The sequence below is a fragment of the Callorhinus ursinus genome, unplaced genomic scaffold (assembly GCF_003265705.2).
Source record: "Callorhinus ursinus isolate GAN/ISIS: 27379988/994484 unplaced genomic scaffold, GSC_fseal_2.0 scaffold71, whole genome shotgun sequence".
In the NCBI taxonomy this organism is placed as follows: Eukaryota; Metazoa; Chordata; class Mammalia; order Carnivora; family Otariidae; genus Callorhinus; species Callorhinus ursinus.
Genome location: NW_027397133.1, coordinates 2,294,653 through 2,427,812, shown reverse-complemented (window position 1 = coordinate 2,427,812; position 133,160 = coordinate 2,294,653). Strand labels below are relative to the sequence as shown.

General features: G+C 55.9%; 12 protein-coding genes across 44 annotated transcripts in view; 5 read left to right on the top strand and 7 right to left on the bottom strand.

Annotated features, from left to right (window-relative positions):
* The first annotated feature begins 14,801 nt into the window (after positions 1-14,801).
* SULT2B1 (sulfotransferase family 2B member 1) lies at positions 14,802-36,411 on the top strand. Of its 3 annotated transcripts, none has more exons than XM_073886627.1 (7): positions 14,802-14,839; positions 22,632-22,771; positions 28,625-28,833; positions 30,497-30,623; positions 31,031-31,125; positions 34,550-34,730; positions 36,207-36,411. In XM_073886627.1, exons 1-7 carry the CDS (start codon positions 14,817-14,819, stop codon positions 36,383-36,385), a joined length of 954 nt encoding a protein of 317 aa, XP_073742728.1. In that variant the 5' UTR covers positions 14,802-14,816; the 3' UTR covers positions 36,386-36,411. The 3 variants fall into 3 exon arrangements, with proteins under 3 accessions (XP_073742728.1, XP_073742729.1, XP_025705801.1); XM_073886628.1 differs by lacking the exon at positions 14,802-14,839 and adding an exon at positions 19,020-19,090; XM_025850016.2 differs by lacking the exon at positions 14,802-14,839 and having other exon boundaries at positions 22,606-22,771.
* Positions 36,412-36,714: 303 nt separating this feature from the next.
* FAM83E (family with sequence similarity 83 member E) lies at positions 36,715-46,243 on the bottom strand. The gene is made up of 5 exons (XM_025849988.2): positions 44,513-46,243; positions 43,348-43,515; positions 42,849-42,973; positions 39,037-39,481; positions 36,715-37,549 (listed from the first exon to the last, which is right to left on the bottom strand). Exons 1-5 carry the CDS (start codon positions 44,987-44,989, stop codon positions 37,274-37,276), a joined length of 1,491 nt encoding a protein of 496 aa, XP_025705773.1. The 5' UTR covers positions 44,990-46,243; the 3' UTR covers positions 36,715-37,273.
* SPACA4 (sperm acrosome associated 4) lies at positions 40,626-41,321 on the top strand. The gene has a single exon (XM_025849989.2). It carries the CDS (start codon positions 40,836-40,838, stop codon positions 41,214-41,216), a length of 381 nt encoding a protein of 126 aa, XP_025705774.1. The 5' UTR covers positions 40,626-40,835; the 3' UTR covers positions 41,217-41,321.
* A 732-nt stretch (positions 46,244-46,975) lies between the features above and the next one.
* RPL18 (ribosomal protein L18) lies at positions 46,976-50,847 on the bottom strand. The gene is made up of 7 exons (XM_025849640.2): positions 50,707-50,847; positions 49,482-49,568; positions 49,048-49,155; positions 48,332-48,430; positions 47,665-47,788; positions 47,513-47,582; positions 46,976-47,090 (listed from the first exon to the last, which is right to left on the bottom strand). Exons 1-7 carry the CDS (start codon positions 50,707-50,709, stop codon positions 47,015-47,017), a joined length of 567 nt encoding a protein of 188 aa, XP_025705425.1. The 5' UTR covers positions 50,710-50,847; the 3' UTR covers positions 46,976-47,014.
* Positions 50,848-50,990: 143 nt separating this feature from the next.
* Positions 50,991-59,182, top strand: SPHK2 (sphingosine kinase 2). 11 transcript variants are annotated; one of them, XM_073886636.1, is made up of 7 exons: positions 50,991-51,128; positions 52,100-52,243; positions 55,308-55,602; positions 56,489-56,638; positions 56,765-56,859; positions 56,950-57,065; positions 57,495-59,182. In XM_073886636.1, the coding sequence occupies exons 2-7, from the start codon at positions 52,205-52,207 to the stop codon at positions 58,588-58,590; spliced, it is 1,791 nt and encodes a 596-aa protein (XP_073742737.1). In that variant the 5' UTR covers positions 50,991-51,128; positions 52,100-52,204; the 3' UTR covers positions 58,591-59,182. The 11 variants fall into 11 exon arrangements, with proteins under 11 accessions (XP_073742737.1, XP_025705417.1, XP_025705420.1 ...); XM_025849632.2 differs by having other exon boundaries at positions 55,128-55,602; XM_025849635.2 differs by having other exon boundaries at positions 51,002-51,128; positions 52,012-52,243; positions 55,128-55,602.
* A 175-nt stretch (positions 59,183-59,357) lies between these two features.
* DBP (D-box binding PAR bZIP transcription factor) lies at positions 59,358-65,105 on the bottom strand. The gene is made up of 4 exons (XM_025849639.2): positions 64,439-65,105; positions 63,136-63,546; positions 61,331-61,542; positions 59,358-59,845 (listed from the first exon to the last, which is right to left on the bottom strand). The coding sequence occupies exons 1-4, from the start codon at positions 64,575-64,577 to the stop codon at positions 59,630-59,632; spliced, it is 978 nt and encodes a 325-aa protein (XP_025705424.1). The 5' UTR covers positions 64,578-65,105; the 3' UTR covers positions 59,358-59,629.
* Positions 65,106-65,337: 232 nt separating this feature from the next.
* Positions 65,338-96,956, top strand: LOC112807131 (galactoside 2-alpha-L-fucosyltransferase SEC1-like). Of its 12 annotated transcripts, none has more exons than XM_073886642.1 (8): positions 65,338-65,546; positions 75,130-75,271; positions 76,320-76,482; positions 77,791-77,841; positions 84,253-84,371; positions 88,765-88,876; positions 92,142-94,269; positions 95,441-96,956. In XM_073886642.1, the coding sequence occupies exons 5-7, from the start codon at positions 84,270-84,272 to the stop codon at positions 93,164-93,166; spliced, it is 1,239 nt and encodes a 412-aa protein (XP_073742743.1). In that variant the 5' UTR covers positions 65,338-65,546; positions 75,130-75,271; positions 76,320-76,482; positions 77,791-77,841; positions 84,253-84,269; the 3' UTR covers positions 93,167-94,269; positions 95,441-96,956. The 12 variants fall into 12 exon arrangements, with proteins under 12 accessions (XP_073742743.1, XP_073742742.1, XP_073742744.1 ...); XM_073886641.1 differs by lacking the exon at positions 65,338-65,546 and adding an exon at positions 66,957-67,071; XM_073886643.1 differs by lacking the exon at positions 65,338-65,546 and adding an exon at positions 72,075-72,191.
* On the bottom strand, positions 65,598-70,804 carry CA11 (carbonic anhydrase 11). 2 transcript variants are annotated; one of them, XM_025850072.2, is made up of 9 exons: positions 70,429-70,804; positions 70,266-70,340; positions 69,383-69,525; positions 67,712-67,897; positions 67,388-67,483; positions 67,152-67,224; positions 66,896-67,050; positions 66,486-66,651; positions 65,598-65,721 (listed from the first exon to the last, which is right to left on the bottom strand). In XM_025850072.2, the coding sequence occupies exons 1-9, from the start codon at positions 70,493-70,495 to the stop codon at positions 65,696-65,698; spliced, it is 987 nt and encodes a 328-aa protein (XP_025705857.1). In that variant the 5' UTR covers positions 70,496-70,804; the 3' UTR covers positions 65,598-65,695. The 2 variants fall into 2 exon arrangements, with proteins under 2 accessions (XP_025705857.1, XP_073742751.1); XM_073886650.1 differs by lacking the exon at positions 66,486-66,651.
* Positions 79,760-86,460, bottom strand: NTN5 (netrin 5). The gene is made up of 6 exons (XM_073886639.1): positions 85,827-86,460; positions 82,799-82,987; positions 82,510-82,659; positions 82,024-82,077; positions 81,728-81,808; positions 79,760-80,385 (listed from the first exon to the last, which is right to left on the bottom strand). The coding sequence occupies exons 1-6, from the start codon at positions 86,458-86,460 to the stop codon at positions 79,934-79,936; spliced, it is 1,560 nt and encodes a 519-aa protein (XP_073742740.1). The 3' UTR covers positions 79,760-79,933.
* Positions 96,957-101,822: 4,866 nt separating the features above from the next.
* Positions 101,823-119,859, top strand: FUT2 (fucosyltransferase 2 (H blood group)). Of its 4 annotated transcripts, none has more exons than XR_003204005.2 (4): positions 101,823-102,313; positions 103,735-103,997; positions 109,821-111,328; positions 117,479-119,859. XR_003204005.2 is itself a non-coding variant. In XM_073886666.1 (3 exons), exons 2-3 carry the CDS (start codon positions 103,937-103,939, stop codon positions 110,843-110,845), a joined length of 1,086 nt encoding a protein of 361 aa, XP_073742767.1. In that variant the 5' UTR covers positions 101,823-102,313; positions 103,735-103,936; the 3' UTR covers positions 110,846-112,366. The 4 variants fall into 4 exon arrangements, 2 of the variants coding, with proteins under 2 accessions (XP_073742767.1, XP_025705460.1); XR_012376396.1 differs by lacking the exon at positions 117,479-119,859 and adding an exon at positions 112,374-112,656; XM_073886666.1 differs by lacking the exon at positions 117,479-119,859 and having other exon boundaries at positions 109,821-112,366.
* MAMSTR (MEF2 activating motif and SAP domain containing transcriptional regulator) lies at positions 119,857-126,128 on the bottom strand. 5 transcript variants are annotated; one of them, XM_025850029.2, is made up of 10 exons: positions 125,437-126,128; positions 124,837-124,920; positions 123,641-123,679; positions 122,835-123,016; positions 122,490-122,674; positions 122,016-122,118; positions 121,616-121,810; positions 121,142-121,327; positions 121,010-121,064; positions 119,857-120,809 (listed from the first exon to the last, which is right to left on the bottom strand). In XM_025850029.2, the coding sequence occupies exons 2-10, from the start codon at positions 124,892-124,894 to the stop codon at positions 120,526-120,528; spliced, it is 1,287 nt and encodes a 428-aa protein (XP_025705814.1). In that variant the 5' UTR covers positions 124,895-124,920; positions 125,437-126,128; the 3' UTR covers positions 119,857-120,525. The 5 variants fall into 5 exon arrangements, with proteins under 5 accessions (XP_025705814.1, XP_073742766.1, XP_073742764.1 ...); XM_073886665.1 differs by lacking the exon at positions 124,837-124,920 and having other exon boundaries at positions 125,437-125,485; XM_073886663.1 differs by lacking the exons at positions 122,835-123,016; positions 123,641-123,679.
* Positions 126,129-126,241: 113 nt separating this feature from the next.
* Positions 126,242-133,160, bottom strand: part of RASIP1 (Ras interacting protein 1) — a 13,061-nt gene continuing 6,142 nt past the window's right edge. Inside the window, exons 5-12 of one of the 2 annotated variants that reach the window (XM_073886661.1) lie at positions 132,357-133,010; positions 131,593-131,630; positions 131,208-131,359; positions 130,986-131,101; positions 129,611-129,854; positions 129,228-129,400; positions 127,222-127,369; positions 126,242-126,654 (exon numbers count right to left, since the gene is read on the bottom strand). In XM_073886661.1, the coding sequence (XP_073742762.1) occupies positions 126,455-126,654; positions 127,222-127,369; positions 129,228-129,400; positions 129,611-129,854; positions 130,986-131,101; positions 131,208-131,359; positions 131,593-131,630; positions 132,357-133,010 (1,725 nt within the window). In that variant the 3' untranslated portion in view covers positions 126,242-126,454. The remainder of the gene's footprint in view (positions 126,655-127,221; positions 127,370-129,227; positions 129,401-129,610; positions 129,855-130,985; positions 131,102-131,207; positions 131,360-131,592; positions 131,631-132,356; positions 133,011-133,160) is intronic. The other variant, XM_025849853.2, reaches the window with a different exon arrangement.

Genomic DNA, 133,160 nt, shown 5'->3' with positions numbered 1-133,160 from the left:
TGAGTCAATTAAAATTAAGTCTAACTGGAAATGTTCGCTTCCTGGGTCACACAAACCACATTTCTAGTGCTCAGTGGCCACATGTGGATGGGGGGTCCTGTGTTGACAGTGCAACTCTAAGCCATGTTTACTCACCTGTCTTGTCTGTGGATGCAATGCCAAATCCTGCAGAGGAGGCCTCCCCAGATAGTTGGAGGGATGAAGGATGGATGGTTGGGGGATGGACAAATGRATGGATAGAGGGATGCTGGATGGATGGTTGGAGGATGGATAGACGGWTGGATGGTTGGGGGATGGACAAATGGATGGATGGAGGGATGGTGGATGGATGGCTGGAGGATGGATAGATGAATGGATGGAAGGATGGTGGATAATCCCTGCTGCTCCCCGGGAGGACCAGCTGACCCTGGCTTTCCTACCTTCTTCTTCCCCCCACCTCCAAATCTCTTTCCTGTCCCTCAGATGCCTAGGCCCCCCATATCCATGTTGATATGGTCAGAGATTCCCATTACTGTCCCTCCCCTCCTGTCATTGGTAAGAAGCCACTCTGTCTCCCAGTTCCCCTCGCCACCTCCTCAGGAGTCTAGGCCTGTCACTCTCTACAACCTGGACTTGCATCTCCCATCCCCACCCCCATCTTCCGAAGAGACCCAACCAATTTCTCCAGGAACCATCGCCCAGTTGCTCACTGCCCATCACCCTGTGATGATTCACTCACTCCATCCACAGCATTTACTGAGCAACCCCTAAGTCCCAGCAACTCTTCCAGGCCCTTCCCCTGGGATACAAGAGGGCACAAAAATATAACAAGCCCTGTCTTCGTGGGGTTGACAGTCTGATGAGCAGACAGACAGCAAGATCAAGGAGTAAAACATTCAGGATGTCAGAAGGTAATGAGTGAAAAGTTTGGAGACCTTGGTGGCCGAGTTCAAGGAGAAGCAGGGCCAGCTGCAGTGAAGGGAGGCCCGGAAGCATCCGGCTCTCTGGGGAAGAGCACACCAGACGGGAATGGCAATACAAAGGCCCGGAGGTGCAAACATTTCTATGTCTCTGGGCTACTTTATCTAACCGGTCTCTTGCCCACTCAGGCACAGCCTCCAGGCCCTCCTTCTCCCTTCAACATTCTCCTCTAAACTCTCCCTGGGTCTTCCCAGATGTCCTTGTGCCCCAGGGCGACCCCCCAAGTTTCCTTCCCAGTCTCCCTCAAAGGTCTGAGTGTTCTGGTCCCCCTAGACTCTCCCTCTCCTCTGGAACTTGAGGCTGGCACAGGTGGGCTTCTCCTCTGGTTCTGACAGGGGGGACCTGGTGATGGGGTTCAGGGGAGGTTCCCATGGGAGGGATAGGACAAAGTTGTCACCTCCTTAGAGCCAGAAACAGTTATTAAAGGCAGAACAAAGGCAGGGCAGCCCAGCCCAGACGGCCAGGAAAGGTGTCCCCGCTCAGCCCCCCCCACTACCCTGACATCAGGGAAGTCATTTGGGGGTGCTGAGCGGGGACACCAGGGAAGTCCATTGGCCCCAGACAGGGAGAGCTAGCCCCCTTGATTTCCCCCGCTCCCTGCAAGGGAGCCCTTTGCACAGATGGGCACATCAAGGCTAATTCTGAAAGTAGCCGAGGCAAGATTCAAACTCATCTGTGGTGGGGTGGGGTTGGGGGAGGCTCCCCATACTGCAGCACCCTAGCCATGGGCCTTTGGGCAGATGAACCAAAGGGGTGCATTGCCCCAGGCTGTTTGTCTTCTGCCCGCTGTCAGAGTGAGAGTGGGCAACGCTGCGCGACCCTGGGCTGCTCATCCCACCTCTCTGAGCTGCCTTTCCGCATCTGTAGTGTGAGTTTCACGTGCCCTACCCCTCCCATGTGCAACACTGCGGGGCTGACTGTAATAGGTCAAGAAATCGAATTTTATTTTATTTTTTAAAAGATTTTATTTATTTATTTATTTATTTGAGAGACACAGAGAGAGAGAGAAGGCAGAAGGAGAGGGAGAAGCAGACTCCCCGCGGAGCAGGGAGCCTGATGTGGGGCTCGATCCCAGGACCCTGGAATCATGACCTGAGCCAAAGGCAGACACTTAACTGACTGAGCCAGCCAGGCGCCCCTTGGAAATCAAATTTTAAAGGGCAATAATTTTGTATTCATCCAACCAAGTTTTCTCTGGCACATACTAGAAAAATGACCAAAAAATTCTAGGAAAATTCCACCAAACTATCGATGGTGGTTCTCTTCATGGGTAGCAGGGTTACGGGGGTCCTTATTTTCTACCTGGACTTACCAGCTCAGACATTGTCTTTCCTCCCTACCATTTTTTTTTTAAACTAAGTACACATCTTCCTTCTGTCCTATAAAAACAAGTCATTTCTGGTGAGAAAATTGGACTTCCTGGCCAGGTTCAAGGTCTCTGAGGGGCGAGGAGATGGGTGGAGTTGGAGTTGGAAGGGCAGAGAACAGTGAAGTGTACTTGAGGAATCTCAAGTACTGGGAGAGATGGGCAGGAGGCCAGACCACCAGGGCCTGGAAGGCCTTGGGACTGGAGGGAGGGGAGCGACAGCTCTGGGAAGGACTGGAGGCAGGGAGGCTGGGGTGAGGCTCAGGGAAGGGTGGGACAGGAGGCGGGCAGGGGGAGGGCACTGGCACAGGACAGTGGGGCTGGACACTGACAAGCCTACAGAAGGGAGAGGAGGGGAGAGGCAATGCCTGGGGGAGACCTGGGGACCGATGAGGCCATCCCGGAGATGGCAACCGGGCAGGAGGGACGATTCTGGGGAGCCGCTGAGCCCCCACTGCAGCTGGGGATGGTGCGTGCCTGAGCCGCCTGGGAGGGGCCCAGACGGAATGCTAAGGGTCCTCGTGAGGGGCATCCTCCTGGGTCCGGGGGCTCCGGAAGCTCATGGAGAAGAAAGTTTGAGGTGCCCTTAGGACCCCTTAGGGCACCACAGACATTCAGGTCCAGAGGTGTCTTACAAGTGAGGGGTTATTTACCCCCACTTTTCAGATGGAGAAACTGAGGCTCAAGAGGGCACCTGACTGGATCAAGTCACACACTGAGCAAGGGCTGGGGATCTGCTGGCCCCCTGGATGTGGGGGAGCGGACGGGAGGGAGGCTCCCAGCTGCCCTGGTGGGGGGGGGTGAGGTCCCCCCCGAGGTGGAAGCCCAGGAGGGAAGCCCCGTTGATCTCTGGAAGCAGAAATTGCAGAACCCGGGGGCCAGGAGAGCAGGAGACAAGAAGGCTGAGTGGGGGATGCTGGGGCCTTCCTCAAGCAGGCCTGGGACAGGCTGGGGGGCACTCTCGGCCCGAGAGACCCAGGGCCTCTGGCAGGCTTGTCCGCACCACACAGCCGTCAGGATTCAACTCCCTGTGCCCCGGCTGCGGGCTGAGGGAGGGGAAGGCGGGGGAGGGACCGACTACAGCCTGGGGCGGCTGGAGGGGCCCAGAGAGCAGTGGAGACACTGGCCTGGCAGAGTGGAAGATACTCAGGGTGGGAGATCATCACCTAAGCAGCTGGCTGTGTGATCCTGGGCAGGCCGCCTGCCCTCTCTGAGCCTCCACTTGCTCATCTGGACATGGAGCTACGGGGAGGGGGCATGGCCAAGGCTGTTGAGGCCAGGAGGGACCACAGACCCTGGGGTCAGACCAATCGGATTCAGCTCCGCCCCGGGCTGCGTGACCACGGTCGTGGCACTTTCGCTCTCAGCCTCAGTTTACCCGTCCGGAAAGCGGGTACGAGAAAGGCGCCTGACTCATCCCCAGGAACAAAGAGGTCACGCTCAGGAGGTGGGGAGCGCCGTGCCCTAACCTCTCCTATGAGGGCTGCCGAGTCCGGGGCCCATCCTCCTGCCCTCGGAGCCTCCCGGGGACACAGCCTCTGGCTCGGGGACCCAGCTGCATCCCCACCCTTGCCCACCTCTGCGCTCCCAGCCTCCCCCGAGCAGAGCAGGTACCACATTCCGAGCCCCCCATGAGGGAAAGCACCCCCATCCGAAGGGGCTCTGGGGTGTCCAGGAGGAAAAGGGGATAACAGGCCCTTACATTTCCTGAGCAGTTACTGTGAGCTCGACTCCCGCTCTCATCCAGCCCTGTGTCAGGAAGACACCTTTGGAAGACAGAGACAGTGAGCCCCACAATGGTCCGGGACACCTCAGGCATCCCAGCAGGTAACTCAGCACAACCCTGTGCCCCACTCCCTCCAGAAGCCAGCCGGGTCCTGGCCAGGTCTGAGGCAGCAGGAGGCCCGGGGCGGGGCGAGGGGGGGGGGGGCGCCCAGGGCGGGGCCCCCTGGCTCTTTCCCAGGCCCCCTCCTCCGGGGTAGGGGGCCGGGGTCGGGGCGGGGGGGGCAGAGATCGCCTGGCTCTTGCCCAGGTCCGGGCCTCACCTGAGTTCCGAGACGTTTTCATGCGTGTCCCACAGCGCCGGGATCCGAGGCTCCGCGGGCCCGTCCATGGCGGGCCGGTGAGGGAAGGGAGGGGAGGACGCGCAGGGAGCCGGCGGCTCGGGGGCCAAGTATGTGCGGCGGTGGCGTCCGCCACCCGAGGAGCCCGCCCAAGGGGAGGGGCAGCGCCCAGCCGGTTCTCCCAGCTGCTGCCCACGCCTCCAGCCTCCAACGGCGGGGAGAGGCTGGTAGGGAGCCACCCTTCTCCGAGGGCGGGGAGGGGAGGAGAGCTGATGGACACGTCTCAGGAATCTCCCCCGTGGCCGGGGGCACAGTCTGGGAGGCCACTCCAATTCCAATTCCATACTGGAACCTTCTTGGCTAGTGGTTCCGGGCAAACCTGCCCGGAGTCTCAGTTTGCAAATGTGCCAAAAAGCTAATCTCATCTCAGAGGGTTCATTCATTCATCCATTCACTTATTCATTCAAGAAATATTTACTGAGCGCCTCGGGTCTACCAGGCGCCGCTCTAAGGGCTGGGACACTGTTAGAACCACCTGCTCTGCTCGGGGGAGGCTGGGAGCGCAGAGGTGGGCAAGGGTGGGGATGCAGCTGGGTCCCCGAGCCAGAGGCTGTGTCCCCGGGAGGCTCCGAGGGCAGGAGGATGGGCCCCGGACTCGGCAGCCCTCATAGGAGAGGTTAGGGCACGGCGCTCCCCACCTCCTGAGCGTGACCTCTTTGTTCCTGGGGATGAGTCAGGCGCCTTTCTCGTACCCGCTTTCCGGACGGGTAAACTGAGGCTGAGAGCGAAAGTGCCACGACCGTGGTCACGCAGCCCGGGGCGGAGCTGAATCCGATTGGTCTGACCCCAGGGTCTGTGGTCCCTCCTGGCCTCAACAGCCTTGGCCATGCCCCCTCCCCGTAGCTCCATGTCCAGATGAGCAAGTGGAGGCTCAGAGAGGGCAGGCGGCCTGCCCAGGATCACACAGCCAGCTGCTTAGGTGATGATCTCCCACCCTGAGTATCTTCCACTCTGCCAGGCCAGTGTCTCCACTGCTCTCTGGGCCCCTCCAGCCACCCCAGGCTGTAGTCGGTCCCTCCCCCGCCTTCCCCTCCCTCAGCCCGCAGCCGGGGCACAGGGAGTTGAATCCTGACGGCTGTGTGGTGCGGACAAGCCTGCCAGAGGCCCTGGGTCTCTCGGGCCGAGAGTGCCCCCCAGCCTGTCCCAGGCCTGCTTGAGGAAGGCCCCAGCATCCCCCACTCAGCCTTCTTGTCTCCTGCTCTCCTGGCCCCCGGGTTCTGCAATTTCTGCTTCCAGAGATCAACGGGGCTTCCCTCCTGGGCTTCCACCTCGGGGGGGACCTCACCCCCCCCACCAGGGCAGCTGGGAGCCTCCCTCCCGTCCGCTCCCCCACATCCAGGGGGCCAGCAGATCCCCAGCCCTTGCTCAGTGTGTGACTTGATCCAGTCAGGTGCCCTCTTGAGCCTCAGTTTCTCCATCTGAAAAGTGGGGGTAAATAACCCCTCACTTGTAAGACACCTCTGGACCTGAATGTCTGTGGTGCCCTAAGGGGTCCTAAGGGCACCTCAAACTTTCTTCTCCATGAGCTTCCGGAGCCCCCGGACCCAGGAGGATGCCCCTCACGAGGACCCTTAGCATTCCGTCTGGGCCCCTCCCAGGCGGCTCAGGCACGCACCATCCCCAGCTGCAGTGGGGGCTCAGCGGCTCCCCAGAATCGTCCCTCCTGCCCGGTTGCCATCTCCGGGATGGCCTCATCGGTCCCCAGGTCACCCCCAGGCATTGCCTCTCCCCTCCTCTCCCTCCTGTAGGCTTGTCAGTGTCCAGCCCCACTGTCCTGTGCCAGTGCCCTCCCCCTGCCCGCCTCCTGTCCCACCCTTCCCTGAGCCTCACCCCAGCCTCCCTGCCTCCAGTCCTTCCCAGAGCTGTCGCTCCCCTCCCTCCAGTCCCAAGGCCTTCCAGGCCCTGATGATCTGGCCTCCTGCCCGTGTAACCCATCTCTCCCAGTACTTGAGATTCCTTGGCCACACCTCACTGTTCTCTGCCCCAGTGCCTTTGCATAGTCAGTTCTTCTGTGGGGATTCCCAGAGAAGTCTTTTCTAACCTCCAGATCTACCCCTGGCCATGTTCCTTCTGTGGCTCACTAGCACCCATAGTGATGGTTTCTAAAACCTTTTAAGACACAGATTTCTTTGTCCCAGAGGAACTTTCTTCTGGAGCAGAAATACATCATAGAGTTCAAGACGGAGCTGCTCTGGTTTAAAACAGGGGAGTGGGGCTGAGGTCCTGCCGCTCACCTTGCTTCTTCTGTGGGAGCTGCTCTCTGTTCCCACAGTCCCCACCTTCCTCAATGCCTGGGCCCCACCTGCTTGCCTCCACACCCACTCCGGCCTGGATCCCATACCTTTGGGTTTTGCATCCAAACATTCCTTTGCCTGGGATGACCTCTCTCTCCCTTGTCTAGCAAACAGCCTTCTCACACCATGTCAGATTCTTGGCTGCCACAGGTGGGTCCCTGACCCCACTCCCCGCTTCAAACTCATCCTACACACCACACCGTGCACTGTTCACAGATGGGGCCAGAGCTGGGCCACCTCCGGGGGCCCTAGTGAGTCTCTGAGAATGATGTCAAGGAATGAATGGAGATTAGGCAAGCTTGCAGGATGAGTCAGGGCTGCAAGGCAGGTGAGCAAGGGGCAGGGCAGGCAGGGAGAGGAGGGGCAAGCTGTGGATCCGAGGGGACCAACGGGGCAGTGGAAAATTCCCATGGGGACCATTATTACGTACAGACACACGAGTGCCTCTTAATGTCTGGCAAAAGAATTTGCAGGACACCATCTGCCGCCTGATTCCGTTTTTTTACGTACCGCCCCCCCCCCCCGCCGAAATCCAGAAAAGCTCATATATTACTTTGGGAATATAGGCACGCGCGACAAAACTCTGCACCACGAGGATTTCACGGGGATAGTGGTTGTGGGGAGGAGGAGCCCAGAGACACCAGCGAGACACAGGGCTCAGAATGTTCTCGTTCGCGGGGTTTGCGATCAATCACGCTTTGTAAGTTCTGTAGTGTTCCATGCTGCCGTGTAGGTACCAATGTACCAAAGGGGGACATTAAAGGCAAAAGTAAAATTTGAAAAGGAAAACGTTAAGAGCAGAGGTCAGGTGGGACCCGGACTGTTGTGTTCAGCATCCTGGTGGTAGAGCCAATGGGGAGACAGGCCCGGGGGACATGAATCCCTCTGGTCCTTTCTTATGTGCCGCTTCCCAGCAACTGTCTGAGATTAACCGGCACACAAATGATCAGCTGCTGTCATCCCGTTTATGATTGAAACAACTGAGGCCCAGAGAGGTTGAGTGAGTTGACCGAGGTCACACAGCTGCCAAGTGGGGTGTCGCCAGGATCTGAACCGAGGCTGCCTGACTCTCGCACCCTGGCTGGCATGGGTGGGCAGGAAAGGAGTCTGGGATGAGCAAGGGGAGGCAGCCCCAGCCCGGATGGGAGGCTTGGTGGGTGGTCAGTGCTCTGGCTTGTTTCCCAGAGTGTCGGCACGCTGGACTGCACCACCACCAGCCCCTTCTGGAAGGAGTTGAGGCCACACAAAGCCAAGCAGGTATTTGGACCTGCGGTTGCCACCCCTCCCCTCCTCCCTCTGATCTTGGAGAGCCTGCTGCAAGGCCCTTTCTGATCTCCGCTGGTTTATGGCTGAGGTCTCCAGGCCTGGTTTTAAAATCCCGGCCCCCTCCTTCCTCGGGGAGGGCTGAGCCATTCAAAAATTTTATTGGCTAGCACCCTGCCAGTCACAGAGCTGCCTTTTTCCCAAGGAGAAGGGGGCCGCTAATAAAAAGGTTCTAAGCAATAAACAAATAATAGGACATTGGACCTCGCCCCCTGGGTGGAATTTGGGCAGGCAGAGAGGGGCGGGGACTCTGGGCCGCCGCTAGTAAATAAGGTGCCTTGGGAGATGCTCACAGCCACCCCGCTCCCTGATGATGACCCAGGCTTGGAGAGCAAAGAGTAGGGTGTGTCTCCATTCCCAAGTGCTCTTTCGGGGCTGGAGAGTGGGAACATCCAGGAGCCGCTTGGAAAGGACTGAGCAGCTCAGTTTGCTGGGGGTGGGGGGGGGAGTCTATGGGAGGGAGAGTGGCACCCCGGCAGACTCTCTGGTGGCATCGAATGTCAGGGCAAGGAGGAAGATGCTGGTGTTGCTGGGGAGGCCTGGATCAGAGGCCCCAAGAGAGAGGTTGGGACCAGGGCCCCCACCCCAGGACTTTGCCACTGTAGGCAACAATGCCAGTCACAAAGTTCGCAAGCAGGCAACTGGCCACGTCACTCACCGGCGGGGACCCGCGGGGCAGACAGGGGCGCTTGGAGCTGCATGTCTGTGAAATGGGTGCAGTGGGTGATGTCCCGGGATAGGCCAGACCCGGCGCTCTCTGCTGAGTCAGGGTTTGTGCAGTTTTTTTCTTCCTCCTTCTCCAAATCCTGTGACCCTCCTCCTGAGCCAGGAACTCAGGTGCCAGGAAGGGTGCGGCCAGGGTGAAGAATGGTGATAATTAGAACCTTCCTGAGCATTCAGCATGAGCCAGGCTCCTTGAGGGCTTTGTGTGTATTAAGATCCTTGATCGAAATAGCCCTGTGAGGCCGCCAAGGTTGGGATTCCCGTTTTCCAGATGGGCACACTGAGGCCCAGAGAGGACTTGTACATCGGAGATGCGCTCCCAGGGCCTTGCTCTGAACCCCCTAGAGAAAGGGCTCAGACAGGAGACCTCAGACTGCAGGAGAGAGCTGTCCCTCTGCAGACATCACCTCCACGAGGGGACCAGTGAGTCTGTGGTCTGTCCACCCTCCAGACCGACGCGGTCCCATAGATGCACAGCGTGAGTCCCCGAGGTAAACATTTCCTCGTGGCCACATTAAAGAGAGAGAGAGAGAGAGAGAGAGAGCGGCAAAAGACACAGGCAAAATCATTTTAATTCTGTATTTTGTCTAACCCGATATATCCGAAACGCTACCGTTTCAACACGGACTGATAGAAAAAATTATCAGTGAGATATCTTACATGCTCTGCGCACGAAGCCTTTGGGACCGAGTGGCCTTTTGCTCCAATGACACCAGTCTTCCATCAGGAAGACTTGACCTGCCTCTAGGTCTCACAGCTGGACAAAGTCCCTCCCCAGGCCTGAGCTGTTCCCAACCTGCCTAAAAAGCTTTCTGATCATTGGAATTGAGTGTCAGGGTGGCAGCTGAAATCAATAATAAGTAAATACAATTAAAAGTGCCCCCTGTTGCTATGGCCACGTTTCAAGGGCTCAGTGGCCCACACGGGGCCTGCAGCTGCCATCCCAGGCAGTGCAGAACAGGCTGTTTCCATCATTCCGGAAAGTTCTGTTGGCCGGCATGGCTCCAGGCTGTGAGTGACCCAAGGGCCCGGAGAGGTACATAGTAGGAGCTTAATAAATGCATCTTGGAAGGGGGGGGAGCGTTAGAGAGAAAGGAAAGAAAGAAAAGTCACAAAGAGCCTCAGGCTAAAGGCAGGGCACACACAGATACCTGAGGAGTGGTGGAGCATAGAGTATGTAGGGAACAAGAAGAACTTGGTGGTGGGAACAGAACAACTCTGGCCATGCTGGTGCGGGGGCCTCGGAGAGGTGGGGGCCATGCGAGCCGATGGGGGCGCAGTGAATCTGCTGGTCTTTGAGGGACAAAGCCCAGGCAGCACTACAAAGGACTCTGAGAATTTGAAGAGAGTGATAAATTTCTTTAGCTAGATTTTTCTCCATGACTATTAGCCTTAGGGAAGTGATATAACAAAGTGATTAAATCTCAAAAAAAAAATTTAAAGTTATTTAAAAGTTTGGGTGGATTTGAAATGTGCAAGAAGTGCCCAGGGGGGGAAAGGAAACGGGGGAGGGAATTTTACCCCATCAGAACTTAAAATGCGTAGTTGCTGTAATGCAAATGATATGATCCCCACCCTATGCCTGAGCAATTCCAATTCCCCGGTTATTTGCCCAGGGAAATGAGACCCAAAGACCAGGATGGGTGCAGCAGCTTTAGGCATAATAGCCTGATCTGGAAACAGCCAAGAACAGGGAAATGGATACGCATCCTGTGATTTATTCATACAGTGGAATTTGACTCAGCCACAGAAAGGAAAAAAAAAACTCTAATATACACACAGACACCCATGAATGTCAAGAACGTTATGCTGAGCGAAAGAAACCAGGCACCGGAGCACATTCTATAAAATGAAAGTTCTAGAACACCCAAGACCAGACAACTCCATTTCTGAGGAAAATTCGGGACAGAGGTCACCTCTCGGGCAGGGGCGGGGACAGATTTGGAGGAGACACCAGGAAACTTTCTGGGACGCTGGGCTCTTCTGCATCTTGCTAGGAGTTGGCATGGCAGGAGGATATGCGTTTGTCAAAATTCACTTAAGAGTAATACATTTCTTCAAAAGGAAAATAATTTTAAAAGGATGGAAGTGGGATATCTTGCAGCTATTTTTGAACAGGACGAGACAGCTGCAGATCGACCTAAAAAATAAGCAAGGTGCAGAGTAAGGTGTAAGGTATGAAATCCATATTTTTTAGAAGGAAGGGAGGAAAAGGGGGAAGGGGAGGAGGAGGGGGGAAGCCAGGGAGAAATCAGAGCAATCACACTGTGAATATCTGCATGTGCTTCTATAAGCTGTTAGGTTACTCACCAAACTGGTAGTACTGGGATTCCCTGAGGCTGGCAATGGCATTGTTGGGAGAGACCATTAACTTATTAATAAACTCAGATGATCAAAAGATATAGAGATAGGTTCCAAGAATTTGTTATTTTCCTAATTGGATTTTCTAAAGAGAAAGAAAAAGACGCATGCGCCGGCATGCGCCATGCTAAGGAAGCCTGGCGGACTTAAACATCCTCCCACTTGCGGTGCTTAACGTGGTAGAAATTCATCGAGGGCTCACATCCCAGCCACAAGTGTTTTGGGTCACGTGGCCACATGTTTGGGGGCCCCGGGCTCTTCCATCTGTGGCTCCCACATCCCCCTAGACGTCTCTGGTCCCACCCGCCGAGGTCAGTCACTGCCAGGATGCTTACGGTTCAGAATTCAAGACGTAGGGAAGTCATGAAACGGAAAATTCTAATCTCACGACTACCCCAGACCCATCCCTGGAGTAACCACTTTTAATGCCTACCTGCCAGAAATGAATCTTCATGCATGTATCTCGTCTTATTTATTTCTTTTGAACACAGAATCAAGATACTGCTTTACACCTTATTTAGCCTTTTGTAATACCTGGGACATCTTGCCAAATACATGCCACCTGCTTATCCCTCCAATCTTTCAGTGTGAAAATGTCCAATCATATAAAAAACCTAGGAAGAATTATCCACGAACATCCCTATACCGACGACCCCTAAAATTTTATTATATGTGTCTTACATGTATCTGAGCCTCCTTCTATCTGTCCATCCATTTTTATTTGTGATATGTTTCCAAAGTAAGCTGCAGACGTCAGAACATTTCATCGTAAACATTCCCATATTTGCTGATGGGATTTTCTTTTAATAGAGGATGTACACACACAGTGTAGGGCACAAATCTGAAGTGCGCTGGGTTTTGAGAAATATACACGTGACCCCCAACCCTCTCAACAAATAAACACCTCCTTTGGAATGGCTGGATTCCAATATTTGTGGCGCTGTGCTATATTTATCCAGTCCTGTGTTGTTTCAAGTCTTGCTTATAAATGATCTTGCAATAAACATCCTGGTTTATATTTCACTGGACACCCCCTCAAGGCCACCGATCTATTCCATAAATTTCTGGGGGTCACGTTCATTTGCAGATATGATGGAGTAGTGTCCGAATGTCAGACATTGATTCTTGGAGGTGGGACACGTTAGGAGAATTTCTGCTCCCTCCTAGCGCCAGGAGACTGATTTTAAAAAGTCACTAGACAAAGAAATTAGTTACTAAGTGTTAATTAAAAAGGGCTGCAAAAGAAGCAAACAGATGCGGAGATGAGTAACAAGGCACATACACAGGGGGGGTGTCTCCTGCTTTAGCTGAGGTGGTCTGCATCATTAAAATGTTGCCAAGTGATCTCCCAAAGAGGTTAGTCTAATTGCTCTCCTGCCAGGAGCAGGCAAGTGAAAAGAGCCTGTTTCTCTGTACTCTGGCCAAGGCGTGAGTCATTCCACTGGGATGGAGGTGCCCAGAGGAGATGGGGCTGGTTGTCCAGATGGGCTCCAAGCGGAATTTCAGGAGGTGAGGGAAAGGTACTCCTGCCACGGAGAACAACCCAGACAAAGGCATGGTGGCTGGCCCGGGCGCGGCACAGTGTGTTCTGGGAATGGGGCACGCTGAACCTGGCTCAGGCTCAGGGAGTCTTGGCAGTGTTCCCCAGAGAAAGGCAGGTTGACCACAGGCGCCTGCCATGAGTCAGCAGGAGCAGGACAGCTGGCTGGGCTGCTAAGAGACATCCTGCAGCCGGATTCCATTCCTGAAGGGTGGGGTGGCTCCCAGGAAGGGGGAGCAGCTCCAGCCCCACGCAGACGCCAGAATCCCAGCCGTGGGGTCTGTCACCTCCTTTGCACACACGGTCCCCCCAGCTACTCCTTCCCGGTCCATTGATCTAAACCTGCAACCTTCCCCAGATGCTCCCTATCCCCCACCTGCTCTGTCTTCCCCCATCACCATCTGACCTACCACATTGAAAACATTTGGGGTTCAGGGGCGCCCAGCTGGCTCAGTCGGTGGAGCATGCAACTCTTGATCTCTGGGTTGTGAATTCCAGCCCCACGTGGAGTATAGGAGTTACTTACAAATAAAATCTTTAAAAAACACACGCGCACACACACATTAGAACATTCTGGGTTCGTTTTTGTCCATTCAAACACCAACTGCAATAGGGTTTTTTGGTCACTTCACTTTGCTTTTGTATCTCCCAGAGTAGAGCAGGTGCTCAGTAAATATTTGTGGGCTGAATGAATCAATTTGCCCCATCTCAGGCAAAAAGGCTTAGAGCTCTCAGGGGTGGAGAGCTCTCTTTGGACATCAGACTGGAATGTCCCTGGAAAAGTTCCTGTTCCCCCTGCCACTGCTCATTCTTGAAATGAGACCAGAGAGGGCTTGCGAGTGGCCTCAGGTCACATAGGAAATCCAAGGCACGCCTGTAACATAGGCAGGCATTGCTTCTCTCCACATCCCCGGGGTAGCCAAGAGGGACACTGGCCAACAGGATGTTTTGTTATAATAATGGCTAATGGACATTAAGCATTTATATGAAGGAGGCTTTTTAAAGAAAATCATAAAGTTGATTTGTGTGTCTGTGTAAGGGGGAGTGTGAGTTCTATGAATTTTAGCACATGTACAATTTGTGTAACCATCACCACCATCAGAACCGTTCCCATCATCCCTTTGAGGTCAGCCCCCCCCCCCCCCCCCCCCCCCCCCCCCCCCCCCGGATCTAGTCTCTGTCCACACAGCTTTGCCATTTCGAAAATGTCATGTTCCCTGTTGTGGCTACAACAAATGACATACACAGAGAGTGGCCTCAAGCCATACAAATCCATGTCCCCACACTTGCGGAGCTCAGAAGTCTGAAATCAGTGTTAACGGGCTAAGATCTGAGCGGCAGCAGGGCTGCGTTCTTCCCAGAAGCGCTCGGGAGAATCGGGTCCTTCTGTGCCTTTCCAGCTTCTAGAAGCTCCTAGAAGCTCCTAGAAGCCGTTTGCATTCTGTGGCTGGTGGCTCCTTTGTCCATCTCCAAAGCCAGCCACCCACTCGCTTCTTCCAAACTCTCTGCTCTCGGACCTCTGTGATCACAGCTCCTCTGCTCCTTCTCAGAAGGACCTTCGTGGGGCGCCCAGGTGGCTCAGTCGTTGGGCATCTGCCTTCGGCTCAGGTCATGATCCCAGGGTCCTGGGATCGAGCCCCGCATCAGGCTCCCTGCTCCGCGGGGAGGGAGAAGCCTGCTTCTCCCTCTCCCACTCCCCCTGCTTGTGTTCCCTCTCTCGCTGTCTCTCTCTGTCAAATAAATAAATAAAATCTTAAAAAAAAAAAAGAAGGACCCTTGTGATTAAATTTAGGGCCATCCGATAATCTCCCCATCTCGAAATCCTGACCAGAATCGCAGCTGCGAGATCCCCTTTTCCCTGCAGTGTAACATAGTCACAGGCTCTGGGGATTGGGGTGTGGACATCCGTGGGGGCCGCCGTCCTATGGATGGGACTATACAGATGTGCTGTCCTGAGTCTGGCTTCTTGCACTCTGCGCCGTGCACGAGATGCATCCACGTGGTTGTGGGTCTCAGCAGTCTGTTTCTTGTCATTGCCAAGTAGTATATCCTGTGGTGCTGGTGGACTGCTGGTGACCTGCTCACCTGTTGGAGGACGTCTGGGTTGGTCCCAGTTTTGGGCGATTATGAACAGTGTCGTTAAAAACATGTGAGTACAGATGTTTGTGTGAACATAAGCATTCGTTGCTCTTGGGTGAGCACCCAGGATGGGGGAGAGACTCTGGTTTAAAATCTGCTTATAGGGGCGCCTGGGTGGCTCAGTCGGTTAAGCATCTGCCTTCGGCTCAGGTCATGATCCCAGGGTCCTGGGATCCAGCCCCGCATCGGGCTCCCTGCTCGGCGGGAAGCCTGCTTCTCCCTCTCCCACTCCCCCTGCTTGTGTTCCCTCTCTCGCTGTGTCTCTCAGTCAAATAAATAAATAAAATCTTTTTTAAAAAATTAAAAAATATATATATGCTTATAATAAGATAGTTCAGGGGCACCTGGGTGGCACAACTGGTGGGGTGTCCCCCTCTTGGTTTTGGCTTGGGTCGTGATCTCTGGGTGGTGAGATTGAGCCCTGCGTGGGGCTCCGAGCTCAGCACGGAGTCTGATTGGGATTCTCTCTCCCTCTCCCTCTGCCTTTCCCCCTGTTCTCTCGCTCTCTCTCAAATAAATAACATAAATCTTAAAAAAAAAAAGCGTAGTGAGATGTATGAATATACAGTATATAATGTAATACAATATGATAATAATAATCCCCTAGAAGTTAAATACTCCCGTGACCAAGGGGAGGGAGGTGGAGACAGACTGGCAAAGGTTACACGAGTTACCTGAGGGCAAACCCATGTCTCCTGGACCACCTGCCCAGAAAGGAGCACACCTGGGGAGCACCAAATGCAGGGGCCCAGAAGTGCTACCCCATGGCCCTGGCTGGTTAGGGTGTCAAAATGTGGGGCCACACTGCTTGGATTCAAATCCCAGCTCTGCCCTCCGTGGCTGTGTGACATCAGCCCAGTGACCCTGCCTCTCTGTGCTCCATCTCACATTTGTAAGATGTGGGTATTACGCGGAGGCGTAATACCACCCACCCCTTAGGGGTGTGGAGGGAATGAAGAAAGCCAGGCACATAACTTAGTGGGGAGTACTGTGCCAGGCAGCGCTCCGCCGCATTAATTTGACTTCTTCAACAAACATTGACTGAAGGGCTACTCTGTGTATTGGATACTTTGGCAATCAAGATGGCCCCCTAGGGCGCCTGGGTGGCTCAGTTGGTTAAGCGACTGCCTTCGGCTCAGGTCATGATCCTGGAGTCCCTGGATTGAGTCCCGCATCGGGCTCCCTGCTCGGTAGGGAGTCTGCTTCTCCCTCTGACCCTCCCCCCTCTCATGTGCTCTCTCTCATTCCCTCTTTCTCAAATAAATAAATAAAATCTTAAAAAAAAAAAAAAAGAGGGGCGCCTGGGTGGCTCAGTCGTTAAGCGTCTGCCTTCGGCTCAGGTCATGATCCCAGGGTCCTGGGATCAAGCCCCGCATCGGGCTCCCTGCTCCGCGGGAAGCCTGCTTCTCCCTCTCCCACTCCCTCTGCTTGTGTTTCCTCTCTCGTTGTGTCTCTTTCTGTCAAATAAATAAATAAAATCTTAAAAAAAAAGATGTCCCCCCGTAACAAACAAACCAACAAATAAATAAATAAATAAATAAATAAGATAATCCCTGGTCTCACGGAGCTTACCTGCAAGCGGAGAAGGAAGGCAGTAAACAATCAAAGAGACACATAAACCGTGAGAGCGGCTCAGAAGGTGCCCAGCATGTTGGGAAGACAAAACAGGGTGGGGGTTGGGGTATGGCTCAAGTGTAAACAGGATGGCGGGTGAGGGCTCACGGACAAAGTGCAGCAGCGCTGTGTGTCAGAGCAAAGACAGGAGTCGGGGGTGCTAATCACAGGCCCGGATGGAAGACAGAGAGCAGTCAGTGCAAAGGCCCTGAGGCAGGCCTCAGCCTAAAGGGTCGGACGACCAGCAAGGAGATCAGTAAGCGAGGGTGGGGGTGAAAATTAAGGCAAAAGGGTCAGGGCGGCTCTTGTGGGGCCTCCTATTCATGGTGAGGACGTTGCTTTTTCTCTGAGCAAGGCGGGTGGGTTTGGAGCCAACGAGAGACAAGAGCCTACTTAGTTTCTAACAGTGGAGAAAACTGTCCCTGGCGTGCAGGGGTGGAAGCAGGGAGATCAGTAAGGAGGCAACTAAAGTCCAGAGGCTTTTAATCCTTACCAGGTTCCCTCGGGGGAAGCCTTCCTAACCTCTTCATCCTGAGACCCAGAGAGGGTAAGCCATGTACTCAAGGTCACGGAACTAGTTGGTAGCAGAGCCTGAGTTCAAATCCAAGTCTACCCAACCTCAGCCCGTCGTCTTCCTTCCCCACTGTGCACTGGGCTGCCTCTGGAGATGGTGATAGAGCCCCTACCACCAGGGGATCCGAACTGGGGACGGATTTGTTTATTGCACACCTATCGTGTGCCAGGCCCTGCGGATAAAACACTGGACGTGACCAACACACTGTGCTCCAGCGGCAGAGGAAGGGGCGGAGGCGCATGGACAGGTACTTACCGAGACCGCCTGGGAAGATTGCTGTGTGACCTTAGGGAAATGTATTAACCTCTCTGGGCCTCCATTTCTTCCGGCACGAAGTAATGCTCTCCATACCCACTTCATGGGGTTCTGGGAGAAGTCTGATCACATATGTCCTTGACATAGATTTTCCTTAGGGGTGGCTCCCCTGCCCTTCCTCCCCTGCTGGGGCCAGAGGGAAGTCAGACAGGGTCTTTCAGGTCAGAGGAGGCCAGAGGAGTGGGCAGGCCCAGGTTACGGAGGGCCTTGAGTTCCGGGCTGAGGGGTTGTGGCCATGTGCAGGATGGACAGGTGGGAGGAACTGGAGGCCAAGGTACTGAGGGGGCTGGCTGGAGGGCGAGGGGGCGAGGAGGAGACCAGAGCTGGATGGGAGCAGTGCGGACAGAGAGAGAGAGAGGGCCAGGGCTGCGGTGGGAGGCCGGACGGTCGATGTGTTGGGCCATTCTTAGAGCCTCACGTCCTGGGGTCCCCCGAGCAGGGCAGACCGGGCCAGGCACTTTTGAGGAGGCTAAGAAGCAGGTGCTCAGCCAACGGCCCATCATGTCGGCCCGAGCGCGGTCTGCTCTTCCCCCTGCTGCCAGACTCTGACCCAGCTCCGTTGTCACCTTCGCCCTCTGCTCCAATCATCGCTTCGTGCCAGGCCCCAGACGTGGTGTGGGAACAAAACGGGCTTGTCACCCAGGGAGAGAAAAGTCACCCTGGGGCCAGATTCAATTTACAAGCTGGGGAGTGAAGGCAGACAGCACCTGTTTTAGGACACACAGTGAGATTCAGCCAAGCAGGAATGGGGTGGGGGCTCCCCGGCCTCCTCCACGCTCAAGAACAGACAAGGGCGGGCATGGCATTCCTGGCGGGAGGACTGGTCCCGTAGAAACGCCGGGAGGTGGGAATAGTGCTCAGTGCATGGGGTGGGGGAAGGGAGGACTGCGGGCAGGGCTGAGGTTCAAATCTCAGCTCTGCCTGGACTTTGCCGCGTGTGGCCTTGGCCAAATCACGCTCCCTTCCTTCTTCCACTGTCCCATCTGTAGCATCGGCACATGGGGGCAGGCGGCATTTGTCCCTCGATTATTTATCTAATGGTTGTTCTGGGCTCTGAGGGCACCCGGGTAAGGTCTGGGCGTTGCTGGCCTGCAAGGGGGCCCGGCTGTGGGCATCTCTAAGGGGCCCTGGGAGGGGGGGATTCTGAAGTGCTAGGGGGCTGAGAAGGGCTGAGGCAGGGGAAGGGACATCACGAAAGCTCTTTGACTTTCCCTGACTTGCTTTTTGTCAATGCCTCGGTTCACTCCCACATGTATGGGGTCAGAAAATACAGGTGGAGCACCAAGGACGTGGCCCCCTGGAGGCTGTCAGTGCTGGGCGGGGGGAGTGGGAGGGGCTACCCTCGTATTTATTCGTTCATGCCATCAGTGAATATTTCAGGGGCTCCTGAAGGGCACAGGATCTTTTCCCTGTTGGCCTCTCCCTTTTCCTTTCCTGTCAACTGGGGAGGGCATCTCTCCAAGTGGCTGTCAGATCAAAGACCGAAACAGCGCTGCCTACCAAAGGGAGCTTCAGCTTCCCCAGTGTTTACCAGGAGCCAGGCGCCTAACCTATATTAGCCCTTTTAGTTTTCTTTTTTTAAAGATTTTATTTATTTGACAGAGGAGAGAGCACAAGCAGGGAGAGTGGCAGGCAGAGGGAGAAGCAGGGCATGTGGGGCTCCATCCCAGGACCCCGGGATCATGACCTGAGCCGAAGGCGGATGCTTAAACGACTGAGCCACCCAGGCGCCCCTAGGTTATCCCTTTTAATCCTCAGGTAGGATGAAAACCCTGAGGTAGAGATGACCGTTATCCTCATGGGACAGACAAGGAAACTGAGGCTCAGAGTGTCGAGGAGAGCGGCAGAGAGCGCCAAGACCCAGGCACTTAGCTGCCAGTCCGTCTAATGGGAACTGACCGCCTCCAGGCGCCCACTCCCTGAGCTCCTCTTCCTGGCAACCAGTGACATCACTAATTCCACGCCCACCCTCCTCCTGGTGGGGGAGCTGACGTCATCACCGAACAGTGTCGTCACTACCGCGGGCTTACTGCGTGCCGAACGCAGTGCTAAGCAGCCCCTCCTCTGGGCGCACAATGCCCACCTCGCCTCTGTCGCTGTGTATCATAACAATATCGGCAGGCGGGCCTGGCCGGCTCAGTCGGTGGAGCATGCGACTCTTTACGAATTTTTTTTTTTTTTTTTTTTTTGACAGAGAGAGACACAGCGAGAGAGGGAACACAAGCAGGGGGAGTGGGGGAGGGAGAAGGAGGCTTCCCGCGGAGCTGGGAGCCCGATGCTGGGCTCGATCCCAGGACCCTGGGATCATGACCTGAGCTGAAGGCAGACGCTTAACGACTGAGCCACCCAGGCGCCCTTTTTAATTTTTTTTTAAGAATTTTTTTTTTTATTTAGGAGCATGCGACTCTTGATCTCGGGGTCGTGAGTTCAAGTACTTCTTACGTGCTCACGACAAGCTTAGGAGGTACTGATTATTAGTACCCCCATTTTATGGATAAAAAACTGAGGAAGCACAGAGAGGTCGATTGGTTTGCCCGATGCCACACAGCTGATGGGACACAGAATTCAAACCCCCATATTCTGGCTTCAGAGTTTATGCCCTTCATCAAGACACTGCTACTTCCCCTGTCTCCCTTTTACCATTGAAGAAACTGAGGCACAGAGCGACCAAGTATTGGGCCCCAGCTCCAATGGGAAGTGCCAAGGCCATGTCCAGCCCCAGGGCTGCACTCTTCCTCAGGCCTGCAGCACTGTGGTTACTCAGGGCCTGCAAAGCAACCCCACAGCCTGTGAGGTGACAACCCTTCCTCCCTATCACCATGGAAACAGCCCCCAGTTAGGGATAAAGGGGCCCTGTCAGGTTTCTCCCACAGCCCCTTCTTGGTCCACCTCGGGACACTGCCCCTGGAAGACCCCGGCTGGCTGAGCCTCCCCTGGGCTCCCCAGAGCCCTCCAGCGACCCCAGGCGGAGGGTGCACAGTTCTCTAGCTTCTATTCTTCGGCTCCAAGCCTGACCTTGGTGCCAGGCCTTGGAGAAACTCCGCATCCCTCAAATCTCTGAGGCTGGTAGAGGCCTTCAGGAAGGATCCTGGGGCCCCTGGGCCAGTCACAGCCTTCACTGGACCTCCGTTTGCTCAACTGCCCAACTGGGCAGATGAGGAGGAACAGAAAAGTGCCCCAAGCCAGCTGGGTTTTCAACCTCATCAGGCCCCACACCTTGCCACCTTTTTATTAGAAACAGTTGTTTTAGTGGGAAGGTTTTTTTTCCCCCCTTTAATGTTTTTTTCCATTCATTCATTGAATATTTTGTTAAGGTAAAGCTCGTAAGAGTGCTGTGCACAGAGCTTTGGTCAACAACCCAAGGAATTTTGCACAGTAGGCACGCCGTGTAACCAGTCCCCACATCACAGTCCCCCAAACCCCCAAAGATAACTGCCATCCCGCCTTCTAGCACCTTCTAGCACCTTCTAGCACATTTCCTGTATTAGAACTTCTCATAATTGAAATCATGGGGTCCGGACCCTCTTGTGGCCCATCCTTCACTCAACGTTGTGATTCTGAGTTTCGTCTGTGTGGTCTCCAACCCTCTTTATATAACAGAATATTAGTAAGAGCCTCTTCGCCATCCCGAAGTGAAATCCACAGACAATATAACCTACTTACACACATACTTTCTTTCCCCCCCCCAATTCAGTGGGTTGTCCTCAGTGTACTATAACGAGGCACAAATGGAAAGTAGCCCAGTGCGGCGGCTCAGGATGGGCAGATCGGATTCTGTGGGGCCGGAAGCTGGTACCATGGTGAGGGGGGTTCTCCTGAAGGAAAAGCGCCAATGCGTGTGACTCTGGCCGTAGGGAGAGGGGATGTTTATTTAGGATGAAAAGAGAATTATAGCAACTTGCCTCATTTTGAAAGCTGACAAACCCTCCACACATTCCAGAAAAGTGGCACAGACCAGCTTCTAGCTTCATACACTTCAGACCTGCGTCTCCTCCTTCCACCTCATACTTTCTGTGTCAGGTGCCCTAGGACAAGTCATGTGATGTGACTCCTGCGAATTCCTGCCGCCAGCCACCTAGCGGGCACACAGCCATGCATGGACGGGCGTGACCACAGACCCCATAAATACCCGGGGGGGGGGGGGAAGCTTAGGAAAATGTCTCCCCACCTCCACTTCACCTTAGCCAGGGCCCCCCAGTACCCACCCCTCTCCCATGCGCCAGGGGCAGGAGATCCCGGGGGAGGCCTTCATGGAGAGATACAGCGGATTGAATGGATTGCTCTTAGAACATCTCACCTTGGAAAATTTTACCTCCATGTATGGCTTTGTGGACCCATCGTGGGGGTTTTGGAAAGGCAGCTCAAGTAAGGGGCTTGAACCTCGAGGCTATTTCAGCCTCGGGGCACCTGGCTGGCTCAGCCGGTAGAGCAGGCGACTCTCAATCTCAGGGTTGTAAGTTCGAGCCCCACGTTGGGTGTAGATTACTTAAAAATAAAAAAAAAAATTTTTTAAGATTTTATTTATTTATTTGACAGAGAGAGAGAGAGTGTGTGTGTGCATGAGCACGGGCAGAAGGAGAGGGAGAAGCAGGCTCCCCACCAAGCAGGGAGCCCGATGCAGGGCTTGATCCCAGGGTCCCGGGCTCATGACCTGAGCCGAAGGCAGACGCTTAACCAACTGAGCCACCCAGGCGTCCCTTAAAAATAAAATCTTAACAACAACAACAACAAAAAAGCCAACAAAACTGTTTCAGCTTCACGGTGACCCTGGACTGGGTTTCACAGGTGGGTTCTGCCACTCTGTGGCCTTACAGGAAGGAGTGGGCAGGGCACATAGCTTCTGTGGCCTCGGTTTCCTTGTTGTTAAAAGGAGGTGGTGGCTTAGCCTCTTCTTCAAAGGTTGGGGCAAAGAGTCAATGTGAGGAAAGTGCTCAGCCCCACTTTACAGATGGGAAGTGCTTCGTGTCCCACCAGCTGTGTGGCTTTGGGAAAGTCACTCAACCTCTCTGTGCTTGCTTTCTTCATTCATAAAAGGGGACTAATAATCGTCGTGACCTCATAGGATTGTTGTGGGGTTTGGGTAGACCATTCCCACCTTGCAGATGAAGAAATGAGGCTCAGCGAAAGTTTGTTGCCAGGGTTCCACCAGTGAGTGGGGCGCCCCTCACCTACCTCTTGCTCACCCTCCCTCCTGCCCTGAGATTCCTCTGCCCCCTCCCCAACCCTCCAGGAGTGACTCCTGTCCTCACCCCCCCGCCCCCGCACTGGTCCTCATGGTGTCTCCCCCACACTCCTACAGCCAGAAGTTGTCAGGCGAATACTTCAGGTACAAGGGCATCCCTTTCCCTGTCGGCATCTACTCACCCGAGAGCATCCGCATGGTAGAGAACGCTGATGTGCAGGACGACGACATCTTCATCATCACCTACCCCAAGTCAGGTACCTGCTGGGCGGGCTGGCTGGGGTGGTGGCCACAGAGCCTGAGAAGGGCTCTCGGACGGGAAGGGGAAGTGGAAAGAGCCGGGGGTGGGGGGTGGGGGGGGGTGAGCTTGGCTTTTGCACTGGTCAGTCCCTCCGCCAGGTGTCGCTCCTTCCCCCCCCAGGTGGGCTCTCCTGTCCTCAGGGACGCCTTCCCTGACCTCCCCATCCCCTTAACTGGCCTCTACTGGCCTTCATAGCGCCTGTCACCACCAGCCACTGTATTGTGTTTTCATTTGTTGGTTTATTCTCTGGTGTCCCCACTGGAACATGAGCTCTTTGAGGGCAGCTGGTTTAGTGTGTCTGGATCACCGCTATGTTCTTTGAGTCTAAAACAGTGCCCGGCACATAATAAATATTCGGTAAATATTGGTGGAAGGAAGGAGGCGTGGAGGGAGGGGGGAAAGAGACGCTCTTAATGTTCTCCATTCTGTCACTGAAAAACTGCTTATTGGTCATCTGCCATGTGTGGAGACACAGCTGTGAATAAGGAAGACAGTTGTCAGTTTGTCGGGAGACACGGGCTTTATTTCAATGTGCAATCACTTACGTTACTATATAATTAGTGTTGGGGTGGGTGCCCCCAAGGAAAGGTGCAGAGAGCGTTGAATGTAGGTAACAAAAGAGATGGTCTGGGGGGTGAGGGCAGCCTTCGTGGGGGACAAGATGTTCATGTCCAGACCTGGAAGCTGCAGAGGGGTTTGAGTGGGAAGGTGTGTCCTAGACGGAGGGGCAGCACATGCAAAGGCCCTAGGTTGGGGGGAGGCTTGAAGAGATTAGGGGAACAAGAGAAGGTCAGTGAGGCTAGGGATGAGCCGGGGGCACGTGGGCTGATGAAGCGTCCCTGTGGAGCCAAGGTGAGGCTCTGCGGTGACTTTACTCCAAGTCCCTCAGGGAGCTTTGAGCAAGAGAAGGGAGAGACTTCAGTTTTTCCGTCTCTACCATGATGGGGATGGACTACTTTATTTCTTTTTCAAAACACTTTTGAAACATTTCAAAATATGATATTCACCGTCTTCAGCATAGAGTTCTGTGAGGGGTATTTCTTGAGATATAATTCACCCACCGTATGATTTACCCATTTTTTAAAGTGTACGATTCTCTGGTAGTAGTGTATTCACAGACTTGGACCACCACCACAATCCATCCTGGTGCAAACCCTTGGTACCTCTTGGTACCATGTGCACCATCCTTTCACCATCCCAACAAGAAACCCTGTACCCATTAGCCATCCCTCCCCAAGCCCCACATCCCCAACCCGAAGCCTTGGCCACCATTAATCTGCTTGCTGGCTCTGTGGATTTGCCCATTCTGGACATTTCATATAAATGGAACGCTACAATGCATGGTCTTTTGTGTGTCTGGCTTCTTTCACTTAGTACGACGTTTTTGGGTTCATCCACGTGGTAGCACGCTTCAGTGCTCCTTCATTCCCGTTTATGGTGGAATACCGTTCCATAGCATGCATCCTATTTTCTGTTTACTCATTCATCAGTTGATAAACACTTGGGTTGTCTGCACTCTTTGTCACAAGTAATGCTTCTAGGAACATGGGCATCCTGTATGTGGACATATGTTTTCATTTCCCTCAGAGTTCTGAGTTTTGAGAGACGCACACAGTCCTATAACCACCATCACAGCCAAGATACAGAACAACCCCATCGCCCCCAAACCTTCACACACTTTCCTGGCCACCTCCTCCCTCACCCCAGCCCCTGACAACCTGTTTGCAGCCCCTAGAGTTTTGCCTTTTCCATAATGTCACATAGATGGACCCATACCATGTGCAGCTTTTGAGATTGACTTCTTATTTTTTTTAAAGATTTTATTTATTTATTCGACAGAGAGAGAGGGAGGCGGGGAGAGGCAGAAGCAGGCTTCCTACGCCGAGCAGGGAGCCCGATGCGGGGCTCGGTCCCAGGACCCTGGGATCATGACCTGAGGCGAAGGCAGATGCTTAACGGACTGAGCCACCCAGGCGCCCCTGAGACTGACTTCTTTCATTCAGCATAATATACTTTAGATTCACCCAACCTGTTGTGGTTTTTTTTGTTTTTGTTTTTGTTTTTTTATGTCCAAGGAGTATTCTTTTCTATGGATGGACCATGGTTTATCCATTCATCTACTGAAGGACGTTTGGGTTGTGTCCAGATTGGGATGCGTATGAATGCAGCTGTTATGCAGCTTTGCATTCAAGTCCATGCATGGAAATATGTTTTCATTTTTCTTGGGTAAATACTCAGAAGTGAGATTGCAGAGTCTATGGGAAGTAGGTTTGCTTAACTTTATGAGAAATTGCCAAGCTCTTTTTCCAAAGTGGCTTTGCCATTTTGCATTCTCACCAGCAACATCGGTGAGCTTGCCAACCGAGTGTTCCTCGCCAACACTTGAGATTGTCAGGGTTTTTTGTTTGTTTGGTTGGTTTTTAAGCCATTCTAACAGGTACATATTGCTATCTCACTGTGGTTTTAATTTGCATTTCCCTGGTGGCTAATGATGTGGAGCATCTTTCCACTGGCTCATTGGCCAATTATGTATCTTCTTTGATAAAGTGTCTGTTCAAGTCTTTCCCCCATTTTGTAATCAAAACCATTTGTTTTCTCATTATTGAGTTTCGAGAGAGTTCTTTTTTTTTTTTTAATTAGGCTCCACGCCCAGCGTGGGGTTTGAACTCATGACTCTGAGATCAAGAGTCAGATGCTCTACTGACTGAGTCAGCCAAGCATCCCGAGAATTCTTTATATAATCTGAGTACAAACCCTTTATCAGATATGCCTTTTGCAAATACTTTCTCCCCATCTGTGACTTATCTCTCTAGTGTTTTCTCAAAGCAGAAATCTAATTTTGATGAAATCCAATTTGTCAATGTGTTCTTCAATGGGTCAGATTTTGATATCATAGCTAAGAAACCTTTGCTTAACCCCAGGTCGGAAAAACGTCCTTTGTGTTTCCCTGTAGAAGTTTTATGATCTTAGATTTTAAACTTAAATCTATGATCCATTTTAAGGTAATTCTAGTATATGGGATGAGGTATAGTGTGAGGTTCTTTGCCCTTGGATGTCCAATTAGTTCAGCTTCTTTCTTTAATTTGAAATGTACTGATTTTTTTCTTAAGAATAATGAATTCATAGTTCAGAAGCTCAAGAGGTACCAAGGGTTTGCACCGAAAGATCGCTCTCTCCTCCTGCAGTCACCAAGAGCCCCCGTGTATCCTTCCAGAATTTGCACGTCCAAGCAGAAATGTGCATAAATATATTTTCGCTTTTTCCTACCACAGTTCACACACTACCCACACCATTCTGTATTGCGGTCTTGTCTATATTTTTGCTTTCTTTTTCCTTGTATTTGTTTAGGGGAGAGAAGGGGAGAGTCTTAATCCCCCAACGTGGGGCTCGATCTCATGGATCACGATCTGAGCCAAAATCAAGAGCCAGACATTCCCCGGGCGCCCCTCTTTCTCTTTGCATCTTGACATCACCCCATCTTAGGACTGTAGACAAAGAACTTCTTTGTTTGTTTGTTTGTTTGTTTACGGTTCCATAGTATCCCATAACATCGGCTGTACAGGAATTCTTGTTTAAAGAGTTCCTGGCTGATAACTATTTACTAGTTTTCAACCTTTGCCTTTAAACACAATGTAAACTTTATACACAATGTAAACTTTATACACAATGTTGCCTCCAGGGCATATAGCACCTGCACACTTCGGCCTTTATCTGTAGAAAAAACTCCTAGATATGGAATTGCTTGGCCAAAGGGTCTGTGAGGATGCGATTTTGATGGCCATTGCCAAATTTCCCTTCATCAGAGTTGTAGAAACCTCTTCCCTGAACAGCAGGTTTCGTTCAAAGCAACTTTGAGCCGGATGGTGATGGTTGCACAACAACCTGAATGCATTTCATGCCACTGAGCTGGACCCTTTAGAAATGGTTAAATCGGTAAGTTTTACGTTATGCGTATTTTAGAAAAGAATTTGTGAACTAGTCACGGAGGATTAAACGACTAAGGGGGTAAGGAGAACCCCAGGGGATACAGGAAGAGCCCATACAGGGATCAGCCAGCCACTCCCCCTGGGCGGAAAGCAGAGCGCCCAAGGAAATCTGATGGGGTCGCGGGGGGCAGAAAGTGTCGCTGTCGCTGGGTGTTCGGGGCACTGCCGGCCGCGGTCCATCACGGGAGCCAGCGGGCGAGAGGAGCGGGCGAGAGCCGGGAAGAGAAGCCCATCCTCCCGCAGGACTCCTCCGGCGCCCTCTACTGGCGGAGGTTATCATTGCGCCAGGCGCCGGAGGAGAACTGTTCACAGGGTCCGGCTCCCAACGCCCAGAACAGGGCAACGGAGAGTGGATTCGGAGGCAGAGGCAGTGCATCAAGAACCGGGGCAGGGTTATTGTTAGAATCCAGGGCAATATAGGGGCACCCGACTGGTTCAGTTGGTGGAGCGTGAGACTCTTGATCTGGGCGTCGTGGGTTCAAGCCCCACCTTGGTCGCAGACATCTCTGCCCTTAAAAATAGGGGCGCCTGGGTGGCTCAGATGGTTGGGCGTCTGCCTTCAGCTCAGGTCGTGATCCCTGGGTCCTGGGATCGAGTCCCGCATCGGGCTCCCTGCTCCTTGAGAGCCTGCTTCTCCCTCTACCTCTCTCTCTCTCTCTCTCTGTCTCTCATGAATAAATAAATAAAATCTTTAAAAAAAAAATAGGGGCGCCTGGGTGGCTCAGTCGGTGAAGCGTCTGCCTTCGGCTGATGTCATGATCCCGGGGTCCTAAGATCGATCCCCGCAAGGAGCCCCGCGTGGGCCTCCCTGCTCAGCGAGGAGCCCGTTTCTCCCTCTGTCTCTGTCTGCAGCTCCCCCTGCTTGTGCTCTCTCTCTCTGTCAAATAAATAAATAAAATCTAAAAAACCCCCCAAAACAAAAAACAAAACAGACAAACAAAACAACAAAACAAAGAATCCAGGGCAATATAATACTAATAATAGGTGACTGTTAACATTATTATTTCTCAGCTGACTTGCCTATAGTCTCCTGGAATCCAGACCAGAGAACCAGGTCATTGATATAAGGTCCCTTCCTGCTACATGACATTTGTGGCTCCCCCCCAGAAATCAAGGGGTTGAAGGAGCAGTGAAAGGAGCTGAGGTTTTTAAGCCCAGAGGCCTTAAGGATTTAATTCCAGCTTCCTGTATGTACTAGCGGAATGCTTCTGCCTCACACATAAGCCTCAGAATCCCCGCCTACTAGAAGCTTATTTGTCATTCCTTTAAACTCCAGGCGGTGCAGGATGCGTGGAGGGAACTGGGGGGAAATCCATGCAGTCTCAGGCATTCTGGCTCTTTCCGTCTTATGGCTCTGCCATCCCCGGGAGCCCCAGTCTCCAGGGGTGTCCCCGCATCCAGCCAGCGGAGAGGGAAGGTGGGGCACGTAGGAGGTGTTTATGGGCCAGGCCTGGAAATGGCTGCATATCACTGCCACCTGAGCTCACTTGGCCAGAACTCGGTCACATGGCCCCACATGTAGCTGCAGGGGAGGCTGGGGAAATGTGGTCCCGTCATATTCCTGGTAGGGAGATGAAATGGGGTTGGATGGACAGCAGCCAGTCTCTGCCACGCGGGCCACTTCCTAGCTTCGCCACCTTGGCCGCCGACTTTGTTTCTTTGCGCCTTGAGTTCCTGCTCCGAAAATCACGATAAGCAGGCCTAGCTTCTCCACTGGCCGGCCGGCCAGCCGTGAGGAATCTGAGAAATCTGACTCCGGTTCTCTGTGGCCTCCCCTCCACCCCGCCCCATCTTTGATTAATTTGCCCAATATCTCCTGGCAGGCACCAACTGGATGATTGAGGTCCTCAGCTTAATCCTAAAGGACGGGGACCCAGCCTGGATCCACTCGGTGCCCATCTGGAAGCGGGCACCCTGGTGTGAGACCGTCATGGGTGCCTTCAGCCTCTCGGACCAGCCCAGCCCCCGCCTCATGAGTTCCCACCTCCCCATCCAGCTCTTCACCAAAGCCTTCTTCAACTCCAAGGCCAAGGTGCAGGACGCGGGAGGGATGTTGGGGTGGGGGAGAGCTGACTCTCCCTGACTGATGGGTTCAGCACATTTATTGAACACCTACTATGTGCCTGGCCCTGATCTAGAACAGTAGCTAATAAGCACACAGCAACGTAAGCCTACATTCTAAGGGGGTAACAGGCAGAGAATAGGTAAGGAAGCTCTTTAATATGCCAAGGTGGCAAATTCACATCAGAAAGGAGCAGAGTGTGGGGGTGTCTGGGGGAAGAACATTCCAGGCACAGGGAAGAGCAGGTGCAAAGGCCCTGGGGTGGGCGTGGCATGCCTGAGGCTGGCAAGGAAGCCTGTGTGGTCAGAGCCAACTGAACGAGGGGGAGAGGAGTAGAGATGAGGTCAGGGAGGTAACAGGCTTCCAACTGTGCAGGGCTGCGTGGGCTGTGGTGGGAACTTCGCTTGTCCCCTGGGGGTCATGAGCCAGGGCAGAGCTCTGAGCAGAGAAATAGGAGCCGACTTAGGTTTCCACAGGCGCCCTCTGGACACGAGGTGGGGGACAGGCCGTGGGGGCAAGGGCAGGTCGTCCAGGTGGGAGGCAACAGTGGACGAGACGAGGGTGGTGGAGGTGCGTCAGTCAGCACAGCAGAGGTGGTGAAGGAAGAAGAGAGGTGAAGGAAACGGGCTGGGTTTGGGGTGTATTTTGAAGGTGGAACCAGTAGTCGGATTAGCTGACAGATTGGGTGTGGGTGTCAGACAGATGAATCAAGGGTGACTCCATGGTGTTTGGCTTAAGCCGCTGGGAGGATGAAGCTGCCGTCACCTGGGATGGGGGGGCGGCGAGATGGGGAGGTTCAGGGGAAAGTGGGAGCTCTGTCATGGCCCGTAGGTGTCCGGGTGCGGGTTGCCAGTGGGCAGGGAGATAACTGAATCGGGATTTGATAGGGATTTGATAACCGGGATGGACTTGCATATCTGTAATTGGCTGGTCAATGCAGAGATGGACGGAGTCATTAAAGCCAGGAGACTGGTGGGGTCACCAAGCAAGTGAGTGGCTGACCATAGACTTGGGGAAGGAGACAGTTGCCAGGGAAGGACATATCCGATGGGGCTGGAGTGGGCTTGGTTGTGGAATAGGAAGCAGGTATACAGAGTGGAGCCAGGTGATCAGGGCCTTGAATGCCAGGCCCAGGGGCTGGGACTCTTCCCTGGGGTGCTGGAGAGTCGAAGAAAGCAGGGTCAGATCTGGGTATAGAAGCACCTTCTGGGGCCATGTGGAGGCTGGGAGGCTGGGGAAGAGGCTCTGGTGAAGGACCAGGCAGGAAGAGATGAGCTAGGGCCTTGGCTATGGGAATAGGAAGGAAGGTCAACACCCCTCACCCTGATCTCCTCCATCCTGAACCCCATGCCTTCTTCCTCCAGTCTTTATTCCCTGAAGCCAAACCGTCACTCTGCCTAGTCCAGGAACAGTCCCACTCTCCTCCTGGAATGTGGTTGCAGGGAGCTCTCCCCATCCGCTGGCATGAGGTGAACCGATCTAAGCTTAGCGGGGCAGTCCCCTGAGAAGTCAGCTCTGAGTCCTTCCTGCTGTGGGATCAGAAGAGAGAAGGCTTGAGGACACGCGGTCTTTGGGGCTGGGGTCCTTCCTGTGTCTGACACCTTCTGGCCTCCTCCCCAACATCCACACACAGGTGATCTACATGGGCCGGAACCCCCGGGACGTGGTGGTCTCGCTCTACCATTACTCCAAGATTGCTGGGCAGTTGAAGGACCCCGGCACACCTGACCAGTTCCTGCAGAACTTTCTCAAAGGCGAAGGTGAGGACTAGGGCAAAGTGAGACGGGGGGTGGGGGCGCCCCTTGGGGACCCAGCCAAGAAGGGGGCAGGGGAGGGGTACGAAGGCGAGAGAGGCAGAGATACAGGGCGTTACTCGCAGTGAAGGACACAGGGGAATAGAGAGAAGGAAACAGACAGCAGACACATAGATACAGAGAGAGAAGAGAGAAACCAGAAGAGAGAGAGAGATGCAGAAAAGGGACAGAAACAGAGAGATGGGGAGACAGGGGTTTTCAGGGTGCCAGGTGTGGGGGGTTTGGGGGAAGCATCCAGCTCTGAGGGGCCGGGCCTGGGGCCACATGGGGCCAGTGAGGCCCCCCTGAGCCCCGAGCCCCAGCGGAGGTGGTCTTGCTGCCCGGACCTCATCCGCCTGCCCCTCCGCCCGCAGTGCAGTTTGGCTCCTGGTTCGACCACATTAAGGGCTGGATTCGGATGCAGGGCAAAGAGAATTTCCTGTTTATCACCTATGAGGAGCTGCAGCAGGTGATTCCCCCCCCCGCCCCCCGCCCTCCCCACCCCCCGGCCCAGCGCCCCCCACTCCTCCCCTCCTCACACCCGCTTCCCTTCCCGCGAGGCCTGCTCTGCTGCCCAACGCACCAGGTACTGGGGGCGCAGCCGTGAACGGAGCAGGGTCCTGAGCCCCTGAGCCGCAGAAGGGGCATGGACAGAGACATGAAATAGATGGCAGCTGGAGAGCAGAGCGAAGGAGAAAAGGCAAGCCGAATAGAAGCTGAAGATAAGGAATGTGTGGGGGCGCAGTTTTAAATAGGGTGGCCAGGGAGGCCTCTGGGGGGAAGATGACACGTAAGCAAAGATCTGAAGAAGAAGAAGGAGCCCTGGAGATAGCTGGGGGGAAAGTGTCCCGGAAAGCCAGTGCAAAGACCCTGAGATGAGAGCATGCTTGATGTGTTCCTAGGGGAGCAAAGAAGCCCATGTGGCCAGAGCCGACTGAGTCTGGGTGGGGGTGGGAAATGTGGGCAGCGAGGGGATAGGAGGCACAGGGAGGACCTTGGCTTGTCTCCGAGTAGGTGGAAGCCCCCAGTGGGCCCTGAGCGGGAGAGCAGACAGGATAGATGAGGTCCTGCGGAACTGCAGCATGTGGGAAGTGAGTTTCGATGATGGCTGTGACCTGAAAGGCAGAGGGGGCGGTGGAAGGAAACAGCCTTTGGAGCTAGATGGGGATCCTGTCTGGACCCCATCAAACAGCCCTGGAACAGGCACCCAGGAGAGGAAAATGCCTTCTGGCTGGGGCAATCAGGGAAAGCTCCCTGGAAGAAGGTGCCATGCAGAATGCCCACTGCTTTGCTGGGCTGTAAGGAGGATGCTGGGCTTCTAGAGGGACAACCCACAGTGAACATAACCAACCATTCTAGATTCTTTTTTTCTTTTTTAGCAAACGCTTTTTTTTTTAAGATTTTATTTCTTTGAGAGAGAGAACATGGGGGGTCGGGGGGGCAGATGGAGAAGCAGACTATCCACTGAGCAGGGAGCCCAATGTGGGACTCCATCCCAGGACCCTGGGATCATGACCTGAGCCGAAGGCAGACGCTTAACTGACTGGGCCACCCAGGTGCCCCATTCTAGATTCCTAACAAAGATATTCCCAGAGGCTGGGTACCTGAGAAGCTCCCATTATATGCCCCTTCACTAAGTTCCCCAGACACATTCCCTTCTTGTGTGTTTCATGTATGTGTCGTATTCTTTCTGTCAGTACTTTTTGGAGTGGGAAACACCTGAATTTTTATGTCCAATAAAGCAGTTAAAATCCCCTAAAATGTTGGGGTGCCTGCGTGGCTCAGTTAGTTGGGCATCCAACTCTTAATCTCAGCTCAGGTTTTGATCTCAGGGTCGTGAGTTCGAGCCCAGCATGGAGCCTACTTAAAAAAGTCCCCTAGGGCGCCTGGGTGGCTCAGTTGGTTGAGCGACTGCCTTCGGCTCAGGTCATGATCCTGGAGTCCCGGGATCGAGTCCCGCATCGGGCTCCCTGCTTAGTGAGGAGTCAGCTTCTCCCTCTCCCTCCACCCCTACCCCCCTGCTCATTCTCTCTCTCTCTCTCAAATAAATAAATAAAAATATTCTTTAAAAACTGGTGGGAAAATGCAGGCTCATGGGATTGCTGTGAGAACCACAGTGGCTGGCACTGGCATATTATTACCATCTGACAAGGTACGCCACAGTGTGAATATAGTGTGTAAAGTAAAAGTGATTAGGTTCTGAGCAAGGGCCTATCTGATTAGTAGTAACAATAGTAGCCAATGTCCCCTGAGGGTGAGAGAGGCCATGCACCAAATACCACATGTGGCTCATCATATTTAATCCTCGCCAGGTATGGGCAGGTGAGTTACCTATTAGAGCGAACCACATAAAATTGCCAGTATCGAGCCACATTTTATAGGGGTCACCCCAATATTGTTATTACCCCCATTTTAGAGAGGAGGAGCCTGGGGGTTTGGAAGCTGGACAGAGTTGACAACCTACCTGAGTTTTTTGTTTTTTTGTTTTTTTCCCAACCTGGTAAATCTCTTGATGTTGGAAGATCCAGAGAAGATTTTGGCATTACCATCCCCCCACCCCCACTTTTTTTTTTTTTCATCTAGTTTTGTTCTCCAAACCAAAAACTGGGCCATGCAGCCTGACAGAGCTTCTGGGCTGCCCCAGGGTGTGAGGAATTGCCAACATGTTAGAATTTCTGGGACACGCCAGTGGTTCAAGACGATAAAGGGATGGAGGGTTATGAAACCAGGGATGACGTGGAAAATCAGAGCCGTGGGGTTGGTGGAGCTGAGCAGAAGGCGGATTGCATTTCAGGGAAGGCAGCAAAAATAGAAGGGGGCAGGGAGGGGTGGGGCTTCAGGCACTTAAATCTGAGCTCCTCCCTAGCTGTGTGACCCTGGACAAGTGTCTTCCCCTCTCTGAGCCTCCTTTTACCGACTGGGGTAAGGACACCTCTCTGCAGGGTTATTGGCATGCCTGCCACAAATATACATGAGGGGCTTGGACCAGAGCTTGGTACACAGGAGGTGTTCAATTCCCAGTAACTTGAACCGTCGTTGTCGGGAGGGGGTGGATATTTGAGCTGCATCTGGATGGGGAGGTTTGCCAGGTGGAGGAGGGTGGCATGGGGCATTCTTGGCAGCCCCATGCCGAAGCTGCAGGGAGGAAATTGCAGGGAATGGTAAGTTCTGGAAAGATAGGATGGGGGAGGCCAGACCACTTCTCTCCTTGAAAGCCAGGCCTGGGCGGGGGGTGGGGGTGGGGAGGGGGTGGCAGGACTCCTGTCCCTGGGCACCAGGGAGCCATAGGAGGTCTGGGAGCAGAGAAGAGTAGGGTCAGCTCTGGGTGTGGGGGCCTGGAGGCAGGGAGGCCAGGGAGGAGGCTGGGGAGGAGGCTGGGGTGAGGAGTCCATAGGGAGAGGCCAAGGCTTGACCAGTGCTAGGGCTGAAAGCCCAGAGGAGATGAGCAGAGACAGACTGACAGGGGTGTGGGGGCAGGGGGAGACAGAGGGGTGAGGCCGGGCTGGGAGTCTGGCCTGGGAGTGGCTCAAGGAGGTCGCCTTTCCGGGATGGGGACCCGGGGTGGGGGTGCAGATTTGGGGCACAGAGAGGCTGACTCCCCCTTCTACCCCGAGTGAGGGTGATTCTGCATAAGGTGCCTGAGTAACCTCTGCTCCCTGCTGTGACCTCCACCCGCAGAACCCTCCAAAGCCCCAAACTGCAAAAACTCAGAAGCCATAGCCCAATCCCTCAGCTCAGAGGTGGGAAAACTGGGGCAAAGAAGCAGAGTCACCCAGACAGGCCTGGGTCAGGACTCAGACGTCCAGATTCGGGGTCTGGTGGGTGCTCCTTCCTTGCCTGGGGTCCCACCTCCCTCCGCCTGGCCCCCCCTGACCCCTCTCCCCTGCCTGCAGGATCTCCATGGCTCCGTGCAGCGCATCTGCCAATTCCTGGGTCGGCCGCTTGGTGAGGAGGCGCTGGGCTCCGTGGTGGCGCACTCAGCTTTCGGCGCTATGAAGGCCAACGCCATGTCCAACTACACGCTGCTGCCCCCCAGCCTGCTGGACCAGCGCCACGGGGCCTTCCTCCGGAAAGGTGCGGGGGCTCTGGGGTGCCACAGCCTGGCTGTGTGACCTGGGCGAGTCACGTAACTTCTCTGGGCCTCAGTTTTCCTGGCTGAAACATGGGGTTGCTCCAAACAGAACTGCCTTCCCAGCGTCACTGTGGACCCAGGACTGACCCCCCACACAGGGCTGAGCCTGGGGCCGGGCACACTCTGTGAGGCTCTATAGCGTCTTTGCAAATCTTTCTTAGCATGAAGGGCTCACCCCAGAAATATTCAAGTGTTGGATTACGGGGTGAGGGTGGGAGTGCACTGCTTCCTATTCCTGCTAAAATACCACAAATTTAGCGGCTTCACATAAGCCACGTTTATTCTCTTACGGTTCTGGTCAGAAGTCCAAAATCAGTGTCACTGGGTTAAAATCAAAGTGTCCAAGGGATTGTTCCTTCTGAGGCTCTAGGGGGAGAATCCATTCTTTGCCTTTTCAGTCTCTAGCCCCATGTGCACTGCTTGGCTCGTGGCCCCCATTCATCTTGGAAGCAGCAGCAGAGCATCTTCTGATCTCTGACTCTGACCCTCCCACCTCCTCTTATCAAGACCCTCGTGGCTAAATGGGGGCCACCTGGATAATCCAGGATCCCCTCCCCATCTCCAGGTCTTTAACAATGACACCTGCAAACTCCCTTTTGCCATGTAAGGTCACCTAGGCATAGGTTCCAAAGACTAGGAGAGGTCGACATCTGGAAGGAGGGGGTGATTATTCAGCCTCCCACAGGGAGCCCCCCGCCAAGACCTCACGAGGGCTGTCACGTAATATGTGGGGTGTACACTTGCTAAGATTCAAAATGCCACGATCCGAACGACATTGGCCCCAGGATTCCAGGTTAATGCCCCATGACAGTGAGAAACGTGAGGCTCGGAGGGATCCCCGCACCTGCCTGGGCACATGGAAGGGGCAGAGTTCACACCCCTTGCCTGCTCGGTTGCTGCGAGGGTTAAAGAGTGAACCCCACGAATCCAGGGTAGCCCTTCAGCAGGTCCCCTGGCACCGAGTGTGGGAAAGCATTCATTCCCACTGTCAGAGCCATAATGGAGGTAGCGTGTTGCAGGAGCCCTGCGGTGAGGAAGCCCTGTTCCAGCCAGGGAGGTGAGGGACGGGTCACAGTGACACGGTCACACTGGCAAGAATGCTGGATGGGGAGGCGGATGTTCCGGCCGAGAGATTTAAGGGGTCGGGGTAAAATAGAGGAAGGCAACAGGTCTACTGCAGGGACAGGCAGGATGGGGGGAGCCGAGGGAGGGAGGGCGCAAGAAGGGTGCCCAGGGGTCTGGCCAGGTGACTGGGGGCAGAGGCGGCCACTGTAGGAGGTAAAGGGGCAGCATGGAAAGGAAGAGGGCTGGGGAGGTGCTTCTGGCAGGGGCCCGCAGGTGGGAAAGGGGGTGCTGGCATGTTGGGGGCGGGGAAGTTTCCCACGTTCCTCACCTTGCTGGCCCTCCCTCCCTTCCAGGCGTGTGCGGTGACTGGAAGAACCACTTCACGGTGGCGCAGAGCGAAGCCTTCGACCGTGTCTACCGCGAGCAGATGCGGGGGCTGCCCACCTTCCCCTGGGACGTCCTCGAGGACGCCAGCCCGGACCCCGATCCCAGCCCCAGCCCCCCCGAGGCCTCCGAGCCCCCCAATCCGTGACTCTGAGAATAAACGCTGCACTCCCGCCCGGGCTCTCGCTGCGCTCTGGAGGTGGCTTGCCGCGGCCGGCCGGCAGGGGGCGCGCGAGGGAGGCGGAGGCTGCGGGCGGGGCGGGGCGGGGCGGGGCGGGGCGGGGCGCCGCGCGCCCAGGGACCTCGGGAGAAGACGAGTCTTCTTCCCCGCCCGGCACGCCAGTGGGGTCGGTGACTTAGAAGCCCCCGCCGGAGGCGAAGGTGCTGCGGGGAGGCCCTCCTGGGTGGGAGGGAGGAGGGGGCCAGACCTGCCTTCCTGGGTCTTCTGCTAGGCTGTGGAAATGCAAGATTCTGGCATCAAGCAGCTTTATTCTGAGCAGAGGTAAATGAGCCCCCAGCAACTCAGCGCTTAGCACCCGCAAAACAGCCCCAGCCCCCCTGGCCCTGCCCCCCACCAACTTCCAGGTCCTCATTATTCAGCTCCACTCCCTCGATTGGATTCTGTCCTCTCCCGTGCCAAGCTGTTTACCCACACTGTCCCGTGCCAAGCTGTTTACCCACAGCTCCTGAGCATGGTGGGTACCGGAAGCTCCCCCACTTTGTCCCACGGACTCGCCACCTTCACCCCACACAATTCCAGCACCGGGGCCATTCTGCCAGGCCTGTCCGCAGAGAGGTAGGATATGCGATGTTCTAGGATCCCAGCTACTCGAGACTTTCTGCCCATTTCCTAAACTGTGACACTGGCCTCTAGAGTGAGCACTGGGCTTGCCCAGGTTCTAGAACAAAGAGAAAAAAATCCCTTCCGATTTCCAGACAGACACCCAGGCCAGAAGCATTGTCCACGCCTCGACTCAGAGGCGGGGGGCTTGGAGCCGCTGGGAGACAGGTGGGCCCCATGTGGCTCTGGCTCCTGTCACGGTCGCCCCTTGAGTCCTGCCTGGGCGGCCCGATCTGGCTGCTGGAAGCCTCGGGGTTCCAGGAGTTTGGAGGCAGCATCTTCACCAAACCTCCTTCTGGTCGGGGACAGATAGCGGAGGTGGCGTGCAGGGAGGAGGGGCAGGGGGCTGCCCCAGGGCTGGGACCGGCTCAGAGGACGAGGTTCTGTCTCACCCCTGGGGGCCCCTCCGGTGCCCCGTTGCCTCATCAGGGCCTTGGCTGGGGTGTCCTTGGAGCCCCAGGACTTCTTGGGCTGTGGAGGGAAAGAGAGGGAGGTGAGAGAAGGCTTGGGGGACTGAGTCCTGGAAGGGTTTGTGTGTGTGTGTGTGTGTGTGTGTGTGTGTGTGTGTGTGTGTGTGACTCTCAGGGGAGGTGAGAAGGCCCCTGAGCCTCCAGAATGGGGAAGGGAAGTGATCCGGGAGGCCTGGGGCCCCCAGACCCTCAGAGGGCCAGCTGCTGTGTTCCCCCCTGCAGCTTTGCAGTTGGGGAGGAACAGGAAGCTGCCAGCAACTGCCTGGGGGGAGCAAATATTTGCCAAGGGAGGTGATGGTGGGTGAGGGCGGCTCAGGACCGGGTGGAGGCGAGAGGACCTTGCCCCTGCCCTGCCCAATCCCCCTTCTCCCCTGGAGTGGAACTGAGGGAGGCGATTCCTGGGACATTTCTCCCTCACCCTCGGAAAAGGTCCTCACTAGGTCCCACGTAGCAGATGGGGAAACTGAGCCCGAGAGGGGCACAGCTCACAGAGCACCTGTACCCCGGGTCTGCCGGCACACAGGGTGAGGCCGCCTGCTTGTCCCACATGGCTCTGCTCTCACCCTGTCAACAGGCCACTTTACAGCTGAGGGCACGGAGGCTCCGCCCAGGGTCCCAGAGAATTAGGGCAGGCTCCGTGGGAACCCCAGCACCTCAGCAGCTGAGAGCAGGGGCACAGAGACCCCTTGGAGCTCGCCAAACCCCCTTCCCAACACCCCGATGACGCTCGAATCCGGGAAGCCAGGGGCAGAGCATTTAAAACCTGCATTGGCGAGGCCACCAGGGCCGAGTTCCAATCTCTCCCTTGTGCCTGAGTTTCCTCATCTGTGAAACGGGGGGGCGGAGGCTCGTAACAACAGCCACCTCAGAGGGTTGTGGCAAAGATCCAATTCAACCTCCTCTGTGAGAGCCCCTGGCATGTGGCACGGTGCCCACAAGAGATGGTGGTTTTGACCTTGGGCAAGTTACTTGACCTCTCTGAGGCTCAGCTTTCCCATCTGTAACCACGAGCGTGAGAAGAGAATTACCTCACTGACCTGGGATGAAGATCTCGTGAAAGAAATACAAATAAATTCCGCCGTGGGGATTCACTGTTAATACTTAATGTTCTAGTTAGTTTATCCCCCCCTCACTGACTCCTCCTTCCCACCAAACCGAGACGGGGACAACTGCTGTGCCTATTCACTAGAAGAGAACACGGAGGGTTCAGAGAAGGCAGATCTCTGCCTGGCTCTCCCCATTAGTGGGTCATGCCAGGATTTGCACCCAGGCTGGCTCTCGGGGTCCCTGCCCCCAGCCACCCAGCGCTCCCCTGCCCGGCACGCAGTAGGGCTGTAGGAAATGGTCGCTGGGATCATGAACTCAGGTGGGCGCTTTTGCTTACCCCGTCTCCACCCCCAGCCCCGGCCCGGGGCCAGGCACATAGTAGGCCCTCTGCTGCCCCATCCCCTTCCTCTTGTTTCTCCGAGGCCAGCCACCAGCGCTCACCTCACTGTCACTGTCGCTGGAGCCGGACAGCTGGGACAGGCGGCTCAGGTCCCACAGGGAGCGGCTGGGCCGGGCCGGGGGGCCGCTGGGGGGCCGGGCGCGCTGGACACTCCTCAGGATGTCGCTCAGCGCCGGCCCTGGGGCGGCCGGGGTCTCCTGCCTGTCCCCCTCAAAGACCCGGCAGGCAGCCAAGCGTCGGGCCAGGGGGCCGTCGGGTGGCGGCGGTGACATGGGGGCCACAGAGCGGCGGCGGGCCACACGGTGGGGGTTGTGAGCCAGCTGCAGCCCCCCCACGGTGCTGACGAAGGGGCCCCAGGTGGGCGCAGACGGGAGTGGCCAGGAGGCCGCGTACAGTGTCCGGAACTCTCGGCTGAAGGCATCGGCAATCTCGCCGGTCAGCAGGGTCACCAGACCGCGGTGCAGGCGAGAGTCGCTCCACGTGAAGCTGAGGGGCACGCAGTGAGGGGTCAGGATCTCCGTGCTGCCCCAGGGAACCCAGCCTGGACCCCATTACCGGTCCCCACCTGGTCCCAGGACAGGCTGTGTGACCTCGGGCAGGTCCTGCAACCTCTCTGGTTTCAACATCCCCCTCTGTAGAATGAGAACCACCTAGGTACCTACCCGAGGGCTGATGTGACAACGAGAGTTAAAATACTTAAATTATCATCCGGAAGCCAGCCTGAGCTTATACCCGGACGCTGCCCCGTCCCCAGCAAAGGAGGTGTCAGTGCCTCCGTTTCCCTCTCTGAAAAGAGGTGGGCTTAGTCTTCTGACTCCCGCGAGGCCTGTCTTAAGACTCAGCTGCTTCCTATATAATGACTGCCATTTATTAAACACTTGCCGTGTGGCGGGCTCTGGGTGTGCCTGCTCCGTGCCTCAGTTTGCTCATCTGCGATACGGAGCTAAGATGTAGGAAGATTGGAAAGAGAGGACAAAGGGTTGAGCTGCCTGCATGGAGCCCGGCCCGCGCCCAGCTTGCCGTGGAGAGCAGGTCCCCTTCGGTCCTGTCATCACAGTGCTGGTATTTAAAGCACCTAGCTAGGGGCGCCTGGGTGGCTCAGTCGGTTAAGCATCTGCCTTCGGCTCAGGTCATAGTCCCAGGGTCCTGGGATCGAGCCCCGCATTGGGCTCCCTGCTCGGCGGGGAGCCTGCTTCTCCCTCTCCCTCTGCCTGCCTCTCTGCCTACTTGTGCTCTCTCTGTATCTCTCTGCCAAATAAGTAAATAAAATCTTTAAAAGAAATAAAAAAAAAAAAAAGCACCTAGCTTTAAGGTCTTGGCACACAGCAGGTGCTCTTGGGAATTAAATGAACCTGGGCTCTCATCCTGGCTCTAGGGACCTTGGCCACGTCACCTTCCCTTCCTGAGCCTTGGTTTGCCCATCTGAAAAATGGGCCCAGCGCCTGGAGAACTGATGCGTCAGCCACCAGGATGGGCAGTGTTGGTCCAAGCGTCCTTACCTTGGCGGGGTGGCAGCGTCTTCACTCCCTGGCAGGTTGGCGGGCCCGTCTGCCCGCAGATTGTGACACCCCTCCCCCCCGACCTGTGACCTCACCCCTGGAGCGGCCAGTGGGAGCCCCGAGGGGTCTGTGAGGTCACCCCCATTCCGTCCACAAAGAGTGCACGGAGCTCCCGCGAGGGACACGGAGCGTTGGGAACCGAGGACCGTCCGAGCGCTGACCCTGGGAGGCCCAGACCAGGGGCAAAAGTCTCGCGGGCCTCAGGAGCGTCATTCAGCAGTTCCGGGAGGCCCAGGAAGCCCACGGCCTGGCTTGGGCACCGTCCCCGCCACCAGGCCACCATGGTCCTCGGCTGGCTGTTGCTTCTGGTAATGGCTCTGCCCCCGGGCGCCATGGGCGCCAAGGACTGCGTGTTCTGTGAGCTGACCGACTCCAAGCAGTGCCCGGGCATCCACATGAGCTGTGGCAACGATGAGGATTGCTTCACGGGCCACGGGGTGGCCCCGGGCCTCAGCCCAGTCCTCAACAAAGGCTGCGTGGTGTCCACATCCTGCGGCCACGAGGAGCCGGTGACCTACATGGGCGTCACCTACACGCTCACCTCCATCTGCTGCTACGGCCACATGTGTAACGGGGCCCCCAATCCTGTGGGCGGCCGGATGGAAGGGGTCGTCGCCGGCCTGGCGCTGGGCGTGCTGCAGCTGGTCCCATATCTGCTGTGACCAACCCAAAGGGCAGGGCCCGGGACTGGTGTCCCGGCTCCGCTGTGCCCCTCCCCCCCGCCTCCACCCCCTCCCCCCCATTAAATGGCCAGAGGCCCTGGACAACCTCGTGTGGCCCCAGCTTCCTCCATTCCAGGGCTGCCCCCGCCCCCGGAGCCCAGGGCTCGGCAAAGCATGCTTAGGCCTGACTCAGTGGTGGGGAGCCAAGCTCGGTGGGTTTGGCTGGACCCCTCTATTTCATGGGTTCTAAGAGGCATATCTTTTCACATGTCTATCAGGATGCTTCTTTTCATCGGTGGCACCTTAGAGTCGATGAAATATGGTTAAAATGAACAATGACGACAATACACGACAGCTAACGTTTACGGAGCGCTGCTTCTGTTACGTGCCAGGGTACCTTGATCTCGCTGAACCCCCAGACAAAGCCAGGAGGGACGTTAGACGCGCTCCAAGATGGCTCCAGTCTCTGTGGCAACAGTTCTCCCAAGTGTTGTCCCCGGACCAGCAGCACCGGCATCAGCCGGGAGCTAGCTAGAAATGCCAGTTCTCAGGCCCCATCCCCAGCCGGCTGAGTGGGAGCGGTGGTGGAGGAGGGGGGCGGGGGGGGAGGGGAGGCACCCCAAATCTGTGTTTTTAAGGAGTCCTCCAGGTGATTCGGACGCAGGCAAGCCCAAGATTGAAAACCGCCAGTGGAGAGCACTGGTAATCCACTGGGCACGTCCGCCCCCCACCCCCAGGGGACAGTTGGCAATGTCTGGAGACAACTTTGGTTGTCCTAATAGGGGAAGGGGGGGGTGCTCCTGACATCTACAGGGTGGAGAGACCAGAGATTTGGTGCAGCCTCCTAAGATGCCCAAAGAAGTCCCCCCAGCACAGAACCATCCGGCCCCAAATGTGAGTAGCACCCCTGTCAAGAAACCCTGCTCTAGAGCCACTAACCGTATCATCCCGTTCTGTAGAGGAAGAAGGGAAGCACAGAGAGGTGAATTCAGCTGCCCATAGTCACACAGCCTATAGCCGGCAGAGCTACAATTCGAAGCCAGGCCACCTGACCCGAGAGTCTGTGTGCCTGCCCCGCACCCTCCCACGTTATGACCCTATGAGGCAGGTGCTGTTAGTAATTCACACTTTCCAGATGGGGAAACTGAGGCACAGAGCAGGGGAGGCACCGGCCCAGTGTGTCACAGAGCTGAGAAGTCGAGGAGCCAGGAGCCAGGGTGGGTCAGACCCCCAAGGACAGGAGAGGAGGGACTCGAGCCAGTCTGAGGGCCAGGTCCTTTGCATACCAACTCTTATTTTTTATAGTTGCTTAGAAAGGTGGAGTTAACTCAAGACAGGGCTAGGACTCCAATCCAGGTCGTCCTGGTTTTGAAACCCACACACAAACTGTGGGCCCTGTTTCCCAGATGAGGAGACACAGGGTCGAAGAGATGACCCCCACCCCAGGCCCCAGGGCAGGCCTGGCTCGACCCCAAACGAAGGGCTCTGCCCCTCGGTACCTCCTCTACCAGTGACGGTGTTTAGACCCATTTCACAGACCGGGAAAGAGAGGCTGGTAAAAAGGGACGCCGACTGCTCTACTGAGAGTTGGGGACAGGCCACCGCGTGGTGTGGGGAGGGGGGCAGCCGCACCTGTAGGATCCGGAGATGACCCTATGGCCATCCAGCAGCACAAACTTCTCCCGCACGTTGCCGCTCACCTGCCGTCGCCATCGGCTCTGGAAACTGCAGCCCCGCACAACACGGATATCTAGGTTCTGTAGTACAGGGGGCACACCCTAGCTCAGGCCAACCCCGCACACCTCCACTCACTGCCCAGGCCTCGTGGGGGGAATCCCTCCAGGCGGGTTAGGACCCAGATGGCCCAAGGCTCTGTAGAAAAGTCTGTCCCCGCTTCTCCAGAGCTACCAACATTGGGCTTCGGGGGGGTCTCTTGGAGATAGCTCTAACTCAGAGGGACCCCGTGGGAAGGCCCACCTCTAACTCCCCCAATGCCATGGGCATCGGATCTCAGAGGACCCTCTCAGCTGGCATCCACCTCAAAGAGCTAGGACGCTCTGGAGGGGTCTGCCCCCCGCTGACCCCAGCGCCAGGAGAATGAGGACTCGGGTCCCTCCCGCCAGGCTCCTACCTCAGTGGCCCAGGGGTTCACCCGCAGCCGCTGGGCCAGCGTCAGGAAGGCAGGCAGCTGCTGGTAGTCCAGGAGCAGGTAGACAGGCACCCAGCGGTGGGTCGCGGCGTCTACCAGGTCCAAAAGCAGGTCTGGGTCAGTGAAGATGTCCATGACCACGGCCACTAGCTGGGGGGTGGGGAGAGGGGCTGTGGATGGAGCCTGGAGCTCCGCGGACAGTCAGGGGCTAGGACCCTGGGGGTGGGAGTTTAAAGGCCCGACCTCGACGAGATGTTCAGGGGGGCTGCAGGAGAGGCCCCCAGACATGCACCGCTGTGCATACAGCGCTTACACGTGAATGAGGAAAAAACCGTCCTTCCTGGAGACCAAGGCCTCTACCGCTGGAAAACTCATCTTAATCACATCTGCAATGGCGAACAGTGTCCCGTGTGCTGTGACACTGCATGGTGGCCCTGCTCCAGGGCTCAGCAGGCTGGGTCCTTGGAGGTGCCCGGGATACGGGGGGGGGGGGGGGGCGTGCAGGATGATCTGCTTTGTCACACAGGGGGAGCTCTGGGGACTGGGTGGGGGCTGCTGAGGGCCTGGATCTTGCAGGCAGAAACATGTAGCAGAGATGACTCCTGACCCACTGGCCAGACAGCCTTGGTTCAAATTCCCGCTCGGTCACTTACTGGTGAGAGACTTAACCTCCCGTGCCTCAGTTGCCCCATCTCTCCTTACTCGGTATAATAAGTCCCAACCTCCCAGGACCCTCCTGGCGATTATAAATGTTAACCCGTGTAAGGCACTTAGCATGGGAGCTGGCAGGCACAAAGCCGTCGGATAAAGACCAGGCTCTCCAGGGGGCTGTAGGGGAGACATCTGGGCCCTCCGTGGGAGGGAGGATGGAGACACCTACCCTAGGGGTGGGGTGGGGTGCGGTAGATGACTGAGACCAAGGGGTCATAATTAGGTCCAAGGGGCATGGATGCCCAGGGGGACCCAGGCCTTGGAGAGAGGGTGAGGATGAGGTCTGGGGGCTGCGAGGTGTGGACTCAGGAGTCCCGGGAGGGCATGGGTGAGACACCAGGGCCCCAGGGGATGCGCCACTCCCAGGTCTGGGAGCTGGCTTGTGAGGATGTCTGGGTCTGGGGAGTGGACACCAGGCCCCCCCTGAGACCCCCACCTTGCAGGCAGCCTGGATTTCCTGGCGCACCAGCTCCTTGAGGGGCGGGTGGCCCTCGTCGGGTGGCTGGGTGTACAGCTGCGCCCGGGTGATTCCCTTCCAGGTTGGGACCTCTGGCCAGCCCAGCCGCAGCGTGGGCGCCAGCTCGTCTGACCGTCCGGGCCAGTAAGTCAGGCTGCTGCCCGAGTCCCAAATGGTGGCAGGGGCTCCCTCTGCTGCCCTGCTGGGCGGCTGCTTGGACGTGGTCCAGTCCTCAGCCGCCGCCGCCAGGCTCCGGAGCTCTTCCCCGCTCAGAAAGGGCCGCAGGCCCTCGCGCTGCACGCAGGCCTCGAACGCCTCGGCGCCCTTGCTCAGCAGAGCCTCCAGCGCCAGCCGCTGGCCCTCGGAATACAGGAAGCCAGGGCTGGCCTCGGTCAAGGGCAGCCCCGTGGCCCCCAACTCTTCTCCTTCCAGCGCTGCCAGCTGGGAGGCTGCCATTGGGCTGCTCGGGTGGGAGGACCGTGAGGCTGGGTGTCTGAGGATTCGGCCGTCTCTGGGGGACTGACCATCTGGGGGTCTCCTGCCAGGCAGACTCTCTGCGGCCGGCCAAGGCTTCCAGGGCCGCTCCGTGAAGGTCCCTGGCTCCGCGTCCTGATAGTCACACTGTCCAGGGCGTGGGCTGCTCAGACGGACCAGCCACCTGCCTCCAGCCACCACAGTGACAGGCTGGTCACCTGAACTTCCGGCCAGCTGTCAAGGGTGGTCCTGCGTGTGGGTCAGGGTGGCCCCCCGACTCCGTCCCTGGCTGTGTGATCCGTCAGCTGCTTCTCCGTGCACATCAATTTCCAGTCTCCTGGCCCCTGGTGGCCCCAACGGACTCTGTCGCTGGTTCCGTCTCGGTCAGGCTGAAGGCCCAGCTGGCCTGGCCAGAGGTCTGGCTGACTGGCCAACCATCTCCCAGGTAACAGCCACAGGCTGTCTGCCTGTCTCCTACCACCTGAATGTCCCTAACTAAAGGTAAAGTGGGCTATTTGCCCCTGACCGATGGCACATCTAACTGACCCTCTCCGGCTGGCTTTTTGATTATTTGGCAGACGTTGACTGCTTCCAGCTAACAAGGTCGGTATCTGGCCGCCCAGTGGAGCACCCCGCCGTGTCCAGGGAAATGTTTTTCCTGCTGACGGGTGGCTGGCTCACCGGCTCTCACTGACTGACCATGCCAGGCACCTCCCCTTGGACCTGCTCTCTCGGTTTGGGAAGAATGGGCTCCAGCCTGAAGTCTGGGCATCACCCTTCCCCAGCCAGGGAATGAGGTCTCAGTCTCTGTCGCTTGGGGACTCTGCCCCTGGGGTGTCACACACACTTGGGCTTAGCTACAGTGGAGGATACACTCCACAGGGGCTTGCATCACCATGGAACCAGCCCATGACCTCAGCAGCCCACCTAGACGGAGGGCCTGACTAGCCACTGTTCCTTGGACTGGCTGCCCTGGACTGTCTCCTAGCCAGAATTGTCTTGGGCTGCCCTCTCTCATCTATGCTGACCCCTAGCCGAGATGACCTGTCCGGGTTTCTGCCTGAATCCCACGATCCCCTGCCAGCTGACCATCCATCCACCTAGTCCTGGCCAAGGAGCACCCTTTGAGGCTCCTGACTCAACCTCTGGCCTATGGACCCCTGATCCCTGCAAACCAGCAGCCCTTCCTTCCAATCACACACCCAGACGGCTTCCTTCCTCCACACCACAACCACAAGGCCTACAAAGAGAAAAGGAATAAAACTGGGGCTCCCTCTCACCCCGTCCAGCTCCCCCAACTTGTCCAGACCCCCATCCCCCTTCCTTCCTTGCCTTCTCGGAGGTCGGAATTAGGGGTCTGGAGACCTGCTTTTATTTCTGTTCTTCCTGCCGTCTGGCCTCATTCATCAGGTTTTAGCCTGGGATCCGGGGAGCCCAACCCCTTGTGTCAACAGAGGAGGGCCCAGAAGGCAGGTCCCTGTGAAAGGCCTCCAGTCCAGGTATGGGAGGGCCCCAACCCAGGGGACACGCTCATCGGGTTACTGGCCCAGGGCCCAATGGCCGGCCAGACTCAAGGGGGAAAGAGGGGAGCGACTCACCTGTTCCCAAGGACCCCTCCCCCACCACGGTCCCGCCCCCTCCGCACTTCGTGGTCCACACCCCACCCACCAGCCCCAGCCAGGAGCAGCAGGTGTGGCTAATCCGGGGGAGGGAGCAGGCCCGGAAACACCTGTCACCCGGCTTATTAAGGGGGCGGGACTTTGGTCACTGGGAACCCGCCAAGGGTCCAACGGTGCGAGTCCCAGTAGCACGCTAGAGGGCGCCTGCCGGTGGAGCGGGACTCCGTGAGGGAAGGCCCCCCCCCCCCCCCCCCCCCGGTCTCCGTGGAGACGGGCACCGAGTCCTGCTCCCGGACACGCCCTAAGGCCCCAGTCCCCTGCCGTCCCCCACAAACACACAAAGGACCACCAGCATTCAAAATCTTTAATAACAGGGCAGGATCTGTGGTCAGTTCTTGTAGCCTCGGCTGGCCCTGCGGCCTCTGGCACGCTCGAACTTCCGGCCCTTGGATCTCACGTAGGGCCTGCGGGCAGGGAGAGCAGGGTGAGAGCATGCCCACGCGGCGGCCTCAAGACAGGGTGCAAGCTGAGGCTGGCTGAGCAGTGCGCTGCTTGCTCTAACAGAGCAGCACAGGAACATGGCAGGGGGGACACCAAGGAGGCTGCTGGAAAGGCCGGGCAGGGCAAGACGCAGGCTCCGTCTGGGAGATGCAGACTCTGGCCGGCACAGGCCCTGAACACGCTGCATTTACATGGCTGGCTGTGCAGAGATCTCAGCAACAGAGAGAAACAGCTTTAAGCCAAGTCTTGAGGAAAAAGCGGGGAGGACGCGAGGTGAGGCGTTCTAGGGAGGGACAGAAGGGGCCGGAAGGGTGGCAAGGCCCAGATCCACAGGGTGGGGTCCCCGGAAACGCCAGGGCCAGATGGCAGGGCTAGGTGTACTCACTTGGTGTGGCTGTGCGGGGTTCCCGGGGCCTTGCCGAAATGCCTGTACACCTCTCGGCCCTTGCGGGGGCCTGGGAAAAAGAAGAGAAAGCTGGGATCAGGCAGGGACCCAGCTCCAAGAAGTCGCCGTAAGAGTCACTGAACATCACTCACCAGAGAGCAAGACGGTGCCACAGCCCTTGGGGGAGTCTAGGGCCAACTGGTCGAAGGTGAGGATCTTGCCTCCAGCTTTGAGGATGCGGCTCCGGGCACGGCTGCTCACACGCAGCGCGCACACCTGGGAGACACACGGACAGGCACGGTCAGACGCCCCCCACCGCCACCCAGGGGCTGCTGGCTGTTGGCGGAGCCGCGACCACCACCACTAGAGAGAGCTTCCCCAGTTGACAATAGCAGTCCTTACCAATTAACATCCAAAACCTCCTTTAAGGCTGCAACCACCTGAACTTACCGCAGATAAGGAAACGGAGGCATTAAAAAGACCCACGACTTCGTCCACGGGCCATAAACTGGCCAAGAAATCTAGATTTGAAGCCAAGCTGTAAGGCTCAAGAACCAGCACCACCATCAGCGAGGGACCCAGAAGGGTCTGGCCCGGCGACACCCACCATGGCTAATGCCACGGACAATCCCCCTTCAATCCTAAAAGCCACCCAGACTGGTAGGTGTGATGCCTGCCTCACCCAGAGGAGAGAGGAGACTGGGAAGGCATCACAAGCCTCGTGGCATCTCTGCCAGAGATCATCAGCAGAGCCAAGGACACAAGCCAGGTCTGGGCTCTTGCCCACCCACCATGCTCCTGAGCCCCCTCCACACTCACCTTCAGTTTGGGCACCTCCTGGACACGCACGTCGTCGGTTATTGTCCCTACAACCACAGCTGTTTTGTTTTCCCGGCCAGGTAGCTTCATCTTCCGAATCTTTGAGGGAAGGACAAATGCAAACAAAGGAAGCTCCTTCTAGTGTTTACTTACCTTTATAAATATTTCACTTATCCGTTCACGAATGACAGAGAGAGGGAGAGAAGGAGCCTGACGCGGGACCCGATCCCAGGACCCGGGGATCATGACCTGAGCTGAAGGCACACACCTAACCAACTGAGCCACCCAGGCGCCTGCTCCTTCTGGTGTTTAAATCCAACCCCACTGTGTCAGGCATCCCAAGGATGGAGACGGTTGGGCCCTGAAGGGGATAAACCTGCCCATGCCTCGCCTCTCAACCAGTCCAGCCCTAATCTCAGGTCCGGCTGGGGAAAAAACCCTGGAGACAAAATGCACAACTCTTCAACAGATCTCTCCTTCAAGAGAGCTTAGAACATGGTAAGACCTGCCTCATGTGACTTGCAACCACTACAACCGCCACTTCACAATGAGAAAAGCCCAAGCCACTCAAATACCCACCGCTGTTCAGCTACAACCCTAGGGTCAAGGGTCGGAGCTCTGTGCCCACCACAGGGTGAAGTAAACCAGCTGATGGCCAGGCCCCAAGCCCCCCTCCCAGAGACACAATCCAGTCATTCCCCGAATCAGCCCCTCACCATCCGGGAAAGGGACAGAGGTGGCCGGTTGGTGCGACTCATGAACAACCTCTTCAACACGACTTGGTTAAAGGTAGAGTTGGTTCGTCTGGCCAGAAACCTGTACAGCTGGAGGAGAGAGAAAAGAATGGGAACCCAGAGTAGCCCACACCCCTCCCCCCACAACCTTCAATTAAAGACAAAAAAGCATGGTTTGGGATAAGGTTTTTACGGCTTTCCCCCTTCCCACTGAGCCCCAGAAAGCCCCCCAAGTCCCCTCCCCACCTGTATACAGCCCAGAGACTGAAACACTGAACCCCCAGGAGCCTCAGGCACAACCACAGATGTGCGCCTGCCCCGCAGGCCCCTGGAGCAGCCTGGGGCCCAATACTAGAACGTCGGTTCTAGAAGCTGCAGTTCTGGGCGGCCCTAAGGGTCTCAGACCTCAGCCTCACCTTGACCAACAGTCTCAGGTAGATGTCCTGGCTCTTGGGCTCCTTGCGCCGAACCTTTCGGTCCTTGTTGTGGCGGATGTCGACTCCCTGCAAGGTTAAGGAGACCATGGACCCAAATCTCTTCTGGCAGCTCACTCACCCCCAAAACAACTGTATTACCCATCTCCGAGGAAGAGCTAGGGCCCCAGTCTCCGAAAAGACAACAAACCCCAGGTCCACCCTGAGGAGACCTGTGAAAAGCCACTTAAATCTTCTGGGCCTCAAATGACCCCCAATTTAAGAAAAATATGAATTCCACATGCAAAGCCTTCAGGACATGGTGCACGGCACCTTGAAAAGCTTCAACGCAGCAGTCGCGCTAAGAAATCTGAACTCTTCAGAAGATGCGTTTTTCAATAATATAGGCCAAGGGCAGACTCTACCTAATAATACGGCAAAGAACCTTTATTTGGGACTTACTCCAGTGCTAGAACCTTCCATGCACGACCTCCAGGAGGCAGTTTCCCACTTTAGCTGAGAAAACCGAAGGAAGCCACAACTTCCACCACACCCCAGCTGCTGGCCTGAGATTGTCTAACAGGCCGTGTAAGGAACCCTAAAGAACCACTGAGTTATTCGCAGCTCCCTTTTCTCCAACATTTGACTTATGCCATAACCTCTGATGTGTGCGTCCTACAACTTCTTCCTAGACGCACGTCTGTGACACAGTATTACCGCGGCCCCAATGCACAGACCAGGGAACTGGGGTTACGGGCAGGAAACGCAAGATCACAGGCTGGATGGGGAGCTTGGCCGCAAAACCCAGGCACTGGACGGTGGAGACCCCCCCACCCCGTCCCAGAACCCAACGTTCCCAGCCAGAGGAGTGACAAGTCCAGGCAGAGGCAGCAAAAGACAAGAGATCCAGTATGGATGTGGGGCCAACGCCAGGGTCCGAATCCCGGCTCTGCCACTTCCTGGCATTGAGACCCCGGTCACATCACTCAACCTCCTTGCGCCTCAATTTGGTCATCCACTCAGTTGGAGCTTTAATAATAAAACGGAACGGGAGGAGCCGAAGGCTGGTAAGACTGACCCATCCCTGGTTTTCGAGCCACCAAAATAGTCCCCCCCACCGCGGGAGTCGCCCCCTTCGAACTCCCCTGACATCCCTGCTCCCCTCAGCCCAAGACCGCGACGGATGGCGGCGGATACTCGAACCCGGAGCGCCTCAAAGCACGCTCACCATGATGGCGACTCCTGCTAAGCCAGGTCCGGAAAGAGAGAACAGCGTCGAGGTGGGCGGGGAAAGCCTTCAGTGAGTGGCGCCTACGTGACGTCACACGGGCGCCACACGGCGCTCTACTCCAGTCGAGCCTCTCTATGGCGAGTCGCAGAGCGGCTGAATGGGCGATTCCGGAATAAGTGGAAGAACAATCCACCGGGAACAAGCGATACGCCAAGGGCTGGGCGGAGGCGGGCCAGCACGTCGGGGGCCTCTCTGGCCCTACCCAGTCCCTGTTCTCGATAGTCTTCCGGAAGAAAGGCATCTGGGAGCGAGAGAGATGTCGCGCAGCGCTAGGAGGTCGCGTCTCACAGTGACGCTCTGGCCCGACGCCGACGGTCTCTCGGTGGCTCCTGGAGGACCCGGCGGGCTGCGTATTGGAGGTGAGGAGGCGGAGCTGGCGGGCCTTGTCAGGACCTCGGGAAACCTCTGACCCCACGCTTGAGGCATTTCCTTATCAGGCTCCCTCTCTTGTCTCGTGCGGCGCTTCCTAGGCGCAGCCGCAGCTCGGGAAGTCCTGCCTGAGGTCTAACCCGAGATCTTCTTGCTGCAGCATCCTCTATTTCCAATTTCGTCTTCTCCCCCTGCCCCTTCTCTGACCCCTCCTCAGCCTCCACCTCTTGGGGGGCTGCTTTTCCCTGCCGGAGAGATTCGAGTCGCCCAGCGGGCTCTGCGTGAGGGCTTTGCACGGTACTGGAGTGCAGAGGAGGCGCACTGAAGCCCCAGGCTTGGGGTGTGGGTTGGAGAGGGAATAGGTAAAAGCCTCCCGAAAGAGAAGGGAGGAGAGACTTAGGAAATAAAGATTCAGAGGGAAGGAGGATTGGAGGCCCAGAACGGTAGTGGACAGAGACCAACAGTGAGGGAAATGGAGACCCAGGGGGTGACAAGGAGACCTAGAAAGAGAGGGAGGATGGAGATTTGGGGAGAAGCACAGACATAGAAAGATAGTGAGATGGGGTCTTGTCTGCTGTAACCAAATTCAAATCCTGGCCGTGCTAATTACTAACAACACTGTGACCTTGGGCAAGTCACTTAACCTCTGTGCCTTAACTTCCCTCATCCTCAAAAAGGGGATAATAGGCTTGGCACCTAGAGTATTTTCCAGCTTTACAGAAGTTAGTATAAATGCTTAAAACAACGCTTTGCATATAAGCGCTCAATACAAATTAGCCTCCGCTCCTATTGTTAGCCCTTCTTGGGTAGGACTAGATGGACTGGCTGGGGCAGTGACAAAGCTGACCTGTCCCCTCTTTTCTCCTTCCTCAGGGAAGCCCTGCCCCTTTGGCCTCCAACACAACCAGCCCAGCCCGAAGTCTGCCCCTGATGCTCCTACTTATTCATCTGTTCTCCACAGAGCCAAAGGCCAGGCCCCAACTGTGAGGCCCGACTCCTTGCCCATACCACCCTCCCATGGCCTGCCGCCCAGGACCAGGGTCCTGCTGATGGGGTAACGCAGCAGATGAATGGACACCTGGAAGCAGAGGAACAGCAGGATCAGGTAAGGGTCCTTCTGGAAGTTAAGATCACCACACCATGGGACACAGTTTCCTCCCTCTGTTCCCTTGCCTTGGTGACTTGGTCTCTGTCTTTGAGTCCCAGCCTGTTTGTCGGTCCAGTGTGCCTGCTTTTCTTTCTCCCAAACTAAGGTGTGTGGTTCCCTGTCTCTCCTTCTTCCTGGGTTTCTGTCCCCACCCCACCCCACCCTCTCTCTGGGTATTTCTTTTGCTGTTGCTGCTCTGGGTTGAACACAAGGTACGTTGTTTGACAACAAAAAAAAGTCTTCCATTTATTGCTTTCTAGCAAATTCTGTCCCTGTCTCCTTCTGCATGTGTCTTTCTATGATTCTGTTTCTTGGTCTCCTGGTATTATTCTGGCCTTGCTTTCTTTCCGCTTCACTATGTCTTTGCCTCTCTTTGTCTCCCTGTCAACATTTTTGCTGTCTCTCGGGCTCACTTCCTCTCAGCTTCTGGTCCTCCAACATTGTCTTCCTCCCTCACCCCTGGCCTAGAAGTCTCTCTCAGATACTGTTTCTCCCCATCTCTCACCTTGTTTCTCTGTCTTGCCATGTTACTGGGTCATTTGCTGGGCAGATGTCCATGTCATGCTGCCTCCACTCTGGTTTGAGTCCAAGGTAAATACTTGGTGAATTAATGAGCCTCTCCTCCCTGATTTTCATTACAGAAGTATCTGTCTCCCTCTCTGTGTCCATCATTTTCTGGGTTTTCTTGTGTCCTTAACCTTCCATATTCTCAATATTATTGTCTTTGTCTTTTTGTATATATCTCTGTTTATCTGTTTGTAACTATTTTAAAAACAGGCAGCCCTCTAAGTCTCTTACTGCCTCTGACTCTGCTTTTCTGGGTCTCTTTTATTAACTCCATTTGCAGAGCTCTGGGTTTTGGTGACCTGTGTTAGGGTCAGTCTCTATCCGCAACTGAAAATCTCCTCCCTCCTGCCTCTTTTAAAAATTCGATGGGGCAGGGCTACCACTTGCCCTCCACAAAGATGGCGTCAGCGGCGCTGTCTGTGGGGTCGTCAGGCCGCCTCTGCGGCGAGCGTGCCCTCACTTACTATGGCAGCCGATCTCGCGAAGCGCGATGCCCCGCCCACTGCTCAAGCTCTTCCTCGGCTGGCCCCTGCGCCCAACTCGCGAGCTGGTCGGCCCCGCCCCCCGCGCGCCCTCACTGGAGCGGCTCAGGCCGGCCGTGCGCCCATTGGCTGAGCGCATGCACACCCTCCCCCCCACCCCTGGGTCTGATGGGGGCGGTTGGTGCTGACTTGAGGGGCCGCCTGGAGGAGGACTCGGCGTGCGAGGAGGGTGCGGGGGTAGGGTCAGGGTCCCGAGTCTGGGGGACCGCGGGACCAAGAGGAACGGAGACGCAGGCCGGGACTGGGGTACCAGGGGGTGTGGGATGGAGATGGAGAACCAAAACCGGGACTTGAGGGATCCAGAAATGGAAACCCAGGTCTGGGACTGGGTTCTGGAAATGGCTGGGGATGGAGGACCGGGACCGGAGGAACCAGAGACAGAGACTCAGGCTTATGGATTTGGGGGGGGGGACCTTTGGATGGAAACCCAGGCCGAGGTCTGGGGGAACCAGGGTGGGTGGAGAGAATGGAGACCAGGTCAGAGACTCGAGGATCTGGGGACAGAGGCTCAGGCCCAGGACTGGAGGAGATCTAGGACTCTTGTATCTAAGCCTGCTTTGGGCTCGGGGATGGGGGCGCTGGTCAGTTCAAGTTTAGGGGCGGGGCCCGAGGGAGCTTCCCAGGGCAGGGGGCAGAAGTGACTTCTGAGGGTGAGTCCACAGATGGGGGTGCGTCTGGGGCTGCTCTGGGCCGGGGAAGGTGAGGGGCAGGCCTGGCAGCTGGCTGGGTGGGCGGGGCAGTGGGGAACAAAGGTGAGCAGGAAGGAGGCAGAAACTGGGCAGAGGGCAGGGGGAAGGCCTCTGGGGAGGGGACCTCAGGCCCGGCTCCCACCCCCTCCCTGGAGAGCAGGCGGCCAGACGCCCAGGTCAGTGCTCGGGGTCCAGCTCTTGGCCCCTGTCCCTCGCAGGCGCCTGCATGTGGCTCCTGTAGCTCTCTGACTCCTTAATTCCTCCATGTCACATCTCTTTCCTGGTCTCTCCAGCTGTCTACACCCCTCCGTCCTGCCCCTCCTAGCTGCTCTTTCTGTCCTTTTTCTGACCCTCAGAGGACCTCCTAGGGCCCCTAAACTCTGACTCTCCTAAGTATCTCTCATCATCCTGGCTTTCATCTCATCGAAGCTGGTTGTCTCCTCTTGGAGTTTCTTCAGCTCTTAGACCGTATCCCTCTCTTTCTTTGTGTCCGAGTGTCTCTCCCGTGTAACTTTCTCCATCCGGAGATGACCATGTGCACGTGTGTGTATGTGCGTGTGTGTTGTGTTCTCCGTCTGTGCATATCTCCACCGTCCAGCTCTCTCTCCTCTCCCTTATACTTCTCCAAAGCCCTCATTATCCAGCATGCTATACACTTGGCTTCTTTCGTTTTTCTGTCTTCCTAAGAGAATATGAACTCCACAAAGGCAGGGACTTTTGTCTGTTTTGTTCCCTGCTGTGTTTGCTGGGCCTGGCACTGTGATTGGCACATAGAGAGTACTGAGTAATTATTTGGGGAATAAATGAATGAACGTTTGCATGCCTGGCTGTCCTCCCTCCAGGATGCTGGCCTTCCTGTACAGCGGGCTTCTGCCCTGTGTCCTCAGGGTCTCCCCACACTTGTCTGAGCCTGTCTGTCTCTGATGCCTCCATCTTGCCTGTCACTGGCCCTTGTTGTCTCCTGTCCACAGGCCCTGCCCCTGCTTCTCTCTACCTGCCACAGGGGTCTTGGACTCTGACTCCTGCCCTCCTCCCTCCCCACAGAGGCCAGACCAGGAGCTGACCTGCAGCTGGGGCCACAGGCCTAGAAGCGCCCTGGACAGGGCCGAGGCCATGGCCCCCCCACCGCCTCCACCACTGGCCGCCAGCACCCCGCTCCTGCATGGCGAGTTCGGCTCCTACCCGGCCCGGGGATCCCGCTTAGCCCTCACTCTCACACCACAGGCCCTGCACATACAGCGGCTGCGCCCGAAGCCCGAAGCCCGGCCCCGGGGCGGCCTGGTCCCGTTGGCCGAGGTGTCAGGCTGCTGCACCCTGCGGAGCCGCAACCCCTCAGACACGGCGGCCTACTTCTGCATCTACACCTACCCGCAGGGCCGGCGCGGGGGCCGGCGCAGAGCCGCCCGCACCTTTCGCGCCGACGGGGCAGCCGCCTACGAGGAGAACCGTGCTGAGGCCCAGCGCTGGGCCACTGCCCTCATGTGTCTGCTTCGTGGACTGCCACTGCCTGGGGACAGGGGTGAGGCACTACGCAGCCGCTCTGTCCTAGGGCCACCTTGGCGTCTCTGTGGATTTCCCTCCGTGGACACCTCTGTCTCTTCTCTGTGTGTCTGTCTGTGATGTGTCTGTCTTGGTCCGAACTGAAAGAGGGCTAGACACACGGCGATGGGCCACAGAAGGAAGAGCAGCCACAGGCAGAGAAAAATGATTTGTGTCTGCTCTTCTCATAGATTTTTCTCTCTGTCCCCTCCCCCGCTTCCATGGGCCCTGACCACACAGATGAGTCAGAGGCTCCCCGTCTGGTGAGAGCAGCAGACTGAGACATGATTAGTCACCACCCAGGATGACAGGCACTCACAGAAGTCCCCTAGGGCGTCCCAGGAGCTCAGAGGTGGCATCTAATCCAGCCTAAGGGGGGGAGGGGAGTCAGAGAAGGCTTTTGGGCAGAGGTCCCCACCCAGGCTCCTCAGTTGGCACAGGAAGGTAGAGGTTCAAGGGTTTGCATCTGGTGAGCCTCCCTTGGTCTTCCAGGATCCTGCTGGCTGGCTGGGGGCCCTAAGGGATGGTGACAGTGAGGGAGCCTTGCACAGTGTCGTAACCTGATCCTGGATTCCAGGTGTTTGAGGATAAAGTGGAACCCACAGGTCTCCCTCCTCCCACACATGGGTCCAAAGGGCACTGGGATTAGACACCCAAGCCCTGCCTTTGTCTTGGCCCCTGGGAGAGGGGGGCAGGGCTGCACACCTGAGCCTGGGCCGCTGAAGCCCTGGAGAGAAACCGTGACTTCCCAGCAGGCCACTCTGCCAGGCCGCAGCAGCTCCACTGGGGGCTGTTTGCAGTTCCAGCTTCTGAGGTGAGGGGCCCGGGTCTGGGGCCTCTGTAGACTCCTTCCCCTCTCTTTGCAGAAATAACCCCCGAGCTGCTGCCAAGGCCACCCCGACTGCTCCTATTGGTCAATCCCTATGGGGGGCGGGGTCTGGCCTGGCAGTGGTGTAAGAACCACGTGCTGCCCATGATCTCTGAGGCCGGCCTGTCCTTCAACCTCATCCAGACAGGTAAGGGCCATGCCAGGATGGAAGTAGGGGCCCGGGGGTGCCAGGACTCCTGAGTTCTGAGTCCTGGGGAGTGGTGGCGGGGCAGAGTGGAACAGCCTGGCTCATCTCCTGGTTCCCCCACGTTAGAACGGCAGAACCACGCCCGGGAGCTGGTTCAGGGGCTGAGCCTGAGTGAGTGGGACGGCATTGTCACAGTCTCGGGAGACGGGCTGCTCTTCGAGGTAGGGCAGGGGCACCCTACCTGAGCCCTGGGGGACTCTGGAGCCTGGCACTAGGACCAGGACCCAGGTGGCCGGTGTCCTGCCCTGCAGGTGCTGAACGGACTCCTAGACCGCCCTGACTGGGAAGAAGCTGTGAAGACACCCGTGGGCATCCTCCCCTGTGGCTCAGGCAACGCCCTGGCTGGAGCTGTGAACCAGCACGGGGGGTAGGTGGGGTCCCGCCTCCGCCAGCCTGCTTACCGTGAGGGGAGGGATGAGCCCTCCCGCAACCCGGCACTTCTATCCACACATCTCCCCCAGGCAGTCCACCGTCAGTCAAGTCGATCAGTCTGGGCTGGGATGCTCCCCACGCCGCCCCTCCCCCCAGACATGTCTGCCTGTCCGTTCCCAACTGTATCCCTAGTGCCCGGAACTGCGCCTGGCACACAGGTGGCCCTGAGGGAATGCTTATGGATGGGAGAGCGGACAGGGAACCTGGCTCGGTAGGAAGAGTCCATCTGGAGGTGGCCATATGGTCCCCCTGCTGTCTGCTCTCCCACCTTTTTGTGTCTTTCTCCTGCCACCCTGCGCTCTGGGTCTCTCACGCCACCCTGTTTACTCTTTCCCTCCGTGTCTGTCTGTCTCTGGCTGTGAAGGTTTGAACCTGCCCTGGGTGTCGACCTGCTGCTCAACTGCTCGCTGCTCCTCTGCCGGGGGGGCAGCCGCCCGCTGGACCTGCTCTCTGTGACGCTGGCCTCGGGCTCCCGCTGTTTCTCCTTCTTGTCTGTGGCCTGGGGCTTCGTGTCAGACGTGGACATCCAGAGCGAGCGCTTCAGGGCCCTGGGCAGCGCCCGCTTCACACTGGGCACGGTGCTGGGCCTTGCCACCCTGCACACCTACCGCGGACGCCTCTCCTACCTCCCTGCTGCTGTGGAACCTGCCTCCCCCACCCCTGCCCATGGCCTGCCCCGTGCCAAGTCAGAGCTGACCCTGGCCCCGGCCCCGGCCCCGGCCCCACCTGTGGCACACTCACCCCTGCATCGCTCAGTGTCTGATCTGCCTCTGCCCCTGCCCCAGCCTGCCCTGGCCTCCCCTGGCTCACCTGAGCCCCTGCCCATCCTGTCCCTCAATGGTGGGGGCCCAGAGTTGGTCGGGGACTGGGGTGGGGCTGGGGATGCCCCACTGTCCCCAGACCCCTTGCTGCCCTCACCACCTAGCTCCCCGAAGGCTTTACTGTCACCCATCACCGAGGGGGTCCCAGAAATGCCAGCCTCGTCTGGGCTCCCACCTCCCACCCCTGATGCCCTGGGAGCCATCTCTCCCGGGGGCCCACCTGACCACCTGCTCCCACCTCTGGGCACCCCACTGCCCCCAGGGTGGGTGACGCTGGAGGGGGACTTTGTGCTTATGTTGGCCATCTCACCCAGCCACCTGGGGGCTGACCTGGTGGCAGCTCCCCACGCGCGCTTTGACGACGGCCTGCTGCACCTGTGCTGGGTGCGCGGTGGCATCTCGCGGGCTGCGCTGCTGCGCCTTTTTCTGGCCATGGAGCGAGGTAGCCACTTCAGCCTGGGCTGTCCGCAGCTGGGCTACGCTGCGGCCCGTGCCTTTCGCCTCGAGCCTCTCACGCCTCGCGGCGTGCTCACTGTGGACGGAGAGCAGGTGGAGTATGGGCCACTGCAGGCGCAGGTGCATCCAGGCCTTGGCACACTGCTCACTGGGCCTCCGGGGCGCGCGGGTCAGGAGCCTTGACCCTAAGGAAGCTTGCTGCCCGCCAGGGGCGGGGCCGGCATTCCGAAAAGGCGGGGCCTGGCCTAGGGGCGGGGCCTAGCTGCTAGAGTTAGGGTGAAGGCCCCACACGCAGGGACCAGAGGTAATGTGGGATGGAGTGTGGCCCGAACTCCAGGGGGTCGGGGTCATCAAGGTCACCGACAACGGGCTGGCCCCGACGGTAGTGCCTGACTAATGAGGGCGGAGCTCGGTCCAGACCCTCGCTTCCGGTTCGTGGGAGGCCAGGTCCGCTGAGGGCGGAGACTGTCTTACGCGTTGTCCAATGACGGGACCTGGCATGTACGGGCCGGGGAGGCCTTAGTTAATTGGCCAGTCAGGGCCCGGTCTCGCCCTACCCACTCCGGTGCCTCCACTTAACTGGCCAATCAGCCCAGGAGGGGCAGGTTCCCCGGGGCCGACGCTCGGATTTGCACTAATGTTCCTCCCACCCACCGCCGGTGGGGACGAGGAAACTCATTTCTCCCGTCTTCTGTCTCTTGTGCGTCCCCTGACCCCAATCTTCAAAGCAATTGAAAAGGTCTATGCAATAAAGGCAGTCGCTTCATTCCTCTCAGACCGTCGCCCCTTCTGCATCCGGCAGCCCGTGGGAGGGATCCAATTCCAGGCGCTTCCAGTAGCTCCTGCCTTTTATGGACCGAAGCCCAGACCTGCCCACAGACCGCGGCCAGTGTGACCCGAGGGCCTTGAACTGGGGCCAGGGAGCTGCCTCCTCCCCCACAACAGCTGGCTCTGGGGTTCTCAAGATTTATTCAGGATGTGTTAACGGAGGCGGTGGGAGGATGGGGTCCCCGAAGTGGCAGGGGCACACACAGAGGACCCTCCCCGCCCCCGCGAGGGAGGGGGGAGGCTCGCTTTTTCTTAAAAATATAAATGTATTTATCTGCATCATCACGTCCCTGGGGCACCCAGCTGGCCGGCCGGTGGGCCACAGGGCGGAGAGGGAAGAGGGCCTCAGGGCGCAAGTCTGAGCGAGGCCACCGGGCAGGGGCGGGGGACGGCCTCACAGGGCTCCGTGCTGGGCCTGGTAGCGGGACAGCACGGCGCGGTAATGGGACAGCTCCTGGCGCACCGCCACCACTTCCTGCCGCAGCAGGGCGTTCTCCTTCTCCAGGAAGGCCGCCCGTACCGATATCTGGTTCTCCTTGAGCCGCCGGGCATCTCGGGACCTCTTGGCTGCCTCGTTATTCTTGTACCGCCGGCTCCAATACTTCTCGTCCTGAGGGTGGGGTTTGAGAAGGCACTATGGGCCAGAAGGGCCAGGAGGAACAGCTTTCCTTGTGCCTTCAAGGACCAGAGGGCAGCTAAGAGACCCTCTGGGGTGCTTCCTGCCCGGCAGTGGGGCCCAAAGGATACCAGGGCTCTCCTAGGATGGGTACCCAAGGGTCTGGTTGCTAAGGAGAGCAGGCCCCTAGCAACAGCCAGGTGTGCGACAGTTCTCCCCACTCCAAGCACGAGGCTTCAGGTCTCCGCTGTGCAAAGCAGACCCCACCACTCCTCGCTTGACAAAGGACCTACAGTTAGCCCCTGGTTGCTAAGGATGCTTGTTCCCTAGCAACAGGGCCTTCAGGGTCTGAGGGCCTCTCCCAGTAAAAAGCACTGCTTTATGCACCACCTTCTCGCATCCTGGTTGCTAAGGAAAACCTAGGCTCCCTAGCGATGGGGTTTTGTGTCCCATAAATCCTCCCAGAGCTGGGGCCTTTTGACCTAGTTGTCAAGGCAACCTCATCCTTCCCCAGCAATCTAGGTGGTCCCAATAACTGCAGCCAGTCTCTGACCCTCTGGCCTTGAATGGAGGCCAGAGAGCTGCCTTCTCCCCCACAGGTCCTGATTGCTAGAAGAGCTGTCCCGTAGAAAGAAAGGGGCCTATGCTGAGACCTCCCCACACCGTTACTTAGGGTCCTCCAGTCCTAGAATTTGGCTGTGGAGAAGGACCACTCCTCAGTAACAAGGACCACCCAGAGCTCCAAAAGATGCTCTCTTCCCACCCCCATTTCATTAAAGCCTAGTTCCTGCTTACTAGGGTAAATCCAGTCGGGCCCTGTGACAGGAGAAACCACTGGTCTAGACTGGGTTTATGGGTCAATCCTCAGTACTCAGACAGTTATGAAGTCTGGTGAGAGGAGCCCAGGCACCCCTTACTAGGGGAGACCCTAGAACTGGCAAAGGCAGGCTGCTACAAAAAAAAATGGTCACTGCCCCAAATCAGAATGTGGCTCTGGTTGCTAATGGGAACTTGAAACCTCTTACCAATGAGCAGTCCAGGGCCAGAAAACAAAGCCCAGAGGGGCTGGCAAAGTCTGCATCCTAGGCAGATGCAAGCACCCCGAAGGATGCCCCAAATCAGAGATCAAAGGACCAGCCCCAGCCTAGCTAGCGGCTCAGAAGAAACAGACTGATACTGCTGTTAACGGATGCTGTCCTTAGCAACAGGGCCTGGTCAAAGCTCCAAGCCTGTACTGGTGGGTCTGGCAGGGCTGGCTGAGTCTGCATCCCACAGTGACACCATCTTTGTAAATCTCAAGCCCAAACCTCCGCTGTCTTTGAGCCCCAGGGCTATGGACAACTGATGCTTAGCCGCAGGTTAAGAGAACCTGAAAGCTAACCGCAGTGAGAAGCCCAGGCCTGTCTGTGAGGAAAGGGCCATCCCCAGCTGTGGGACCTGTAAGGGCCATGCCTGCATCCTATATGGGGCAGTGCTCACCTTCTGCTCCTCTGGCACCTGGATCTTCCGGGCCTTCTTCATGATGGGCTGGGGCTTAAGCTCCTCCTCTGAGAAGCGATGTCTCCGAGGGTCAAAGGTCTCGTGGCCGGGAATGCTTGACAGGGCTAAATCAGCTGGGTCAGGTTCAAATGTCATCAGCACCTCCACGGTGTCTGGGTCCACCGGGCTGGGCGTGTCCCGAGAGGTCAGGCCTTGGGGAAACAGAATGTGCCGCTTGAGTGTGTATTTATTTGGGGGAGGGAGGGTTCCCAGAGGTTACCCCCTGCTCAGGTATCTCTTTGACCACAAGGAAGGCCCTTATGAGGTCTACCACAAAGCCCGCCAGAGACCAATCTCTCTAATATAAAATATGAAGGTTCTCTAAGCTACAAAGTGCTTAGACATCGTGGAACCAATTCCACTTTTATAACAGGGAAACAGGCCCAATTATAACTGCCATACCCTAAGTAACACACGAGCCTCCTCTATTGCTTCTGAAACCTCAGGCCTTCAGATTCAGTGTTAAGCTCTTTTCCCATTACCTAGCCTGAATCCTGCTTACTGAATCCCTGACCAAAGCCTCGACCCCAGGCTGTTCAGGGAAAAGAAATCCAGTGCACTGAAAAGACTTCAGGTGAGCCGCTTCAGAGCTATTGGCCCCGACGAGTAAGGGAAGAAAAGCAGAAACGATTGAGGTTTTGGGGAGGTTGGTACAGAAGGGGCAGGGCCGGACTGTGTCTTTAAGAGCGAGCAAGCCGGGGTCAGCTGAGGATACGGGTTCAGGGCCAGTCACGTGCGGGCGCCTGCTTTCCCGCCCCGCCCCCCCCCTCCGCCGCCGCGGGCGCCCTCTAGTTCCCCCAGGCCCCGCCCCTCCGCGTGACCGCGCGTGCGCGAAGTGAGAAGCAGGGAGGAGGAAGGAGAGGACTCACGTGGCGCGGGAATGTGCGGCTGGAAAGGGGAGGGCCCCGGTTCTGCCCGGAGGTCCGGCCAGGGACAGGTGTGTCCAGGAATCCCCAACCTGCAGTCCGCCCGTGGAGACCCCCAAGTGCCCGAGGGGGCACACTTTTCCTTTTGCTCCCTGGGGTCTCTCAGCTCGAACCTCTCAATTTCCAAAGATCCAGGCCCTCCTGCTCTCTGGGGAGCGCGCTGACAAACGGACCCCTGGACCTTCTCCCTCACCACCGAGATACACAGGATTCTGGGATCCCAGGCCCCTCCTCTCCCAGGAACATAGGAAGCTCTCGGTCCTCGCCCTAACGGAAGACCCAGAATGAAGATCCCGGACCTTTTCCCCTCTAGAGGACTCCGGGACCGCCGGCCCTAGCTCCTCTCCACTGGAGGACCCAGCAGCTCGGGCTGCCAGTCTCTTATGTCCTGGTGAAACAGACGTCCTTGCTTTCTCCCCTGCAGAGAGCCTAGCCAGTTACGGCCCTTCCCCACTCCACCGACTCCGGGCCCAGACTCTGGAGCGCAGTTCCTTCCCCAGTAAATAATTCCGGTGTTCTGGGATCCGAATCCCGGCTCCTCGAGTATCCGGACCCTCTGTCCCCACATCCCACGGAAAAGTCCACACTACCGCCCCACGGGGCAGGCTTCCTGGAATGTGGGATCCCAAGGAGACCCAGTCCCTGATGCATTAGTGACAAAGAATCCGGACTCCTCTCCCAGCATCTCGCGCCTAGGTGGACCCAGAATCTGGACGCACAACCCCAGCCCCACCGTCCCGGGCCCAAGTGCCGCACAGCCCTGCCCCTGAGGCCCAAGCCCCGCCCCGCCAGGGCCCTGCCCCGCCCCCGCCGTCGCACCTGCGCGGTGGCCGCCCGCGGCCCCGAGGGCAGCCCGGGTGGGGGCGTGCCCCGGGGAGGAACGAGGGGAAGCTGAGCCGCAGGAACCGGGCCCCGGGGAGGGTGCGGGCGTGCGCACGGGCGAGGGCGCCGGTGACGGGCCGCCGGGGGGCGGCGGGCTGGGCGGGAGCCCGTGCTCCAGCAAGAAGGCGTCCAGGTCCACGTACTCCACGTCGCCGAACGGCAGCGTCCGCTCCCACAGCAGCGGCGCCAACAGACCCGGGCCAGGCGCGGCCCCCGGGCGCCCCCGCGGGGACCCGCCGCCCACCACCGCCCCAGCTGGGGCATCCGCCGGGCCCGCCGTCTCCAGGCCAGGCCCGGGGACCGTGGCTGCCGGCGGAGCCGCCTTGCGCTCCTTTTCCTTCAGGAGACCTGCGGGCCGAGGAAAGACCGGGCGGGGTGGGAAGGAAGAGATGGAGAAGGGACCCCGAGACAGAGATACACGAAGAAAAGGGAGATAGAGACCCACAGGGCGGAGATCCAGAGAAACAGGCGGGGGAGAGGGGGAGACAGGAGGGAAGGCAAGGACCCAAAAAGAAGAGACAGAGACTCAAGAGAGGGAAAGAGACCCAGAGAGAGAAGGCACAGACGGGCGCGGCAGAGACAGAGAGAGGGGGACAGAGACCGAGAGAGGGACAGAGGCTCAGAAAGAGGGGAGGATAGGGACCCAGGGAGGGATAGGACACAGACCAGGGAAGGGACAGAGGTACAGAAGGGGGACAGAAGTTGAGAGAGAGGTAGGTGAGAGGGAAAAAATGACAGTTCTGTAATTTCTCTGTAGCCTATCCCCCCCGCTCACTGTAGCCTCTTCTCCCCACCCCCACACTCTGTTAGGGGCAGGAAGGGGCTCTATTCCTGGGGCACATTCCTCATCCCTAGACTCCATGTGACCCCAAGAGGCCCCGCCCAAGCCCGTGTCACTACCGTGTGAGCATCCGACACACCCCCTCCCTCCTCCCTGGACCCCAGGGGTCCAGACTCTCAGGACCAAAGGAAGCGGGGGCTGGGGTCCAGACTCTTGGGTCCTCGGAGAGGACGACTCGGGGGGGACTCCTGGGTCCTCTTGGTAGACGGGCTTGAGCGCCGGTACTTTTGGATCTTGGGTGCTGAGGGATCTAGGGGCCTAAACACCTTAGTAATTCGGTAAATGACGGTTGGAGGATGGACTCTCTCGGCACGTAGGAGGTGAGCCCCCCCGCCCCAGCACCTGAATCCCTAAGGGAGTAGGGTGTCCGGGTTGGGATAGATGGGGGCTAGAACTCACAGCTGGCTGGCTCTTTGGGTTTGCTGGTCCCCTGCAGAAGGCTCCGCAGCCCAAGCAGCGCTCCCCCGCCAGGGGGGGCCCCGGCTGGGCCGCCCAGCAGCAGGGGGGCCGGGGTCCTGTCGCTCACGGGCCGCGCCATCACCGGCCACCTGCCCGCAGGCTCACGGGCTCATGGAGGGGCGAAGAGCTGGCCTGCCAGTCAGCGGCACACTCCAGTGGTCCGGGCGAGTGCCTGCCCAGGGGCGGGCGAGCGTAGCTTGCAAGCCTCCAGTATCCAGATCACCGCAAATCCTAGGAGTGACGGGGATTTGCAGTCCTCAGTGCAGAAACGTGCAACTCAAGAGGGTCCCTGGAGACCATGCAGTCCGAGTGAGGGGCCGATCAAATCAGGCAGCCGGCTCTTTGCAACCCAGAGTTCAAGGGGACACAAGGCGCTCCCTCTACAAGGTGGGCAAGCCTGGATCTTGCAAAATCTGCAGCTCTCTCAGCGGAAGGCGCTTTGCAATCTGCACCAAGAGGTGTGCGCGGAGGGGCGGGGGAGGGGGCAAGAGGAGGCGGCCGCCTTGAGGCGTGGCCAACGCAAACTTCTTTCGCGGAAAAAAAAAAAAAAAAGCCAAACCAAAACACCCGACGCCACTGCGCGCACCCCTCCTCTCGGCCCCCGCCTGCCTTTTGGGCCAAGCACCCCAGCCGCGTGCCTCCCTCCGGCTGAAAGCGCGGGCCAATCGCGTCTTGACCCCTCGAGACGCACGGCCAATGGGACCCCTGGATCCGCCAAGGCCCGGGAGGGCGCGTGAGGGGTTCAGTGCGTGAAGTTGCCTTGCCTTTAGGTGGGAGGCGGGACCCTGACCTACATTTGCCCAATGGGAGACGGCACTGGGGGCGGGACCGTGACCCACTTCGGGCCAATGAGGCAGGCGGGAGGGGGAAGCACATGGCTCTGCGCGTGCTGCCCGATGGGGAGGGTGAGTTGGGGGGAGTGAAAGAGGCGCCGCTTAAAGGAGCCGCCAATCTAAACGACGGTTTGGGGAAACAGGAAGCCAAAAAACCGAGCAGTGCGGTTTAGGAAGAGGGAGATCGGTTTCTAGAAGAAGACTGCTGTTCTTCGGTACCCAGATGTTTCCCCGCCGCGCCTAGAATCAGACCACTAAGAAACCGGAAGTATTCTGTCCCTTTAATAGCTTTGTTTTGGGGGGTGACTCCCCTCCCCGTGTGGGGAGACTTGGAAAGGACAGGCGCAATCCTCAGTGGGGAGTCTCAGCGACCATGGGGGGCACCATCCACTGTAAGACAGACGACACCGGCGGGGTAGCGTTAGTTTAGGGCACGATAGGTTGGACCCTGCAGAGGGTTTGCAGAGGGCGGGCGCTGGGCCGCGTAGGGCTCTACCACAAGGAGGCTGCGAAGGGGGAACCCGGCATGTACCAGGTCGAGAAGCTGGGGGAAACAGATTCTGGACCGGCAGTGGGTTTAAGCAGCAGGAAGGTGGAATAGGGACGTCCAGCTTCAGCATCAGACTGAACTAGGTGAAGGTGTTTATTGGGGGGAGGAGGGCAAACCATGTTGAGAAGCTAGAGGGGTGGCCGTGAGATCACAGGGTCGAACCACAGGAAGGCAGTAGAAAGGGAAGGGGATTGTACCATGTTGATTTTCAGGAAGGGGGTGTGTGTCAGATTATGGAACAACATGAGATTGTACCACATGGAAAACAGGGAAGGGATCCGGGCTGTACCATTTTGGAAAGCCGTCGTAATAGGAACCACAGCCCGGTGGGAAGCCAGGGAGCTCGGGTTATACAGCAAGTTGCAAGTTGCAAGCAGTGAAGAGGAAAGACAAATCACGGACCAGCAGTGGTCTGTGGCGTGGAGGTGGACTGTACCATGTGACACATACTTCGAAGGGAGAAAGAGCGAGTGCGAGCTTAGGAGGCTGGACCAAACAGAAACAGCAAAGGGGTGGGAAGGACTGTATCATATTGAGAAAAGAAGGGGAGACACATAGGCGGGTTAGACCAAGACGTGTGGAGGGGGTGCAGGCTGGACCATACCATGCAGGCGGTAGTTGGGGCCTCGGCAGCGCCTCTCGGGGTGCCGGGGGTCCCTGTTGCCCCTCAAGGCCCTGTGGGCCAAGGGCTGCAGGGGCCGGCCGTTACCGCTGAGGCTCTGGAAGATCTGGGACGGAGGATTCTGGCTCAGGAGTCTCAGGGAGTGCATCTGCCACGGAAGGGGGTGGGAAACTGAGAGTGAACAATAAACTGTCCGGGTCAATGGTCACAGAGGAAGCCCTGCCCCTGGAGCAGGTGGGCGGGGTCTTACTCGGCCCCAGCCCACCCCCAAAAGTTGTGTGACCCTGCTAGCGGTCAGACTTGGAAGGAGGAAGGAAGGTAGGTGAGGCCAAGGGGGATGCCCAGGCCAGGGAATGGGTTAGCAGGGCTGGAGGGGGCAGACAGAGGGTCACCTGGAGGGAGGTGATATTGAGGGCCCGGTCAATGAGGATCCAGGTGACAGTCTCTGAGCAGGGTGGGGTGCTGAGAGAGCCCTGATAAGTGATGAAGCCAAAGGATTCGGGGAACAGGAGCTCCAGGCTCAGGTCTTGAAGAAAGTAGGCATCGTCTGCAGGAATACCGGGCTAGGGTGAGGAGCAGTACCCCTCTTCAACTTCCCTCCTTTACACACACTGCTCCCCCCCCCCCACCAATGCACCAGGGACTTACTCTTGTATGAGATGCGGGTGATGGTGTCACGGTTAAGGAGGCGGCTGAGGAAGGGGTTCGAGCTGCCAGCCACCTATGTGGGGGTATGAGGTGAGGAGGTAGGCATCCAGAAGTCCAAGCCCCCAGTCCCTTCCTCCCCCAGGACCCAGGAGTCTCAACCTCCCAGATTCCCTCTTCCGCAGACCCAATGGCAGGCACCCAGCCCCTCCCTCCCTCAGAATCTTGCCTGGGCTCACATTGACAAAGAGGCTGAGAATGGCCAGGCCATTGGGGCCCCGGGAGGCGGCGCTGAGGTTCCCGTAGAGTTCTTGGTTGAAGTGGATGAGCTGCACCTGGGAGGGGAGCACAGAATGGGGTCCCCCAGCAGAAGGGGAGGAGAGAATGGGTATGGGTGCAGCCCTGGGCCCTTGGGGTCCCAAGTCAGGTTAAAGATTAGTGCTTGGCGGGCGGGGGGCAGTTCTGTGAAGGAGGGTGGGGTGAGGCATTAAGAGAAAGGTGAGGCGGGAGGAATTGGGGCAACTCAGGGTGAAGGTCAAGGGTCAGAGGTCAGTGGCCACCACCTCAGCAGAGAAGCCCTGGTGGTTGATCTGGTGTTCAGAGCCAGCTCCATCCCGTGCTCCAAATAGCAGTCGCAGTTCACTAAGCCGGTGGCTATAGAGGAGGGGACCCCCAGACACATTGACCACGGGCCGGGCTGCAGGTAGGAAGGAGACATGGCGGCCGGTGTTGTACAGCGTTCCCCGGAGCTGCAGGAGAGGTGCAAGCCGTTACAAGTTCAAAGAGGAAAAGTCTTTTCCCTCCTGTGTTCCACTCCTACATTTCCTGCTTCCATCAATCATTTAATCATTCAGCGTAGTTGGAACACTGGTGCTCAATATCGGTGAATTTACTCAACTAACAAATATCTATTGAGCTGCTACTGTGTGCTATGGATGCCAGGAAGGGAGCAATGAACAAGTAGACAAAAACCCTGGGCCTAATGGAACTCGTGTCCTAATGGAGCAGAAGGAGACAATAAATAATCACATAAGTAACTGCTTAATTAATTACATCTTATGCTCATGTAGGAAAGAACTGGGAGCTCAGGTAAAATGGGAAACCCAGCCTAGACTGGGGTGGGGGGGTGATGGGATGAGGAAAGGCCTTCATGAGAAAGTGACATTTGAATGGAGACCTAAAGGATAAGTAGGAACTTGTTGCAAAGAGCAGGGAGAAGGGCATTCTGGAAAGAGGAAACAGCAAGTGCAAAGGCCCTGAGGTAGCCTGTTTCCGTGCTAGTGCAGGGGCCAGTGGGACCAGTGCCTGGTGAGCAAAGGAGAGGTGATAGGAGCTAGATGGCAGGGCCTGTGGGCAATGATGGGATGTTTTGTATTTTTATTTAAATAATTATAAATAAATACATATATATGTATCTCACACCTGGCACAGTGCCAAGCACATGGTACTTGCTTTTGAAGTGTTAGTATTACTTAATCCCAATAGAAAGATTTTGAGCAGGGGCATGGTATGATCTGCTTTGTGTTTTTAAACATCTCTCTAGCTGTGGGGTGGAGAATGGATTGCGGTAGGCAGAGAACCAGGCCAGCTAGCACGCTACCGCACCAGTCCAGGTGCAAGGTGATGGTGGGGGCAGTGGAGGAGACACAAACTGACAAGATCTGAATGATATTTAGCAGGGAGACTAAAAAGGACCCAGACTGGACATGGGAATGAGGGCGAGAACGGGTTGGAAGTAGCTCCGGCTTTTGGCAGGGGCAGCTGAGTGAAGAGGGATGCCAGCTCTTATAAGAAATGGGATTGCAGAGTGGGTAAGAGCCTGGAGCTAGGACCACACTGCCTGGGTTTGAATCCGAGTGCTGACACTCTAGCTGTGTGACCTCAGATAAGTAACTCGATCTCTCTGTGCCCGAGTTTCTGCATCCTTAAAATAAGGGGAATAGCAGCATCTATCTCATGAGGTGGCTGGAAGGATTAGCAAGCTGATCAAGCTTTTAAAACCATGCCTGGCACAGGGAACAGTCTGTGTTACCATTGCTTTTATAGACATGGAAAAGCTAGGGAGCCATGTTTGGGGAGGGAAGAACAGGTGATCCATTTTAGAGTGTAAGGAGCCTCCTTTCCACCCAGTGCCTACCCCTTCTTACCCCAGGCGGGCCTTCCACCTCAGCACCCCACTCCCACTCATGCCCACCCCCAGGGGATTTGGTAACCCGTCCCACCAGACCCCTTACCTTCTCTCCCCCAGTGCTGAGTCTCAGTGGGGGCAGAAAGGGGTCATAAAGAACCCTCTTCAGCTCCACATCCACGGGGCTCTGCCGCTTCCCCACAGCACACAGACTCCAGGCTGCATTCACCAGGCCCCAGAAGGGAGGCCCTGGAGACAGGGGTGGGGCGGAGAGGATAGGGAGTCAGAAATAGGGACTGTATCCCAAACCTGGGATCTGCTGAGAAGGATGTGTTTTGGACTCCCGGATCCCAGGAGAGGAAGGGCAGGGAACAGGGACTCCTGGGTCTGAGGGAGGAGGGGGCTGGGATCCAGAATCCTGGGTCCTAGAACAATCTTGGAGGAGTTTCCAAAGACCATCTAGCATCCCCCCTTAACCAAACCTATCTGCCATTAAGTCACTGGGGGAAGGAACTACAACTCCCAGCAGGCCGGAGGGCAGCCAGCCTACCCATCCACCTCCTGCCTGCCCCAGAGCCCATGGGAGTTGTAGTTCTTTCAGTCTCTCTTGTCCCACAGCTGGAGAATGAATGTACCGGGGAGAGGAGTTGCAGGAGAGGGCTGGACGCGGCAGGGGACCCGGCCAGTGAACCTCTGGTTCCCAGCAGCAGCCAGACCTACCTGCCTTTTTCTCTGCAAACCCACACCCACACTCTCTCTTGCGCCCCCACACTCCTCCTTCCACTCACTCCCACTCACTACTTGAAATGCGCATATATAATGTCCCATGGTGAGCTGCTGGGGTTCAGAGGCTGGGCCCTACTCCCGAGGGAGGGAAGAGGGAAGGAAGGGGCTGGGACTCCTGGGTCCTGCAAGGAGGAGAGGGCTCCTGGGTTTGAGGAAGGAGGCACCCGGCAGCCCCAATTCCTGGGTCCCCGCCCTGGCTGCACCTGGCACGAAGTTTCCTTGGAGATTATCCTTGTAGCTCCACCAGTCCTCGGGGTCAGGTGCAGGTCCAATGTGAGCTGGGGAGAGAGCAGCCTGAACCCCTCTCCCTGGTACCCCACCCCCACCTTTCCCTCAGGGGCTCCCGCCCCAACCCCCGGGCCTTACCTGCCGCCCCCAGTGAGGCCCAGAGTACCAGCGCTCGAGGGGCGCTCAGAGGAGCTGCAGCCCCCATCCCCGGGAGGCCTCTGAGCGACCCCTTCCCAATGTCCTGGCCCCGTCTCTCAGCTCCTCCTTAGCCCTTCTGTGGGACCCTGTCCCCGCAGGACTTCCAGCCTGCCTCTCCTCCCTACGGGGAGTGCCGTTCCCCAAACACCGGGGCAGCGGGGGGACGGAGACCCCCCCAAACCCACTCCTCTCTGCTCTCCCCGCTCTCTGTGCCTCTCCTCTCCGCCAACCCTCCGACCCCCCTCTACCTCCCGGTCGTCCTACTTCTTTCTCTGCCTGCTGCTTCTCCCCGGGGTTACCTCCTGGGTTCTAGCGCACACCCCCTCTTTGCTCTCTTTTCTTCCAGCTCCCCCCAGCCACCTAACCCCATGTCTCCATCCTGCTTCTCCCTCCTCCTCCCGGGCTCCCTGGTCTCCAGCTTCCTTCTCTCCCAGTCTCCCCACCTCCTCCTGTTTCTCCGTCTCTCTCTTCCCTCGTCCCTGCTCCCTCCTCCCCCTCCCTCTCTGATCTCTCTCTGGGTGTTATTTAATTTTTTTTTGTCGTTGTTGTTGGCGGGGGGGCGGGTGATCTCACAGCGGCAAACACTCCTCGGACTGGCGGGAGGAGGGTGTCCCAGGGGCAGGATGGAGGGGTCATTGGGGGCTGATCCCCAGCTTCCAGCTGTGCGGGGGCGGGGGGGGGTGGCCCGGACACCTGGGGCCGGGAGCTGGCGGTTCGCATCCTCCGCAGAAGGGAGAAGGGGGGGCGCTTAAGGTGGAGCTGGGGGAGTCCTCCGAGGTCTCGGTGCTCGGGGCCGCCGGCGCCGTTAGACCCGCGGTCCCCCAGCTCGTGGGGACCCGGGTTGGAGCCTGCAGCAGAGCCTGCAGCCCCCGCCCAAATGCTCCAGTCGGCCTCGGCTGGGGGCCGCCTTAACGGGGCTGAGGGATCCCCGGGGAGACCGGGGTAGCGGTGCGGGCAGCTGACCAGGAGGGGGAGGCAGAGACCTGGAGAGGGACCGAGCGCCGGGAGGAGGAGCCGGGAAGGCCGAGGCGAGGCAGCCGGAGGTGAGGTCGGAGAACTGCAGAGGCTCAGGAAGGGAAGGGGAGCCTGAGGTGGATGCGGAGGGCCGTGGCGTAGGGACACAGCGTGCTGGAGCTGGGAGGGTCGCGGAGGGGTGGCGGAGGAGAGAAACAGAGACACAGTGAGAGGGAGATACGGGTAGAGTGATACAGAGAGAGGGAGAGATACTGATGGAGGCAGAGAGAGAAATACAGAGACACACACTTAGTCATAGGAGCAGAGACACCCACCCCGCCGGTCAGAGACGCGAGAACAAGCTGCCAGGCCAGGGGGGTGGCGGTGGGGAGACAGAAACCGAGAAGAGATCCAAAGCCAGAGAGACAGCCAACCCCAAAGAGAGAGCCGTAGAAACACAGAGAAAGAGGCAGGCAGACACACACACACACACACACACACACACTAGAGACCCTCATGCAGAGAAAGAGAGATCACCAGAGAGAAAGAGATGGCAGAGACGCAGAGAGCCAGAGAGAGGGAGAGAGACCCAGAAACAGACCAAGTGACATCAAGGGAGAGCGTAGAGTCAAAAAGACAGGCATTCAGAAAGAGAATTGAGAATGGGCATTCAAAGGCCCTAGAGATGGAGGGGACAGAGAAAGCCAAAGAGAGTCAGAAATGGAGAGAGAGAAAACGCAAGAAAGAAGGTATGTATTGTTTATCCATGGCCACATAACAAATTACCCCAAAACTCAGTGGCTCTGAGCAACAAGCATTTATTGTCTCACCGTATCTGAGGGTTTGGAGTTTGGGTGCGGCTTAGCTGGGGGGTTCAGCTCGGGGCCTCTGGTGAGGGTCCAGTTAGGCCCTTGGCCAGGGTGCAGTCACCCGGAGGCTCGACTGGGGCTGAGGAGCTCATCCAAGCTCCTCATCACTGTGCCTCTCTTGAGGGCTATAGGGGTGCTGCCTTGACCTCATAACATGGCTGCTGGCTTCCCCCGAGCGACTGATTAGAGAGGGAGAGAGAGAGATATCTTATAGGACCTAATCTCCAATGTCACACACCATCACTTCTGTTCTATTCTGTTCATCAGAAGTGAGTCACTACGTCTGGCCCACACTCAAAGGGAAAGAGATTAGGCTCCTCCTTTTGAAGAGTAGCAAAGAATTTATAGTCTTGTTTTATTTTTTATTATTTTTAATGTTTTTTTAAGATTTTATTTATTTATTTGAGAGAGAGAGGGAACACAAGCAGGGGGAGTGGGAGAGGGAGAAGCAGGCTCCCCGCTGAGCAGGGAGCCTGGAGCAGGACCCTGGGATCATGACCTGGAGCTGAAGGCAGATGCTTAACTGACTGAGCCACCCAGGCGCCCCCTATAGGCTTGTTTTAAAACCATCACAGGTTGGGGGGCCCCTGGGTGGCTCAGTCAGTCGAGCATCCAACTCTTGGTTTTGGCTCAGGTCATGATCTCAGGGTCGTGGGATCAAGCCCCCTGTCAGGCTCCACGCTTGGTGGAAAGTCTGCTTGGGATTTTTTCTCTCCCTCTCCCCCCACCCACACACCCCCTCCTGTGCGCTCTCACGCTCTCTCTCAAGTAAGTAAATAAATCTGAAAAAAAAAAATCAAGATTTTACTTTAAAAAAAAAACATCATTGTTGGGGGAGAAGAGGGGGACAGAACAATGGGGAGAAACGGACCCTTACAGACCCCTGAGGCTTACAGGTCAGTGCGACTTACTCAGAAACGCAGTAACATATGGAGAGAGAAGCTTGGAGAGGGAGGGAACCATGGAGACAGGGAAAAGAGGCAAAACAAAGAAAACAACAGCAATAACATCATCATCGTTGTCGTCGTCATAAATTACAGTAATACATAAAGTACCCAGGCAGGGCGCCTGGGTGGCTCAGTCGGTTAAGCGACTGCCTTCGGCTCAGGTCATGATCCTGGAGTCCCGGGATCGAGTCCCACATCGGGCTCCCTGCTCAGCGGGGAGTCTGCTTCTCCCTCTGACCCTCCACCCCTCTTGTGCGCTCTCTCTCTCTCTCTCTCAAATAAATAAATAAAATTTTTTTAAAAAAATAAAGTACCCAGGCAAAGTTCTGAGCACCTTCTGTGAACTCATGCATGTCATCCTCACAGCCGCCCGCCGAAGGAGAGGCTGTTATCCCATTTTACAGATGGGGAAACCAAGTGTCAGAGGGCGCAGGTGACTTGCCTAGAGTTACACAGGTAGGAAGTGGCGGAGCAGGGGAGGAAAACAGAGCAAAGAGGGACGAAGAAAACACGATGGAGGCGTCTGTGCAGAGAAGTGGGGAATGTGTCAGGAAGAGTGGCGGGGGGGGGGCAGCTCTGATGGAGAAATAAATCAGGAAGAAATGGCAGCCATCTTGGCCGGAATTTCCTAGACGCTGGGCCATGCCATGCGCTCAAAGCGGCCCCAGGAGGTGGTGGGGTTAGGATTAGCCCCATTATACAGATAGAACACTGAGGCTGGTCAGAGAGGGAAGTGACTCTCCCAAGATGGCGCAGGTTGAATGGTGCCCCCCAACACACACACCAAAAACTGCACCCAGAACCTAATGCACCCAGAGTGGGACCTAATTTGGCAAAAAGGTCTTTGCAGATGTAACTAAGTTATCATCCTAAATCACAATGACAAGTGTCCTTATAAGAGAAAGGCAGAGGGAGATTCGAGAGGACAATGTGAAGACAGATGCCGGGGTTGGTGTCGTCCTGCCACAAGCTGGGGAACGCCAGGAGCCACCAGAAGCTGCGAGATGCAAGGAAGGATCCTCTCCTGCAGCCTTCAGAGGGACTGTGGCCCTGCTGACACCTTGATTTGGGACTTCCGGCCTCCAGGACTGTGAGAGAATAAATTGCCATTGTTTTAAGCTGCGCAGTTTGTGGTCATTGTTTACAGCAGCCGACCCCAGGGGTGGGGAGAAATAATGAGAAAGGCGTGGAACTTTTCAGACAGAGACAATGAAGGAGCCAGAGATACATGGAGGGAGAGACAGACAAGACTGACAGTGCAGGAAGAGCAGGTTCTACCTACAAGTTGGCTCTCCTCCTCCAGGAAGCCCTCCCTGACTCCCCCCACCCCACCCCAAGCTGGGTCAGAGCCTGCTGTGCACATTCCTAATGCCCTGTGCTACCTCCATTAGCACACAGACCCCATTAGGGGAGGCACTCTGTGTCCTCTGTGTCCTCCCTCAAGGGCCCAGGCCTGATCCATCTCTGGGTCCCTGGCATCGCCCCCCAGAGGGTACATGGGGATCTTCAGGAGAGAAATCAAACAGGATCAAATAAGATGATGCTCCCGATGTGTCTCCCCAGAGACTCTGGCCCCCTCCTGTCTGCTGGGAGACAACTGGATTTCCTGCAAGGCCCAGTGAGGGCCTCGCCTCCAGGAAGTCTTCTCTGATCTAACAGACAAGGCCCCCTGCTGCCTCCATTATTACACATCGCACCAGATGTGACTGTGTGTAGGTCTGTCCCCTAGCACAGCCTCCCAGACGGGGAGCCCCTGCAGGGCAAGTACTGGGTCTGACTCAGGTCTCCATCCCAGCATTTCCCAGGGAGACCTCAGGAGAATATGTTTTTTGCATTTGCTTTCTTTTGTTTTGTTTTGTTTTTTTAAGTAGGCTCCACACCCATCGTGGAGCCCAGCGTGAAGCTCAAACTCATGAACCTGAGGATCAACACCTGCGCTGAGCTCAGGAGTCAGACCCTTAACCGACTGAGACACCCAGGCGCCCCAGGAGTATATGTTGAATAAACAAATAAGTGAGTGAAGGGGGCATTCAGAAATGGGTGAGAAAAAAAAAACTTTGCACGGGGGTTAAGAAGAAGGCTTTCTGGGGGGAGGTGACATATTCCTAACTCTTTTTCTGTCCGCATAACTGGGGTCCCAGCTCAAAACTCATTCTTTCCCCCCGGCCTTCCCCTCACAGACTCTCCTCCCTCTCCAGTGTACCCCTCATAGATCCCAGAGTTCACCTTGCCTCTGCTTTAGCCACAGCGGTCCCACTGAGGCCCAGCTCCCCTGGACGCGCTGGCCCCTCAGCCTCTCTCTTGGCGACCAAATCCTTCATCTGTCCTTCAAGACCTACCTCAAATAACAGTCTCTCTAAGAGACATTTCCTGATCTCCAGGCTAGGTTCACAGCCCTCTCGGGGCTCTCCCAGTGAACTGAGACACCTCAGTGATTGACCATAACGCTGTGCGAGTTTTGTTTTTATTTTTATTTTTTAAAGATTTTATTTATTTATTTGACAGAGAGAGACACAGCGAGAAAGAGAACACAAACAGGGGGAGAGGGAGAGGGAGAAGCAGGCTTCCCGCGGAGCAGGGAGCCCGATGTGGGGTCTGATCCCAGGACCCCAGGATCATGACCTGAGCCGAAGGCAGACGCTTAACGACTGAGCCACCCAGGCGCCCCTGTTTTTATTTTTTTTAAGTGTTTTATTTATTTAGGTAATCTCTGCACGCCATGTGGTATTCGAACTCACAACCCTGAGATCAAGAGTTGCATGCTCTTCGGACTTAGCCAGCCAGGCGCTACCATATCACTGATTTTTTTCTCACAGAGGACTGACCCTCTCCCTCCGGTGCTGAGACCTCCCATGGCTCCCCAGTGCCCCCGCCCAGAAGAAACACACACGCCTTCCGCCTGGCCTTAGAGGCCTCACAAGCCTTGGCTACCACCAATCCCCAGCCCCATCTCTCTTCTCCTACCATACCAGGCCCTTGAGCTTCCAGACCTTTGCACAAACTGTTGCCTCTAACTGGGGTTCTCTTTTCCCTCTTCTCTGCTGGGCAAATTCTTACGCAGGCTCTTATGTACTTCGGGAGTCTGCTTTTCCAGAAAGCCATCAGCAGTGGTGAGGTGGGCAGGAGCCTCCTCGGAGCTCTGGAAGCCACCTGACCCTGAGCCCCCATCAGAGCACACAGACTGGGCTCGATGCCCGGAGGCAGAGGGAAAGGCCAGGCCGGAGGTGGGTCCCAGATGTGGATTTCATGCCTATTTGTCTCGGTTGCTGGGAACAAAGTTTGGGTCATGGGGAACATATGGGGCTCGCCCTGCTCCTCACTTTCATCTCCTACCTCCCTGGCCCCTGGGTGGGAGGCAAGAAGGCCAGGGCTCTCCAGGCCTTGGTGGCTCCCACAGCCCCTCTCCACCTCCTCACCACTCCCTCAGGGAAGCCAGCAAATTGTGCAGATCAGTATTCTTGCCTTCTGGGCTCTGCTCTCCTGGGGGAGATGTGGCCACCGGACACTTGAATAATAACAAACTCAAATGGCTCTTCCTCTGTGCCAGGCTCTGTTCTAAGCCCGTTAAACCACAAAGTAACTCTTTCAATCCTCATAACATGCCCTGAGGCGCCTGCCTGCCTGGCCCAGTGAGTGGAAAGTGCTACTCTTGGGTCTCGGGGTTGTGGGTTCGAGTCCCACAGTGGGTGTAGAGATTGCTTAAAAATAAAATCTCAAAATAAGGGGTGCCTGGGTGGCTCAGTCATTAAGCATCTGCCTTCCGCTCAGGTCATGATCTCAGGGTCCTGGGATCAAGCCCCGCATAGGGCTCCCTGCTCCACGGGAAGCCTGCTTCTCCCTCTCCTGCTCCCACTCCCCCGGCTTGTGTTCCCTCTCTCACTGTGTTTCTCTCTGTCAAATAAATAAATAAAATCTTTTTTTAAAGGATTTTACTTATTTATTTGAGAGAGAGAGAATGAGAGAGACAGAAAGCACATGAAGGGGGGGCGGGTCAGAGGGAGAAGCAGACTCCCTGCCGAGCAGGGAGCCCGACGCGGGACTCGATCCAGGGACTCCAGGATCATGACCTGAGCCGAAGGCAGTTGCTTAACCAACTGAGCCACCCAGGCGCCCAATAAATAAAATCTTTAAAAAAATAAAATAAAATCTCAAAATAATAATAATAATAATAGGCCCCGTGAGTTACTTCCTATCATCATAATCATCCCAATTTTACAGATGAGAGAACTGAGGGACATGGAGAGATTCGAACCCAGGCAACCTGGCTTCGGAGTTTATGCCCTTCATGAAAATGGTCTGTCGAGCGGCGCCGTCCAATAGAACTTTCCGTGATGGTGGAAAAATGTTCTGTATCTGCTCTGTCCACTGTGCTAGCCACCAGCCACTTGAACTGTGGCTAATGCAACCAAGGAACCGAAAAAAAAAAAAAACCCTGCAGGATAATAAATTTATATTGTTTCACTTGCTGAGTCTGTGGTAATTTGTTATGGCAGCAATAGAAAACTAATACACTGGTTCTTCTCTCTTTCCAGGCACATAAGAGAATTCTACTTCCCCACCTTCATGCTATTTGGTGAAACCATGTGAGTATTCCTGAGCAGTGAGCTAGGAATGGAAGTGCTGAAGTCATTCTTGAGCCAAAGCATTTATTTCTTGTGTGGGACCATTCAGTTCTCTCTCTCCCTGCTGCAGTGATCAAGATGCCATGGGTTGCATTTGGTGCAGTGATAAGATGGTAGATGTCTCTCAGCCTTGAATGACTCTGTGGAGAACCATTCCCTAGTGACTTGTCTGGGACACATACACGACCAAGAAATCAATCTCCATTGTATCATTCCAACAGAGCTAGCTGAACCTGATTAATGGAAGGTCTCAATGAAGTGCAGGCACTAGCTTGCTGTTATATGAGGAAATGCATCCCAGGAAGAGAGAACAGCAAGGGCAAAGGCCCTGGGGCAAGTGAGCTTGAATTTTAAAGGAACTGGAAGGAGGTCAGTGTGGCTGAAGAGGTGCGAATGAGCGGGGGTTGTAGGAGGTAAGGTCAGTTATATGGTGGGAGTAGATCATGTAGGGCCCTGTAGGGCAGGGAAAGGGCTTTGGATTTTATTCTGAAAGAAAGGATTTGCTGATGGACAGGACACGCGGGGGGTGGGGAGGGGGCAGGGGGCAAATGCCCCACTAAATTGGCTTCAAGAGAGAACGGAAAAAGACAAGGAATATAGTTTTGCTGGAACAGAGAATGCTTCTTAGAAAATCCCTTAAAGAGGGGCGCCTGGGTGGCTCAGTTGGTTGAGCATCCAGCTCTTGGTTTCAGCTCAGGTCATGATCCCAGGGTCATGAGATCGAGCCCCGCCTCAGGCTCCACACTCAGTGTGAGTCTGCTTGAAATTCTCTCCTTCTCCTTCCCCCTCAGTCCCTCCCCCCATACTCTCTCTCGCTGTCTAAAATAAGTAAATAAAATCTCTAAAAAAAAAAGAAAGAAAAGAAAAGAAGAAGGAAATCCCTTAAAGACTCCTAACTGCTGCTTCAGAGATGCCCCCACCCTGGACCCAGCTGAAGCCAAAGACAAGTTTCCCAGATTTAGGATATTATTGGTGGCTTGGGGATTAAACAGTCACTTCCTGGAAGCTATTTCCTGCCTTTTTCGGTCTCATAAGTTGCATAGCAGAACCTTGACTGGCGGGCCTGTTCTCTCTTTCTAGTACCCTATGACATCATGGCCCACCCTGACCCTCCATTGGCGGAGAGGTCCACTTTCCTCTTGGGGAAGGAACAGGTTGTCTCTAGGCCCAAATGGACCCTAAGTCATATCCCTTCCTCTGAGAATCCCTCAAAGTACTCCCTCGGGGACTCTCCTGCAAAGATCACCCAAATTTGAAATGGTGTTGTCCATTGTGGCTGCAGGGGGCAGAGGTCAGGGTGGCAAGGAAGGTCCTAGGCCATGACAACCTTCCATGCCATAGTACTTACTGCTTTTTTTTTTTTTAGCTCCACTCCTCTGGCCTGTGGGTACCCAGCTGTTAGGTGGGAGTAAAATTCTGCTCAGCACCAAGTGATGCCGTACCACTCTGTGGCTCCCAATTGGCTATTCTCTCAGGAAAGCGTTTAGGCTGCACTTCCAAGACCAGATGAACCTCGGTCAGAACCCTCTTTGGATATTCACTCCAAGTCCTTTCATTCCTTTCTCAGAGACTATCCTAGGGCCCATCAGGAACACAAAGTGCCTAAGTGTGGAACTTTCTGGAAATCCGGCCCCGCTGTCCTTTCCTTCGGCTCATTTCCCGCCTTTTCTCTCCACCCTCCCTCCCACTGGCTTCTGGCCAATCGTCAGGCAACACAAATCTCACTAGCACGCAGTGATGTCATACCAGCTCTTTGATTGGATGAGGCGTTTTGTCCGGGAGCATAGCGGTCCTTCGCGCGCGTGGGTTTACTTCATCGGCCTCTGCGAGACCCTCCCAGCACATATCAGGTGCTGTAGCCGAAATTCCCCCCAAGATTTAAGACTTTATTAGGGTACTAGCCGCCCAGATCACAGGCCAAAAGTCCCTGCCCGACACCAAAAGTCTTGCTGGCGTTGTGCCGCCTTGGGGGGACGAGGGGGTTGTCCCTCGGCCTGCACGGTGCCGGCGCGTGCCAGTGACGTCAGGGGCTCCACGGCGTCTGATTGGCTCGCTAAGGGACGCGCCGTCGAAGTGGAAGGCTCACCTCACGGTCGCTTCCAAGTTCCTCCGTCGGCAGTGGAGGCGCCCAGCTGCGGCCCTGGTGCTCCGGCCCTGGATTTGGGGTGGGGGGCTGCAGGCCGCGGCAGCCCCCGGCGCGCTCCTCCAGCTGCAGCCGCCGCAGAGGCCGGGCCCAGCGTGGCCTCCAGGGCAGCGCGAGGCCGTGGCGGTCGAGGACTAGGCGCGCGGGGTCGGGGCGGCCGGCCGCGCTGCCCAGCAGCAGGTAGTCGGTGTCGGGCTGCAGGCGCAAGCAGCCGCAGGCCAGGTCGGCGCGGGGCACCCAGGCGTCCTGGCCGCCGCGGTGCACCGGCCGCGCCCGCTGCTTGTACACGGCCAGCACGCGCACAGCCAGCCGCTGCCACGCCGGGCCCGCCGCCTGCGACGCCAGCACCTGCGCGCGGAGAACTGCGGGGAGCGTTGCCGTCAGGCCCGGGCTGCGGGAGCCTCTGGGGTCACGCGGGGTCAGTCCCGGGGGGGGGGGGGGGGGGGGGCAAGACCCGGGGGTGGGCTCCCAGGATACCCTTCAGGAAGGAGAGAGACCTTAAACGTTTGAGGGTGAGAGGGCTGGGGGTCTGGCCCTGTGTCGTGAATGCTGGAGCCTTCTGGAGGAGACTTGGTCGAGTCGAGGAGGGCAGGGCTTGTGGAGTGTGAGGTGGGGTGCCAGGATTGTGATTAGGAAGGGTGGGGCGATGGAGGGCTCCTCCTGTGGGGGGGAGGCCAAACAGAGAGAGGAGCCTGGGAACATGGCACACGCCTTGTGGGACACTTTGGTTGGGGTTTATACTGGGAACAGCAGATGCCAGAATGACCTAAAGTGTGGGGAGGGTTGACTAGGGGGACTCTACAGTGTGTGTGGCTGGGAACAAGGCAGACGAGGCAGGTCCAGGGTCTTGAATGTGGCAGAGTCAAAAGATGTCAGAAGCAGAGCCCCTGGAAAAGGGTATTGCTCAGGGAGGGGCTCTGGGACAAATCTGGGGGCCAGAAGGAGGTCAGAACCTAGAACCTGAGGGTTGAGGTCATACTGGTGGTGATTCAAAAACATGTGCTCTCTGAAGGGCTGAGGTGAGACGTGTTGGGGGCAGGACTCTGGCTTACAAGCTAAGTCTAGGGGGCAGAAGATCCCTGTGGGAGGCAGGAGGAGAAGATTCCATCTTCCAAGTCCTAGACCAGTGGCCAGATGATGATTCTCAGAGAGGAGAGGCCTGGGGTCTTATGCCATTGAGGGAAGTCACAGGCTGGTCTGGATTCAAGGGCTGGGCTGCACTCCGGAGTATCTAAGAGATCTGAGGTACCTGAGGGCATAGGCCCTGAGGTCATGGGGCTGGTGTGGACTGGTGTGACCTGATGAATTAGGGGACTTTGGGGGCGAGCCTCTGGGGGAGTGGGGCTACGGTTCAGGATTTGGGACCCTGATGGGAGGCGGAAAGTGTCTAAGATAGGCAGGACCCTCCATTCAACCAGCACCCCTTTGTCCTTCCAACCCCAGGAGGTCCCCTTTCTCCCTCAAAGATGTCCGGCTGAAGGAGGCCAAGAACATGGGGAAAGAGGAGACATAGGAAGATAGGGAACACCCCCACTCCACTGCCCCTGCCCCCCTTTGTGTTCTGTCCCATTAGGTCCTAGATCAGGAAGGGTCCTTTAGAGTGCCCCTTCCCATTTAAGATGAGAGAGCTGAAGGTGGAGAAGGGCTGAGCAAGTCATCAGAACCCCTGAGTAGCTGCCGGCCATTTTTCTCCCCAGCACTCACCGTAGTCCTGCTGGCAGTACCTCCGAAGGCTCATGTGTACCCTGGTGTCCGAGACATTGCAGTAGTTTTGACATTGAGGGTCTGGGGAGGGTTAGGTCGTCTGCAATGGGTTCTGGAGGCCTGGACCACAGCGTCCGACCCTGCCCATCCCCCCATTCCATTATGATGGACAACTGGGGTACCCCACCCCTTGGGACTTGGCTCATTGGGCCACCCCTGGATCCCCACTTGGGGACCCAAGCAACCCATCCCTGATCCCTCTTGCTGTCAGTATTCTCCACACCAGCCTGTCTTACCAGAGCTGTAAGCACCAGGGGTAGTAGCAAGGGGGGTTGTTGCCTCTGGAATTCCTGAGAGAGACCAAAGGAAAACTTTCACCTTAGTGCCCCCTCCCCCGCAGCCGCCACCCCAACAGGAATCCAGGCATCCAGACCCCATGTCTATTCCCTTATGGCCCAAGAGTGCGAGCGCCCTTTGCCCTCCTCCTCCCAGGACCTGGAGTTGGTCCCTAGTCCCTTCTTCCTTCAGATCCAGGAATGTAGACCCCCCCCCAGCCCCCTCCTCCCTCAGACTCAGGAGTCCAGGCTCCTAGCCTCCTCCTTCCCAAGACCAAGGAGACTGGAATTTGAGTCCCCACCTCCCCCAGAGGCCCAGAGTCGGACCTCCAGCCTCTAGCTCCCATCTCCCAGGGACCCGGCCGTCAGCATCCTTGCCCACTGGAGAGCTGGGATGTCCCCTTCCCACCCCACTTAGGACTTGCAGCCCCGCCCCTTGTCACTCACGCTGGCAGGGCATCTGGGGAGAGCGGCTCTGCTGGTAGCCGGGACCACAGCGGTTGCACGTGAGGCCGGTGACCCCTAACTTGCAGGGGCACTGCCCACTGGTTTGGTTGCAGACGCCCCCCGTGGCCCCGATCGGGTGACACTGGCAGGCTACATGAGGAGAGGAGCTGGGGACCTGGGGTGTCAGGGCCCCAGAGGTTCCTTCCCAGTCCCCGCCCCCCCGCCCGCCAGCCCCAGGAGTCGGGCCCTGCATCCTTTCCCTCTGGGCCAGGCTTCGGGCCACACTCACCCCTGCAGGCCTTGCGGCTGGTGACAGGCTGGCTGGGGTCCCTCCAGAACCCCGGCTGGCAGTAGTGACAGTGTCGCCCGGCCGTGTGGTGGCGGCACCGCTCACAGACACCCCCGCTCCGGCCGCCGGACAGCCGGAAGAGCTCCGAGTTGAACCTGCAGCGTCGGGCGTGCTGGTTGCAGGAGCAGGCTAGAGACAGGACGGGGCAGGCGCATCAGGCTCCCGCCTTCCCTTCCCGGTCCCCAGCTTTCCCCCCCACTGCCCCCCCCCCAGAGGTCCCAGACCCTGCTCATTCTCATCTTTAAGGTGGGTGCACCGGACTGGAGTGGGCGAGCCTGAGGGGCCTGATGGACCTGAACGTCTGTGTGAAACTGGGGGCTCAGGGAGGAGTGGCCACTCCAGAGGCGCAGGCTGTGGGGTCAACCCTGCCCCCACATGTCCACTCCCCACTGTGCTCCTTGGGCAAGTGACTTCTTTCTGTAGCTCGGTCTCCTCCTCTGTAAGATGGCAGTCACAGTGTCCACTCCGTGAGGTTGAAAGGAAACCAAAAGGATATAAAGGGCTCGACCCAGGGCCCGTGACACAGAGCAGGCATTTGGGGCTCAGTGTGCTTCGTTCTCAGAGCGGCTCCGTGAGGCTTGCATCTTGCCAATGCGAAAACGGGGGCGCAGAGAGGCCAAGTCATTTGCCCAAAGTAACACAGCCCAGGGGCAGTCCCAGGTAGGCTCAGCACCCAGGGCTTCTGGCTTCAGAGTCTGTGCTCTTGGCAACCAGGCTGCAGCGTGGCCCACGACTGGCGTGAGGATCCTGGGCGGTTTACATGCACGCGTGTGTTCCTGCAGAGCGCTGATCGGTGAGGCTGTGGCTCCTGAACCTTAACTACTTCTCAGTTACTGAGAAACGTTAAAGAAGAAACCACACAGCTTCCAGGGCCCACCCCCAGGCCTTCTGCTGGGCCCAGGGATCTGTGTTTCTAGCCAGCGTTTCTGAGTGAGATGCCGCGGGAGGGGGTTCATGGACCATTCTTGGGAGAGGTTTAAGGAGTTTCTGACTCCCGAGGGGTTCGGGAGGCCTCGGCTGGCAGGTGCCGAGAACACAGAGGGGCAGCAGTGGGAAGTCAGGACGCCGAAGCAGCTGTGTGTTCTTGGAAGAACGACTCGCCTCCCTAAACCTTGGTTTCCTCCTGTGCAGTGGGGATCTCAGCCCCTCTCTCCCAGGGTTGTCAGGGGCCTTAAGAGGTAGCAGTACTCTTCAGGTTATTGGTGGGAAGAATCAGGCTTTGGATTCTTTCTGACCTGAGGGTGATCACTTCACCTCACTTCCGTCTGGAAGACTCAGGTGGCGGAAAGGGGTTCAGAGCACCGTGCCTATAAAGCCGGCAGCTCTGCCACAGGACGCGGTCCCACGCTGTCCGAGACCCTGCTTTATCACAACATCGTCGGCTTCTTACCCAGGTTCAGAGGCCAGTGCCATGCTCAGCTTGGGGCAATGTGGTGATCCTCAGAGGGACGACCTTCCCAGCTCCCAGGCGGCGTCCAGGCCCAGGATGAACCAAATCCCACCCCGAGGCAATGTGAGTCTCCCCTCCTCCCCGTCCGCATCCTGCAGGGGCCTCGGGTCTGGCTGGTGGGAATGGACCAGAGGTGGTGGGGGTGGAGGGTCTAGGAAGACCCCAGGGGGGATGAGGACAGAGTGGGGAGCCAAGGGTGGTGGGGCGGGCTGTAAGTTCCTCCACGGGGCAGGGCAGAAAGGAAGAGAGGAGGGAGTGGGTAAAGAACTGGAGGGTGGAGAGAGAGGAGGGGGGGGTGTGTGTGTGTGTCTATCTGTTGGTAGAATAGAGGTACTTCCCAGGGCCTGGTACCACACTCAGACCCTCTAGCCAGGCCTGCAGGCTGGCGTGGAAGGAGGGCTGTCTCTGAGGAGGGGCTGCTGGAGCAATGGAGAAGGGCCCGGGCTCTGGAAGCTCCAGGTCTGGAAACACGGGGGAGGGGAGAGGGTGTGGACTGGGCCTGGGGAGCGCTGGTCTAGCTGCATGGCCCCGTGGATCGCCCATTATCTAGGAAGGTCTGCCTCCTGAGTCCAGTCCCAGCACCGCCCCTTGCTGGCGTTGAGCCTTAAGGCAAGTGGTGCATCCCCTCGAGGGGGCCCCCCCCTTCTTCATCTGGGGAATGGTAACATTGGTAGATGCGAAGCAAGCTCTTCTTCGGTGCCAGGTACCACACTAAGCTTTATTCTAAGGATGCATATCGACCCACTGGATGTTCACTACAGCCTGTGAAAGAAATGCTGTTACTGTCCCCACTTTACAGGCGAGGAGGTGGAGGCACAGAGAGGTCAAGTCACTTGCCTGTGGTCACACAGCTGGGAAGCAGAGGAGCTGGGATTTGAGCCCAGGCTGGCTGGCTGGCTGGCTCGCTGCCGAGCCTGTGTGCCTATCTGTCACCCTAGAGTACCTAGTGTGACGGCCCCTGACAGGAGTTTGGCAGGGACAAGCCAAGACCCCCCCCCCCACTGGACTCCCTGAGCTCAGATTCGGACCCTGCCACTCACTAGCTGTGTGTCCTTGTGCAAGGGACTTCTCACCTCTAGGCTCATCTCCTCGTCTATGAAACGGACCTGATGATAAAACCCGCCTGGTACATAGGTGATCGGTACGTAGGTACTTAATGAGTAAATACATCCCCCGTGTGGTGGGTCTGATGCGTTGGGAGGTCCTGCTGCCTTGCTTCCCACGCTCATGCAGGAAATGTTATTCGCAGCAGCATCTGATGGCGTGTGGGGCAGACACTGGGTGTGTGGGGGGAGGCGGCAGGGACTGGGGCAGGCAGGTGGAGCACAGGTGGGAGGCTGTGGGGGAGGGGAAGAGAGGAACCAGCTCAGGAGCAGTGGGGGTGAAGCGAGGAGCAAGGCGCCCTAGGGAGGGAGAGAGCACAGTGCCTGTGGGGACCAGGGACCAATCTGCTGGAGAGTCGGGCGGGGGGCCGGGCTAGGGGTGGGTGAGAGCGGGAGGGGGGGGCCCAGGACTCACGCAGGCAAGGGTGGGGGTGCCAGGGCGTGGCAGGCCGCCAGGGCCAGTCTCGATGGGATGGGCGGCAGCTCTCGCACCCAGGGCCGGTGGTGTGGTGGCGGCAGCGACAGCGGGGGGGCCGGGCGCGGGCGGCACAGCGGGCTGCGTGGCCGTGGCATTGGCAGCGGCCCCTCACTCCAGCCGCTGCCAGCCCTGCCCGGCCCCCGAACTCCATGCGGAGGTGACTGACCACCACGCTGGATTTAGGGCCCGGTGGGGCTCGGAAGGTCACCTTCTCGGGGCCCCCCAAGGCCCCAGGCCAGGCGGGTCTGCGCCACAGCGATCTCCAGGGACCTCCGGTGGCCCAGGCGGCAGACAGGACCAGGGCTGGGGATCCTGGGGTGCAGAAGCGCAGGCTGACAGACGTCAGGAGGAAGGGGCCACCCAGGGCCAGGGTTAGACTGCCATTGCAGGTGGCCCGGGGGCTAAGGTCTGCCCCCAGGGAGAGGGCACAGGCCTGGGGACAGGAGGCCGCTATGCCAGCCAGCCGGGTCACTGGTGGGAGGCAGAAGCGGGGGCGGCCACCTGGATGGTAACATGGGTCTGCGGTGGTGGCCTGGCTCAGGAGGAGCAAGAGGGCAAAGGTCACGGGCATGGTCCTAGCAGAGCAAGTACCTGGAGAGGAGAGGAGTGATCAGGCTGAGGGCCTCAGGCTGCCCTCATGGGTCAGCCTCCACCCCGCTCCCCGCCCCCAGGCTCTCTGAGGAACCCCCGGCATTCCACCCCCAGCCCTGCCCAAGCCCCCCTCCCCGGCTGCTTCTAAGCGAGGAAAATAGTTCCATCTGGGGAGAATTACTGTTTACATAACCCAAAGGGAAAAGAACGCAAGCAAAATTGAGAATTTTGCCTGAACTAATCTGTAGCTTAACACCCCAGAGCTATCGTCAGTGTCGAGGGGTGGGGGCCCTGGGGAGAGGGCAAGGGGTGGGGACAGATGGAGAAACCTAGACAGACCACAGCGGGGAGGGGGACCTAGAGACCGATGAAGAAGAGCAGAGACAAATAAATAGAGAAAGGGACCGCGGCACGGACAGCAGAGACGGACAGAGAGGAGGCGGCCCAAGTCGGAAGGGAAGGGCCAGGTGCAGAGAAGGAACCGTGAGGAGAGAGGACCGAACCTAAGGGGAGGCCGGAAGGCCCAGACAGATCGCGGCTGGACACCCAGAGCCACAGGGAGTTGGGGGTGGGGCGGGAATGGAGTCCCAGGGAGCCTGGGGCCAGGACAGACAGACAGGCAGGCAAGACAGACCTGGGGGCTCAGAGACACCCCCAGGGAGCAAGAGGAGAACAGAGGGCCTCGCCAGCCTGGCCGGTGGGGAGGCGGGGAGGGGAAGCAGGGGAGGGGCTTGCGGGGCATCAGAAGCGGGAGGCCCGGCCCCTGGCCCACGAGGATCAGAGCAGAGGCCCTTTCCCACGTGGGGCCCTAACCTTGTTCTCCACACCCAGGGCACGGAGGGGGATTAGCGCCAAACAACCCAGCAGCCCCCTCCGCTGCCACCCAGCCCCAGCCTCCACCCAGCCTTAACCCTTTCCCGCCCGGGTGCAAAGCCCAGAGAACTGTGCTAAGGAACCGGAGGGGGTCATGCGGGGACTAGAAGCCTGGGTCACTCTGGAGCTGGAGAGGGGGGCTAGGAAAGCAGATGCCTGAGTCCCCCTGAGAATTCAGGGTGGGAGGACCCTGTCCTTAAATTTCGGAGGACTTCCTGATAATCTCAGCCCTCCCCACTCCCGCCTGCCATCCGAGGCCTCAGGGTCGGGAGAGCGGAACCCCCACATTCTCTACCCACCCTAAGGTCCCCAGATTAGAAAGGGGAGCAGATGTGGGGGGTGGCAGGTGCCGGCGAGGGTGGGGGCAGAAAGAGAGGCAGGGCAGGGCCAGATGCCAGGACGTGCGAGGGGGGCCTGAAGTCCAGACCCCCGGGATGGCAGAGGCTAGGAAGGACTTAGTGCTGAAAGTCCTCCTCCCCCCATCTTCCCCTTCCAGGGCCGGCAGCCCCTAATGAGGAACTTCCTCAGGTTTGGGGGCCTTGGAGCCTTGTCTGGGCCCCACTGTCCATGCGCCTGGCTTGCTCCTGGCTGGGAGTCTGTGAGGCATCTGGGGGTGCAGCTGGGGTCACAAACACCCCCAGCCTGATTTCACAGCCTGCAGTGTCCCCACTGCGGTTGCCACGAGCAGAGACAACCTCCCCGGGCCCCGGATTTCGGGCATCACCCTCCGCCCCTCCCAGTGAGCCTAGCGCCATTTTGTGCACTTGCGGCCCCTGGCATTTGCTTTGTCCCTTCGCGCCGGCCTCGTTAAGGACCGAGCCCCCATCTCCTACCTCTCCTTTCTTGCCTGGGTGGTTCACGGGGTACCATCTTCTGGCCCTTAGCACCTTGGACAGCCAGGCCGCGAGTCCCCCGGTGTTCCTGGAGGGTCCAGAAGCCGGCCCCTGCCCATCTGGGAACCCAGATGTCCAGCCCTTAGCCCCTACCCCTCTGAGAGCCAGGGCCCAGTCCCACCCCCCTTTAAGGAGCAGAGTCTAGCTCCCACCAGACCCATCGTTAGGCCCCCATGCCTGGGCCCTGAGGGGGTCCATCTGGGACCCAGGCTCCTCTTCCCCGGCTTTTTTGCACACACCCCACCCTTTGCCCCTAATGTTGGCCAAACCTGCACCCAAGAAGAGCGTGTCCCCTGCAGTTAGCTCCTCACGTGTTCTTCCCTCCCGCAGGAGCTTGGCGGCGGCGGCGTGGGCTCTCAGAAGTGAGTGCTGAGTGGCTGTTGTCAGGCCCCAGGCTAGTGGGGGTTCTGGGCGGGAGCTCAGAGCAGAGCCCGCAGAATCCAACACCACCACCGCTCCCCCCCACCCCCACCCCCGCCCCAGTCCCCTCACCAACCACAGCCACGCTCTCCCCGCAGGGACCCCAGCCAGCCACGCCACCCAGGACTGTGTGGGACGTGAGGGATGTCGCCCCAGGGGGGCCCGAAACCGGGCAGCCCCGAGCATGCTGGCCCAGGAGGCTCAAGGCAGGTAGGATGGGACAGCGGCCCCATGGGCTTCCTGGGTCTGGGGTCCCCGCTGCACTGACACTCAGACCCCTGCCCCACCGACTCCCCACAGGCAGGCAGGCAGGCAGGCGTTAGGCCGGCCGGGCTCAGCCCACCACGTGGTGGTGCGGTCCATCGGGAAGGGAAGGGGCTGACCTGCCAGGCGGTGGGACCCCCAGCCAGCATCTCCTCCCTTCTGGACCCTTCTGTCAGCTGTGGGTAAACTGAGCATTAAGGTGAGTCACTTGCCTTTTGGAAGGATCTGGGCGGCCACCAGGAACCCCAAAGAATCGGGCCGCTTTCTAAGACGGTGGGAAGGAAGTGAAGAGGCAGAATCCCTGGGCCTGCCTTGTCCCACGTTGGAGGGAGAGAGCAGGGACCCCGAGGGGGACAGGGACAGAGCTCAAAGCCAGCGTCCCCATGGCCAGTTTCCTGCGAGGCCTCAACACTTCAGAGACAAAATTTTCATGCCAATGTGCCTGTCAACCATTATGAACCCACTGGTTTTGACTAGAAAAATAACGCTTTTACCCCTTCCCGCTGAGGAGAGCAAGGGTCTCGGGAGCCCAGGGCTTTGCGTGCGCTTATTGTGGGGCTGCATGGACCTGACGGGGATATGGCTCCCCCCCCCCGCCGCTGGTGGGAGCCTGTCCTGGGGGTCGGGAGGCCGCAGCCAGGACAGTCTGTGATTCTGGTTCCAGGGGACCCCCCTGCGCCACCGTGGAGGGGCGAGCCTGGGCCAGAGTCAGGACAGGGACATCGCATTTGAAATTAGGCTGTGGGGAGGAGTTGGCTGCAAGAGAAAGGGGTTAGGAGCGGAGACACCCCCAAATCCGAGGGGGCATACTGGTTCCGGGGACAGGCGGTGTGAGCGACAGGGTAAACTCGTCCACGATCCCCCTGCCTCCACACCCTTGTCAGGTTTACAATCTAGAGGAGAGATCGCTACAGAAAAGTAATAAGTAATTCTGTTCCAGAGAAGAGCCAGAAGGCGAGAGGGGCTTCAGAGCAAAAGCAAGCAGGGAAGTGGGGGCAGGGGCGGGGGTCTAGAGGGGACATTTGGTCTGAGACCTGAAAGTGGTGAGGGCAAGCCACTCGGGCATCATCAAGGCAGGAGCGACCAGGGCAGAGGGAATGGCCAGAGAAAATTCGAGAAGGTTTAGGTCTTGCTTTATTTTCCTTTCCTCCCCGGGACAAGAAGTTTCTTAAGCTAATGTGACCTGGAGGAAAGCTTTCTTCCTCCCTTTTGTTTTTCACAGCCTGAGCTGCTTGAGGCGATTAGCACCCCTTGAAGGTGCCTTTGGGGCGGGGGGTTGTTGGGGGAAGGGCAGAAGCAGCCAGAGCTGAGAGGAAAGAATTCTCCAAGTTGGGATGGAGACTTTTTTTTTTTTTTTTTGGAGGAGTTCCTCAATTACTGGGCACCTTCACCCTCACAGTGCCCCAGAGGGGAGGCAGGACCTCCCTGGGGCACAGCTCTGTGGTGGCTCAGCAGGGTGGGACCCACAGCTCTGGGCTTCCAGAGATCTTTCATCCCTACCTCGGTGGCCCAGAAATAACAGAGGCCCCACGTGGCAGGGCAAGTCGTACTCACGTATAACTGGACGGAGAGTATGCATCTGAGTGCTCTGCCTTAGGAAGCCTCGAAAAATCCATTACAGCAATGGAGAGCACAGATTGCTGAGCCACAGTGCCCGGGGTTCAACTCCACACGCTCCCTCTTTCCTAGCTGTGTGACCTAAGGCAGGTTTCTTAACCTCTCTGGGCCTTAGCAGCCTCATCTGTTAAATGTGCCTAACAATGCACCTTCCTCACAGGAGAGCATGAGGCCTAAATGAGTGAAGACAGGCCCACAGTCTCACTCCTGAACCTCTTTGGACCAGACGTGGTTCAGAACGTGTGCCCGCCCCATGGCGGGGTGCGGGGTCTGGGCAGCATCCCATAATTGAACATTATCTTTTCTCCAGCAGAACACACGGGCATCACATTAAGTCAAGTCTCCAAGTAGCCGCAGGCCAATTCAGGCCACATTTTGTCCCCAAACGAGTTCAATTCAGATGGGGGTTGGCCGCCACTCTTTAGGAAGGTGGCCGGTAAGGAATCGCGGATGGGGCGAGTAAGTGCTGGGGCCAGTGCCACAGCCCTGATGCGCTATTTTTCTGAGACTTTCCTGACAAAAAGCCAGGAGAGGGAGCTCTTGAGACTCAAGGACAGAGGGTGGCCTCAGGACAGGCTGCCGGATTCGCAGAGCCCGAGATGAAAACATGGTGTGCCTTATTCGGATGTATTGATCATTTCTAGCCGGTGAGAGCAGAGCATTAAATCAAGTGCAGCCCCCCCCCTTTAGTTTTTAAAAGTAAACTCTGCCCCCAACATGCAGCTCAAACTCACAACCCCGAGATGAAGAGCCGCCTGCTCTACTGACTGAGCCAGCTGAGTGAAGCGTAGGTCCTTAAGAGTGCGGTCCGTGGGCAACCGCACGGGTCACACACCATGGGGGTGGCCCTGCGCGGTGGGTACCTTTGTCCCGAGTGGCTGCGTCGTCCCCAGTAGTCCAGGCTCCAGTCCCTGCTCAGCTCACCTGCTCTGGCTTTGGGACCTGGCCGGCCCCGCAAGCTGGCCCCAGGCAGGACCTGAGCTGAACCGGCAGTGTGGTAAGGATTGGGACAGAGCTGTCACCAGCCCAGGGAGAAGAGGGGCTCATTCTTTGGCAACTAAAGCAGCGGGCAGGGCATTTCTTATACCCCCCCCCCTCCAGTGGAGGGAGGATGATGTCCTACTTAGCCCTCCTGTGGAAGAGCCAGCCGACCTCGCTGGGTACCCACATTGAACAAGAGACATTTGAGGAGGGCCCAGGAGTGTTCAGATTTCCCAAAGGGTCAGATTACTAAAGGGAGGAGCCCTGGAATATTGGAGGAGGAGGAGAGCTGAGGCAAGGTCCAGGGAACCCTGCCATTTAAGGGGGCTGGCAGAAGGAGAGATGGGACACCTGGACGGGGGGTGGGACAGAAGGCAGAGTGTGAGGAGTGGGGGTCCTGCCACCCAGCGCTTCCTTCTGCCCACGAGACTCCTGAGCTGCAGCCGCAGGGAAACCGCAGGTAGAAGGGAGAGCAGAGAGTGGGTCAGGACGCGTTGGACACCCCTAGCCTTGCTTGGAGGAGTTGAGTGCAGGAACGGATGATTTGGGGGTGAACAAGACTCGGGTGCCCCTAGCCGTCGCTCCTGACTGTGTCCTCTCTCCTCCCCCCCAGCCATCATGGGATTCCGGACCACTTGCCCTTCCTTTTCCACCATCTACTTCCTCTTCATCCTCTTGATGGTGTCCACCATCTTCCACTCCCATCACCGCCTGGCCCTGGTGCCCACCCCCTGGGCCTACTCAGGCCGCGTGGTCCTCCTCCCCAGACACCTGCCCATGGGGGGCATGTTCACCATCAACGCCAAAGGCCGCCTGGGGAACCAGATGGGGGAGTACGCCACCCTGTACGCCCTGGCCAAGATGAACGGGCGGCCGGCCTTCATCCCGGCCGCGATGCACAGCACGCTGGCCCCCATCTTCCGAATCAGCCTCCCAGTCCTGCACGGCACCACGGCCAGCAGGATCCCGTGGCGGAACTACCACCTGAACGACTGGATGGAGGAGCGCTACCGCCGCATCCCGGGGGAGTACGTGCGCCTCACCGGCTACCCCTGCTCCTGGACCTTCTACCACCACCTGCGAGACGAGATCCTGCAGGAGTTCACCTTGCACGACCACGTGCGGGAGGGCGCCCAGAAGTTTCTGCGGGACCTGCAGGCCAAGTGGGCCCGGCGGGCGACCTTCGTGGGGGTCCACGTGCGCCGGGGGGACTACGTGCGCGTCATGCCGCGGGTGTGGAAGGGCGTGGTCGCCGACCCGGGCTACCTGCGCCGGGCCCTGGACTGGTTCCGGGCCCGCTACCGCTCCCCAGTCTTCGTGATCACCAGCGACGACATGGCCTGGTGTCGGCAGAACATCAACGCCTCCCGGGGGGACGTGGTGTTCGCGGGCAATGGCCTTCAGGGCTCCCCCGCCAGGGACTTTGCGCTGCTCACGCAGTGTAACCACACCATCATGACCATCGGGACGTTCGGGATCTGGGCCGCCTACCTGGCTGGGGGGGACACCGTCTACCTGGCCAATTTCACCCTCCCCGGCTCCCCCTTCCACTGGATCTTCAAGCCCCAGGCGGCCTTCCTGCCCGAGTGGGTGGGCATCGCTGCTGACCTTGGGCAGGCCAGAGAGACTGGCCCCTAGCCCGGTGTGTGGCGTGTCCCTCCCTCGCCCTGGGGCCAACAGGCTGTGCCCCGGAGCTGCAGCACCTGTGTTTGCCTCCAGGTCACGATGCTTCCCAGCTGGGCCACCTCAGACAAGTGACTTAACCTCTCTGGGCCTTAGCATGCCAACTGCAAAGTGGACCTAATACAGAACTTACCTCCGCAGCTCCTGCAGCAAGTTTATTTAGTGTCTTGGGAACCCGAACCTGAACCCGAACAGGCACGTGGGTGGCGTATCCTGAACTTTGGGGCTACTTTAAGATGGAAACGTATATTTTGCCTTCTCTTTGTCTGTAGCTTCAGGAGCGTGGGTCCAAGTGTTTTGCCCTTGCCTCCTGGGAGGGTTCGGTGAAGCCGTTCCTGTCCTCAAGTCAAGGAGAGCCAAATATCAGGCTTTGGGTTTCATGGGCCTCATCATGAAAGGGAGGGAACCCGGGATTTGAGAGGATGAATCTCGGGGAGGTACCCTCAGTGGGGAGGTGAGGTGCCTGTAAATGGGGGTGGGCGTGGGGGGGGGGCAGGACTCAGGCAGGACTCCACACCACTCGGCCGGCAGCAGCAAAGATGCCCAGAGTCCAACGTTCTAGAAGAGGCGGGCGGACCTCAGGGGGCTCCAGGAAGCACGGCCATGTCAGCAGCCACCTGCAGACGGATGGCCTCACCCTTTGGCACTGCCTATGCCCCCCAGGACCCAGAGCCACTCTGAGAAACCCCCATGTGGACAAGAGTTGGAACAGGGTATCACAATATGGGTTATCCTGTGTTCAGTGCATTTGGAACTATGGAGATACCAGTATGTTTTATTGGTGTAGTACTCCTTTTTGGATATTAAAAAAACCTTTTTTTGTTTTTAAAGACTTTATTTGTCAGAGTGAGAGAGCACAAGCAGGGAGAGCGGCAGGCAGAGAGCGAGGGAGAAGCAGGCTCCCCACTGAGCAAGGAGCCCGATGCGGGGCTCAATCCCAGGACCCGGGGATCATGACCCGAGCCGAAGGCAGACGCTTAACCGACTGAGCCACCCAGGCGCCCCACGCTCTAAGTGTCTGACTTATCTGAATGCCCATTTCCGGGCATGCTTCTGAGGTAGAGCACCTTTGTTTCCACTTATCAGTAATATTGTATCTCCCCAGAGCCATTTTGACCCCATTTTACTTCCTGAAGTCCCAATGGAATCAGCAAGGTCTGGGCCTGAGGGTAGGGGGGATGCTGGAGAAAGCACCAGAAGGGTCTGGAAGGAAGGGGAGGGGAGGCGGGAGGGAGGTTCTGTGTGAGCTATCCCCAAAGTACTCCAAAATTTAGTACAGTCATATATCAGCTTGTATAGTTTGTGTGGGTCAGGGATTTGGGCGGGGTGTAGCTGGATGGTTCTGCTTGCCTTGTCCGGTGAGGTTGCTGTCAGATGGTGTCCTGGTCCCTCTGAAGGCTCTCCTGGGGCTGGGGTAGGGTGGGGGTTGGGGGCTTAGTTCCCGGGCCCCCTTCGGGAAGAAATTTGTCTCCCCCAGCTTCCTCCTCCTGTTAGGACACCAGTCATCAAAGATTGGCCCCCACTTAACGCCCTCATTTTACTATAATTGCATCCCTAAAGATCCTGTCTCCAAATAAGGTCATATTCTGGGGTGCTGGGGGTTAGGACCTCCACATAGGCACTTTTGTGGGGACACAAGCGACTCCCAGCCCTCTGCCCTAGAATCAGGCTGGCCTAACTTCCCTTCTGTTTTTCCTTCCTCCTCTCAAGGCCAAGTCCCTCCTCCACAGGGTGATTTACCTGATTCAAGATCTTTTCCTAGGTTCCTTCCCTGTTCTGAAGAACCTGACGTGTGACCTCTGGCCCTCTACCAATTACAACAGTATCAAAGTACAGAAGGGAATGGCCACTGGATCTCACATTTCAATAAAATACTCCCGTGCCCCCCCTCCCCACGGCCGCTCCAAGTCTCCCCTCATACCTTCTCCGCCCTGCTCTGGCCGATGGCATCCGCCGTGGACCGAGCGTTCGCATCCCTCCAAAATTCATGTGTTGGGCCTTGAACTCCCCAGTGTGCTGGCAGCTGGAGGTGGGACCTTCGGGAAGTGATTAGGTCGTGCGCAGGGCATGGGGCAAGAAAGATCGAGAAGACCCATCCTCCCAGCCACTCTCCCGGGGAGGTCCCGACCAGGAAGCGGCCCTGCAGGTGCACAGAGCAGGCGCCGCTGGCATCCTGGAGCTGGGTGGAGTAGCTCACTAAAACCATATTGCGTTCTGTTTAATCTCAAGGCAAAGGGGACCCAGCTCTGCTCCTGGTGTTTGAAGGGCCTTGTTTGGAAGAGGAAGTGATCATGAAGGCCGAAGCAGAAATTGGCCAGCTGTCAACCATAAATCGCACAAAATCAGTCACAAATATTTACTGAGCTCTGCCCTGAACTCCCGGCAGGGGACAGAAAGAAGCCCAGGACGGGAGCCACATAGCTGTGTATTCCACACACACACACCGTGTGTGCCTGTTACGGGCCGAGTTGTGTCCCCCATAAAGATAGGTGGAAAGCCTAATGCCCAGGACCTCAGCGTGTGCCCTTATTTGGACATAGCGTCTTTGCAGGTCAATTAGTTAAGATGAGGTCCTGGTGGGGTAGGGTGGGCCCCGCCTCCCACGTGGCCGGTGACACAGACCCTCGAGGGGTTGGCGCTCTGGGATGACGGGCAGAGACGATGGGCTTCCAGCCTCCGGACTGGGAAGGAATAATTTTCTATTGTTTTAAGGCTCGCAGTTTCGTCGTTACAGAAGCCCGGAAGAACTGATAGAGTTTCATGCCTACCTAGTAAATGGCTTGGACAAGCAATGAGCCCCTGCCAAGCTCCTCACTTAGCACATCAGCAGATTAGAGAACAGGCTGCTGTGTTCCTGGTCAGCTAGGGAACCCAGGGGCCAGCAAGAGGAAGGCACTGGGTGTGAGTCAAGCAGGGTGTGACCTGGTTGAACCTGGGAGGCCGTGGAGGCTATAGGGGCGTGCCACACAGGTGATCCAGCAGTCCCATCCCCGCTCATGGTTTGTAAGTCCCCTGAAACCCTCAGAGGCCAGAGAGCTCTTTCCAGAAGAAATGCAGGCTCGTCAACCGGATACCTCTACCTGAATTGAGCCAACCCAGCCAGGGGTCTGGGAGCCTTGGGTCACAACCAGGCATTGAGCCCAACCAGAAATGAACTCCTGGGTGGTACCATCCCTTCTGGCAGCTTGGACTTGAACACAAGGAGCCAGGGAGGTGGGGTTTGCTGCATAAGGTTCATTTCTCAGCTCAGCTGATGCCTCCGCTCCCTAAGCCCAACATGGAACACGCTTTGTTTGCACAGTGGCTCAGAGAGGACCCATAGCTCCGTGGCTAAGTGCACACGCTGGGCACAGGCTGAGGCTGCCAGGCTCCCACCTTCACTCGCTGTGTGACCCTGGGCAAGTGACTTCCCCTCTCTGAGGATTAAAACAGGACCCTGCTAAAGAACCACATACTGTATGAGATGTCCAGAAAAGGCAGAGCCATAGGGATAGAAAAAAAGCAGACTGGTGGGTGCCTGGCTAGTGAGTGCTTATGGGTTCAGGCTTGCTTTTTTGGGGGGGGTGTGTGACAATGTTCTTCAGTGATTATAGAGGTGAGTGCACACCTCTGCAGCCACTGGTTTCTAAGCCACTGATCTGCAGGCCACTACAAAGAATCCAATTATACACTTTAACTGATTTGTGTACTTTACATTTTATAGTATGTGAATTCTGTCTCAACCAAACTGTTATAAAAAATGAACCACGCCCGGCACATGGACACATGTTACGAGTGTTGGCTATTATTGCACACAAAGCAAAGGGTGCTGGTAAGCATGGGCGCTGGGGTGGGGACCCGTGGTTTTCCACTTGTACTTAAGGGTGTGCTGCTGCAGGTTGAAAGAAAAAAAAAAGGCAGCTTTGAGACCATCAGGGAAATAATAATTTGGGTATTATATGATATTCAGAGATGATTTAATTTTAGGGCTAGTAACAGCATGGTGTTTGCTATACATTTTTAAATATCTTTTTTTTAAGGATTTTATTTATTTATTTGACAGAGAGAAAGAGCACAAGCAGGGGCAATGGCAGGCGGAGGGAGAGGGAGAAGCAGACACCCCGCTGAGCAGGGAGCCCGATGTGGGGCTCGATCCCAGGACCCTGAGATCATGACTTGAGCCAAAGGCAGAGGCTTAACTGACTGAGCCACCCAGGCGCCCCCATTTTTAAATATTCTTATCGGTAGGAGGAACACACTGAAATGTGTACAGATTGAGCGAAAAGGCAAAGGACAGAACAAGCCGGACTGGCAACAAGTTGAAAATTGAGCAATGGGTGTATGGGGCTTTGTTGTACCAGTTTGTCTACTTTTGTGTGAGCTGTTGAATTCAAATTCCATAGCACATTTTAAAGAAATTCACCAACGTCCCTTTTTGTGCCCAGGGACAAGCTTAGGGGTGGCCTGGCCCTGGTTTCCACCCCAGAGGGCTCCCAGTTCAATGGCAGAGGCTACAAGTAACCTTCATGGGGGTGGGGGGCTGCCCAGAACCCTCACAGGGAGGCTGGAAGCAGGTTTGAAATAGTCCTTTAGTTTACACCAAGTATCTCCTGTTCGATGCAGAGCCTCTGGATGGCGGGAGATGGGGGGTCTCCAGCATCTCGCCCTCTGCTCTGCAATGTGTGGTCACCACAAGCATCCCACCCATGTTCCCACAGGTGGCCCTGGGCCCCTCTAACCCTGTGGTTAATAAGCAAAAACACTTCCTGGACTCAGATACTCATAAACACTTTTTTTTTTTAACCTACATACGGGTCTGGCAAAATGTTCCAGAGTCATGCGGGTGCAGGACAATTCTTTATTAGGTAACAAATCTTCATTCTGGCATCCCCAGCCCTGGTCATGGAATGAGGTAGTAAGTACTGTGTATGATATATACAGCATCCCCCCCCCAAAAAAAAACCCACACCTTATATACACACAGAGGCTGGTGGGCAGTGACCAGCTTCACCTACATCTCATGGACATCATCCCGGGAGGTGCAGTTCTGAAAACCCTTCCCTCCCTCCCTCCCTCCCTCCTTCTCTCCTTCTTCCCACAAATATGTATAGAGCACCTGCCATCTGCCAGGAAACATTCTAGACAGTGGAGACCCGGTAATGAGCAAAGCAGACATGCTTCCTGCTCTCAGGGACCTGTAACCTTAATGGGAGGTGTTTTAGTTAGCTAATGCTGTGTAACAAGCCACCCCAGAGTGTAATGGCTCTAAGCACAGAATTGATGACTTCTCACAATTATGTGGATTGACTGGGTGGTTCTTGACTCTGTGTGGTTGGGAGGTCTCTCACGCAGCTACACTCAGCACGGAGCTTGGTTGGTACAGTCAGGCATCCTCCGTGTGGCCTCTCTCCTCCTGCAGGACAGACTTCACTTCCTCTGAGCACGTTGGCTGGACTCCAAGAAGACATGGACAGGGTTCATGGAGATATAACAAGTGTTTGAGTGTTTGAGCGGGACCTTGTATAGGGTTTCGTTTTATTACACTTGGCAGATAGTGCAATTTTTTTTTTTTTTACAAATTGAAGGATTGTGGCAACCCTGCATCAGGCAAGTCTATAGGCACCAATTTTCCAACAGCATTTGCTCACTAGCTGTCTCTGTGTCACATTTTGGTAATTCCTGCGATATTTCAAACTTTTTTGTTATTATTATATTTCTGTTGGTGATCTGTGATCAGTAATTACAGCTCACTAAAAGCTCAATGGTTAGCATTTTTTTTAAAGATTTTATTTATTTATTTGACAGAGAAAGACACAGCAAGAGAGGGAACACAAGCAGAGGGAGTAGGGGAGGGAGAAAAAGGCCTCCTGCCTAGCAGGGAGCCCGATGTGGGGCTTCATCCCAGGACCCTGGGATCATGACCTGAGCCCAAGGCGGACGCTTAATGGCTGAGCCACCCAGGCGCCCCAATGGTTAGCATTTTTTAGCAGTAAAGCATTTTTTAATTAAGATCAGTAACTTTCTGTATATATAAAGATTTTATTTATTTATTTTTTTGAGAGACTGAGCATGAGCAGGGGAGAGGGGCAGAGGGAGAGGGAGAAGCAGACTCCCCGCTGAGCAGGGAGCCCAATGTGGAGCTCGATCCCAGAACTCCAGGATCATGACCTGAGCTGAAGGCAGCCACTTAACCAACTGAGCCACCCAGATGCCCCTAGGTGAGTAACTGGTTTTTAGACTACAGCAGCGTGTAAACATAACCCCCTCTTTTTATTTTTTTTTAAGATTTTTATTTATTTATTTGCCAGAGAGAGAGAGAGAGTACAAGCAGGGGGAGCAGTAGAGGGAGAGGGAGAAGCAAGCTCCCCACTGAGCAAGGAGCCCGATGTGGGACTCGATCCCAGGACCCTGGGATCATGACCTGAGCCAAAGGCAGACGCTTAACGACTGAGCCAGGCAGGCGTCCCACCCTCCCCCCCCCCCCCCGCTTTTTAAAGTAATCTCTATGCCTGACTTTGGGCTTGAACTCATGACACCGAGATCAAGAATCAAACCCTTCACCGAGCCAGCCAGGCACCCCTGAACATAACTTTTATATGCACTGAGAAACCAAAAAATTCATTTGACTCACTTTATCAAGATACCTGCTTTTTGTTTTTGTTTTTTTAAAGATTTTGTTTATTTTTTTGAGAGAGAGTGAGAGAGAGCATGAGAGGGGAGAGGGTCAGAGGGGATTGTCAACGTGGATTGCTGAGCTGGGAGCCCGATGAGGGGCTCGATCCCAGAACTCCAGGATCATGACCTGAACTGAAGGCAGTCCCTTAACCAACTGAACCACCCAGGTGCCCTATTTTTATTTTTTTAAGATTTATTTATTGGAGAGAGAGAATGCTTGTGCGTGTGAGTCGGGGAGGGGCAGATGGCGAGGAAGAGAATCTCAAGCAGACTCTCCTCTGAGAACAGACCCCAACATGGGCTCAATCCCAGGACCCCAAGATGACGACCTGAGCCGAAATCAAGAATCAGATGCTCAAACAACTGCGCCACGTAGGCGCCCCACAATATTCACTTTATGGTGATGGTCCAGAACCCGACTGCCAGTATGTCCGAGGTGTGCCCTCTGATCAGAAGCACCAAGGATGAAGATAGACCAAAGCAGTGTGTGTTGGAGTCAGCACATACCAAGAGAGGGAAGGGGAGAGAGAGAGAGAGAGAGAGAGCCAATGGTTAAGTTTCCAGGCTGGTTTTTAAGCACAGGCATTACCTAGAATTAAAATGTATCACAAGTTGGGGCGCCTGGGTGGCTCAGTCGTTAAGCGTCTGCCTTCGGCTCAGGTCATGGTCCCAGGGTCCTGGGATCGAGTCCCCCATCGGGCTCTCTGCTCCGCAGGAAGCCTGCTTCTCCCTCTCCCACTCCCCCTGCTTGTGTTCCCTCTCTCACTGTGTCTCTCTCTGTCAAATAAATAAATAAAATCTTTAAAAAAAATAAAATGTATCACAAGTCAATACATTATATCAAACCAAAGGCAAAGAAGGCTCAAAATTCCTCATACCCTATTTTATTACAGTCCACTACTGCTATCTCTTGATGTTATCTACTGTATCTGTTTACTGGGTATTATTTATCAGTGTTCTGTGCATCTCTTTCCAATTTGGTGTGATGTCTGTGTTGGTTGCTTGAAATTGGCTGGGGGGTGGGGTGGGGTGGGGTCTTTATACCACGGAAATTGGCAAATGCCACTAAGCAGGGATCCCCCCGCCCCCGCAATGGAGCTGGTTGTTAAGCTTTTCCCAGCCACTGGTCCTGCTGAAGGGGTAGATCAGCAGTCCTCAGATGGGGAGTACTGTCCCAGGTGGGGGGCATTCTGGGCATCCGTGGGGCATTTTTAGTTGTCACAGTGGTTGTCCAATGTTACCGCAGCATTTAATGACTGAGGACCAAGGCTGCTAAACATTACATAGGACAGATGTGTCCCGCATCCCTGTGACTTTTGGATATCCAGTCAGACATCCATATAGGTTAAAAAAAAAAAATCCGTTTATACATTTCTGAGCCCAGGATCTGCTTTGAGCATATTATAAGTCTCCCTTTGCTTCTTTTTTTCTTTTTTTCCAGTGTTGGGGAAACCGGGTCATAGGGTCCTGTAGACTGTCCCACATTCTGGACTTGGCTCCTGGCACCTTCATGGTGTCCATTCACCGGCAACTTTATCCTCCTGTTTTCTGAAAGCTGGTGATCACACTGTGAGGCTTGATCAGATTCAGATTCTTTTTTTTTTTTTTTTTTTTTTTTTGTTAAGCAGTTGAGTGTGAGATTTAGAGACGGTGCAGCAAGCTTCCTGTCGCCTCACTGAGGGGCGGGGGGGGGCTGCTCGTCCCTCTTTCAGGGTTAGGAATGTTGGGGGCTCTGGAGGTGCCCGCCTCATCCCTCCCCCGCAAAGTTCCTCATCGATCCTTGCATTTGAGTTTTGGCAGCGGTAGACCCGCATAGCCTGGCCGGCTGACGTACTATTAGGGGATTCTCGTTTTTTGAAAGAAGGGCAAGGGAGAAGAGTTGGTATTTGCCAGGTGTTTTCCAAGATTCTGGCCTGCCTGGTTTCGAATTCTAGCTTCTCTGCCTAGCTGTGTGACCCTGAGCAAGTTACCCGTCTGTGCCTCGGTATCCCCCTCTGTACCGTAGCGCTGCTGAGAGGGTCGACCTCACCGAATTGTGAGGATGGAATGATGTTCACAGACTACGTAAATGCTACCGGTGTTGCCAAAATAAATAAGAGCAGGACCCTGAGAGGACGGAATCTAGAAGAGCCTGGCCCCGCGGGACTCGGTCCTCCTCCTCCTCCCCCTCCTCCTCTGGTCGGGCTTCCTGACCACCTTCCCAGCAGTCACGTGGGGAGGGAGGAGCGGGGAGGGGCGCTCCGGGCACACCTGGCTCCCCAGGCACAGCCACCCCGCCCCCCTTACGGCTCTGGGAGGCCAGGTAGATCCTGGGCGGGGTTTTTCGGACACAAGTGCTGGGAAGTTCAGATTTCTGAGTGAGGAGTCGACCTCAGGGGAGGGAGCACCCTGATCTGCTCGCTGAGCAACCACGTAGGCGGCTCCCCGGATTCCTGCAGCCAGAACCAGGTGAGAGACGGCGGGGGTGGGGGGCTCTCCCCTACCCGCAGCACGCGGGCGAGCGCGCGCACACACATTCGCACGCGCGCGCACGGGGCAGGAGCGGGGACACACTTGAACTCAGGAATCCCCTCTGAGATGCCCTCACCGCCGAGTCTCCGGAGGCAGAGGGTCCATCCCTCACAGCCCAGGCGCCCCCGTCCTCTGCCTCCAGCCCCCCAGCCGCCGCCCCGTTCGGCTCCCCTCACCTTCCCTCCTAACTGATCTGATAACCTGAACCCCCACCCTCCTCCATCACCCCCACTCGCTCCTCCCCGGCCCCAGGCTTCCAGCTCCCTCCCTCCCATCACCCGTTTCCTGGAACCTACCTGAGAATCACTGCGCCGACCAGAGGCCGGGGACGAGCCCGTAGTACTAGAGTTTCCTGGTCGCTTCTCGGGGTTTGCTCCCCCACCCCCGGGGACGGACGCAGGACCCAACCACAGGACCCCGGGATCCTCAGAGCCCCCGAGCCGCCGCCCCCACCCCCCGGCCCACCATGGCCCCAGGGATCCCTGGCTCCCGGTCACCCCTTCCGTTCCAGTCCTGGGAATCAAGTTGGGGACTTCAAAGTGGTGGCCTCACATCTGTGTCCCAAGCCCTTCCCCCAGAGCCGCGCTTACAATGTGAATTCCGGGGGATGGGAAGGACAAACGGGCGATGTCCAGAGCGGTAGGGAGGGGACTGCACTGGGTGATCTGGGATTATCTAGGCGCGAGGCTGGGAAGGGCTAGGGAGGGGCTTTCCGGGCGGAAGGGACGGACACGCAAATCACAGGGTGTGACCACTGGGCCTGGGGCCGTGGGAGAGGGAGTTGTTTCTTGGTAGCAAAACCTGGCTGGGTGGGGGATGGGAAGCCCTGGGAGGGCTGTGAGCTGAGGAGGGGGCCAGGCCAGCTCTGGGGGTGGGGACGGGGGCGGGGGCCAGGCTCCTGAGGGGAGAGGACGGAGAGGCCAAGGCTCAGCCTGGGATATGAGACCGAGAGAGTTTAAAAGTAATTATGGGGGCGCCTGGGTGGCTCAGTTGGTTAAGCGACTGCCTTCGGCTCAGGTCATGATCCTGGAGTCCCGGGATCGAGTCCCGCATCGGCCTCCCTGCTCAGCGGGGAGTCTGCTTCTCCCTCTGACCCTACACCTTCTCATGTGCCCTCTCTCTCTCAAATAAATAAATAAAATCTTTTTTAAAAAAAAGTAATTATGGGCAGATATTGGTGGCCCCATTTTTCTGAGGGACCTGCAGGCTGGGCTCCTCCTTCAAAGTTGGGGCCCTTTTCTATTCTCCAATCCTTCTGCTGCGATCGCCCAAGGGACGGCCGCCAGGGGACCTGGATGGAGGAAGAGCGCTAGACCCTGCCTCTTTTTTTTTTTTTTTTTTTTTTTTTTTTGAGATAGAGAACAAGGGAGAGTGAGCAGGAGCTAGAGCGGAGGGGCAGAGGGAGAGGGAGAAACAGGCTCCCCACTGAGCAGGGAGTCAGACGCAGGGCTCCATCCCAGGATCCGGGGGATCATGACCTGAGCTGAACCGACTGAGCCACCCAGGCGCCCCTTGACCCCTCCTCTTGCCCCTCCCTCCTTGGCTGGCCTGAAGTGCCCGATGCTGCTGCAGGGACTGAGGGTGGATGAGGAAGCGGACTTTCTGATCTCCAGGACTAGGGGTAAGGCAGACTCCTCCCACTTACCCCAAGCAGCCTTGCTTTTCATTCAGACTCCCAGCGTTGGCTGGTTGGCTGTTGGCATTCCCCCAACCCGCCCTGTGCCCAGCTCCACGCCCCAGCCCTGGCCTTTCCCCAGGCTTGTCCCCTAGACCCCTCTCTGACTAGTCCCTGAGACTCACTTTGCCTTTGCTTTCAAATGGGCGTGTTTGCACTGACCTGCAGGATGGGCCCACGGCCTTAAGCATTCAATTCAGATTTCCTAACCCATGTTGTACTCACACAGCCCTGGAGAGAAATATTATTATCCCCACTTTTTGGATGACAACACTGAGAAGGCCCTTGGTCAAAGTCACATAGCCAACATGAGGCTAATGACCGCACTCCCCTGAGCTTCTCTCCAGATCGACCCCCCACTCCCAGACACTGGGTTTCCTTCACCCTGTAAGCCTCCCTCCTTCCCTCTCCCCACAGCCTTGCTCAAGGACAGGGGGTCAAGGTCTGCAGGTGCTTCCCTTAGGCCTCTCAACAGTGGACCCTCCCTCTTCCTGAGGGAGGAAGCAAGAAACCACCAAGGAAGCTGAGAGATGCTGTTCTAGAACATTCTTTTTACCCAAACAAAACTAGCCTTCTTGTCTTTCTGTCTGCTGTAAACATATTTTGAGGGGATATTCAGGGCCAGCCCAGAAATTAAGAGGTTTGATTGTGAAGGTCGTCCTTCCAGTATTCATCTCTTTACCTACTTGGTGCTGGGAAATGGATTCAACCCCCCCTCCCCAAAAAAGAGAGAGAGAGAGAGAGGAACTCAAGGCAGGGAGATGTTGGCAGACACTTGCTGCAAGGAGGGAAAGCAACAGGTGGAGCCCGACTGGGTCTTGACAGGTGGAGACAGACCCACGTTCCTTCTGCATACATTTCCTGAGCACCTACTATGTGTCGGGCCCCGTTGGCTGTGGGCTGCTGGGGATACAGAGGGAATAAGACCGACGCTGTCCCTTCCTTCACGGAGCTGTGTGTGTGATCAGGAGACTGGGACTGAATGATCCGGACAGAGACTCACTTGGAGACACAGAATTGGGACAGAACAGGGGCCGGAGCTGGACTGAGTGCAGGCAGATCCATCCCATCTGCCTTATTTCTCTCTCCCTCTCTCTCCGTCTCTCCTTCTCTCTGTCTCTCTTGTGGTTTTTCTGTTCCTGTCTCTTTCTGTCTCCCTCCCTCTCTCCCTGTCTCCATCTTTCTCTCTGTGTCTCCATCTTTCCTGTCTATCTCTCTTCCTGCTCTCTCTCTCTGGCTCTGTCCCTGTGTTCCTCTTGGTCCAGTTCCCTCTCTGTCTCTTTTCCTGTCTCTTTTCCCATTTCTCTCCTCTCTCCTTCCCCCCTTCCTCCCTCCCTTCCTTCCTTCCCTCCATCCTTCTGCCTTCCCACAAGCATTTCCCTTGGCCCCTCTTTGTCCCACGTCCTGTGCTTGGCAAACTCGGAGCTAGACAGAGGAGCCAAGTCGACTCCTTGCCCTTCGAAGCCTCATGATCTAGTTGGTGAAAGGAAGAGCAAAACACCCAGAAGAAGTGGGAAGAAGACACGAGGCCACTCCGCGGGGAGCTCTCCCTCCTCCTACCTGGGTTGGCCCCACCTTCCCCAGCTTCCTCCTGCTTCCCAGTCTCCAGACAGTTCCTTCTACCCAGGGTCGGGGAGGGGTCTTGAGGAATCATATTGGGACCTGGACACGAATGTAAGCACAAGTGGCCTTGAGGAAACAGGAACCAGGAAACCATCGGGGTCACAGTCATACTTTCCATTTCTCCCTCAGGATCCTCTCCCTTTTTATTCTCAGGATCGAATTCACTGTGCTTATGGATTTCTCTGGTCCATCTTTGATACCGCTCAACATGGCTGCACGTGGGCCCTAATAGGCCCTTTAGCCACCAGCCGCACCACCAACCGGACGCCCTCTCTGTGCTTCTGACTTCAAATTCAGGGAGAGAATCTGCTTGATGCAAATGAGTCTCTTGAGCCACACCACCCATGCCCACACATCATGAGCTGGCAATAAAGAGGCCAGCCTTGGACCAATATCATACGATACCTATGGGCTGTGTTTTAGGTTTTTTTTTTTATAAAGACACCAGTCCTGTTGGATTAGAGTCCACCTTAGGATGACCTCGTTTTAACTCGGTCACTTCTGTAAAGACCCTGTCTCCAAACAAGGTCATATTCTGCAGTAACAGGAGTTAGGATTCCAGTATACCTTTGGCAGAAAGACACAATCCAACACATCACACACAAGGTCTATGGGTTGGGTGAGCAAAAATGTAGTGCCTTTTTTTTTAAGATTTTATTAATTTATTTGAGAGACAGCATGAGGGGGGGAGGGTCAGAGGGCGAAGCAGACTCCCTGCTGAGCAGGGAGCCCGATGTGGGACTCGATCTTGGGATCCCAGGATCATGACCTGAGCCAAAAGCAGTCACTTAACCAACTGAGCCACCCAGGCGCCCCTGATCTGGAACTTTTGACCAGTAAGACTGAGACTCTCCTGAGCATCAGCTGAGTTGTGAAGTGAACTTTATTCAGCAAGTCCAGCTTCTCTGGCTCCTTTCGTTCAAGATGAATGGGGCAAGAGGAGATTGTACCACCCAGGAGTTCATTTCGGGTTAGGCTCAACATCTGGTGATGACCCAAGGGGCCCAGACCTCCACCTGAGTTGGTTTAACTCAAATCCAGACATCTAGTGGACAAACCTGAGTTTCTTCTAGAAAAATAATGCAGAGTGCCTGGGTGGCTCAGTCGGTTAAGTGCCTGCCTTGGGCTCATGTCACAATCTCAGGGTCCTGGGATTGAGTCCCGCATCGGGCTCCCTGCTCAGCTGCTTCTCCCTCTCCTCCCCACTCATGCTCTCTGACGCTATCTCTGTCTCTCAAATAAATAAAATCTTGAATGAAAGAAAGATAATGCATGTAAATCCTAATAGGCTATGAGGAGGGCAGTGACTTAGAAACAGGGATATTGCTATATTAGGTCCTGTGCCAACTTTTATCAGCCATAATTAATCATTAAGGACGATACCTGCATAGCTTCTGGCAGCTTTCCAGGTTAAACCAGGTCATACCTTGCTTGATTTAGCCCCAGTGTTCTCTTCTTCTTCTTCTTCTTCTTTTTAAGATTTTATTTATTTATTTGAGAGAGAGCACATGAGAGGGGGAAGGATCAGAGGGAGAAGCAGACTCCCTGCCGAGGAGGGAGCCCGATGCGGGACTCGATTCAGGGACTCCAGGATCATGACCTGAGCCGAAGGCAGTCGCTTAACCAACTGAGCCCCCCAGGCGCCCCCCAGTGTTCTCTTCTTAATGGCCACTTGGTTAAGTACTTCGACCAGGAACCCAAGCCATGGACCAAGTCAACCAGAAACCTTTCATCTCGAATCTACCTTTGTGCAGGGCCTCCAGGATATGCTTTGATTAAAGCCTGCTCATGAGCAAGAGTTTTAAAAAGAATGGGTGGGAACCTCACATGCACAGGGAAGGAGGAGGGAAGTCTTGGGAAGAGCTGGGCAAGCAGAAGGGTCTCATTCTTTTGACTCCTCCCACATATCCCCATTCCCATTATTCCGACTCCAAAGTTGATCAGTGGCCAAACCTGGACTTTTACTGTGGCAGCATAGTGCAGGTGTTGTTCCAGCCCAGACTGCGGAATGACAAAGCCCATCAATCATTCCTGGATGCAGTCTTTAGCAACAATAAAGTGTTAACTGTGATCATCCTAAACAATGCTTGCTCTGCTCGTCCTTTTCCAGCTTCTAGCCACATAATGGGGAGTCAGCACCAATTCATTCCCTGCTTTCTTTCACTGTCAACTGTTTGGCTTGAGCTCAACAACCATATCTTCAAACCCTATCCTTCTGGGGTCTTTACTTTGTTCCAGGGGGTCTCAGGAAGGAGCTTAATTAACTGCTTTGCTCTGTAAATCACTGGCCCAAGTTGTATGGCCTGGGATGGGGAATGCCCCTACCTCCTATGATACCACAGTAAACCCCATGTGTTCTCAGAAGGTCTGTCCAGTGCAACCACCTCACTCCTAGAACTAATTCCTGTGTTGAATTAGTGTTGAAAAGAACAGGTTATATACTTGTTCAAATGCAAGGGAATTTTCTCTGGGTTTTCTTGGTCAGTTCTCTTTATGTCTCTGCACGGGTCTTCAGGTGTCTCCCCATTACTGGCTGCCTCTGCTTCAGCCTGCATCTAACATGTTCCAGCCACTCCAACACCTCCTCTCTCAGCATCACCTGCTGTAGTCTCCTACAATGATATTTGGTCTTTGTCCCTAGCTCCAGCACATGGCTCCTATAATCCTTGGCATTTCCTGAGTGATAGGGTGATAGGAGTGTCTTTTGCTCTGATGAGGTGACTCTTCATATGTCCCTAGATAGCTTCAGCATCTGGTCACCCAGAAAAACCAAGCTTAATGAAGAGATTGGAACTTTCATCTCCAGCCCCCAACCTCTAGGGAGGGGAGAAGTACTGAAGATTAAGTTAATTACCAGTGACCAATGATTTAGTCAATCATGTCTACATAATGAAACCTCCATAAAAGCCCTAAATGGGTTTCAGAGAGCCTCTGAGTTGGCAAACACACCCGTGAGCCAGGAAGGTGGTCCATGGGGACAGAAGCTCCTTCTGGATCTTACCCTATGTACTTCTGGTTATTCATTTGTCTCCTTTATAATAAACTGGTAAATGTAAGTAAAGTGCCTTCCTGAGTATTGCGAGCCATTCTAGCAAATTATCAAACCTAAGGAGGGTGTCAATTTATAACCAGTCAGAAGAAGTATGAATAGCTCAGGACTTGCAGTTGGTCTATGAAGTGGGACTAAACTCTTTAACTTGTTGGATCTGATACTAAGTCAGGTAGACAATGTCAAAATTGAATTGAACTGTTGACTTCAACTAGGTGCCCAACACCCAAGGGAGAAGAAAACAATGCCTGCCAATTGCCTTCTGACCTTTTAGTAAAAATATTCAAGAGAGAATTGGCCAACTCATCTTTCAGAACCAGCCTACAACCTGTCATGACCAATAAATGGCAAAGCCACCGTGGAACTTGGTGTTTATCTCGCATTCAGTTGGCTGTGGCCGGGAGGATAGGCAAACCAAGTGGTTGAATTTGGGATGGGGTTGGCAATTTCCCTTCAAAGAGGATATAGATAGGTAGGGCATGCAAAGATGGACATCTCCAGGAACTGGATCCCCAGTAAATAGTAGGTTTATACACTTGTACCCCCTATCCATAGACACCCATGTATGTATATTCAGGCTATAAACACCCTTATTCAATCATATAATGTATATATACATAATGTGTATGTGTGTATATATATCCACACTATTATATAGAGTGCACACCCATGTAAGTACATGATATATATACATTCATACGATACAATGTGCACATGTCCACTATATGTACACAAATTCACACACACCCATATATATATATATATATACAATGTGCAGATACCCATGTGCATGCACACACACACACTCATACAATACACATGCCATGTGTCAATACACACAGTGTACTCATATCTACACATGTAAATAGGAATAAATAAACTCAGTGTAAACACACTCCCATCACACACTCTGGAGACATAGCTCCATACACGGACCTGAGTATTCACACTTCTTGAGACACAGACACAGCAAAGCCACCTGCACATACACCCACACGACGTTTGCACACACAACTGCGCTTGCACATTCATACGCCACCCCAGGGCCTCCATCCCCGCCCCCGAGCTAATATTCCCTGCTCTCCCTTCCCTGACAGCCATGCTCATCAGTCAGGCGCCTTTCTTCTTCCCCATGGCCCACTTCCTCCTCTTTGTCTTCACGGCTTCCACCGTATTTCACCTTCAGCAGCGGCTAGCGAAGATTCGCCCCGCATGGGACTTTGAGACGCTGGTTTTGGCGAGGACGGAACACCCCACGAGCCAGCCGCCCAGGGGCATGTGGACGATCAATGCCATTGGCCGCCTGGGGAACCAGATGGGGGAGTACGCCACCCTGTACGCCCTGGCCAAGATGAACGGGCGGCCGGCCTTCATCCCGGCCGCGATGCACAGCACGCTGGCCCCCATCTTCCGAATCAGCCTCCCGGTCCTGCACGACACCACGGCCAGCAGGATCCCGTGGCGGAACTACCACCTGAACGACTGGATGGAGGAGCGCTACCGCCGCATCCCGGGGGAGTACGTGCGCCTCACCGGCTACCCCTGCTCCTGGACCTTCTACCACCACCTGCGAGACGAGATCCTGCAGGAGTTCACCTTGCACGACCACGTGCAGGAGGACGCCCAGAAGTTTCTGCGGGGCCTGCGGGTGAATGGGAGACAGCCGAGCACCTTTGTGGGGGTCCACGTGCGCCGGGGGGACTACGTGCGCGTCATGCCGCAGGTGTGGAAGGGCGTGGTCGCCGACCGGGGCTACCTAGAGCAGGCCCTGGACTGGTTCCGGGTCCGCTACGACTCCCCCATCTTTGTGGTCTCCAGCAACGGCATGACCTGGTGTCGGGAGAACATCAATGCCTCCCGGGGGGACGTGGTGTTCGCCGGCAATGGCATAGAGAACTCCCCCTCCAAGGACTTTGCGCTGCTCATGCAGTGTAACCACACCATCATGACCATTGGGACGTTCGGGATCTGGGCCGCCTACCTCGCGGGGGGAGAGACCATCTACCTGGCCAATTACACCCTGCCCGACTCCCCCTTCCTCAAAGTCTTTAAGCCAGAGGCAACCTTCCTGCCCAAATGGATTGGGATCAACGCAGACCTCTCCCCACTACTCAAGCACTGATGTTAGGCGACCCTTGGCACCTCCTCCTTCACTGGCTCCAAGACCAGTTCCCAAGGCATGAGGAGCACATTGTTATGTGTACCAGGACACTTCCATCTTGCATCAGAAGTCACTGACCTGTTTAAATAACCTATTTATGTGTCTCATACAACAGGACCAGAGGTTGGTACATCTCTGGGGTTAGTTAAGTCAGCAGCCCAGCAATGTCATCGGTGACCCCAGTTCCATCCATCTTGTTTAACTGCCATCAACTCCTCTCAGACTGGCTCCCTCATGGTCCCAGAAGGGCTGCCACATAGCCGGGTGTCACATGCAGACAACCTCTTCATGAGGCAGCAAAAAAGAACTTCGTTCTTGGGTCCCTTTTGAAGAGTGAGAGAAAGATTCCAAAGCCCTCCAGCCACTGCCACCACCCCTCCCACCCCCGCATATCTTATTGACCGGAAGTGTGTCACATGCCCACCTGATCCATTAAAGGGCAAGGTGAGTAAGACCCTGGGATTGGCTTAGCTTCAGATCAATATATCTTTGCCCCTTCCAGCTGGGGAGTTGATCAGCCTCCTCTGAAAGACGTGGAGGCTTGCAGAAAGAAAACAGGTGCTCTTAACAAGGAAGAAGGTACTACACAAAACAGAGAAGCCCTGAATTGTGTGAGTTGTTCACTACACAAAGGCATTTGGCCAAGGAGGCAGGTGGGGCTCTAAGAGAGTCAACAACCTAGTCTCCAAGCCATGTGTTCCTGGGACTGTGTCCACCCAGAGTCAGTTCTCTGACTGACAGTTCTCACTGTTTTCTAATTAGTCTGCCCAGACCAGAGACCTTTTCTCCAGTTTTTACAAGAGCGCCACCCTATTGGCCAGTAGCTGGTGTGCATCTAAGACCTCCCACCCCAATTCTGCAACCCTGGCTTCCTAGGGCTTAGGATGATTACTGGTGAGAACTCAAGAGACCAGCACAGCTCAGTGAACTTGAAGAGAGTCCATTTGTTCTTTGTAAATGTCTGTGGTGGTGCACCTAACAGACAGGATCTCCGCTAGCAAAGGTTGGGTTAACAAAACGTAGTGGCTTGAAATGACAGCAATTTATTATTTCCCACAATCCTGTACGTCAGCTGGGTGTCTCTCTGCTCCATGGAGTGTTGGCTGAGGCCTCATGCAGCTGCGTTTTTGTGGAGTTCAGGTGCAGCATCCCCTCGGTCATCAGCATCATGGAGGCAGCCCCCATACTATGAGGAAGCCCAACCCCACTCCGGGGCCACGGGTAGGTGCTACAATCAGCAGCCTTAGCTGAGGTCAACTTCAAGTCGTTCAGCGTAGGCATCAGATATGATTCCACATGTTGTTTAAGTCAGCCTAGCATCCCGCTGAGGTTCCTGACAACATGTTGCAGAGAGGAGCCCTATCTCCATTCCTGATTCACAGAGTCTGTGAGCATAACAATATGACTGTTTGATGCTATGAAGTTTTGGGGCCGTCTGTGATACAGCCAGAGATAAACAAACTAAATAAATGATTCTCTATATTTGCAGACACTTTCATGACTTTGGCACAACCTAGGCAAAACTTGAACATCCCCACCTCACTTGAGATCACACGTGCAAAGGCCCTGTGGCAGGGGGAATCCAGTTATACATGAGAGTGGAACCAGGCCAGCGTGGCTGAAACACATGGAGACAGAGGTGGGAGAGAAGTTAACAGGGTTGACGTGAAAGGCCTTGTGGACCATGGCAAGGACTTTGGGTTTTATTCTAAGACCAAGGGGAAGCCACCAGAGGGTCTTTTTTTTTTTTTTAAGTTTTATTTATTTATTTGACAGAGGGAGACACAGCGAGAGAGGGAACACAAGCAGGGGGAGTGGGAGAGGGAGAGGCAGGCTCCCCACCGAGCAGGGAGCCCGATGCGGGGCTCGATCCCAGGACCCCAGGATCATGACCTGAGCCGAAGGCAGACGCTTAATGACTGAGCCACCCAGGCGCCCCCACCAGAGGGTCTTAATTAGGGGAATAACACAATTTGATTTGCTGTGTGGACTTCTCTGGCTGCTACGCAGAGGAAGGGCTGTAGGGGTAAGAGAGGGGCAGAGACCAGGGAAAAGGCTACTGAACAGTCCTAGCAAACTGTGGTGCTGGGGTCTCATTTCAAGTGCTCAACAGAGACTCCTAGTGCCTCTCTGCCAGTTTCACAATCTTGAAAGAGACAATCTTGATGCCTCAATCAGAGTGATGTTTGAGTCAAGCATTCACCATGAGCCAATTACCTGAGGCCATGCGGAGAGGTCACATAATACAAACATGGCCACTATGTTTGTAAGGGAGTTGGTCTGAAAAGAAGGTAATAAAAGGGGCGCCTGGGTGGCTCAGTCGTTGAGCGTCTGCCTTCAGCTCAGGTCATGGTCCCAGGGTCCTGGGATCGAGCCCCGCATCGGGCTCCCTGCTCCGCGGGAAGCCTGCTTCTCCCTCTCTCACTCCCCCTGCTGTGTTCCCTCTCTCTGTTTCTCTCTCTGTCAAATGAATAAAATCTTTAAAAAAAAAAAAAAGAAGGTAATAAAAGAATATAAGGATGGGGGGCGCCTGGGTGTCTCAGTTGGTTAAGCGGCTGCCTTTGTCTCAGGTTGTGATCTCAAGGTCTTGGAATCAAACCCCATGTCGGGCTCTCTGCTTGGCAGGAATTCTGCTTCTCCTTCTCCCTCTATGCTCTCTCTCTCTCTCAAATAAATAATAAATTAAATCTTTTTAAAAATAAACAAAATTGGGCGCCTGGGTGGCTCAGCTGGTTAAGCGACTGCCTTCGGCTCAGGTCATGATCCCAGGGTCCCGGGATCGAGCCCCACATCGGGCTCCCTGCTCAGCAGGGAGTCTGCTTCTCCCTTTGACCCTCTTCCCTCTCGTGCTTTCTCTCTCTCAAATAAATAAATAAAATCTTGAAAAAAATCTTAAAAAATTAAAAATAAATAAAAATAAACAAAATTAAAATAAATAAAAATTTAAAAAAGAACATAAGGCTTGGGAAGATAATCCAAAATTGAGTATACAGGGAAAAAAGTTTGCCACTCATGTTTCAGTGGCTGAAGCAAGTCAAGTGGCACACCCAATGTCAAGAACAACCCATCCACATACCCCAGAATATTTGTGCTCTAATGACCACCTCACGTCTTGCAGGCCCCAGTCTCTCCAGATGGTTCTCTTGGAGTCCCTTTCTTTTGGCTTAGTGCCCATGGAATGGGTGCCACAATACTTAGTATGCTAATAGGTCTCTCCCTCAATAACTCTATTTAACTCATTCAAATTTCCATTCTGACTTTAGATTTATTTTATTTTTTTAAAGATTTTATTTATTTATTTGAGAGAGAGAATGAGATAGAAAGAGAGAGCATGAGAGGGTCAGAGGGTCATTGGGCTCCCTGCTCCCCGCCCAGCAGGGAGCCCAATGTGGGGCCCCATCCCGGGACTCCAGGATCATGACCTGAGCTGAAGGCAGTCGCTCAACCAACTGAGCCACCCAGGCGCCCCTATTTTATTTTAATTTTTTAAGTAGGCTCCATGGAGCTTGAACTCACGACCCTGAGAGCAAGAGTCACACGCTCTACCCACTGAGCCAGCCAGGTGCCCCCAGTGTAATTTTATACAGCTGGAGTGGGTGATGATTGCTGGACCATGTTTTGCTATTTAAAAATAAATAAATAAATCCTTAATTATTTTGCACATAAATTTGGCATTCTCTCTTTTGATGTATGTTTTCAATGTATTGCAGGGGGGCACATTTTACATGGTGCTAAATTAAAATAACATCATGGTGGGTGATCATTTCCAAAGATGGCCATGACAACATCTCCCCTCAATTCCAACCACCCAAATCTTCCCCTGCCCATCCCCATCTCAGTAAATGGCACTATGCATTCACTTGGACCAAAAATTCAACTCACTCTAGATTCTTCCTTTCACATTCCAGCCACCGGCAAGTTCTGTCGGCTTTACCTTCAAAATATATCCTGAATTGGACCTTCTTTCCTTCCTCTACCATCACCACTCTATCCAAGTCACCACTGTCTTTGCCTAGACATGTACAAAAGTCTCTTTCAAAACAAACTAGGGCGACACCTGACTGGCTCAGTTGGTAGAGTGTGCAACTCTTGATCTTGGGGTCATGAGTTCAAGCCTACTTAAAAAAAAAGTGTGTGGGGGGCGCCTGGGTGGCTCAGTTGGTTGAGCGACTGCCTTCGGCTTGGGTCATGATCCTGGAGTCCTGGGATCGAGTCCCACGTCGGGCTCCCTGCTCAGCGGGGAGACTGCTTCTCCCTCTGACCCTCTTCCCTCTCGTGCTCTCTCTCATTCTCTCTCTCTCAAATAAATAAATAATCTTTAAAAAAAAAGTGTGTGTGTGTGTGTATGTGTAATTCTGTATCACAACAAGAAAGCTGTGATGTAAAGACTATATTGAAGATATGCCTTGAAGAATGAATCTGACTGATTTTCACTATCAGCAAGCAATGATGGTGGACCAGTGAAGTCATGGCAGAAGTGAAGTAAAGAGACCGGAGAGATTACCAGATTTCAATATTGACCGTAAAGCTAAAGTTACCTTGACAAAGTTTACCGTCATAAAAGATAGACAAATGGAATCCAACAAAGAGTCCAGAAATAGACCACGTACATATAGTCACTTGATTTATGACAAAGGCATCAACACAGTTCAGGTGAGGGACAAAAGAGCTTTTCAATCAATGGAAGCAACCCAATACCCACATAGAAAAGGTGAACTTGACTCCTTCCTCCTATGATTCACAAACATTAATTCAAGATGGATCACAGACCAAAATGTGAAAGCTAAAAGCATAAAGCTTCTAGAATAAAACATGGGAGAAAAGCTTCATGACCTTGAGGTGGGCAAAGGTTTCTTTCTTTCTTTTTTTTTTTAATGATTCCCCCTTCAGGGGAATTTCCACTTTATTTTATTTTTTTTAAGTAACCTCTAGGGGCTCCTGGGTGGCTCAGTTGGTTGGGCGTCTGCCTTCGGCTCAGGTCATGATCCCAGGGTCCTGGGATTAAGCCTGGCATCAGACTCCCTGCTCAGCGGAGAGCCTGCTTCTCTCTCTCCCTCTGCCTGCCACTCGCCTTGTTTGTTCTCTCTCTACCAAATAAATAGATAAATAAAATATTTTAAAAAAATAATCTCTACACCCAATGTGGGGCTCAAACTCACAACCACCAAATCAAGAGTCACACGCTCTACCAGCTGAGCCAGGCAGGTGCTTAGTTTCTTAACCAATACACAACCCACCAAAAAACAGTAACCATAGAACAATTGATAAAATGAACATCTTCCTAGAGAGCCCACACTGATTCCTGGCTCTTAACTGCAGGCTCACAAGACACCTGATTCATAACCTAGTATAGAATTTTATTTGGGGTCCCGCAAACACAGCAGTATCATCTGCCTTCTATTCTGTATCTTGCACTCTCTATGACATTATACCTCCCCAGTCTCCAGATTTTTTTTTAATCAATTGCAGACAGAGTAAAGCTAATCGGGTCCATATGCTTCAGATATTTATGATCTTAAACATACATTGCTTTATATTACAAGCCAGCAGGGGCTTGAACTGGGAGAGGGCGGTAATATTTCATAAAGAACTTGAGGCTGGTTCGTCTGCTTAGAGTGGTACCTGTTATGAACTGAACTGTATCTCCCAAAAGGGATTACGTTGAAGTCCTGACCCCCAGGATCTGTGAATGCAACATATTTGGAAGTAGGGTTTTTGAAAATGTAGTTAAGATCATTAGGGTGGATCCTAATCCAGTATGACCGTGTCTTTTTTTTTTTTTTTTAGATTTTATTTATTTGAGAGAGAGAGCACCAGCAGGGAGAGCAGCAGAGAGAGAGGGAGAAGCAGGCTCCCCACTGAGCAGGGTATGTGGTAACGTAGACATAGACAGAGAAGGGAGGAAGAAAGAGACAGGGAGGGCCGGAGAAACGGGGAGGGGTAGAGGAGGAGGAGAAAGAAAAATGAGTGTATTCTCCAGCCTACTCAATGCAACCTTCTGGAGATTATGTCTATGAGACAAATTGATAGGGGCACCTGGGTGGCTCAGCTAAATGTCTGCTTTTGGCTCAGGTCATGATCCCGGGATCCTGGGATCGAGCCCCACATCAGGATCCCTGCTCAGTGGGGAGTCTGCTTCTCCCTCTCTGCTCTCTCTCTCTCTCTCTCTCTCTCTCTCAAATAAATAAATAAAATCTTTAAAAAAAATTCCTTAGCCGCCACCCTCGGCCTGACTCCCTCTGGAGCTGCCCTCCCCTGGACACAGGAGACATGGGGTCAGAGGGTCACAAGCTCAGAGTCGGGCCAAGACGGAGACAGGCAGAAGCACCACCACACCCCTTCTTGATCTTTTCAGGGCTGATGGCGCCCCTTTACCACCAATTTTCAGCCTGGCAGAAAGGTGCCCACAGGCCCCAACCGCCACCCATGTCCAGCCCCAAATTCTGCGGCAGCCACACCACCCACCTTTTGTCAGCAGCCCTGACCTCACAAGGTTCCCCAGGCTGTTCCTCTGACTGCCCTACCCATTCCCCACGGCTTCTGGTACTTTCTTTTTTTTTTTTTTTTTAAAGATTTTATTTATTTATTTGACAGAGAGCGAGAGCACGCACAAGTAGGCAGAACAGCAGGCAGAGGGAGAGGAAGAAGCAGGCTTTCCGCTGAGCAGGGAGCCCGATGCGGGGCTCGATCCCAGGACCTTGGGATCATGACCTGAGCCGAAGGCAGGCGCTTAACCGCCTGAGCCACCCAGGCGCCCTCTGGTACTTTCTAGGAGTCGTGGCCCCTCTGCCGTGAAAATTCTTATCACCCTGCACTGGAACTCTCTCTGTGCAAATGTCTGAGCTTCACCAGAGCAGAGACTGAGGCTCTGTTTTTTCAACTCTGAGGGCACAGGCCATGGACTCATGAACCTGATTTAAAGCGCCCATCTGACACCTCCCACCTGACTGGTCAGAAGACACCTTTCCTTCACGGTAAAGATCTCTCCCTCCCTTACCTGTTCTCTCATGACTCTCTAATGCCCATGGAGGAACTAGAATCGTGGATCCACAGCTCATAAGGGTGATTATTTGTCAGCATGTCTCCCACATCAGGTCCAGCTCATGGGAAGTCTCAGTGAACATCTCATCCTCACTGGGCTGTAGGGCTCAGTGAACATCTCATCCTCACTGGACCCATGAGCAAACGGACAGCCAGATGAGAGGCAGTCACTGGCTCTGGGTACTGTCGCACGTCACTGATCTGCTGTCCTTTTCCACCTGTAGTGGATACGTGGATGGCCCACCCAGGTCCCCTCAGATAGATCTAGATCCCTCTTCCTGGCTCTGTGCACTCAGCCTCCCCCACCCCCCATCTTCTGTGTGCTCTCTGCATTCATTATGGCTTTTTATTTCCCATATTTCTGGTGCTTTGACATCTGGAGGGACTGCCCCTCCCAGGGCTAGCCAATTCCCAGAGATAATAAAGGACTCACCCAGGAGCATGCTTTGCATATGCAAACCAACCAGTCCAGAGCCCGGACCCCCAACCATTTCCTTTATGAGCTTTATATTCCTCCAGGCCATGATTCCTCTGCCTCATCACCGCAGGACCACGTTCCAGACAACTAGGGATGGTCCCTACACCCCAGAGCCAGCTGAAATCATTCATACTAGACAATCTTAAGCCAACTTACCCTGCCTCCCCTGTTCCCTCACTGAGAAACTACAACAAAGACTCTTGCTCAGGGCTCCCCTCTCCCCCCGACCCCCCCCAACTCCTGACTACCTTGGCACTTCCCCAGGTGGCCGTGCATGGCTTGGCACACCCCCTTCTTTGGGGATCTGTGAGAATAACAAACTATCTTTTTTGGGTTTTGGGGTTTTTTTTGTTGTTGTTTTTAAGTAGGCTCCATGTCCAGCGTGGAGCCCAATGTGGAGCTTGAACTCATGACCCTGAGATTGAGACCTGAGCTGAGACCAAGAGTCAGCCACCAAACCAACTGAGCCACCCAGGTGCCCCAACAAAGGATCTTTTCAATTGCGGTCCTTCTGATCTATAGGCTTCCCCACACCTGAATAATAAAACCTACATTTTACAAGATTTTGCTGCTAATGGGCTTCCTCTGTGACCTTCTTCCCAGGACTGCCCTGGGGTTCAAGGTGCCCGGCAGTCTATGTCCCACCCTCTCTTCATGACTGACGAGAGGGGTGTAGTGGAGTCTCCACATATAGTCCCCAATGACCATGCCTCCAAGATTCCTACATCTTTGTAGTCCTCTCCCCATCTTCTGCCAGCCCGACTTGCATTAACCAATGGAGCGTAGTGAAGGTGACACTGGGCCAGTTCCAAGCTTGGTCTTTATGAGACTGGCAGCTTCTGCTTCCTGCTCCAGTAATGCTCGCTTTGGAGGACCCTGAGCTACCATGTAGGGAGTCCAGATACCCTGACGGAGAGACCACAGCCCGGCTGGCTCCAGCATACTAGCCATTCCTACCAAGGCGCCAGACATGTCTGAGCCATCTTGGATGGTCCAGTCCACTTGGACACTATGATGACTGCAGCCCTAGTCATATGATGCCAAAGAATTGCCTTGCTAAGCCAGTCAACCCATGAAATTGTGAGTGATCAGGGCTCCTGGGTGGCTCAGTCATTAAGCGTCTGCCTTTGGCTCAGGTCGTGACCCCAGGGTCCTGGGATCGAGTCCCACGTCAGGCTCCCTGCTCGGCGGGAGGCCTGCTTCTCCCTCTCCCACTCTCCCTGCTTGTGCTCTCTCTCTCACTGTCTCTCTGTTTAAAAATAAATAAAATCTTTAAAAAAAAGTTGTGAGTGATCATAAATAGTTATTATTTTAAGACTCCAAGTTTGGGGGTGGCTTGTTATTCAGCAATAAGAAACCCAAATAGGAATCTCCCTCTGCCTCAAAAGCCTAGCTCCCCCCCGCAAAAAAGAAGCCTAGCTCCTTTTGCCTCAGAGTAAGAAAGACCCTGCAATTTAATTTATCCTCCAGAGCTCCCCATGCGATCACGCAGAGGTTGGGACTTCACCTGAAGCCATACTCTTGATAGTCTTCTTCCCCTTCACTGTCTGGTTTCCTCCGCTCCTTTTTGGTTTCTCCTCAGGGCATTTCTTTAATAAATCATGGGCACGTGAATCTTGTCTCAGGCTCTGCTTCCAAGAGAATCTGACCTCAGACATGACGCTTCTGATATTCTCACTTCCAACCAGAAGCCAAGGGTCTGGCTCCCTATTCTCCCTCCTGACTCTTCCCTGCCCCCTCTCCTGCACCCAAAAAACACAGACCACCTTCCAGACTCCCATCTAGCTGGTGGCATGGGAGGGGAGAAGGTGGGAACAAAGACATCCATGAGGTCTCTGAAGGAAGCAGCAAGCAGCTTGTTTGCCCCTGGCCCGCAGCAAATGACACCTCCCCGCCCCCAACCACACAACCATGGAGGGGATCATATGGAGGTCAGGCAGGCGGGAGTCAGGCGGTTGGCATGTCCGCAGCAGTTCGGGGCCTGGGGGGGATGAGAGTCCTCTCTGATTCCGTGTCTGTGGTGGGAGGGGCTCTGCCGGTTGTCCCACCCCGTCCTTTGGGAGTTTGTCTCGGTGACCTTCCCATCCCCACCAGTTTCCGTCCCTGGAAACCCCAGCATCCATCACCATGGATCCTCCAGCAGGTCCCACAGCCGGGTTCCACTGGAGTCAGATAAGTCAGCAGAGAAGATGCTGGGGGCTGGGGGACCACAGCCTAGCAGGGGACCTCCACTCAGAGACTCCAGCCAGTCCAAGGAGTCTGTGGGGCCCCTGGGAGAGGGGGACGGGGAGTTTGTGGGGGACGGTAGCGAGGAAGAGAAGACAGAGGAGAGGCCTTCAGAGTCCGGGGAGGGGGACAGCACGTCGAAGGAGCCGGGGAAGTCCAGGGGGATGAGGGGCAGCGGGTCTGCAGGAGAGGGAATGGAGTGTGAGCTTAGGAAGGCAGAGATCCGGACCCCACTCCGTTATTCCTCGTTTCCAGAAATCCAAGTCCCCAGCCCACCCCTCCCTAGAACCCAGGACTCCAGATCCCAAACCCTTCCTCCTTTGGACTAGGACTCCAGAACCTGTCTCCAACTCCCCCAAATCTAGGAGTTGGACTCTTACCCTCAGGCTCCACCTGATCCTCCAGGATGTCATCAATGCCCCGGTTCGGAAGCAACTGCGGACAGGCAGAAGCGGCGTGAACCTGGGATCCCGCACCATCCTGACTGAGACCCCTAGCCCGCTCCCTCTCACCTGCGCCCTGCGGATGGCTTCCTGCAGTTCCTCCTCCACAGTCAGGGCCGCTGTGGGCAGTGCTGAGGAAGGAGTCGGTGCTGGAGCCGCAGCCGGAGCGGAAGCCGGGGTCGGGACCGCAGCAGTAGCAGGGGTGTCCGAGGCACGTGCCCGAGGCGGAGGGTGAGAGTTTGGGCTCGGCTTGAGCTAGAACCGCGGAGCTACCATAAGCCACGCCCGCCGGGAGCAACCCCACCCACTCGCAACCTGTGGCTCCACCCCCTGGCCTCCCCCCGGCCCTTCGCTCGCTCATCGACCACCCCCCCCTTCGGTATCGCCCGGTATTCTTTCATTGGCATCCCTTCCCTTAAGAGCCTCCCACTTTGCTATTAACCACGCCCCCCACACTTCATTGGCTATTCTTCATTCGACTTCCCGCCCCGTCCCGCTTTGTCTTCTCTTCATTGGTCCATACGCGCGTAGCCCCGCCCTCACCGAGCCCTGCCGCCGGACGGCTCCCAGAGCCTTGGGCCTGAGGCGCGGCCAGGGAGCACCCGAGGGACCGTCCTCGCGCCGCGGCTTCGGCCGCTCGCGGGGCAGGGCGCCGCCGCGCATGCGCTCCAGGAGCATCGACTTAGTCCCCGACACCGGGAGGCCCCGCAGGCGCAGCTGCTGCCGGAGCTCTGAGACCTGGGGAGGAGGGGGCGGGGAGAGGTCTTGCTGGGAGGGCTCCGGGGCGCAGGCGGGAGCTGGGGCTGGACATTTGGGAAACCGCGAGAAGAGGGACTGGGGACCCAGGCTCCTGGGTCTCCGATGGGGCAGAGGCTGCGGGGTTAGAACTATGGGTACCCACCGAGGGAGAGGGCCAGCCTGGGAAGTTACTCCCCACACTCACCGTCAGCTCCTCCAGCTTAAGGGTCTGAAGTTCCAACTTGTGTGGAGGGGGCGAGGGGCTGGGGACTCCAGGTGGGGAGGAAGTGAGGGCAGTGGGCTTCATCCTGGCGGTAAGGCGTGAGGGGGAACCAGAGGTGAGAGGGGGTGGAGAGAGACGGGGCGTTCCAGGGTCCTCAAAGGTAGGGGCTTGTGAGGAGGAAAGAGAGGGCCCAGAATTCCGGGTCTCGGAAGAAGCTAATTCCTGTGCGTGGGAGAGGAGGAACCGGAGGCCCAATCTCTTGGGTCTGAAGCCAGGACTCCCGGGAACTGAAGGAAGAGGGACTGGGAACTTGGACTCTCGAGTCCTGGGGGAGGAAGGGGTTGGGGGCTGGACTCTGGACTCCCCTGCTCTTGGACTCTGGGTTTGAGAGAGGAGGATGTGTGGGCGGGGGGGGGGCTGAATTTCCCCCCCAGAGAACAAAAACAGGGATCATACCTGGGAGGTGGCTGCTGTGAGTTTGTCCCTTCCCACAGAGGTGGTCCAGGGGGACCCAAGGCCAACCCTTTGGCCTGGGAGTCTACCCTGGACCCTTGTCTCCACCCTGGGGGCATGTACTGGTGGTAGGTCAAGTTCCCCTTTGGCTTGGGCTCTCTCCAATGTTGGGAGATCTTGGGAGAGTCCTGGAAAAGCAAGTGTGATGTCATATGTTTCGGCTCTGTCACCGCTGTCCTGCCCCAGAGCCTCAGCTTGGCACCACCAGAAAGGAGCGAAAAGGGCAGTAGCAAGGACGACCAATGCTAGACTCTCCGGGGTATTTCTCCTCACTTGATGGAGACCCACCTTCAGAGAGCTCCAAGGGTGGTATTCTGATTCATGGAGCAGGTCTCCAGGGCTGAAGAGGAAAGGGGTGGGGCCCAAGGGCGAGACTGGGGCCGATGCTCTGGGAGCCAGAGCAGGGTCTGTGGCTGAGACCCACGGATCTGGATCCAAGACTGGAGAGGCACTGAAGGACCCTGAGAGGCCTGTAGACAGCAAGCCAGGCAGGGAGGAACAAGACTGTGTGGGAAGGAGGGCCCTGGAGGCCTCAGCGCCCCCCCCACCTCCCAGTGTGGGAGGGCAGGACCAGGGAGGGAAACCCCAGTGTTAGGAGGTGGGTGCCAGACTCCTGGATCTCAGGGCAGAGGTTCCAGAATTGTATATTCTCAAGAAAGTCAGGAATCATGTCCTCAGTCACCAAGGGGTGTGGTGGCTGAGGATCACAGATTTAGGGAGTTTTGCTGGAACAGGGGTGGGGCCAGCACTCGTGGTTCTTAAGGAGAGAGAGAAGCTGAAAGCCACATCCTGAGATTCGTGTGCATGCCAAGTGTGGAGTCTGGGATGCCTGTCTTCTCCAAAGAAATGGGATCTGGATTCATGCATTTCTTTGGAGTGGGAAAAGTCATAGGGCGGGAAGCAGAGCTTTGAGGGGTGGGGTAACCAGGGACCTGTGCTCTGGGGTCCTCAGGACGGGACAGGGTAGGACCTCAGGGTATCCCTGGCATAGGGGCCAAGGCTCAGGAACCAGTGCCTGAGATCTGGTAGCTGCACTCCTGGGCATCCCAGGGTTGTCGGGCCTCCATCCCCTCCCTTCCAGGGCCCACACTTACTTGGGTCCTGATACCGTCTGTGGATCCGAAGCTGGAGGACTATGGAGGAAGGAGGGAGGTGGGAGGAGAAAAGCGGGAAGGGAGTGTCCAGGAGCCTGGCCTGGCAGGCGGTGCGAGCTGCAGTTGGCAGGACACGCGTGCCCAGCCCCCTTACACACCCCATGCAGGCGGGTGGGCTGGCAGCCTGTTCCCTTTCCCGGGCCTCCCGCCTGCTCCCTGCTCCCTGCCAGAGCTGTTCTGGGACTAGGAGCCAGCCAGTGTGCAGGCAGGAGGCAGCCCTGCCCCCAGCTCCACCTGCCCCCTTCATGAGCATGTGCCTACCCCACCCAAGACACAATCGCCATCTTGGCAGACTGACCCATGTGTGCCTCACCTCTTCTCGTCCGTGCGCTCCCGTCTGCACCAGCCCGCTGCCCTCAGTGTACCCCCAGGCCTCCCCAACTCACCCCCTCTGCACATGCATTTTCCTGGGCTCTGGTCTGGCACCTGTGCCACTTTTGTGCACTCGGACCCTTTGATATGCTTCATCCTTGGCACCCACCCAGCCTGACTGACACTTCTTTGCACATTCCGGATTTGGCTTCCAGTTCTGGAGCAGGGCTCTCTCTTTGCACATTTCACGTGCACTCTCTGGCACACTCATTGCTCTTTGGGGACTGGTGTTTTTGCACCCATCTAGCATACTCATTTGCACACGCGTATGCCCTTGGCCTACTGAGGAACTGACATCCAGTGCCACACTCACTTGCATGCCTTCGGTCCGCATTGGGACCTAAAATACAACCTTTGACACGTTCAAGTTTTGATATAACGCACTGTCCCCTCACCAACACTCCCACACCGCCCATTCCAAAGTCCCCACTCTGTGCACACCTCCACTTTGCACACATGTCGATTTAAGCCCCTGCTCCTTTGCAGTACCTGACCCTCTGCACACCCATCCCTCGCCACCCACTCCTCACTGTTTACAGGAGCATTGCATTGGCCATTTGCACCCTCATTGAGCCCCCAAAATTCAACCCCTTTGCTGGGGCCTCCTTTATACACAAGTGACCTTTTGCACAGAAAACACCTACCTTGTGGGTGCCATGCCCCCCTCCCACCTCACCCACCACACACACTACCTGAGTTAAGAGTATTTCAAACCCAGGACCCAGAAGACCCCTTCCCTACAAGCATAGAGAGAAGCCTCTCACCAGATCTGAACTTGGAGCGAATGATTTGGGAGCGCTGAGAGGAAGTTGCGAGAGTCATTGCCAAGGCTGTGATGGGGACCTGGACTGGGGGGAGGACAGTGCCCAGACCGGAGGAGGGTCAGAGTGGAGGTCAGGAGGCTGTCCCTCCCTGTGAAGGCAGCAGGGAAAGGGCCTCAGGGGCTTAGGGATAGGAGAGGCCTTGAGCCAGAACTTCTGGAGCCTGGGGTTGGAGGGGCTGGGAGCTCAGACCCCTGGATTTGAGGGAGAAGGGGGTTGAGGGCCCCCATTCCTGGAGCCTGGGGGAGGAAAGACTGGAATCTGTGAAAGGAGACCCCTGGGCCTATGAAAGGAGAGGAAGGAAAAGAGGGTGAAGGGATAGAGCTCAATACTCTGAAAGGACTAGAATCCAACACCCTTGATCAAGAGGGGAAAGGGACCCGGTAGGTTCCTGGGGAATTGGGAAGGGTCTCTGCCACCTGCATTTGAGAGGGGAGTGGGTCGGTGTCAGCCACCATGGTCTGTGAGGGAGGGACTGGGACCAGAGAGGTGACAGAAGAGTTAAGGTGGTTTCCCCCCACCCCCATCCCAGGGGCTTCTCACCAGGTGGGCTCGGCGCAGCAGTACTCTGGAGCGGGTTGAGTCCCCTGGTCTAGGCTGGAGGCCGCAGGCTCCGCCCCACCAGCCTGGGACCGCCTAGGACACCCCTTTCTAGGGCGTGCCAGGAGCCTGTGGAATGGGGCGGGGGAGGAGGGGGGAGACAGGAGCCCCGCCTGGGACCCTAAGAAGGGGCGGGAGCACGGGCTGGGAGGGACTGGGGCGGGGCGAACGTCGGGGTTCCCTGGGTCGCTCCTCCTCCGCGTCCTGGGGCTGCGGGGTCGGGCGGGGCAGCGGCGGGCGGACTGACAGAAGCAGGTGCCTGGAGAGGGGCGCCGGGTGAGCGGCGGGAGCAGGTGGTCGCGACCCGGCCCTGCGGGCAGGTGCCACCTGTCGCTTGTTTTTTCCCTGACGCAGCAGCAGGAGTCGGATTTAGAGGAGTGGAGAAGTTCAAACTGGAGCCCCGAACTCCTGGATCCGAGGGAGGAGGGGGCTGGCACCTGGACTCCCGGGTCTGAGGGAGAAGAGGGCTGGACTCTGGCCTTTGGGGTCGAAGGGAGAGAAGTCTGGTTCCCACCGGCAGGACTGAGGGCCTGATATTTGGCAGAGCAAGCTTAGAGCTCTGTCCTGAAATGCGTGGGAGGCCCCAGGGCTCCGGGTTTGGATTACAAGCTGCAGGGCAAGCTGAGGCCAAGGCTATAAATATCTCCTCGGACTCGGCAAGAACCCAACGCTCTAGTCGAGGACCCTGGTGCTCTAATCCGCAAAACATCATCATCACCAGCGTTCCCGAGTCTTAACAAGTGAGGCATTGCCAATACCACAGATACCTTTATTGCTCCTTGCGCTCACACCCCAAGCCCATCTTCCCACTGTCCCATCCTCTACTACCCGAAAACTCAAACTCCCGGCATCCCACGCGGGGAAGGAACTACAACTCCCAGAGAGCTCTGAGCTCGAGCGGGCTCCGGAGAGTAGAAGCCGAAGAATTTTCAAGGTTCGCGCGCTCGTTTGTTATTGGTTTTCAAGGAGGCGAGGCCACGGGAGGTCCGTGGCGGTGATTGGCCGGCAGTTCCTGCTGCTCAAGATCCCAGAGGAGGCGGCGGAGCCTGCGCAGTTCACGGTGCAGGGCGTCGTCTGTCACAGGACCCGTGAGGCGCAGGCGCGAGCTGCCCAAGGGCAGGATGAGGGGAGGATGGGAAGAGAAGCTTTCGAAGATGTCCCCTAGGAGACCGAAGAAGACGGAGTCAAACTCTGAAAATGGGCGTGGGGCAGGAGTGTTGGGGAGAGGCTCTGTCACGCCCGAAGGAAGGAAAAACTTCAACCCCCAGCAATTCCTGGGGCAGGATCCACTCAAACATGACTCGCGGGAGTCCCCAAGCGTCATGGGAGTTGTAGTTTCAGACAAAGAAAGGCCACCGTTGCCTGGGAAACGGGCGAGGCATTGGGTTCTTGGACCCGTGAGGAAGGAACGTCTGGGAACTTAGTTTTACGGATTCCTTAGAGTGGAGGGGGCTGGAACCCGAACTCCTGGGTGAGGAGGGTAGGTTGTCCGGGGAAGAGGTTGGGGGCCTGAAACCCTGGGGGAAAAAGGAGCTGGGGCTTGAACTCCTGTACCCTGGGGGAGGGGGCAGTTGGGGTTCATCACTTAAGTCTTGAGGGAGGAGAGGGTTAAGGGTCCAGAATCCTGGGTCAGAAGGAGGAAGGCGCTGGGGCTGTGGAATCCTGGGTCCTGAGAACCAAAAAAAAAAAGCTGACAGCCCCAGTGCCTCTGTCCCCATCTGTCCTCACCTGTGTCCACAGCATCTCGCTCTGCAGGGGGGGGGTCCCAGGCAGGTGGTGTCCCACGGCCAGGACCCAGCTGGTAGTGGCTGAGCAGATGGTGGAGCTGAGCAGGAGTCAGTGTGGGGTGGTCAGTTCGTAGGCTGCTCCATGAAGCCTGGTGGGAAGATCGGGTGAGAAATCTATGGTCATTATGGGTCAGCTGAGAAATCCTAAAATGGAAGGCCCTCCATAAAGGGCATGGATGTAGTGGGTAGACAAGTGGTGTCTGTGCAATATCTTCCGGACACTGTGAGGCCAGGCTATCAACCAAAGGGATGGTGGGAAAGGGCGCTTTACAAAAATGTTAATTGGGGGCGCCTGGGTGGCTCAGGTCGGACTTCGACTCAGGTCATGATCCCAGGGTCCTGGCATCGAGCCCCGCATTAGGCTCCCTGCTCGGGGGGGGGGGTCTGCTTCTCCCTCTTCTCCCTCTCCCACTCCCCCTGCTTGTGTTCCCTCTCGCTGTCTCTCTCTAATAAATAAATAAAATCTTTTTAAAAAGGGGCGCCTCGGTGGCTCAGTTGGTTAAGCGACTGCCTTCGGCTCAGGTCATGATCCCAGGGTCCTGGGATCGAGCCCTGCATCGGGCTCCCTGCTCAGCAGGAAGCCTGCTTCTCCCTCTCCCACTCCCCCTGCTTGTGTTCCCTCTCTCTCTGTCTCTCTCTCTGTCAATTAAATAAATAAAATCTTAAAAAAAAATCTTTTTAAAAATGTGATTTGCTTCAGCATAAATAAGGATGTAGGAGTTCGTGGGGGGGGTGGAAAAGAAACAAAATTGGCCATTAGTTTATTATTGAAGCTGATGATGTGTACCTAGGGCTTCATTACGGCACTGTGGCTATTTTTTGTATCTGAAAATTTCTACACTTAACTGAGATGACATCTGAATCATCTGTGGGATGAAAACCAGAGACTCTGGACCCAGAATGCCCGGGTTCAAAAATCCCAGCTTGACCACTCATTACCTTCTGGCAAGTCACTGCGCCTCACTTTTTTTTTTTTTTAAGATTTTATTTATTTATTTGACAGAGAGACAGCTAGAGAGGGAACCCAGGGAGAGGGAGAGGGAGAAGCAGGCTTCCCACTGAGCCGGCAGCCCGATGTGGGGCTCAATCCCAGGACTCCAGGATCATGACCCGAGCTGAAGGCAGACGCTTAACAACTGAGCCACCCAGGTGCCCCTGTGCCTCACCTTCTTCATCTGTCAATTGGGTGTGGGCGGGAATAGAACTAATAGGGTAGTTATGAGGATTCAATATGGCAAGATTGTAAAGACTTAGCACACTGCCTGGTGGTTATTAAACACTGTAAAAGTTTGATAAATATAAATAAATGAAATCAAGTAACTTATCCTACCTGATTTTCAGTCTCCTTGTCTGAAAAGAATTGTCAATTAATAACCTATTTCATGAGGCTTAGTCAACATTCAGTGAGAGTGCTAGACAGCATCGGGCATGTCATTTATGTTCAATGCATACTCTAACTATCACATTCCTTGGTCTCATAGCAGACTTTCTGAATCAGCATGTCTGAGGGTGGAGGCCTTGGAACCTATTATTAATAAGTCCCATGGGATTCAGATGCAGTTTGGACACTTGTGGCTGACTTCCTTCTAACTGTCAATGCATCACCCACAGTGTCAGAGCTGGGACCGGGGATAACATGAAGTCCAAGGGGAGGGTGCCTGGGTGGCTCAGCTGGTTAAGCGACTGCCTTCGGCTCAGGTCATGATCCTGGAGTCCCGGGATCGAGTCCCACGTCGGGCTCCCTGCTCAGCAGGGAGTCTGCTTCTCCCTCTGACCCTCCCCCCTCTCATGTGCTCTCTCTCTCTCTCATTCTCGTTCTCTCAAATAAATAAATAAAATCTTGGAAAAAAAAAAACCATGAAGTCCAAGGGGAGATCCAAGGGTGAGCTGAATACAGAGGATAGCTGAGTGGGGTCGAGGAGTCAGAGGTCAGGGATCAGGAGTCACCTTGAGCAGGGAAGTGCGGGGCACGCAGAGCAGGTTCACAGCTATGGAGAGTTTCCGGAAGAATTCAGTGGCAATGTCACCCAGCCCAGCCCCCTGCAGCCAGTCCAAGACAAGGTCCAAGTTGGTTCGGATTTGGACAGCTCGGGACCATTGATAGAAAGGTCGGCCTTGACCTGTTGGGGGAAAGACATGAAGGGCAATGAGTGTGTGGACTCGGCCCTCCTGCCTCCCAGACCCTTCCTATCATTCAACTTGGGATCTGGAACTTGCTATCCAGAGTCCCTAAACATGAGGCCTGATCCTGGGGCACGCTGTCTGAATTGACATGGGTCTCAGAGGTTCCCATGCTTTCCTCCCTGTCCCTTCCCCAGTCCAACCCTCACCTCGTTCCATCAGCGAATTGAGAAGGGACGCATTGGAGAAGAAGAACAAATAACCGAAAGTCTGAGACACGAGGTCCGGGTGCAGCTCACACTGGCTGGTCAGTTCCAGGGCCGCCTGGAACACGCCCAGTGTCGGTCTCAAGCCTGGAGGCATGGCCCCCAGCTCTGCTCCAGGCCCTGGCAGCTCTGCCCCAGCTGTGAAAGGGTTACTATCCAGGAGAGCAGGCAGCGTTGAATACAGAGTCTAAGAAGATACAGAGATGCAAACAAGTGATTGGACTACACCCCATGGAAGCTTCAGGGTGACAGAGCTTCTGGGAATTATAGTCCACTGTACCTGCGACACCCTAAAAGTTCTCTGTGAGCAAATCCCTATTTTCCAGATGGGTGTCTAGCATTCATCAGGCTGAGGACACCTCAAGTCTTAAGAAAACCTCCAGGAGTTTCCTGGGTATTTTACGACCACCTCGGTGCCTCATAGGACTTGTAGTTCTCAACAGAGACAGCTCACAGAGGACAAAGGATACTGAACAAAGAGCCCCCCCTTCAGTCAAAGAATTATTTATCCAGAGTTCCCGAAGGAAAGAAAAAAGAATGAAGAGTCAGGAAGTGGGAGTGGCATGGCAGTGAGCCAGTGGAAAGTGAGATCAGGCCAAGGACAGGAAATGAGGTCAGAGCTGAAGAAGAAATAAAGCCACACTTGTCAGGGATGGACAGGAAGCGAAGCCTTGGAGGAATGGGCTTCACCAATCAAGGCTGCTTAAGGAACAGAAAGAATTTCCCCAAAGATCCCCTTTGATGTTACAGATAGGGACTCAGGCCCACCAGAAGCCTGAAAACCTGTGAATTCCAAGAAGCCATCTTAAGGTCAAGGGTGGTGGGGGACTGGGGCAGAAAGCACTCCAGGGAGAAGATCTGTGGCTTGGAAAAGGGAATGAATTCAGAGCTGTAGGAAATGAAGTCAGCAAACACAGGAAGTGAGGTCGGATTCAAGAGGACCTTTCATTTAAATGACAGTGTCCGGCACTATTTGATCTCTCTCTCTCTCTCTCTCTACCCACCTATTAAATTTACCAGTGGACTTAGAAAACAGGAGCTTAAAAAAGTGAAAATGGTGATATAACCAGATAGTAAAGTTAGCCTGTCAAGAGGGGGATCATTGCAGAGACAGGAAGAGAAGCCGGAAAGACAGGAAGTGATGTAGGCTCAAACAGGAAGTGGTACCAGAACAGCAAAGTGCTGCGGTGAATGGGAAGTGATGTCAGAGAAGCAGGGAATCTCATAAGGTCAAATAGGAAGTAACATCGGAATGATGTGATGTAATTCAAACCGGAAGTGAGATTATGTCAAACAGGAAGTAGGGGATGAGACCAACCTTGGTGAGGTAGTAGACAGACTGCTGGAAGGTACACATGATGACCTCGTCCAGGAGGGCCATGGCCTCATCACATAATTCCAAGTCATTGCAGAGCTGTGGGTCTGAGGACAGACCTGGGGGTGAGAGAGAGAACCAGAGGCTGACAGGCAGGAGCCCAAGTCCCCAAGTAGCAGAAATGACAGGGGGCTTAGACAGGTCTGGGCTTGGGTCAGAGCTCACCCTCCTGGTCAGCCTCCTTCTCCATCTCCAGCACTTTCTCCTGCACAAAGCTCAGCAGCTCCGTGGTGTTGGCCATCCACAGCATGAGTGGCCGCAGCTCTACGGACACAGCCTCGGGAGTCAAGGGCACCTCGGGGACTCCCTCTGGGTGGCTGGGGAAGGAGAAAAGGATCTGTGTCCTTTGCCCAAACCCCACTGTAGTGTCTAAACCCCGAGATCTGGGTCTAATTGGGGACTGAGACCAATCCTCATTTCACGGCTGGAAAAGTTGAGTGCCAAGGAAGAGCAGAAACCTGCACTAAGCCATGAATGCAGTGAATGAACCACCAGCTGCAAATCCCCACCCTGCATCCTTCTAGACCCTTCTCCCCGGAATTTCTCTTACTTCTCTGGCTGACGGTCTCCAATTTCCTTAATCTTTTCCTGTAGAACAGTAAGATCAGAGTCAAGGTGAGGAGGGTTGGGGAGAGGCCTATGAGTTATTACCCTGGTGTTTCTAGAAGCACCTTTTTGACAGAGACTCTCCCCACTCAAATGGACTCTAACCCTCAAACTTCAGAATGGTCTCTCCTCTTCTTACCTTTTAAAACACAAAGCCCTATGATTGTGAGTGGCCTATTGTCCTCAGGTCCGCTCAAATAGTTTCTTCTTACTGCCCCCCCCCAAAAAAACACTTCCTTAAGCTTCTCTCTGATGAGCCCTAGCTCAGTGGGATGGAACCTTTAACCCCACTCTGGATGATTTCTCCCAGGCACTTCCATCTGTAAGTCAGACCAATTTGTTCTTCCTCAACTCCAGAAATGGTCTTGCCCACTACTGCTCAAAGCCCCCAGCCCAATGGGCTGCCGGCCTCACCTCCCACAATGATCTCTCCTGACTTCTCATCCAACGGGATCTCTCTCCCAATCTCTCGGAATGGTTTCTCCCATTATCCCATAAGTGCAAAGTTGGTACTTCACTGCCTTCTCTTCTAGCACCATGGATATGCATTCCGTGAGACCTCCTGCTTAATAGCCCAAACCCCTCCTGGAGCATCATGGAAGAGGTAGTTTGATCCCGCCCAACTACGGCTGGAAGGTGGAGAGGAGGGGTGGCTGGGGAAAGAACGGGCGGTGCCGACAGGGCTGGACGGTGGTGGGAGGCACTCACCCAGACAGCCTCCTTGATGAGACGGGCGAGGCGGCCCAGCAGGCGCGGCAGGTGGCCCAGCTCCAGTTCCCGGGCTGAATGCTGCACGCACAGCGCCAGCAGCGTGGCGGGCCCGAGCGGTGGCAGGTCGCCAGCACCTGCAGCCGCAGCGCGCACGATCTCGCCCAGCAGCGCCTCTTCCTCGCGCGGCCGGAAGCGCAGCACAGGCTCGCGGCCGTCCAAGTAGGCCGCCAGCGCCTCGCCCCGCTCCTGCAGGCCCCGGCCGCACAGGCGGCAAGAGAAGGCCCAGCCTGGACCCGGCGGGGTGGCCCCAGGGCGGGCGGGCAGCCAGGGCGGCCGCGCTGGCCCTGAGCCTCCAGTGCGGGGGTCCTTGTACATGAAGAGGAAGTGCTCGCCCAGCCCCAGCAGGTCGCCAGGGTGAAGCTCCGCCTCCCGCAGCAGGAGGCACCCGTTATGCGTGACTGGTGCACCCCGGGATGGGCGCACCATGGCCGGGGGCTCAGGGCCCGCACGCACGGTGCAGTGCCGCGGCAGGATGTCAGGGGCATTAAGAAAGGTGTCCACATATGGGGCCGGGGACCCACCACGGGCCGAGGAGTTCCCGCCCCGGCCAAAGACATGCTGCTCCCGCGTCATCACATATACCACGAAGTCCTGGAGGGAAAGGGAAGATACAGGAGAGACACAGCTCCATGAGGAACGGATGCTTGCAACGAAGACCCTTTTGCCACAGTCGACTCTCCCATCAACTACCTCCGTTAGAATGAACACTTCCAAGGAGATCTACTGGGATGTCAAAGGACT

What these genes read in the sequence shown, in the direction of transcription:
- DBP (XM_025849639.2), bottom strand. Translation starts at nt 64,577, where the DNA reads ATGGCGCGGCCCGTGAGCGACAGGACCCCGGCCCCCCTGCTGCTGGGC. An exon ending in ACCCAAAGAGCCAGCCAGCT is followed by an intron (nt 63,547 to 64,438) that starts GTGAGTTCTAGC and finishes CTCGGCCCGCAG; the next exon opens with GTCTCCTGAAGGAAAAGGAG. An exon ending in CGCGGGCGGCCACCGCGCAG is followed by an intron (nt 61,543 to 63,135) that starts GTGCGACGGCGG and finishes TGTTTCCCCAAG; the next exon opens with GCCTGACCTCTCGGGACACG.
- FUT2 (XM_073886666.1), top strand. Translation starts at nt 103,937, where the DNA reads ATGCTGCTGCAGGGACTGAGGGTGGATGAGGAAGCGGACTTTCTGATC. An exon ending in TCTGATCTCCAGGACTAGGG is followed by an intron (nt 103,998 to 109,820) that starts GTAAGGCAGACT and finishes CTTCCCTGACAG; the next exon opens with CCATGCTCATCAGTCAGGCG.
- LOC112807131 (XM_073886642.1), top strand. Translation starts at nt 84,270, where the DNA reads ATGCTCAGCTTGGGGCAATGTGGTGATCCTCAGAGGGACGACCTTCCC. An exon ending in AAATCCCACCCCGAGGCAAT is followed by an intron (nt 84,372 to 88,764) that starts GTGAGTCTCCCC and finishes CTCTCCCCGCAG; the next exon opens with GGACCCCAGCCAGCCACGCC. An exon ending in GCCCAGGAGGCTCAAGGCAG is followed by an intron (nt 88,877 to 92,141) that starts GTAGGATGGGAC and finishes CCTCCCCCCCAG; the next exon opens with CCATCATGGGATTCCGGACC.
- RPL18 (XM_025849640.2), bottom strand. An exon ending in ACCTGAGACTGTTGGTCAAG is followed by an intron (nt 49,156 to 49,481) that starts GTGAGGCTGAGG and finishes TCTCTCCTCCAG; the next exon opens with CTGTACAGGTTTCTGGCCAG. An exon ending in AGGAGGTGCCCAAACTGAAG is followed by an intron (nt 47,789 to 48,331) that starts GTGAGTGTGGAG and finishes TGTGTCTCCCAG; the next exon opens with GTGTGCGCGCTGCGTGTGAG.
- MAMSTR (XM_073886662.1), bottom strand. Translation starts at nt 123,953, where the DNA reads ATGCTCATGAAGGGGGCAGGTGGAGCTGGGGGCAGGGCTGCCTCCTGC. An exon ending in TCACAGCAGCCACCTCCCAG is followed by an intron (nt 122,119 to 122,489) that starts GTATGATCCCTG and finishes CCTTACCGCCAG; the next exon opens with GATGAAGCCCACTGCCCTCA. An exon ending in CCGTCCGGCGGCAGGGCTCG is followed by an intron (nt 121,328 to 121,615) that starts GTGAGGGCGGGG and finishes CCGCGGTTCTAG; the next exon opens with CTCAAGCCGAGCCCAAACTC.
- SPHK2 (XM_025849632.2), top strand. Translation starts at nt 52,205, where the DNA reads ATGAATGGACACCTGGAAGCAGAGGAACAGCAGGATCAG. An exon ending in CAGAGGAACAGCAGGATCAG is followed by an intron (nt 52,244 to 55,127) that starts GTAAGGGTCCTT and finishes CCCTCCCCACAG; the next exon opens with AGGCCAGACCAGGAGCTGAC. An exon ending in GCTGTGAACCAGCACGGGGG is followed by an intron (nt 57,066 to 57,494) that starts GTAGGTGGGGTC and finishes CTGGCTGTGAAG; the next exon opens with GTTTGAACCTGCCCTGGGTG.
- NTN5 (XM_073886639.1), bottom strand. Translation starts at nt 86,460, where the DNA reads ATGCCCGTGACCTTTGCCCTCTTGCTCCTCCTGAGCCAGGCCACCACC. An exon ending in GCACCCCCACCCTTGCCTGC is followed by an intron (nt 82,988 to 85,826) that starts GTGAGTCCTGGG and finishes TCCTGTCTCTAG; the next exon opens with CCTGCTCCTGCAACCAGCAC. An exon ending in CCCTGGTGCTTACAGCTCTG is followed by an intron (nt 81,809 to 82,023) that starts GTAAGACAGGCT and finishes AACCCTCCCCAG; the next exon opens with ACCCTCAATGTCAAAACTAC.
- SPACA4 (XM_025849989.2), top strand. Translation starts at nt 40,836, where the DNA reads ATGGTCCTCGGCTGGCTGTTGCTTCTGGTAATGGCTCTGCCCCCGGGC.
- CA11 (XM_025850072.2), bottom strand. Translation starts at nt 70,495, where the DNA reads ATGGGGGCTGCAGCTCCTCTGAGCGCCCCTCGAGCGCTGGTACTCTGG. An exon ending in TTCTCAGCCTCTTTGTCAAT is followed by an intron (nt 67,225 to 67,387) that starts GTGAGCCCAGGC and finishes ACCCCCACATAG; the next exon opens with GTGGCTGGCAGCTCGAACCC. An exon ending in CCCCAACTACCGCCTGCATG is followed by an intron (nt 65,722 to 66,485) that starts GTATGGTCCAGC and finishes TCTGTCTTACAG; the next exon opens with TGGATGGTGCCCCCCATGGT.
- SULT2B1 (XM_073886628.1), top strand. Translation starts at nt 19,035, where the DNA reads ATGCTTAAACGACTGAGCCACCCAGGCGCCCCTAGGTTATCCCTTTTA. An exon ending in TTATCCCTTTTAATCCTCAG is followed by an intron (nt 19,091 to 22,631) that starts GTAGGATGAAAA and finishes ACACTCCTACAG; the next exon opens with CCAGAAGTTGTCAGGCGAAT. An exon ending in TCTTCAACTCCAAGGCCAAG is followed by an intron (nt 28,834 to 30,496) that starts GTGCAGGACGCG and finishes ATCCACACACAG; the next exon opens with GTGATCTACATGGGCCGGAA.
- FAM83E (XM_025849988.2), bottom strand. Translation starts at nt 44,989, where the DNA reads ATGGCAGCCTCCCAGCTGGCAGCGCTGGAAGGAGAAGAGTTGGGGGCC. An exon ending in TGAACCCCTGGGCCACTGAG is followed by an intron (nt 42,974 to 43,347) that starts GTAGGAGCCTGG and finishes CCTGTACTACAG; the next exon opens with AACCTAGATATCCGTGTTGT. An exon ending in CCAGCGACAGTGACAGTGAG is followed by an intron (nt 37,550 to 39,036) that starts GTGAGCGCTGGT and finishes TTCCCTCCACAG; the next exon opens with CCCAAGAAGTCCTGGGGCTC.